The sequence below is a fragment of the Numenius arquata genome, chromosome 2 (genome assembly GCF_964106895.1).
Source record: "Numenius arquata chromosome 2, bNumArq3.hap1.1, whole genome shotgun sequence".
Lineage (NCBI taxonomy): Eukaryota > Metazoa > Chordata > Aves > Charadriiformes > Scolopacidae > Numenius > Numenius arquata.
This window is the reverse complement of record NC_133577.1, coordinates 75177914-75315396: the sequence shown is the minus strand read 5'-3', so window position 1 is coordinate 75315396 and position 137483 is coordinate 75177914. Positions and strand designations below refer to the sequence as shown.

At 44.2% G+C, this 137483-nt stretch overlaps 1 protein-coding gene across 2 annotated transcripts; it reads left to right on the top strand.

The window, feature by feature from the left end:
• Positions 1-15940: 15940 nt before the first annotated feature.
• On the top strand, positions 15941-86693 carry MYH9 (myosin heavy chain 9). 2 transcript variants are annotated; one of them, XM_074162845.1, is made up of 43 exons: positions 15947-16067; positions 31770-32122; positions 37810-37966; positions 47894-47921; positions 48714-48807; positions 50029-50037; positions 53989-54081; positions 54766-54829; positions 55385-55483; positions 56359-56502; positions 58503-58598; positions 59687-59805; positions 60861-61013; positions 62293-62466; positions 63259-63432; positions 63984-64098; positions 64585-64647; positions 66487-66680; positions 67017-67138; positions 67503-67572; positions 68537-68697; positions 69416-69524; positions 70440-70571; positions 71228-71434; positions 71951-72088; positions 72611-72734; positions 73577-73748; positions 74327-74539; positions 74980-75124; positions 75635-75841; positions 76835-76939; positions 78171-78323; positions 78684-78932; positions 79423-79635; positions 80314-80526; positions 80878-81039; positions 81735-81863; positions 82208-82296; positions 82494-82617; positions 83723-83931; positions 84363-84471; positions 84788-84960; positions 85151-86693. In XM_074162845.1, exons 2-43 carry the CDS (start codon positions 31790-31792, stop codon positions 85266-85268), a joined length of 5955 nt encoding a protein of 1984 aa, XP_074018946.1. In that variant the 5' UTR covers positions 15947-16067; positions 31770-31789; the 3' UTR covers positions 85269-86693. The 2 variants fall into 2 exon arrangements, with proteins under 2 accessions (XP_074018954.1, XP_074018946.1); XM_074162853.1 differs by lacking the exons at positions 50029-50037; positions 64585-64647 and having other exon boundaries at positions 15941-16067.
• The last annotated feature ends 50790 nt before the right edge of the window (positions 86694-137483 follow it).

Below are 137483 nucleotides of genomic sequence, written 5' to 3'. Positions count from 1 at the left end.
TAAATTCATAACCCTGCGTTGCAGAAAGGGTGAACGGGTTGTCCCCGGGAAAGAGGCTGCGGGGGTGACTGGCAGCACTGTTGGCACTTCGGAAAACCGTGGCTGAACGCTTGGAAAAAGGGGCCATGGAGGTTGGGCGCCTGCAAACGGTGCCCACGCAGAGATGAAGAAGGGGCAGCCTCCGACCGTCACCCATAGGCACCTCTCTCAGCAGCCCCTCGAGCTCTGTCTGAGGGCTCTAGGAAATAAAATGCCACCTAATGGGGCCATTCTCCTGCCCCATTTTTTCCCCAGCCGCTGCTGGCTCTGCCCTCTCCCGCACCAGGACAGGGGGATGGGACAGGAAGGCCCTCGTTATTCAGGGCTTGCTAATTAGATGGGAATGTTATCTCCAGCCCAGATGTCAGCTCTGACCTCCCTCTAACCTTCTTCTGGAAATCAAAACAGACGCAGCTCTGTTTGTTCTAAAATAATAAAAATAAGCATTTGGGGTGAAGCAGGAAAACCTGGCCCTGGGGGTACAGCTGGGGAGGGAGGAGGGCACACGACCAGATAAGCCTGGTGAGATATACCAGGCTGCAGAGCTGGGAGGGACGGGCCACCCTGGGCAGAGAACAAAGTCCCATGGCATATGGTGGTTGCGCACGTATTTTGGGCCCTCTAACCTATATCCAGCAGTGGCGGTGGCGCAGACATGGCTTCCCATCACATCCCAGCTGGGCCCCATTGGTCCAGAGGTGGAACTAAAGGGGAAGGTGAGCTGAGTTTGTATTTTACCTCCCTGCTTTGCTTGGGGATTGACTAAAGGGTCTCAAAAGGAGATGTTGATCCCCGGAACGAGCTCTGTGTTTCAAACTTGACCTGACTGGCTTTTGCTCATGCCACCTAAGGCCATCCCCAAATTGTTTCTGACTAAAGGGAGCTGGGTGACATGAACAGCTGGTGATTCCTGTCCTTGGTTCATAGTAAAAACTTGTTTTATTGCATTTCTATAATAATTTTCTGTCGCTGGGGAGCAAACTTTGCCCTGCTCTGAACTAGGCCAGGCCTTTGAGCACCTCACCCTATGTTAACCCGGGTTTACATCTCTGTTCCCCATAGCAGGCTGCATTGCTTCGCTTCCTCTTCTTTGTAAGCCCAGAGCTCTGGCATGGAGCTGAACACTCAGGAGGTCTTTACCCGGCACCCCTTGTCCTGTGTCAGACATCCAGGCACCCCGGGCTGCAGCACCAAAGCTCTGTTATGATAGAGGCTCGATGGCAGTTCTTGCTGCAAAATGAGGAGTGGGTGTGACCAGCTGAGAACCGGCACTCTCGGGCTTTCTCATTCTGCTGCAGCCTCTGTGGCTTGGGGCAACCGCTGGTCCACCCTTGGCCCTACCATGCCCAGTCCATCTACATCGCAGGAACTGGAGTGTGGCCTGCACTGAAGTGCCCCAAGCACTCTCTCCAGGGACTCCTCCTGATGGGGTTTCAGCTGTATAAGGTGGACCAGGGGGAGCTGAGCTGCACACTCAGCCAACAGTGCAGAGACGGCCTGTCCCTGCCTTCCACCTCCCTCCCTCCCTGTCATGTCCATGACCTATTTGTCAGCCTTATACCTGACATCTCATATCCTCCTGGTGCATTTCTCCCACCCACAGCCTGGAGCTCACCTCAGCTTTCCCCATTTCCCATCTTTTATGAAGACTTCAGAGGGATCGCTCATCACGCCGCAATCCTGGTATTGCAAAAGGCACTGCTGATTTGCAGTTACACGTCATTTTGCTTACCATTATCCCCAGGACAGCAAGCAGGTAAAAGTGTTGAGGTCTTCCTTCTCGCTCGCCTCCTTTCATATCACCCGCTGGCCCACTGAGTAATGGGTGTTCTTGTTTACGGCTCTGAAGGTTGTGCCTCACAGTTATGACATCATGGCAGTGATGCACTGCCCTCGGGCAACATCACCGGAGCAGAACATGATTTCTGTTGTCTTCCAGTCCTAGCTACCGCCTGGTACACACTGACTCCTTGAGCTTCAGGGTTACTGAAGCAGAGTAATAACTGAGAGGTGAGTAACTGAGAAGCTACCTGACCAGATTTAGACCTGACTGTCAACATCTCCGATAACAGGCAGGAAGGAGGATCTGTGACTGCTAAGGTGCGGAGCCACTGAAGGAGAAGGACGGTGCACAGATGTCCCTGGGTACACACACGGACAGCATTCACACAGCGTACCTGCAACACACCTCTGCTCACAGAAGTCAGCACAGCTCCCCAGACTTGAATGAATTTGCACCCATTTTTATGACCTAAACTTCTGAGCCAATATTCACATGACAGGCGGATGCACCGACTCCCTGTGTGACGCTGTGTACATGCACTAACACAGGCTGGCACTGTGCGTGCACACCCCAACAAACGCGCTCGCAAAGACTCATCCTTTTACAAGTAGGCAGAGACACTTGCTCTTCTCCAGGAGGTGAAACGGACAACTCCTCAGACTGCTTCACGATGGTCCTTTGCACTCGCAACAGGGACATTAGCAAACTGGAGTGACTCCAGGAGAAGAGCCTGAAGCGGGCCAGGGGGCTGGAGTACCTGACACATGGACAGGGGCTGAGGGATCTGCACAGGTTTGCAAAGAGAGGAGGTGGCTTGGGAGGGCGATTATCTAACTGCTGTCTTCTACTACCCAAATGGAGGTTATGCAGAAGGTAGAATGAGATTGTCAGAGGTGCTCAGTGAAAGGACAAGAGGTAAGACCAGAGATTGTGGATTTGCCATCCTCAGAGGTTTTCAAAACCCAGCTGGATATGGCCCCGGACACCCTGATCTAACCTTAAGGCTGATTCTGCTCCAAGCGGGCAGTTGGACTGGAGATCTCCAAAGTTATCTCCTACACTACGCGATGCTGTGATTTTGGTAATCCTACATGTTTGGCAATAGGTGTTCCTTAATTCAAATACTGATTGCAAGCACTTGCACCTGGGATGCTATAACAACCCCTGTGATCAGCCATGCAGCTGGAGTAAATTCATTCATGGTATCACTGGAAAGGAGGCTTTCTGTCCCCTCCTGGGCTGCAATTGCCTCATAGCTTCTGACCAGCTTATGTGTGGCTGCCAATGACCGTGCATTTCCAGCACCTCTTGAGCACCCAGGTAGTCAAACGGACCAAGAAAATGATCAAGCTGGAAACATCTCTCTTTCTTTTGGTTCAAGTTTGCTTCCAGATGGATCAGCTGGCTGTGTCATCTGGGACTGGCAGTGGGAGTGGGAAGATCAGAGGAGGGAGGGGAACAGGACTTGTTCCTTCGGGTGCTGCTCAGACTCAGGTTGGCTTCATGCAGTCATCAAGCCTCAACCCTGACCCTTGTGAGGCTGAGGAGGAACATGATGTTCCTCCCTTGTAGGTTAACCTAACCCACGTCACTCATCCCGGGGAAAGGGTGCACAGCTTCTCTTTCTCGAGCCACAGGCAGCCTGCAAGCAGGTAAAGGGTGGCTGTTGTGGTAAGCTCAGGAGATGGGGGGATCACCTGAAATCACTCCCACAGCTCCTGCCCTCCTTGGCTCTTAAAATAATACGGCTTGAGAACTATAAAAACTCAGTATGTGTTAGGGAAGGTCATTATATCTGGATGCTCTGTGCAAACCTGGGTGTCTGAGAACTGGTAAGCCTATGTGGTAGCACCTAGCCCACTCAACCCTGCATTTCTGCAACTTGAACATAGCCATAAAGACAAGAAGTGTATTATAGAGGAAGCTCTTGGCGCCTGTTTCCTCTCTTATAAAACAGAGATAACTGCCTCCTGGAGTGCTAAATATGACTGGTTTTGGTAAAGATTGCTGAGGGCTGGCAGTCAGTGCGTGCTTTGTCCTCTGGAAGGCCAGCCTTCCGCAGCTCGCAAGGGGCATGGCTAATCCCTGGCTGCTGCTCCTTCCCGAAATACACCAGTGTTCACAGAAGGAGGTGGGTGCTGTGACATTTCTTTTAATTTTTTTTTTTCCTTCCCATTGGGAGAAATTGAGTCACACTGGGGTGATGTCCTATGGGCTGGCAGCAGGCCTGAAAACAGAGTTACAGCCTGAATCCCCGCTTGCTGTCCCCCTCCTCCCCATCCCAGCCACTGTATGCATGTGGCTTAACTTTTCATGTCCTTGGTTTAATGAACTTGTGTCAAGAATTTTATGTGCATAGCAACCTTATCTGATGACAGTGACATTTTTGGCATGTTTATGTTCAGTTTTATTTGTAAGCAGTTTCCAGCGCAGTTCAACTGGGTGGATTGGATGGTGTTGAAATGCATAAGAACCCAATGTGCACACTGGCAGCCAAGCCAGAGATACTGGGGGGGCTCCCGAGCACATCCAGAGGCAAAAAGATACGCAACGGAGTTTGTACACCAGATTTGCCAGCTGCAGCCTTTCACACACTCACTAGTGTCCAAGCAGCAACACTGGGGAGGGTGGGGGGTGGGTTGTTTATTTTTCCTTTCTTTTTTTTCTTCTGGTTCTCAGTAGTATCACAACCAGATGGGAAGAGGTTTCCCACGTTGGATGTGGGGGACTCTCCAACCCACTGCTCCCAGATACCCACAACATTACGAATGCAGACGTTTTCTGCTTCACCACAGCTCCAGCTAGTAGGAGGTATCGGGGAGAAGGGGAGGGGTGCTGGGTCATTTTCTAGTTTGAAATTTAAACAGCTGGATTCAGCAAGGGTTCCCAGGGTTTTTCCCAGGAAGGAGGTCAGTGGCTTGTGCAGGCAGATAGCCTGGGAGCAAGCATCAGGAGTGCCCCTTGAGGCTCCACCTCCGCAGCTCTCTGTCGAGTGGAGCGCTCTTGCCCATATAAGGCTGTGGTTGTCGCAATGAAAAAGAGCCATAAATAGTTGTATGATCGTTACCTGCCTCGCTCTGTGCAAGATTGGGCACCTTCCCAAGTCAGGCTCTTCCTGCTTGTAGTTTCCAGGGCTCCTCTCCCCACTCCAACTCCAGGAAGGCAGTGTTTCCTATGTCTCTGCTCACGGATTTGCAAGCCCAGGCCACAAGGTTCAATTTCTCCAGGTGCTCTGCCCTGCACGACTCCTTGCCTTGGACGGTTCAAAGCACAGAAAGCCTCCTGCCTGAGAATATCCACTTGCTTTACAAAGTGCTGTGGGAGGAGGCCTGTGGCTCACATCCCTATGCGTCTTTCTTCAGCAGCTCATGGGCCAAAAGTTTCCTTATTCTAAAGCGTAGCACTTTCGTTCTTCAACTGAGGGTGTATGTACAGGGGAAGGTGTAGGAGGAGACAGAAAAACAGTACAGCAGGGCAAAACAAGACACTAGCGGAGTCACTAAGCAGCACTACGCAAGACGTTTCTGCTTGCTTCTTTTCCAGGGCGTGAGATCCCACAGGAGAGGATGCACCCAGGCAGGGGACTGCACGACAGGGAAGGAGCCGTGCTGATCAGCATGTAGGCAGGGATCGCACCACCTTGCTGAGCTTGGCTCTAATCCTATAGCATGGATGTGGCACTTCTCTTGCAGGGTCCCCTGCACTCTACACAGCCCCTGGGGACTTGGGGCATGCAGCGGGGGAGACATAGCTGTGCTGCGCAGTACCTCCTGTTGGTGTCAAGGGAAGAGGCTGTCCTCAGGGTCTTATGCTTAGCATGTAAGCCTTCAAATGGCCACCTTCCCCCATCTTTTCTCTATATGAAAATGGTCTTCTGAGGGTGTATTGACCTTTCTGAGATGCAGCGCATTCCCATAGGGAATGCCTAACTGCAGAGGAGACCTTGCTGTCTCTTAGAGGAGAAGCTTATCATGGTGAGGAAGACACTGTGGGCTGAGCAGCAGCAAAGTCCTAGACCAGCAGTCAGAAGACCTGGTGTATCCGTCAGACAATTATTTGCCTGTTTCCTGATGTGGCTGACTTTTACTCCATGCCCCCTTCTCAATTTTTCTCTAAGTAATGAAGCAATTCATTGTCAGTGAATATTTTAAACACTGACTCTCTTGGTTCCTGTCTTAGACCCAGCACACACTTCCCAAAAGTTTCCTGTGGGCCCCAACTACAGCACTTTAAACATTTTCCATCGTACGTAGCAGCTCTGTGCTGCCATGGGGTCCTTGGTTCCCTGACTTACCTGGTCACTCAGGGCAGTATCCTGTACCCACCTCCTGCCTGGGACCTGCTGCAGGCATTGGGGCCAGTCTCAGCCTTTTTTCACTTCTGATTGCTCTCTCACACGGAGCTTGTCTGGTCTGTTTGAACTTGAAAGCTCTTTGGGGAAAACAACAGGAGCTGATCTTGGCTTGAGAATCAGTCTGTGCTACTGCAAGGCAGTGAGAAAGGAGAACTGTGGTTTGATGTGCAAGAATAAAGAGGGGAATGCCAATCTTCATTAGGTATCTTCACAAGACTATCCTCACTCTCTTCCAGAGAGGAGAGGCAAGGTTGCTCCCAATGAGAACTGCTATGCTTGGGAAGCTGCCACTGAGAATTACGAGTTTTCCCCTAGACAGTCTTTTCCAGATCTGCTGGCGGGCCAGGAGACACAGACCGTGTTGGGACTGTAGCTTGAGCTACTCTTTCCCCAGTCACACATAAACAGTGCTTCCCTGCTTTCCGGACAACTTCTTGGACACAAAGGCAACCTTCAGGGAATGCAGATGTAGCCCCTCATCTATGCTTGAATATTTGGGTGCCTTCTACATTGTAAAGGTCTTGGGCAAACAGCACTATCACAGGTGACAACAGAAGTGTGACACTGACTAGAGACTGAATCATAACACGCTTCTTCTGATACTGTGGGTTAAAGTGCCTCACTCCACCTTTCTCCAGAAATTCAACAGAGAACAAGATTAGAGAACAGCAGTGTGAAAGGTTTCATGCCAATGTAGGGTGTAAAACCTTTATCAATAAGACAGCAGTTGTCCTTACAATAGTTTTCCATCATTGGGATTGCCTCTTTTAGAAGCCGAAGGACTGCCCCAAGCTCCTGGGTTTCTTCCTTCCCTTGCCAGGAGGCAGAGGGAGGAATAGGGGTACCAGTGCCAGGGTGGCTGGCGCTCCCCTGCGTGGCAGCTCGGTGCCAAGAGGTGAGGTCATTCCCATCAGGACGAAGCACAGCCTTGGCAGGGAGGAAGGCAGAGGCCTCTCCCTTCCCAGCTGTTGTGTGTCTCTGGGTCTGAGTGCATGCTGAGCAGCCAGCTAGGACTCCAGCAGGCAAAAAGATGTCCAGTGGCCCAAGCAGGGCCCTCATATTTTTTAAAGCATCTTTGCTTTCCAAATGGAATGAATGGAGAGGGTCTGGAGGAATTACAGCTCGCAGCCCCTCTCACTTTCTTCTGTTTCCTCCTCCTGCGGGGGTGAGGGTAGCACTCATTTCAGGCCACACAAACCCAGATCAGATTCTTTCCCATCCCCAGGGATTTACAGCCAGAACCACTTCCAGGGGACCATAATATAGATTTTCAGTTTAAAGGAGACTTTACAGTGATCTGAAAAGATCAGTGTCCTGAAGAGGCACCAAAAAAAAAGGCATCTTTAAGTGCTTCTAATTATACCTTTTCTTTTTCCTCCTGCTTTACATATTTTCCTGCTTGGGTGTTTTTTTTTCCTTTGCTAATTAGAAGACTAATTTTAGAAATTAGCCTTGTCCACTCTGGAAAGCTAATAGAAAATTAGTAAAAACATAGTAGCATGAAAATGAAAGTAAGCCTGGGGAAAGGTAATTGTTTATAACTGAGGGGTTTTGTTAAGTCCTGTGCCTAATTAACACACTACAAAGGGGAGCCTTTGTTAAAACTTCCACACCCTGCTTTCTCAATTAAGGTACAAGAGAGATCATAATAAAATGAGCTTGGAGACAGCTGGTATGTCCCCTAGCAAAGCCAAACCTGATTTAGCATTCCTTAAATAAAAAAAAGCCCAACATACACATACCATCTTTTCCTGTATGTAATTCTTTTTTCTCCATGTAATGCAAAGCTCTTTCTCATGGATTCCTAGTGGGAACAAAAAAATTATGATCCTCATTACTGATGTGTTATTAGCCCACAGGAAAAAGGGTCTGGGATGATTATTTTCAGGGTTATGATGGCTGCTAGAAGAAACTTTGCAGTAAAGCTGAATCATCGGGTGAGCATCTTGTTTTCATCTTTTTGTGTTTCGCTATCCCACATCTAAGGGGCGGCTTATGAAAATTCAAAAGGCTTTTATATATGTACATTCCTCTATAAAGAGTCAAAAAATTATAGGCCTCTGTGCTGTCTTGCAATCAGCCACAAACTTATGTACAGGTGTGTGTTTCAAGTTTAGTGTCAGACGCAGCTGTGATCAGGAGAATGGTAGAGTAGCAAGAGGCTTAAGGATGCTGTTACTCCATGTGTAAACAGACAAGACAAGGAAGGAGTGGACAGGATTTACCATGGGTTGAATGCCTTGACCCATGAGGTAGAACAAAGCAGAGCTATCTTATTTTCTGCTTTAGATCTATATCACACTTGGGTCTGTAACTCAAAGGGAAATATTCTCATCCGCAAAAAAACTTTTAACTTTTTTTTTTTTTTTCCGCTGAGCCAGTGGCAGAAGGCAGCAGTGCTTGCAGGACTCCTTACACTCCAGCCTAACACAAGTTGCTACCTCATGTAGAGTAATTTCACAAGAAGCCTCTGAGCACCTCTGTCCTGTGGATTTGGTTACCCAAACACCACCTTCCTGTCTCTTGGTAGCTGAGAAATATTGCAGAGCAGGTGCTAGTCTGCAGTTGGGCAGCTCAGCAGCCTGCTATTCCTCAGTGAGGTATTGATTTTTGACAGGAATTTTGCATTATGCAAACACACAGGATGCCCAGTGAGTTGCCTTCTTTGTTCCAGAATAATCCCAGGAAACAATGCTCTGATAAATGGGAAAGAAGGTAATTGTGTTAAATGGAGCTCATCTGCACCTCGGCTAAAAGGTGGTTTCCCACAGTGATGGCACCTCCTGTTTATCTGTTGGTATTTTCTCACATCCTACAAAGCCTCAGTAAGTCCCGGCTAACTTTCTGCCTTCTGTGCCAGCACTGTCACTTCAGTCTTCTGGTCCATCCACCTGTCCAAAACAGGGGCATGAGAATGAGGGCAACGCATGGATCTTCTTTGGGCCCTGTTTCCAGCACTGGCCCATGTTTCCGACAGCAGAGCAGATTGGCAAAGCTGTACAGAACAGACAACGCTGACAGTGGGAGGCCGGAGGAGCTGGGAGAATTGAGGAGGCTCTCAAGGGAGCAGGAAAAAAAGTCCCAAATGTGGGAGGGAATCTTGGCAGAAATGAAAAGGGGGTTGTTGAGCAAAGCACGCACTGGCTCCAGACGCACAGAGCTTGCAATATGTTATGCTGAGAATCTGTGGGTGTGTTTATAAGACCTGCCACTGACTTGCAAGCACAAAGGATGTAGCCTCCTCTTATCAGAAAAATGTGGGCTTCGGTCTTGCAGAAGAGGGAAAACGAATGCTTGTGTCACTTCATATTGAGTCTTCCTGGTTGCAGCCCAAAAGATTGGTCCCAAAGTTTGGCTTTGACCGGACTGGCTTTGGTTTCTGGCAGACAAAAGTGGTGTCTTTAACTGTGGCAGGCTATAAACGAGTTAGTTCCCCTGCAGTTCCCACAACAAAGCTATAATGAGAATCTGGATGACTTTCTACAGCACTGGAAAAATCCCTTGTTTCTAGCATCTCTTGGGCATACTAGAATATTTCGAGCTAGTTTCATTTTGTCCTCAGCCAGCTCCCTGGAATGAGAACCACAGAGCCACTTCATTTGAGCAAATATTTGGCCTTGATTACTATTGCAGGCTGAGCCCAAAAACAAACAGCAAACATGAGGTAAGCTGAGAGGCACCATTAGCGGAGCAAAAGCTCACACAGTAACCTCTGGAAAGGCAGCAAGCTGAAAGTAGGAGGGCTCTCATGTTTTTGTAGGGAGGAAAAAAAAAATAAAGGGAGACTAAATTCCTGCTATAGCAAGATGCTTGGGGAGAAGAAGAGAGAAGTCAACATCCAGTTAGATGCTTTTTGTTTAGAGGTCCATTAAAGATGACTGATGCTGAAAAGCAATTAAAACAATGAAGAAAAAAAAAAGTGAATTAGCTAAACACTATCACCTTCATATATTCTCTGATCTTAGTTCTGTTTTCTAAATAGCGTAGTCACCCTGCTACTAAATTCTTGGTTCTGTGAAAACATAGCCCAGTCTCAGACCTAGGGAAGGAAAAGAGAAGCAAAGGTGGCATAAAGCTCTCCACAGCTGTACCTTATCAGGATGAATTAAACAGCATTTAGATGGATTTGTCAATCTCGTTAAACTATTTTTTCCTTATCAGGTAGTATGTTTGCTACTTGAGCATCACAAGCATGACAGCTGCAGGGTGACAGAGGGACTGGGGAGGGATGTTATTCTCCTTTCACTTATCCTCTGCTGAGTAAGAAGAATGCCCCCAAGCCCTTCTAAACTCAGGAATTTGAAGCATTTCTTACCCCCTCTGAGAAAGGGAGAAGGAAAAGGAGGTATTTGAGATGTTAATAAAGGATCCTTAGCAATTGTTGAACCAGGGAGCTGTGAGGCCAGGCCAGACAAGCCTGAAATTACATGCATCGTACTGGCTGAATTATCACTGAAGGAGCTAAGCTGTAACAGATTGTGTGAAAACGTTTTCTGTGTCAAAGAGTTGCTGTGCTTATTTAAGGCAGGTAACAGGATGTGTTCTGCTTGCATTTTGGACAAGTCTGGGTAGGCCCAAGGCAGAAAACTCGTGTTCCAAATCTTGGGTTTGGGGCAAAGATACTTTTGCTGGGTGGCTTGTATTCCTGTTGGTCCTTTTGTATAATGGTGTTGGATGCCAGTTTTTTCTGAATTTAAAATTGAATAGAAAATAGTGAGCAGCAAGAGAACAGGGCTAGAGAAAACAAGGTTAGAAAGGGGATATATTGAACTAAAAAATGCCTGTTGTTTAGCATTGTGCTTGCATTTAGATGGTAGAGGTAATTACATTAGAATTCTTTGGAGGTAAAGAGCTCTGGGCCTTTATTCTAAGTATGTCAGATCAGGAATGTGGTGTCTCTAACCATGCATAATACAGTTGTGATCCCATCTCAGGGTTTGGAGGAACTCACAAGCTCCAAGAACAGTTTTCCTTTGTCTAAGACAGAAGTTTTCATTTAGGTGTGTTTCTGAAGATAATTCCATGACTTCAGTCAAAGCAGAGCTGTTTGATAACCTGCTTCCCCAACAGAGGTCCCTTCTACAAGATGATGTCACTCCCATTTTACAAAGAAAGGAGGAACTCTGGCACAAGATAAATATACTTACTGCGCTACATAACCAATGGGTAGAGATTTATGCCTCTGACTGGTATCCCAGCCCAGCAAAGATGTTGCAAATGCTTTGTGTTCCAGCTGCAGATCTTGTCATTGATGTGTTAAGAGAGTAAAAACGTGTTCCTCTTTTACTGAAGCTGAAGGAAGAACCACAATGAGGGAGCAGGAGTTCAGCAGATTGTTCACATGGGACTGTGTGGGTGGAGGGCTGGGGAGAGGTGAAAAGTAGAGTAACTGTTTTAAATGCTAGAGTATGGCAGCTCCTCCCCAGTCTTGGGGTGCAGGTAGAGTTCCCTCTTAAATTTTCTCCATCAGCAAAGTCAATTTGAAAGACTCCTGTCACAGTGCCTCAGTTTAAACCCTTCAGTTGTGCTGATGCATCTCTCTGTGGGCCTATAAACTAGATCAGTGAACTGATCTTTTTTCTTAACCTTCTTTTTTAACTCTACTTCAGTGATCCAGTTTACAATATGGCTTTTGAAACACCTGCATCAGCACCACTGGAGAGGTGGTAAGCTGTGACACAACACTAGAAATGAACGGCTAGCGGGGGAATAGACACCTTAAACCAGCTTTACTGATGAAGAGGGCATCACACCCCAACCTATGAAAATGAGTCAATTAAACCCTACCTTTTCCACAGCCACGCCAGAAGTTAGGTAGTCATGCTAAGGGCAACATCATTCTGTTAGAAAAGGGCTACTCTCCTCCTAACATCTGCTACTGGCTGCTTCTGAGACAGGTTACCGAGCCACGTTTCCCTTACTGTGGTCCAGTGTAGCTCTTTTACATCAGCTGCTCCCAATAGGATTTGGATGAACAGAGCTAGAACTCGGGCTTAAAAGTTTAGTCACTAAATTAGTAAGCTCTGACCCCCCAGTGGAAACATCACTTGCTTTCACTCCTTCCACATCTTAGGTTTCTGGTTTTCCACCTCCTGCACTCTCACAGTTTGGATTTGGCATTTGTTACGAGAGCAGAACGATATAAAGAATTGGTATAAAAGGAAAAAGAAGTTGTGTGCTAAGAGATGTTGCCTAAATTGCAGACAAATTTCAGGTTGTTCAGAGGACATAGGCGTGAACTCCACAGACTTGTGGCTTTCTTCTACAGACCCACCTCCGAAGAGCCATTTACTTCTGTTACAGTCCGTGAAAACCCATCAAGTTCTCATCTGTATTTATAGCTCTGATTTGTATGGGTGTACATATTAAAGCTACTGCAGGACTGCTTTTTTTGAGAAATTCTAATTATGAATCTGCACTGAAACTACTGATGTTTCAGGCTTTTGCAAAAGCAGAGCTCAGGCTTCTTAGCAATACCAGATTGTGACATTCTCCAGATCTGTACACATGCGGTTCCTGTCTACAGCCACTGCGGTTAGCATTTAGCAACGTGACTTCTCCAATGAAGTAAACACCTTTTGTCTCTGTCACTCTTCTTGTTTCACTCTCTCAAGCTTGTCAGTGAGAAACTAGTTTTGGAAGAGGTTTCTTCTGCCTCACAAAGCATTGGAAGTTATTCACCAAAATTAATTTAGCCACTTTACTTGTTTGTCAGATATAGAAGTCAAATGTGCCTGCATTTATTGTTGATCACGGAAGCGCAGGCTTCTCCCAGGGTTTGCTGTTTGCCAATAAACTTAAGATGAATTGTCTTGGATTAGACCAGTGTAGGGGAAAAACACTGTAGTTCAGCAAAGTGGGCATTTGCTTGGTCTCTAGTTAAGGCTGGCAAATTGAAGAAGCATCTCTGGATGCTCACTGCTTAGTAGATTATTCTTTTTCCCCTCTAGAAATACTACAAACCATTAATTTACTCCCACCAAACTCGTAAATCTGTCTGCTGTTGAGATGTTGTTTTTCAAAATTCAATGACCATTACAGATTTGTTCTTCCAAAGGATGCTGGCTTGCAAACATTGATGGAAAACGTGAGTGAAGTTGATCAGAAGGATTCAAATAAACATCCTGTAAATTTATAGAAAGTAAGAGATGCATAAAATAAATATGATAGCTTTTTTTAGTCACACTTGTTTCTCTCTGAGGTATGTCTCCTTTCCTGGGTAACTTCCTGCCACTAGATCAACACAAAAACTTGTTGCACTTATTTTCAAAGTAATCAAGCTATGGGAAACAGACATTTCAAATCTGACTTGCCTCCACTACCACACACCTACAAATCTGACCATGAGGGAAATACGCAGAGTTTTCAAAAGAGGTTGGATACACTTTTTGTTAGGGGAAAGGATGGTGTAAACCTACAGCAATCTTTGTTCTGAACTCAGTTTTGATGCTTTACTGCTGAAGTCATCATGAAAGTTTTGATATTGATTAAACAGAAGTGGAGCCAAGTTCTCAAATTGAAAAGAAAAAAAAAGAAAAAAAAAAGAAAAAAAGAAAAAAAAAGAAAAAAAAAGGAAAAAAAAAAAGAAAAAAATGCCAAACCTTAAGAAGACAGTCTAGCCTGACCTTAGACTTAAATCTTAGCATTAGGAAGAGCAGAGTAAATATTAAAGTATGAGAGTCAGAAAAGAATAAAAAAATATAAAATGTCCAGTATCATACGGTCTTCAAAAACAACTTTGTGGCAGCCTTTCTATATCTGCATCTCACGCTTGCAGTTAGTATCTTTTATTTCCCACACTACTACTGCTGTCGCTTCATTCTGCCGTTTGTATTTCCTTTCCCAGATGTTATTTTTCTCCTACAAAAGCTTTATTTAGACTTGATACTGATTGCTTTCCTTCGCTTACCTTTCCTTTCTTAGCCACTTGGGTGATGAGGCAACTGCTCCTGTTCTTAAAAAGTTTTTGATACATGTAGTTACCTCCACTATTTTCATTCTACTTCATTTTTGTGGGAGAATTTAAAACTCTGTTGTTCAACAAGTAAATATCCTTTCCGTATGTTGGTCACATTTTTTCATGGATCAAAATGAATCACTGGATACTGCAGATTGTTTCACCATCTAAGGTATCTGGTTATGCAGGTACCTTCGGTTGTCACAATTCCAGCTTCCTTTCATTTTCTGCCTTCATATTCTAGCGAAGACCTGTCCTCTATGTTCCCTTCTCACTGCCAAATTAAATTCTTGTTTATATTTTGTACCTGTATGTACATTTTTCATCTCTGCCTTTAACAATGACACCTCTGTATCCCTGATACTCAGCTGTACAAACCTTTCAGTAATTTCTCCCACTGCCTTTTGTGTCTTGTGATACAAAGGTCTAGCATTGTTTCCAGACTGCTGTAGTGAACCTTTTTAAGCCTGAAGTGTTTCACTTCGACAAGAGACACTTACTCGAGACACTTCTTTGCTAACTTCTCTTTTTATTCAAGCCTCCGTCACTTCATTTGCCTCTTCCACTTGTAATGTTCAGATTGACATCAGTAAAACTGCACCGTGTGTTTTCTGTCACTGGCACCTACATCTGCAAATCTGTCCTCCTCGCAGAAAGTAGGAAGCCCTAAAGGAGCCTTGTATTTCTGCATGCTTGTAAAATGCACAATAAACCTCGTCTGCATAGCTAGATCTGACATACGGCCTCACGTATGCTGTACTCTTCTTCAGAAGGGCTTGTGCCTTGGCTACTACCTCCTCCTTTTACTCATCCTGCAGTTCAGCCTTAAGGAACGCTGTAGTAAATGCAAAGAGACAGAATTACATCATCTCTATCTTTTCACACCTCTACTGTTTTGGCATGCCTATTTTAATTCATTTCAAGCCTCCTTTAACATACAGATTGCCTGAACACCTCAGCAGCACCAGGGGCTGCTTACGCTGACGCTTTTGCCCTCCTCAGTTCTGTCCCTTGATCGGATGAAACCAAATTCTGACTTACATCCTCCTATCGCCGTTATTTTGCACTATAAGACAACAGGGTTGTGAAGGGACTTCTTGACCGAGTGGGGACCCCCCTATTTCCGAGGACTTCCCCTCCGGGAGACGCGGCCGCAAACCCATCTCCCTGCTCCCGGAGGCTGACTCCGTGTTCCCTTCTCCCAGCCCTGGGAGGAGGAAGGGGAGGGGGGGGCACGCTGGTGTTTGAGGCCGGCAAACCCCGGGCCCCGCCGAGCGCCAGCCAGGCTGCCGGTGCCCGCCCGGCGCGGGGCATTGTGGGGCGGGGCTGGCCTGGCACGGCCCGGCGCGGGGGGTTGTGGGAGCGGCTTTGGCACTGCTCCAACTGGGGGGGGAAGAGGGAAGGGGGGGGAAGAGGAAAGGGGGGGGAAGAGGAAAGGGGGGGGAGCTCGGCCTGGCCCCGCGGCCTCTGGGGGAAGGCCGGGACGGTCCGCCCGCCCCTCCCGAGCCCCTCGGCGTCCGGTGCCAGCCTTGCCCTACGCCCCGCCCGGGCGGCCGCGGGGCCGGGCCGGGCTGCCCCGCCGGTAGGGCTGGGCTCCGCGCGCGCCCGGGCGTTGCTAACGGCGCCGCCTCCTTTCCTCAACGGCTCACCGCTTCCTCAACGGATCGCCTCCGCCCTGCGGCCGGCTCCTCATTGGTGGCGGCGGCCGTCAGTTCTCCGCAGCCGGCGCCCGCCATTGGCTGGCGGTGCCCGGGGCGGGGGGCGGTGTTGCCGGGCCGCGGAGGCTCCTCCCGGCCGAGCGCCTGGCAGTGCCGGTGAGCGAGAGGCGGTCGCGGTGCTTGCGGGAGGAGCCGGCAGCCTGAGGACGCCACTCTCTCGCCCCGAGGAGCGCAGCCGCTGCGGCGTTTTCCTCCCTCCGCCGTAGCAGGGCTCAGGTAAAACCGATCGGGTGGGCGCGGGTGGCCCTGGTTTGTCCCTTGCCGTCCCCGTCCCCCCCCCCCCGTTCTCCCCCTCGGCGGGTTTCGCGCCTCTTTGTCCGGGCGGGCGGGAGGGTGCCACTCTCCCGCTGTTCTCCTCCGCCTTCCCCCGGGAGGCAGCCCGGCTTGGGTGCCGACCTGCCGTGCCCGGGGTGCTCCCCGTACCCCCCTCTCCTCCCCTTCCCCCCCCGCTTCCCCCCCTGCCTTTCCTCCGGGGGCGTATGTGTGCCGCCGCGCCGTAGGGTTGCATTATGCCCAGGGAGTTGCCTCTCTCCTCACTCCACGCCCTGCTAACTGGCCTTCCCGGAGGTGGGGTGGCGATATTCGCGCTCTTTTTCACCCGACCGTCCTCTCTGCCCGCTCCCTCCGGTGCGTCTCCCTCCTTCCCCCCCCGCCTCTGCTCCCTCGCCTTCCAGTGTCCGTCCTTTGGAAGTAACGGGCAGGGGAAAATGGGACCGTTTGGCAGCTGTCAGGGCTGTAGCCTGAGTCACGGGCTGACAATCCTCCTTGCAGACATTGCACTGGGCTTGGCTTCCGCCCTCAGATCTCGACTTCCTCGTTCGAGTTTGGTCTGTGCAGTGAAGCCAGGAGAGAGGGAGGAGGGAGTGACAGGGCAAGATGAAGCTTGCAGGAAAAAAAAAAACCTCTTACAGATAGCTCATACTTTCAGGCATCACCTCCAAGCGAGTAGGAAAAGTTCTCCGGCTTTTAGCGATACGCTTACCAGCCTGGCTCCAGTGGGTGTGGAAAGTAACAAGTTTCATAGCCCCCAAGGGTGGTGTGTACCCAGGGGGCTTAATAAGGATTGCTCCTAATTTGCCTAAACAGAGGGTGAAATGAATTTTAAAGCAATATCATACTTCTGGTAGTAAAGTGGATTTTTTCAGTAGTAAACTGCATTGGTTGGGAAGCTCTTCATGCAGTGGCTGTTAAATTCCCCCATTTCCCCCTCATGGTTCCTTCTTTTTTTTTTTTTTCCTCTTGAAACACTGTGCTCTTCATCTTTCTTCTTCCATAGGTTTTTCTTCTGTACCCTATGTCATGATGTCCTGAGCTGCACTCCATCGGAGTGGACTAAGAACCTAAGCCTTTTTCTAAGTGAGCAAGTCTATCCTAAGCAGGGTAATCTCTTGAGTGCTGCATAAGAAATTTGTGCTTCAAACTTGAAGAGATATTGTAGTAGATGGACTTTGGCCTGCAGACTATTATTTCTGTGTCTCTGCCCTGCACTATAAAGAAATATAAGCTAATCTGCATGGAGACTGTTGAACCGTGGCTTGAGAGATTAAATTATATGTCCTTAACTCATATACATCTCCTGTCCATAAGCCTAGATACGGTAAAGTTTTAACTCCAAAGTAACAGCGCTCTAATCAGTTACTGCTTGTGTAAAGATGCTTTTGAAATTAGTCACTAGGTGAAAATGTGATTAAGTTCACTTATCCGTGGCATTCCAGTAAAAATGGCAAATCAGGGTACAGATACGTATTGACTCATAGATGCACTGTCTGCAACTGTAGCGCTCTCTCCCAAAGTTTAAATGAGATAAGCAAATATTTTTGTTAACTAGAAAGTTGTAATGAGGGGGAAGCAATTGATAAATGTAAGTGGAGCTGCCTTTAGCACAAAAGAGTTTTGAAGTTGTTAATCACAATTGTCAAAACTGTATAAACACAAGATCGTGCTGCTAATCTCACCTTGTGAAAATAACTAGAGTGAAATCATGCAACAGTTCCGTGAAGCTCCATGTCAGGTGGAACTGTTCAAATTGACGTGTTCAACTTCTTGATAGCTTTATTTGTTGCAATTATTCATAGTGTGTGCACTGTCTTTCTGGAGGTGGACAGGCAAAATTTTCTGTAACTCTAAGTAGTTAGAAATGTGGGTCTGAACTTCTCGTATTTACTGGCCTGGAACCTCAAAGTGAGTATGACCACCACCAAGCTGGTGAGTTATGTGGTTCTTTTTGTAATACTATGTCATCTATTGGACACTTGACTTCTATAGCCAAGATCTGATTTTGAAAGTTCTGTGGAAAAGACTTCGACCTCTGCTGGGTAGCATGTGGCTGTTTCTGTGTAAACAGGAAGACTAAATAGCCAGGTCCCGTCTGTCCCAGAAGAATTGGTGTAGAAACTGAAGGCCTTTTATTGGACTTTGTTTGTATAGATTGTTAGGATATTCCTGCCATGGTTCTGGGGTTATTCTTTTTTTCTTTCAAGTTATTCTTGTAAGAAAAAAAAATTGCCAGGCTGATATTTTCATCTGAAGATAAAAAGAAAGAATAAGCTTTTTTTTTTTTTTTATTTCCTCTAGGTGGATTTTGTTATGCTTCAGAATGTTTTATGAAGACAAATAGGTTGTGAGAGCTACACCGTAATCTTTTAAGTGAATCAGTAATGAATGAGTAATAGTAATAAAATAAAAATAAAAAATAAAATTAATTGTCCAATAAAGTTGTAGGAAAGACACTTGAAGCATTTCTCACTTAGGAGGTTGAAATAATCTGTGTTGTCCGGCACATTATTTTGGTATTATGAAAAATGTTGGAGAGTGTTCAAACTGTGTAGCAGGTGGCAGCTGTAATACTCATGTTTGAGCTGAAAACTGTCTGGTGGAGTCAGATGCCACAGGTGCTTAAATCTCTTTGCAACACTTCTTGGCACTGCAAATATTTCTACTACAAATGCTGACACTTAAATTTACCGCTACAACAAACTATCTCGAAAATTTGAACCATTATTATCTTGGCAGGTCTTTAAAAATAATGTACTAAATGTTTATAATAACTAATAATTCACAGGTTAGTCCTCTGTCAGACTATTCATATGCAGGTACAAGGGAGTGTGTGTATATTGGTTTGGCTGCTAAATACATGAAAATGTACTTCAGTTGTACTGGGAAATTAAAGTAGTCTGTCTGCACCCAAAAATTCAGGTGGTGTTCTGTTAATCTCCAGGATACTGAACAAATGGGACACGACATGTATGAGTATTGTGATTTCTGAGCTTATTCAGTTGAAACTTCTGCTTCCACCTCCATCCCTAGGCCTGTGTCTTGCCCAGATTTATATCACTTATGAATTGCTGTGACTATAGTAGGGTGAGTTTATAAGTGGACCCACTGGAGGTGCAGGAACCCATCTGGTTAATGCAAGGTTTACTGAAAGGGGAAGTCAAAGTTCAGGTTGTTTTATCCCCCACCCCTGTGTACTACATCCGTTTATTTGTGTGGTAACTTCAGGTTACTGGGTAATGTGCTAAAGTTAACTGATGACTAAAGTGTATTTTAGAGGCCACGAATTAGTGTCCTTTAATCCTGACTGTGTGATTTAATATGGTTTTGTTTGTTTGACTCAATAATGCATTCAGTGCCCTCTAACATCCATTTTTATCTTTGATTTCTCATATAAATATCTTATTAGCCTTTGTTTTCTTAGTTTATAATTGAGGCACAGCTGTTTGCATGATAAGTAGAGAAATTGTGTGTCTGACGTTAAGTCTTCTGTGGGTTGGAAGAAAACTATAATAGCACAGGATTGCCTACAGCGGCATTGTTTTTGCTGGCAATTGCTCTAGCCTAATGGTGGCTTGGTGACCTTGTACCTTAAATTTCTTTTCAGTTTAAGCACACCATGGTTCTAATTGAGTTTCCTAGTGTAGAAAGAGATGAAAACTAGCAACCTGATCTAAATAGAGTATGATGAGACAAAATACAAATGCAACTTCTTCCCTGGAAGCTAATGCAAATGGGTGTTGTCCAACTAAATTAAATGCATCAATTTACAAGTTCATCTTAATTATCTTTTATCCACTTTACTTTTTGCTTTAGAGGCTGTGAGAACTTGTTCTGAGTGCTTGAAGTAATAATCTCAATGCTGATTCGTCTCACAATCCTAGGCTACAATAATGGTTTAACTTCTTCTAACCTCACTCCAACCCAGTCATATTCAGTGTAGTTGACTAGTTTTACTTAATGGCCCTTTGGCCTGTTACTTTACAGCACAATATGTTGCCTTTCTGAGCATCCAAAAAAAGTCTAAAGAAACAGTAGTGTCTACAGTTTACCAGCAATGGAACTGGGATTGATGTCATTGTACGATACTTCAGGAGCTAGTACTGCTAAGTCATGATCTTTTTAAATGTGGCAAAGTGAAAACTGTAAAACTGATCTAGCATACTAGTCTGCTGCAAATTATTTCTTATAGAAGTATTACAGATGTATTGCTGTTGAATGCAGAGAGGTATCATGAAATATAACTCTGCATACTGTGGTTTGACTCCATGACCTCGTAATGAAATTTATGCCTCTAGAGTTTTGTACATAGGGTTTGGGTTCTGCTTGTCTTCATGACTAGAAATTTAAATTTCTTCTAATGCATGTATGCTGACTCTACTGAGAGTAGTAAATAAAACCACATGGATGAGTGATTTCAGTAAACTCAAGCTAATAACTAATATATGTTGAAGGAAACTTAACTTGGAAATCTGTATCATAAAGTCTCCTTAACTGATGAATACTTCTATTCATCAAGAACTACCATTTTAATGAGTCTCGGCAGGAAATCCATTGTGATATACGCTTCAACACAGAACTGGAGTTCTGATTTGAATGAAAGCAAAGTAGGCATTCAGACTTGCAAGAAAAGAGTTTTAGAGAAATTTTACAGCTCAACTTTGACAGTCCCGTGCAATCAGATTTTTTTTTTTTTTTTCTGTTGGGCAGCTTCCTGTTTAAAATCTAAGATTTCAAGCATGCTCTTGTAATAGTTTACTTCCCTTTTTATTGTTTGTAGTGGTGAGAGTACATTAATTTGTGTTTTTCTTTTTAAGGTCAAGACTTCACCAGTTCACTTGAATTTAAGATCTTTTAGTCAACCTTGGAGGTGCAGTAGCTTTGACTTTGGTTCAAGTCGGTTGGGGCCAACACTCAGTCCAGCTAGTTTTACTGACGTGCTCAGAGTTAATTTAAATATACAAGAAAAATGCAAACACTAAATTGAACCTACAGCAAAATTTCAATTAAAAAATTCATTTTCAACTGCTTCTGTCTTGTATCCAAATGTGACTTCAAACAACTGTTGTATCAGTTTGTAGGTAAATTTTTAGTCAGTTAACTCTCTTTGTAAGGGACTGTTACGCAGTAGGTCTGCTTTCCATTTAGTGCAAGAGATTCCAGTCTTGCTGTGCTCTGAATCGGTGAAATTAATTTGTACTCACACTTTTCCCAAAATAATTTATTTTCATGAATGGTGTTTCTATTTCTTAAACTGATAGCCTGTCATAGGATTTAAGCATATTCAAACAAATACAAGTGCTTAAATGTAATAAGTTGGGAATACATACTGAATGTAAATCTGAAGTCGAACCAATGAACTGGAAGAGAATGTTCCTGGCTAAGCACTTGGAACTAGTTTATGAGGTAAATTGACTTTTCATAGGTTGGGTTTTCTTTTATGTAGATGAAGAAAAATACTCTCTGGCATCTGTTTTGGCCATGTCACCCATAGTATAGGTTTTTTGGGGGCGTGGGTGCCTGTGTTTTTCACTGTATTCAATTAGTGAAACAGATCAGAAGGGGTGGATGTCAGATGAAGATATCCAGAAACGGGCGATTTAATTCATAAATTGCTTATTGAAGATAGCTATCGAAAAAAGCAATTTTAGTTACTTTTTGCTTGTAAATGCAGCTAAAGTAGTCCAAGAAAAACATTTGGGTTTTTTTTTTTTTTTTTTTTTTGGAATTAATGCAATTTTATGGTAGTCTGCTAAACAAAATTTAATATATTCTGTTCTCCATAGATGTTGTTCAGATGTCTTTATTACTGTTGTTCAGAGATAGAGATGTTTTTCTCCCTCTGACGTCAAGTAAAATGTATTCAGACTTTACAGAATTGTTTAAATAAATGGATATGGGAGTATGGATACAGGTATACGGTAGACAACAATAATTAATTGGGTACTTGAAACTGTTATGTTTCAAATGGAGGTGTCTGCTTACTGACAAAGGGAATTTTCTTCTGTAGGGGAGCATAATTACAAAATAAGATTTCTCCACAGGCATGAAAGCTCTTTAAAATGTGACTTACGGTTTGTGACTTAAACCGGTTCACTTAGCTTTTATCATCTGGGTTATATTGCAGTGTGAATGTTTATAGCAGATACTAAAGTCTTTGACCTTTCATTATACAGTAAATTATTCTGAATTGTTTTAGTGGCCCTTCCCAAGTCAAAGTTTTGTGTAGATGAACTTGAGCTTGCAGTTCAATGCACTACATGATGGGAGATGTAAAATGAGAACACACAAATGTGATGAGGAGGATGTATTAGTCATAATTTTTCTTTGAAAAAAGGATTGTCAGTTTATTAGACAAAGTGGTGTAACTTCTAAAAATTAAGTATCTACATATTGTCTGCTTAGCACTGACATATACGTGTGCACAGTTTATCTTCTTCTACACACTGGGAGTTAAACTTTTTACATGGCAAATTCTAATTTTTTTTCCTAATGGGTAGAACTACTAGATTTTAGTAAAAAAAAAAACTCGAAAATTTGATGTAGGAAAAAGTACAACTGCAGTAATGGTTCGGCTTCTTCTTCTGTAGATAAGGAGAAGAATATCATAGAATCAGAGAATGGTTTGGGTTGGAAGGGACCTTAAAGATCATCGAGTTCCAACCCCCCTGCCATGGGCAGGGACACCTTCCAGTAGACCAGGTTGCTCAAAGCCCCACCCAGCCTGGCCTTGAACACCTCTGGGGATGAGGCATCCACTCTGAGCAACCTGTTCCAGTGTCCCACTGCCACAAGCACTGTAGCGTATATGGTTGTAGAGAATGTTGTTAATTATGGTGGAAACACATGATACAGTTCTGCTAGTCTATGGTCACTGTTTCCTCATGTTGTGTTTTTATTCTTTTATGCCAGAAAACAAAACTTTGTTGGAAACTTCCAGATTTTATTTGCCGCCTCTTATTGAGACCATGGGATGTCATAGTATGTCAGTCTCCTGTCAGAAGGGGATAATTTTCTTTTTTTCCAAAAAAGTCTTTTCCTGTAATGCCAGAATAGAGAAAAATTTATATGCCATATAGCCGTGGTTGTAAGAGTTCAGACTAGGTTCCTACTTGAAGTGCCCTTGCTTTTACACATTTCATATTGAAAGGTGAGTCACTTCTTCTCCTTTAATACAAAAATCGGTGCTTCAAGAGATCTGGACAGAAGGGCAAGGTTAGGGGAATTCTAAAATAAGAGACGCCTGATGCTGTTCCTTTTTAGAGATTGATAGATTTGGCGTTTAGGGAAGAAAGGACAGGTCAGGAAAGGAACAAGCTAACTAGAAAACAAGCACGAGGCTGAGATGTACAGACCAGACAAGCGTTACTTTTGTGCTCTGCTGCACCGGGGGCTTTCTCCAGAACATTGGTTGTAATAGATAGCGAAGTAAGGAGCCATGAAGCTGTGCAAGACCTTGAACGCAATAGCAAAATGTCGCAATTGGAATGTTTCAAAGTTTTTCAGACCATCTTGAACTTGATATTTATGTGCTGTGAGGTGGTTTTCTACCTCCTTATACATCCTGGAGCTTAAGACTATGTAGCCTTTCCTTCAGTGTAGGAATTGCTGATGTTCTAATGTCCAGAGAGAGTCATTCTCTTCTGCCTCCCACCTCCAAGATCACCCTCATAAACAGAGGTAGGTCCTCTTAAGGAATCCCGATGTATGGCTAGAATAGTTGAGAGTCAAACTTGAACCCTGTAAAGGTGGTGGACTTCTCTGCCAGGGTTTTTGCCTGCCATCTCCATAGCTGCTGTTAATGGTGGAGCAGAACTATTTAAAACAAGAATAACAATATGAGATACAGCAGAAGGCTGTTTGTACACGGTCATAGTTTGGCACAGTAGGTTGAGCTGTGAATGTCTAGAGAAGTGTTCCCTGCTGCAATATAAAAATAACCTTTTATAAAATGGTTTGCCAGACATATTTGCACTGTTTCTTGGTTCTTTCCAATATGAGCTGGAAGAAAATTAGTATTATTGATGCTGAGATCAAAGCAAGTTCTCAGTTAACCTAAGGAAGAATAATTGCTCCTGTAAGATGACTTTGTTAGCCACGGGCATGCTAAATATTTGTCTCTAAAAGACTGAACCAGAACTGTATTATTTTTTTCTCTGTATTTGGGTATAATTGTTTTACTCCTTATTCCCTCTTGCAATTAAATGAGACCTGGAGTTGACAAAGATGATAGGGAGTGCTAATTGATATAGAACTGCCTATTGGAAGAGCTGTCTTACACTTCAGTGCCCCAGAGAGTTCTTGGCAGATACCTTTTTAGCCTTAAATCAGAATATTGGGGAAGGACTGAAAAGTGACCCTGAGATAACAAGGACAGGCTGAAACTTTTCAAGCTCTTCCTCCCTCTCTCATGCAATGTCCGTAGGGAATTCTGCATGCCTGATCAGAACTTTTGCAGTCCATTATGCCTCGTGAAAACAAGTCTTCCAGCAAAACAGCTTGAACAGCAGGGATGGGCTGCAGTTTTCTGAACTACAGCTGTCTCCTTAAGTGGGATTACTTTGCTGAGTGGTCACGAAGAATGTATTCTCCCCCTGGAATGTTTTCCTTGTGGGCACACTGTCTCTGGAAGAGGAATTCTCTCCTCTGCTGAGAAGGCATGTACTGTACGCGCACTAATGAGAAACAACAGTTGCAGAAAGTGTATTATGCAGGATTGTAAACTTTGAATATTTATTCAAAGTGAATGGGGTTGGGTGGCAGCCAGCCTAGCTTTGTCATGCTAAAGACTGGACTTGAAATCGACAGAAGGCTACCCACCCCCTCCCTAAACCAGTGTTTGGTGTGTTTGAACAATGTGCACAGGCTTCATAGAACTGATTAACTTTATTGGTGCCATGTACATCGTAATGGGTCTTTGTGTCTCACTGAACTGAAAAGGTGCAATTAAAATAGGGGCAAGCATACTCTCCCTAGCATTAACTTAGGGAAGCTGTGCCTGGCCATATTTGCTCATAACCGACAGTGGTTAATTTCTTTATGGTATGCAGTGTGGTTGCCCAAGATCGTTTTTGTGCTTGTATAGCCTGTGGTGAAGCCTGAGCTATCCCGTTTTTACTACTTGTACCCAAAACTAGCCTTTTCAGATGGACGTTCATTTATGTTACAACTACACGTTCTGTGCTTGTAGTTTCTGTTCTCCTGATCTTGCCATTCATTTCAATCCAGTGGAGAGAAAAGGTGACTACTAAGTAGCATGTAAGGACAACGTCTTGCTTGTATATGGCTTTGTGGCCTTTGCAATTTGCCATGGAAAGTCCCAGCTTCGCAGAGCAAAACTCCTGGGTCAGCTGTTACAGTAGAATATGCAAGTGCTGCTTCACACATACCAGAAAGTGGTGCTTGAGAGCTGATGAAAAGAGCTGGACACAGAGAGGCTTAGAAACATTCATTCCATGTTCGTTGGTCTGAGGATACATGTCAGGTACCTTTAGGTCACCTGAAAGATACGGAATTTCTGTCAACTTCTTCTGTCCTACATGTAGCCTGGTCAGTAGATCACTTCTGTGTAATAAGGATGTCATTTATATATTAGATAAGTAGATTCTTCTTTGCTTCTTGGAGCCCTATGCATACAGAGAAGGCACTTTAGTGCTCTCCCTTGAGTTTAACTTACAGTAATAAACACGGTAGCTGGCAAGTCTGGGCAGCACTACAGTCAAACTGAATATGCAACAATAATTGCCAGCAATCTGCATTCCAGTTGTGAAATAAATCTTTCAACAATGTATTGTGTGCGTCAGACTGTGACTAGAGAGGAAAGCAGTGAGCTACAGTGAGCCTAATAGCAATCATTATGAATCCCAAATAAAGCTGAACTAGAAGAAATGAGTTTGCGTGGCAGCGTGACATTCTGAACAAAAAGGCTAAGTGTAGCTGAATGCCTCCAGCTCAGGGGGCTATCATTGAGGGACTATTAATTGCAAACTCGTGTACTTGCCTCATGTATTCTCTAGTGGGATAACTGAAATTCGTCCTCCTTGTGTTCGGTTTGAAGCATCAGGCACTGGTATGTCACAATATACTGAACTTGAGAAACAAGCAGATATAAGCAGTCTATCAGTTCAGCTTCCTGCCAGCTTTTTCCCCTTCCCTTCCTCTCCCCCTGCCCCTCTACAATTCATTTCTCACCCTTAGTGATTCAGACTTCAGTTTTTATATAGGTGTTACTTACAAATTGGAGCAGTTTGTTCTAACAGACTTCACAGTTTTCTTTCCCATAAACATCCTGGCATGTGGAGCTGTGAAGTGTCAGCCTAGTATGTCCTAAACAGATGAGATCTGAGCAGTTTCTTACTGAATATAGGGGAATTATAGGAGGTTTTTTTGGTGGGTTAGGTTTTGGTTTTTAATGTTGCCGGTTCATGGTCACTAGGCAGTCTGGGCACTCAAGTTTACTTACTGTGCTTTCTAGCTGCACTTAATACAACTGTTTCTGTTGATTTGATGAACTGTGTTCAGCTGGCTGGGGAAAGTGAAATAGTTGAGTTTGCAAAAATCATCCAAGTATTAGCTGTTCAGATTGTATCCTTAACAAGGATTCCCCTCATATGAATGCTACTGACCAAACTTAGTTTGAATCATTAGCTGCTTCTCAAAGTCAAATTATTTCTTAAATGCTACGTATTAATGAAGAATCAAGTTTCTTCACTGAGGACAATTTAGTTGTAACTGAAATGGGACTGTAAGTGGCCAGTAGTGCTGTAATTTTCTAGTGTAAAAGTCTTGTCTTGCCTGTAGAAATGGTGTACATTCCTTTTGCTCTGTGAAAGGGCCTTTTGTTTTACATGCCATTTTCTCACAACTTGCTAAAGGTAAGCCCATTTGGAAAATGGCATGAGAATTGTGTTCCTGAAATACTTTTAAAATGTGAGCTGTATAAACAAAGGGAAATGAACTTGTTTTAGCCTAAATGCATTTCATATTTATTGTTCGTTCTTTTTGTCACCCTGATCTTAAAGGTAGTTCCTGTTACACTGCTAGTATAAAGGCCACCAAGCAAACCATGCGGGGGGATTATTTCATGTGAAATCACAGAAAGTTTTTATCACAGTGCCTTACTGGGGGATATGAAGCAGAAGAAAACTTCTAGTAATTATCCACATACGTTCCTTTTCATGCAGGCTCGATCTTATAGCAAAGTTCTGAAATGGTGATCTGAATCAGCAAGTATATAGTACATGTATCTGGCTATTTTATGTTCTCTGTAGCCCAATATTTCACAAACTTATCATAATTCATTAAAGTAGGGGGATGGTTTGTGGAGAAAGCAGTCTATTCCAATGTAGTAACACATCTTTGCAAATAATGAGGCTGAAGCCTAGAAAGAACAGTGTAAGGATCCCTACTTTAATGGTGGTTTGGATAACTCAAACTAGAAGTGCTTTCCTTGCCTAGCCAGTGCTCTAATACTTGTTAGTGAGAGTTAAGCTTTAACTGTTGCCATTAATGCTCTTCTTAATATATTAGTTTTATTTCTATTTCAGCCATTACCTCGATAGTTTAGCATTACCCAAGCTCATCTTATTGAGCAGTGGCTCAGTCCCAGAAACAATTCTGTGGCTGCTGACAGAGTAAACATTGGGGGGGAATAATACAAATAGTTCTGGAAAATTAAATTGCAAGCGAATAATGTTCTTTGCTTTTAGCAGTTGCAAAACACTTCAATTAAAAGGAATGGACCTTATAGCAGAGGCAGCTTTTAGACCTTTCTAAGCCAGACAAGGTGCTTGTTTCCAAGTTTTTGGGAAGCACTTGATGCTTTAAGTAGGGAGAGGAGTGTGTAAAGTGTCTCATAATTCAGGCCTTAAGGCTATGAAATTGTAGGAGTCTTAAGGCAAACTTCTGTCCATATGACTGTATTCAAATGAGGGTTTTGGGTAATTCTGCCTAGTTCAAAGGGAATGCATGGCATCTTAACTTAAAGCCAGTGTTTAATTTGTTCACCTCAAAAGAATCTGCAGGGAAATATGTATGTAAGGGGGTTTTGAATTTATTTTTGTTTAAAGTTTGACTACATATATATCAATGTCTTAGTACTGTCCTATTTGTGACTGTAGAGATTGCTTTGCCTTCGTTTGTAACTGTATGGCATCTTTGTGGCAGCTATGTAGTTAGTTAAGTGGCAAAAGAATGTCTTTTGACATTGAAATAATGGAAAACAAGCAATGTTTGACCAGCCTGTTCCTCAGACTGCTACGAACCACAATAAGGGAGCATACTGGGTTAACAGGGAAGTGACTGTAGTATTTCATTTTTGGAAACAATACTAGGAAGGAGGCATTTAAACTCAAAACAAGGATGGTCTGTCTTCCTTCTGTATTTTTTGGTCATCTTAGACTGGTGTTGCATCAAAAAGAATATTGCTAACGGTATTCTCATCTGATAGTTGCACAATAACCATGTAAAGATAAATGTCTTTGCCCCACATAATTATCTGCACCCAAAATGCAAACTACTAGGCAAACAAATTGCTTCCTAATTTGTTCCTAAAATGGTAATGACTTGCATTTGTTGTGAGTTGCTGTAAGGCTGCAAGAACTTACTGCGCTTACTTCCTTGGCCACTTAAGGGGGTTTTAAAAATGCCCAGTAAAATGCAGCATAAGCTGGGAAGAGAAGTTCCATCTCATGGGCTTCAAAACTTGCTGAATCTGATTCCTCTGGTACTGTTCTTGTGGAGAAGGCAAATTAATGGTTGGTTTGTGGTATTGCTAGTTTAGAGGCCCTGTGGGTTAGAAGTCAGCCTCGAGAATAGCACTAATGTCATGTTATCTTAGCATGTTCCTCCAGTTTTTTAGTTCTAGTACCTGATGATTCTGTTCTGGAGCATATGGAAACTAGTTTTAAATGGTGATAAGAAGACTGTTTGCTGCTGCCATGCAAAAGGGTAATTTTCAAGTCTGTTTAAAGTTTGAGGTGTGGACCATCTTTGAATCTCCTCACTATTTGGTAGTACTGGCATAAAAGTTAGTGTTTGGTGAGATTTTAGAATAGCTGTGTTAGACTATTTCTCTTCTTACTGTGAAAGTTGTTTGTAGTCCTGGGAATAAAAAAGGATAGATGCTATTGAATGATTCTTTACTGCCTGGAGAATGCGGTCTTGCTGTATGCAAGATAATTCGGGGCTCTCCTCCTGTGAGGAATTTGATTAACCTCTCTGTGGCTATCTTCTTTCCTTAGTTCTCTTCAGATCTAGAACTGGCTGGGGATACCCCTTAAAAGATTTCTTGTGGTCTTATGTATTTCTTATCCAAAAAGATATTCTTTATCCCGGAATAAATCTCCAAGGCGTATTGAATGCATGTACTCTTAACAGGGAGGAAGTGAGGAATATGTTTCAGTGTAACGTAGGACACTTCAGATGGCTGGTTACTTAGGATTCCTCAGGAAATGATGAAACTGAATTTAGCTGAAGCAAACTGCTTCTGTGTCCTGCCTGATTATAGCCAAAAAAGGCAACTGGTTAGATTCTGGGAGTTGCATAGGCAGGAAACTGTGTAATGGAGGGTAGAGCACAGCTGTTGCCTTGCCAAACCTGATACAACTCTGAACACAATTGAATATTTATTTCTTTTCCCCCTTCTTCCCTACACTCCCTTTTTTTAAACTCTTTGACCACAACCTGACCACTGACCAACCTTTGACCACTGCAGGTGATACTCTGCAGTGTCCTGGAATCTCAATATCTTTCGTTGAATTGTTAGTCTTCTCTATTGCCTACATACTCTGTCAGGCTAGATGTTGTAAGGTGGTCTTGAAGCTCTCTTGACAGCTCATGTTTTTCATGGCAGCCTCTTGATTGCTACATCTTATCTCTGCAAAAAATCTCTGCATTGTGTACCCATTAAAATCTGGATTTTCAATAAAAATGTGAAAAACCGGGAAGGAGGAGTTGCTCTGAGAATCACCATTGTGGTGACTAAGGTGGAAGTGTCAGTGACCCTGTGGGGAAAGAAACATGAGGTAAAGGGTGGGATAACTGCTTGTCTTATCCTGTAAGGCTTAAGACAAAGATTTTAAACTCAAGCTAAAGGAAACCATTATTTATAGAGTAATTTTCTCTTTGTTTGCTAAAGAATTTTTGACTGTGAATATACAGCTATCCATACAGTCTCTGGCACAAAGTTGCATACCACCTACAGTGATACATTTGTTGAAAGGAATTTCCCTACATGCTTACAAATGACTGGTGTGGGCATTTGTGCCCGTCATTATTATAGCTGATGTTTTTCTGGCTTCATTCACTGCTTGCTAATGCTGGGACTCAACATCTATTGTTGCTCTCATGCATATTTTGGGAGTTGAACTGCTTCTGTCCTGCTCTCAGTACCTTTTTGTCTGCAGTATCTCTAGTCAGACTTCACCTATTTGATTTGCAGGCTGACTTGGAAATATGGGTATGTTCTGTAGAAAAGTTATCCCTGTAGATCCTGACAGTCTTCCATAACATGAATATTGATGTTTTAATTTCCTGTTCTTTTGGTGGTAAAGAGCTCTAGCTTCTATCCAAGTTATGAAAAACATATATTGAGGACACTGCTATCTTTGTGCAGAAGGATCCAAGAAGTAATGTTTATGGGACCTTGTAAAGAGGCTGCTGTTACATGGCTAATGAGCCTTGACTCATGCAGTTCATTCTTCTGATTGAAAAGATTTCTGACTGGCACCAATAAAATTGCTGCCTTATAAACTAGAAAGTCCGTGGTGGTAGTGTTCTGGTTTTGATGACATGCTAAATCTAGGGTGCCATTTTCTGAGCATGCTGCTTAAATCTCCCTTTTGTAGGGGTGGTACTCTCTCCTCTACCCGATCACAGCTTTATAAAAGAATCTCAGTAGAGAATTTTTGGCTGTAAGATTTCCTGACCACAGGTTTATTCTGTTAGTTTCTTGGAGGTATTTTGCTACTGAACATTATCTAGAAAAAAGGTACAAACTGGTGGGCTGGGTGTTGCTGCTAAGCTAGTGATGGAAAGTATCTAATGTTGATCTTGACTGGTGTCCTCAAGTTATCGATGATGTCTTTTAGAAGCAAAGTGCGTCTCATATATTGTCTAGTCTGGTATATGGAATTTCTAAGAAGTTGTGATATTTGATTCCTAGCTTATCAGAACAAGAAGTTAGGAAGTAAGTGTTGATTAAACATTTATGATTATATTTCTGAGCTACTATCTCTACCAAGTAGAGCAGTGATTTTCACCTGAATGTTACTGACATACTATCTGATACTAAGAGTATTGGCACATCTTATAAATTGTTTGCCACTTTAGTGTGCTTTCTCTTTTCTTCCAAATAATGGCTTCCAAATGCTTAACGGTCAATGTTTTGTTGTAGTTTTTTTTTTAACTAGTTGCTTGTTTGTTATTTTTTATCCTCTTGGCAAGCAAAACCTTGACCTTATTGGAAGTTTGACAACTTACCAGTGCTTGCTAACATGAAACTAATGGAGGGGGCGGCATGCTCTAATGACCAGGGACTCAGAGTACTTAGCATGTGCCTGTCTGCCTCTAGGAATTTGGAAGGCAACTTGAGGTTTTAAAAATATCTTCTCTTTTTTTTTTTTTCTTTTCCCTCTGTTTTTGCAGGTCCCAACTACTAAAACACAATGTCGCAACGAGATGCAGATAAGTACCTTTATGTGGACAAAAACATCATTAATAACCCCCTGACTCAGGCTGACTGGGCAGCTAAGAAGCTGGTATGGGTTCCATCAGAGAAGAATGGGTTTGAGGCAGCTAGCCTGAAGGAAGAAGTAGGAGATGAAGCCATTGTGGAACTGGCAGAGAATGGGAAGAAAGTGAAAGTAAATAAGGATGACATCCAGAAGATGAATCCCCCCAAATTCTCTAAAGTGGAAGATATGGCGGAGCTGACATGCCTAAATGAGGCTTCTGTGCTTCACAACTTGAAGGAGAGATACTACTCGGGACTGATCTATGTAAGTAAACTTTTCTATTGCGGTAAGAGTTCTTGATTACATAGTATCTGAACTTACTGTAATCATTTTGCTTCTGAAATGCACATGTTAACCTTTCATTGCCCCTATATGCAACTCTCATGTGACTTAGCTTCTTCCCTCTACTTAAAATTTTTTCATTAAACTATGCCAATCCCTCTCAAGTTAATGTTGAAGCTTTCAAGGAATGCTGTGGTAAATCTGTCTTTACATTTTAATGTCTTTGTTTGCAGGATGTTTTGAATGCCATTTAACTTTCTTTTAGCAAGAAGTGAGAGCAGTTGGAAAGTGGTAAACAGGGAGCCTGGTCTGAACTGAACCAAATAATAATAAAAACACAGTCCTAATATACCTAACGTCTGAATTGCATTTTCCCACGTCTGGAGCTTCAGTGGGAAAGAATGCTAATGCCAAGCTTTTTGTGTTACAAAAATTCTGGATCTCTGACTGTCTTACTGAAAAGGCACATGTGGGCCTGCATGTGCTTACAGATAGGAAATGCTTCTTTTTCTTTCCACCCCAAAATGGACAAGAGCAGAGATTCCTGTTTCTTATTGCCGTGGAAATGACAAAGATACCATTTATGGGACCATTTATGGTCATACCCAATGAAGCACGCAGCAACTGCTTCAATGAATAACAAAAGCAATAAATAGGGAAGGAGGGGAAGGAGAATTTGGAACCTTGACCTGGTTCTTCAGTTCCCTTCTGATTTTTCCTCTTCATGTGGCCTACATTTAGCCAGCAGATGTTGGTCGTGATAGTCTCTACTTTATTAATACTCTGCAGGCATAGAATGAATGATTAAACTTGGTGGTAATGTAAAATTTGAGTGCAGTGACTGGTTAAAATAGGAATTAGTGTTTCTCAATTTATTTATTCTTAGACTAGCCTCTTCTTACAGAATTAAAATGGGACTGTCTGAGACGGAATCCCGAGGGATGCAGAAATGCTGGATGTTCAGTGTTTTCAGGCACTATCAAATCTTTTTCACAGTAGATTAGAATATCTATTAAAATAAAATGTATTAAAGAATAAATTTCGTATCTAAACATGTATATTAGTACAGTCCTTGAAGAAAGCCTGTCTAGATTTCTCTTCTTCCCCCTTTTTGTGCTGCCAAAACCCAAAAGCTGCCTCTCCTGTCATATGGAGAAGACAACACAAATAAAAACTGTCTGCAATATCTATCTGTATGTTTTGGGTTTTATTTTTTTTGAACACTTACTACTTCTTCATGCTCGAAGGGATATAGACTTTTATGTAGCAATCTTATGTGGCAAGCTATAGATGACCTCTTCTGCCCTAACAGGGACTGGTGGTATCTAAGACACCACATAGCAGGAATTCACCCTAGCTATCCATCTTGGGTAGAAACCTTTGTGAACAGTTGCATTCTAAGTTAAGGAGCATGAACACAAGCTAGAAACTCTGGCTCTGGCTAGTGCTGTGACTACTGCTCTTCTGGAGTGGCACAAAGGCATATAGACAACTGTTGCAGAAATTATCAGAGAACATCTGAAGGATGCAAAGCTGATACAAATTAAGTGTGACACCCACCATCTGATGTCAAAATTTTGAGACCTGATGTGGCTGGAGGGTGATGCAGTTAATTATTCTGTGTAGTCAATAACTCCTTTGACTGTTGGTCAAAACCTACTCTCAGAGGGAAGAATCTTGGTTTTGAGATGAAATAGGATGTGCAAGATCATGTGTAACATTTTTAGAACAGGAAACTGCTAGATTACGTAATAAGTTGTTGAAAATAATTCAACAGCATCTCAAAGACTATTGCACACTATGCAGTGGGCTGTTTCACGTATCTTGCAAGATATCCTCTTAAACTTCAGACATAATGTGTGACTGTAATAAATTGAGTTCTTCCAACTGGATTGTAAGAAGTATAAAAAAAAAAAAAAATAAAATCCCCACACCCTTCACCCAAGTAAATGCAGCATAGTAATGCTCTGTTACAGAGTCTTAGTCTTGCCAAAGCCATGTTTCTGTGCACTTGTGAAATGGACTGATCTCACCTGTCAGCAGTTCTCAGCAAGTCAGAAGATTAATGAGAAAGCTTAAAATACTTTCATTGGAATGGCTGTTAGTTGATCATTAATCCTCTTGAAGAAAGAGAATACGTGTAATGTATCTCTAGCACAAATGTCTCTGGAAAGATCATAAGCATAATTTAGTTCTGATCTTGTCCTTTTTGTCTTTTTTGCCAGCAGAGCTGTGTGGTTTTGTGGCTTTTTTCTCTTCTTTTTGTTTTTAACTTTATTTTTTGGTCTACCCATCCTATAAAAGGAAGGGGAAAATCTTATGGCTGGTACAGACAAATTTTGAGCAGCAAGCGTCAAACATTTCAAGCACTAAGAGCTTGAGTCTGACACCAATTTACTGTTTCCATGTGCTGATTGGTTCTGCACTGAGGTGACTTGCTAATAGACTGGCTTTTGTGTTAACCCTTTCTATTCTGAATGGTTTATCAGAAGGTCATTTTCAGCTTCTGTGCTGCTTAGTTAACTGCCTTGTTTGTGTTCAGTGCGAAACTTGAAACTCAAAACTCAACCTTACAAGTTCCAGTTATTTCATTGAAGTTAACAGTTCCTGGAAAATAAATTTTCTGATGCTGTCAGCTTTGTGCCATGCTGCAGATGGTCCTTTCAGCTCTTCGGAGGTAGTCTAGTAGTTAGAAAAATAAAACTAGTTCCAATTTGCCCTGTGTGTCAGTTGAAATAGCTAGTGAAAGTTAATGCCAGAATTCTATTTTGAGATAGTAATGTCTGAAACAAAGTACGGATTTCCAAGCCAGCTATGCTTATAATAGATTAGCTTTTTAATTGGAGCCTTGGGTTCAGTTCAAAGATTTATGCACATAAGTCTTTATTGGTACTTTAATAAGATGAAGATGAGTCTTGTCTTTTCTGTGGTAGGGCTGGCACCTTCTGCTCAATATAATTCAACTTGCATCCTATGTAAAATTCTGTCAGTCTGCTTGACCAGCAGTTGTGACATGGTGGTCTCGCTCAGTTACCTCTCTTTATTAGACAAAAATAGCACCTCACACATCTGTCTGAGATCATTATACTGCAAGGAAACTTCCCTTAGGTATTTCTCCTGGCACCCAGAATGTTGGAAGAAGGTGATGGCTTCTTCCTGCATACCTGCTTCATGGCTTCATCACTCTAACTGAAATTAATGTCTTCCGTTTTCTGAACTGACTCTCTCATCTGTAAGAGTAGTTCAGTCCAGCTTTCAAACCTTTACGCCATTCTTACTTGAAAAGCGACAATTCTAATTTGTCAGCAAACATGGCCATAAAAAGTCACACAAATATAGACAAGAAAAATATGTTCTTTATGGAATATTACCACAGTATTTGCTACCACTTTTCTTTTGCTCTCACTTCTAATCTCCTGAAAGCAGCAAACAGGCATTTAGCTTTATTAACATTTTCAAAGGAGAAGGAGGTTCAGTCTGTGGAATGAGTTACAGTTTTGTTGTGGGGGGAAGCAGGGACTGTATAGGACACCTTCTTTTGTTGACTCGTGCATGTTGCTGCTGCCATGGGATTTGAGACAAGGTAGTAGCTAATGCAGACAGCTGGAACTGGCAGCCTAGAGGGTTTTTCTTTACTTGTTTTCCAAAACTGTGATAAAATTACAGCTTTTCTTCTAACAGTTCAGTTGACTCCAATATCAATTATTTCCATGCCAGTATAAGGAAAAGGTGTGTTGCATGTACCACGAACATGCTCCTCTTGAGTCAACTCCTTTCTACCTCTTGGTCCTGCTCTGTCTTCCAATAGTGTAGTCAAAGTCAGGAGAGCATAACCCAGTCTTTCAGCTACTATTCTGTGCTGTATGAGTACTGTCTAACATGATGGAGAGCTAATACTGAGGGAAAAGGAACTAGCATTGCCAAGTTTGTTTCTGAAACTCCTTAAACTGTTCCTTTCAAGCACTACCTCAAACCTAACCTGACTACAATGTCACACTGAAGCTTTGCTTCCTGGAACTTTAGAAGTTCTGCACTTAAAAGGATTTTAGTCAACTTTCGGAGTTTCCCACTTTAGAAAGAGATTTAGTGTTTTCTGTAAGCTATTCAAATATTCCTCAAATATTTTAAAAAAGAAAATAAAAAGTCTGGAAACATTTCCTCATGGTTTATACTGGGTTATGGAAAAGGTGCCCTAAATACCTATAAAAATTTTGCTTTCGGGGGGAGACATAGGGTGAAAGTTGTATCTGAATCTGCTGCATGTAAGAGTGGGCAATTACTTAATGTTAAGCCAGCATGTAGAAAATTTGGATATAAGGCCATAAACTGTGTAGTAGATGCTATTTTCACCCTTCTGATCACTGTAGTCTAATCCTTACCTTAATCAGATTTAGCCTCGTTAGCTAGATAAAGTACTCTCTGCGCTCATTGTGGAGAACTCTTTACTGCTCTGAAGCGCTCTTCACTGAGCAAACAATAGAAGAGATAGTAGCAATAGAAATAAAAAGTGCCAAATGTACTCTCTTCTGGTAGCACTGCAAGTTGCTGTAGAAAGCTACTCCTCCAGATGTTTCAAACAGCTGCCGCTAAAATTGACAGAGAACTAGGGTAGCTCTAAACCCCAGGAGCAAGGCTTGGAATGCTATTCTTAGAATATCAAGTAAATATCTAAGAAGCTCCTCCAGTTCCCTTTGCAAGTAAAATGTTTGTTATGGGGTTATTTTTAGGTATTCAGATCTTAATGTTTTTTTTTTTCCTTTTAGAAGCTTGATATTTTCATTAGAACTATTTTGATAGTTGTCTTGCATTAGAACTGTAAAATTCAAGCCAGTGGAAACTAACTGAGAAATCAAGGTTTGCTATCACAGATCAATGAATTAACCATTTGACATGAATTAGAAGTAAACTTTGGCAAATGTTCCTGGCTTTTTGAGCATGGAATACTTCAGAATTGTTTTCTTTATTGACTAGTTCAGAACTATACTACACTAAGGACCTTACAGTTTGGAATCTAGTTCTAGTTATACTCGCTATGTTATAAATCATGAAAGTATTCAGGCTGGAAGGGTCTTTAGGAGGCCATCTAATCTGACTTCCTGTTCAGAGCAGGGTCAACACAGAATTTGGCCTAGTCCTGTGGCCTTGAAAACCTCTAAGAAATACACTGGTCTTACTTTTCTTTTAGTATCTATTTTGGCTTGAAATTTATTATGTTGTAGTTGATCAATTAGTGGATAGCATACATAGCAAACATAATAAACAGACAGAACATAATAAAACGCATGTTTCTAGAAGCTGAGAACCCACCTTATATAATGAAATGTGTGCTTGACTTGAATATAGGAACTTTGAAAGGAAGAAAAGCCAGTCTTAGTGGACTATTAAATAGCTAGGGAGCAGGCCAGTTTGCTGTCAGTGTGACTAATGTGTCAGTTGATGCTCTGTGCGTACTTGGAAAGGTTGAGTACTAGTCAAGTTGATATGACTTCAGATGTTGCTCAGATTCTAATATTGCTTAGAGGGAAGCATCCTACACAGCATCACCAGAAGAAGCACTTGAAAAAGGACTGGTGTTTTTATTTGTTTTTCCAGTAAATACATTGTTAAAAGGTGCAAGTACACAAAATCATTAATTCCTGTCTTTATTTGCTGGGGTGTTTTCTTTTCAGACCTACTCAGGCCTCTTCTGTGTGGTAATCAATCCTTACAAGAACCTGCCCATATACTCAGAGGAAATAGTGGAGATGTACAAAGGCAAAAAGAGACATGAGATGCCCCCTCATATCTATGCCATCACAGACACAGCCTACAGGAGTATGATGCAAGGTGAGTGCTGACTGAGATAATGACTCTTGTTGAAATCACAAATCAAGGTTGCAGTCAAAACACTGTAGGAGAACAACAACTCCCTGCTATCAAAAGGCATTTTTGCCCCCTTTATCCTTGCTTATAGACACCTGACACCTACTTGGTACCAGTTTTTGTGTTCAGGTGAATAGCTTTCTCCTGCTCTAGTGGATTGAAGAACCTTCCAAAGAGTCTGGCAAGAGCTAAACTTGACATAAAGAACAGACTGGTGTGAATGCACAGAATTCAGAGAAGCAGGCAAGGAGAACTGAGGTAGTGAACTTTCCCTCTCAGTGATGAGCCTATGGAATGATAGCTGTAGGTGGGCAAGTATGTGTGTTGGTTGATGGAGGCTTTAACAAAAGTATTTAAAATCCAGTCATACAGTCCGGTTGGGTGAAACAAGCTCAGTATAACCTGCATTTTGAAGTATGACAGTCAGTGGTAGTTTTATTGATCATGAGTTGTTTGGTTACATTTATTCAGTTAAGAATAAAACTTACAGGCAATATTAAATACATTTGTTAGCTTTTCATAGAATAAATGAAAGCAATCAGATCCACCTATTTCCCCCACCCCATATATACAAATGAGAAGTAAAGAACCACATATATTATCTGCTGCTTGTTTGTCACTTGAGGATTTTTAAATATGGAGCTCTGAATATCCTGTGCATATCCCCCCTTCTGAGAGGAGGTCTTTCACAGAGTCAGTGCTTGTGTTTGGGATGCTTGGAGAATGTTCAGGTATGGAGGTATTTTGTGCTTTTCTTCCTGTTTGTAGCCGGATTATATGAAGAGGCATGCTTTGCAAGGTTAAAAGATATAATGGACAGTTTGATTTGGCATGGCTTGTATGAATTTGCTTACTCCTTTGTTTTCTGATGACTAGCAATGATTAAGGGGTTTGTCTCTCCTAGGTGTTGTCATTAACCTCATTTTTTTTGAACAAAGGCCAGATATAATAAAATCATGCTTTAAAATTCTAATTAGAATCAGTTTTAAAGAGTTCTACTTTCCCCCTGCCCTCACTACCACTTGTACCTCCAAGCATAGGAGGGCTATAACAATATAGCTGCCCAGAGTGGAAAGGGAGCAAGAAAAACTCCTTCTGCTTACCTGTGTTAGAGGCTTTAAACAAATTTTATGTGTGGAGAATGCCGAGAAAGGTTTCTGAAGTGTGGTGCCATGCAGAGCACATGTGAGAGCTCACATGATGGATTGATTAAGCTGTATTTGTAAAAAGCCTTGGGTGGGGAGGAGTGAGCCATGCAGACATGCTGCAGTGGACTGGTGGCAGAGTACTGATGGCAATTTGTTGAAGATGTGGCAACTCTTCAAGAAGTAGCTATACTCTCATGTGTTACTCTGAAAGGAATGCTGAATCCAAAGGAAAAAAACCTGTGAACCTGGACCTTTATAGGATGTCACTTCCCTCAGATAAAGACTGGATCTGCCATGAAGGACAAGGACAGATACACTGCCTATACTATACGTGGCAGTGTGGCTGTCCATAAGCCTCTTATCACTGTTTTACTTTCTTTATTACTTCCTTCTCTGCTTTGCCAACTCATTGTCAGCTCAAGTACCAACATATATTTTTCTTAAACAAGCTCTTGACTTAAGCCTACCGGAGTTACTGTTCCTTAAAAAGAAATCTTTTCTACATAGAATCAGAAACAGTTTCTTTGATATTGTTTTAAAGGGACTGAAGAAGTCCTTTTCCCTCTACAAACAACAGTTAAACCATCTGGAACTGCACGTGCATGCATCTTGTCCTTCATCCCTACCAGGTATATCAGTATGTGGCAGTGGATATCCAGACAACTGCAATTCTGCAACCAGGGCAGGTCCTTCCCTGGTCTGACAGTGGTTCAGAACTAGTGATTAACTAAAAGGGTATTTTCTTTCCTTTTGAAAAGAGATGGTGTCTCCATTAGACCACTGCTTGAGTGATGTCTAAAACTCAGAAATCCCAAACTAGAATTGCTTTGGTGTACAAAGCTAAAGAATGGCAGCCCTGCCTCTGTTTTCCTAGTATTGGAAAGTTGCTATGAGCTCTGCTGGAGTGTTTATCTTTCCCAGAACAATTCTAGCTATGCAATATTCTCAGCAGAATTGACAGTCTAGAGGTTTACCCCAGCTCTTCTTTGCCTGGTTTGAGATTTCTTGCTGGTGACTTTTTGGAACACGTGTTGGATGTGAATATAGTTTCCAGTTAACTTTTGAACTAGCCTGCTGTGACCTCTTCAGCTAGGTTCGGAAAGATTTTTATGTGTGTCTTGCTTCACATACGCATATGTGTGCTAGTAAGAACCCTAGAGATCATTTTAGGGTTATTTGCTGCCTTATTTCTTTATTACAAAGGGTAACAGTAGCATTCTGGTGTCTGCTACTGGGAGTGAAGGTGAATGGGCTGTTGCAGTGTCTCTCTAGGGTAATGGAAAGCAACATTCCTATTCCACTCTCAGTTTTGCTTAGCGGTGGGGGAGGCTTGGTGCTGCAGCCAGTGGTATGGCAGGAATCTGTACAGAGAACAGAAGATGAAAGGGTCCGGTGCTCCACATGAGCCGGAGGCATTTAGGATTAAGCTGCCTTCCCTAGGTTACTTTCAGAGCCCTGAAGACTGGGAATCATTCTATGTCTGGTGAAGAATAGCAAGCTGTTGACTCTGACTTCTGTCAGCACAGGTTATAGTTATCTCTTAAGCTGACAGAGCGGAAAATCCTTGCATGTTAATTGATTTGGACTCAATTTTTTCTGGTTTTCAGCCAATTTATGGTATTCTAATAAGCAGACCATTCAAGGGAACGTTCATCAGGAGAGGAATTGGGAAGGGAGAGGAAGATGAGAGCTTTATTCCAACCTCTGCTAATTCATAAACTATTTAACCCTTTTCAAGCATCTATGCTCATGTGCTAAAGTGTCATGTGGCATTTATATATTCCAAGACGTTAAATTGCTTTTTGTTAAATTTCACCAGAAGTACTTCCTTGAAGCAATAACACGATGGAGAATGTGTTCAGAGTGGGGTTGGTTTTTTCCCTGCTTTCTCTGACCCAAGATATTAAGACTCAGAAATAAGATGAAAACATCATTTTGCTGCACGGTGCTTGGAGAGACTTCCTGTGCTTCAAGAGCAGAACTCTGAAAAAAGTTTAACATTTTTGTTTTCCAAGAAAACAACCATTTGTTCTAATGTTTCTGTTCCCTGAGTAACCTGGATGCCAAGAAGCCTCAGGTCTGACTGCTTTCAGAAGAATTACTCTTCTGGTGCTGATGATTGAAGCACAGTGCCTGCAAGTGGAGCAGTGTCTTGAGCAAACAAATCATTATTCTAATGCAGCAGAGGTACACTGAAGGGGTGCATTCTTTACCTCAATTCATAGTCTCCAGGGGATCTATTTAGAAAAACATATTTTAAAGCTGTTAAACAGCACCTGTTTGTCTATTTGGAACACATATAGGGAATTTTCTATGTCAAATACTGATAAAAGCTAGAAATTTCATTGGTGCCTGGAACATGATGGCTGTTTTAATGCCTGTGTCTGAAACTTGTGTAATAGTTTAGATCAGTATGGTTATTCTGGTTTGCGAAGCTGAACCTGCTTAACTAAGAGATAGGTAGGAAAGGGGAATAGACAGCACGTCGCTAATGAACGTACTCAATCTCCTTTCTCATCCATTTTTTCCACATACTAGTGTAGGGCTCTTAACAGTTCACTGAACAAAACTCTTAAAATCATTGTGCAGTGATTTTCCTTGACCTTGATGGATTAGTCTGCAAAGGAGCCTGTGCAGCCAGCACATTGCTGGTGGTATTCACTTGGGAGTTAGGTGGTCTCTGGATTTGGTGCTTAAAAGAAAAAATTCTGAAGCATATTAACTTCATGATTTTTATTGGCCTGTTACATTAAGGGAGGAAACAGTGCTAGCTATTGTAAGACAAATCTCTTGCTGTTGTAGATATTCACATACACCTCAGGCCCAGTTGTCATTTTCACAAGCAGCAGTCCTCTAGATCATCTTCTATAGAATGTGACCTTGAAGTATTGTATTTGTGATTCTTAGATGTTTACATATTTCTTAAGTTTCTGAGCTAGTAGAACACTTTTGTTTCAACTTCCTTGGTCTCAAGTCTTCTTTCTCAGCTTGCTTCTTAGTATTGGTTTGCTATGCTGCACTATATATTGTGCTGTTCCAAAGTGCATCTTTACTTTCTATAACATATTCTGTGTGCTTACCAGTTCAGGGATACTTGATTGGCAGGACTGTTCAGATTATGTGGAGGCACAGATGTCTCTTTCAAGTTGCATGTAAAGGTCAAGTTCTGTTCCCACTATACCCAAAAGAATATAGCCTGTGGTTTCACTAGTTTGTTTCCCAGATTTGTCCAAATTTCTGATGCAAAGGGCAACATTAAGTTTAGATACTAATTATGGAGGATGCTTGTTTTGATGGTGTTTGTATACAAATGGCAAGAAAAGATGTACGTAGTTTCTGATTTTCTTAAGAAATGTTTTACATGCTTTGAATTGCTTGAGATTTCTAAATGCAGCTCAAAATCTGTGTCTTGAAATGTGGTTTTCAATAGAACAAGGAGCTAAAAAAGAGTCCGTTGCCCGCTTGTTTTTCAGTAGTTACCCCACCCTTTTTGCTTCATTCCTGTAAACCAGAGCAGGAGCTCTCCGGCAGTAACTTATGTAGTGGTTCAGCCCTTGCTGTCAGTCTCCCTGCAGTTCATTGTTTTAGTATCATGAGCTGCCTGAGCTTTTGCAGGCAGTATACCAGTTTTTCTTTCCTGTCAGAACTTCATAAACATTTGTGTAACCTAAAATTACAGCCTAACTTTTTTTCCTGTTTTGCTATCTCCAGATTCAGTTAAGGAATGCTAGAGAAAGGGGTATGGGCTCTAGTCCAAAAATGGCTTGGGGAAATAAATATTTGCATTTGACCCAGTAGGATATATTTCATTTTTTGAAATGAAACTTGCTTTTCTCCTCGTAACTGTCCTCAAACTTCAGATAATGCAAAGCTGAATCTTGGCACTGCAGTGTTCCTGCCAACTCAAGTGATTTTTCTCCTTTTTTACATCTTGAAGTTCTGCTGTTGAGAGCTGTCTTAAATATGCTATGTTTGTCCTTCATTTGATTTCTTTTTTTCTTTTTTTTTTTTGTACTTGATGATAGGTTATTAGCATTTTGAGACTTCTCTATAATGCCTTCCTTAAACGATAATGCAAAAAGAGGCTCTCGGGTTCTGTTCTGGTGTTCCCCTGGAGTGTTTTTGATCCTACTCAAACCAGCATGTAGGTTAGAGCGCCACAGCGAACATATTTGATTAGATTTTTATGCCAGTGGGGTTGTTCTGAATAGCAGAGTGTGTCAGCTGCCTGGGGCTCCTGCTGTGTTAGAGCCATGAGGAAAGGACATTGGTTGTAAGATGATGTTGAGGTCAGAAGAGAAGTTTGAGGAGGGACTGGGGAACTGAAACTACTGCATGGTTGAAGCATTTAAATGCATTTAAGACTAATTCTTACTTTAAGTCAACACTCTAACTTGGTCAGCCAGCCAGTTGCCTAAGCTGGGCTACAGGCAGTCACCATGATGCTAGGGGAGCAGTATGGTAACGGAAACCTAGAGGGCCAGACTGCTCAGTTCTGCCAGATGCTCGGTGGTTAGGAGGTGGGTGGTACCATCTAGCTATGGTTAAGCTTTTAGCCTTAATGAGTCAGCTATAGGCAGGGGACTGCAAGCCAAGCCTTTGCCTTTCAGCTACGCTTCCTCTTAGCTGGAGAGATGATGTCACCATTGTGTGAATGCTATATTACTTCTCCTTTTATGGAGATGAACAGGCTTGAAACTGGAGTCACTCATGCAGAGGAAGTGGGTGATAAAGGCCTGCTAGGGTGTTCTGTAACTGAGATGTGGAGCTTAAATTGCACATTCTCTTCTAGCCTCCCAACCTTTTTCTTCTCCTGTCCCCAAAACACATAAAACAAAATTCAGGAGTTTGGAGCTCTATTAATTTTTCAATTATGTCAATATATTTAATAACAGCAGTTTAGCATTCATTCAGATTTGTTGTTTTGCAGTAGAATATTTGACTGAGGACTTTTTATGTACAAGATGTCTCTCTCGTGAAAACAAATTTTGGTTTAATTTAAGTTTTTAATGTGTGCTGAAGGTCTTGGAAGCAGTTTAAAATGTGGTCTTTTATTTTTGTACTGAAGAAAGTAAAGAATTAGTTAGATATTATGTCTTTTTAATATAGTAAACCTAATCTACGATCTTATTATACCATACTGCTGTATAGCTTAAATTTGAAGGATGTTTTACTTCCTGAATTTCTGGATGCTTGAGGCTTCTGCTTATGATCAGTTGATTACTATGGTGATGAGAGCTAAAGAAGAGCCTAGATAAAAAGCTTTCCTTGCCAGCTGGTCTGAAATATAGAACTGTTGCTATAATTAACTAATGAGTTGTTATTCTGGATTGTTTTTAATAAGTGACTCTGTTTAGGGTTGAAAAGCAGATGCAGATTTCTTTTAATCAGGCATTTCTTGATTGTGTTATTATAAGCAACTGAGTTTATGGTACCCAGCACATTCTCTTTTGCTGAGTAGGTTGCTTGCACAACTGACAATGGAGTAAAGGCAAGTGCTGACTGAAGTTGTGCAGTACGCCCATAGTGAATGTTCCTTTAAAAAAAAATAATAAAGAGGGGTGGAGATGGCCTCTTGTCTGGGCAGCTGAATTCTGATTCGTGATGGCACAAGTCGGTATTGTATGGAGGGCATTTAAAGCAATTCTTAATTGGAAGTGTATCTAAGAGTTACATTTTTGTATGCGTTAGCTCTTTGGCCCTTTGGTCGGCTCCAGTTTCCTGTTGCTCAACACATTATGTGAGTTGTCTGTCTGTACACAATTAGAAGAATTCCAGCTATCCCAATGACTGCTGCTTTGCAGTCCTGGGAAAGAATTTCCCCCGGATTGCAAACAGGAATGTTGCCTTTTATGGCAGTGTCTGCACGCTGCCGGTGACTTGCCCGCACTCGCAGGTACGTTCCTGCTGGCTTAAAGCAGAGGTGACTAACGCAGCTGCAGCGGGCCACCAGGAAAGTATGTTGGGGGAGGAAAACATAGTGCCGAGAGGATTTTGAACACCGTCTGTGACTTTTCCTGCCTGAGCACCTTTCAACACCTTGCTCTGTGTTAAGGCGTGGAAAAATCCTGTGCTTGCCCCTTTGGAACTTCCTCAGGTCACTCCAGGGTGCTTTTGCTACTTTGCCTCTTTGGAATGAGGCTCGAAAAGAGCTTCTCAGCTAAGTGCAACAAAACTTGTCATGGTCAAAAAGTGTTCAGTGCCAAAGAGCTTCTCGGTATTATCTGATGTTGGTCATCTGTTTCTCTTGGGCAGTTGGTTTATCTGTCTGCTTACCAATGTGGTGGGGTTTTTTTTCTGGATTAAGGATCCTCTCCTGGAGGAAAGTGAAGGAGAAGGGAAAGGGAAGCGCTTTTTAAGTGCTTAGGGCTCCATTGCCTATACGAGGAGCCCCAGCTCATAATTCCAACACTAGGGTTGGCTACTAGGGGTAAGGACCACCTTCCTTAGATTTATCTTTTTCTTTGTTTTTTTTTTTTCTTCTTTTTTTCCTTTTCTTTCAAATTGTCTTCTTAGAAGAACCTCTGTAGTACCTGAATGTGAGTACAACCTTTTCCTGGACAAGGGGGCTGTTTGTTTATAGTCAAGCTTTTGAAAGTCAGATGTTATTCAGAGGCACAATCTTTTCCTTTCATATAGCTCCTTTGTGATAGAGAATTGCACCCAGGTGTCCCGCTACCAAAGAATACATTTCCTTAGGCAATCCATAAATGAGTCATTAGTTATTCCCCTGATCCACCCTCAAAGTGCCCAGTCATGCAGAGGGCTAGTGTGTGCCCGCTGAGACCTTGACCCACTGGGAACCTTGGACAGGTGGGGCCTTTGGAGGTGGCTAACATCTACTCTTTGCCTGTCTCTCAGCAAAAGAGGTGCGTAGCTAAAAGGCAATGAGTAAAATTCAGCACTTGAAAAAATGGATATACAGTGCTAACCAACCTGCAGTATCTAGTTTTGAATGCTTAAGAATTGCTGGGGTAAAAAAATTTGAGTGATGGTTTTCTTCTGTTTGCTTTCTTCCAGTCTTAGGGACGATTAGCTCTTTCTGAGAAAAGTATTAACAGGGATAAAACAGATTATTTTCCTCTCAATTTTTGTGCTCATCTGCATACAATCACTTTCCAGTAAAGAAGCTTAAGAGCAGGAATTGCCTATCCATAGCGTGTGAATCTGATGTTTCCATTATTGGTGTCAGAATAATTTAAGAAAAGATAGAATCTCAAATTTGGTGGGTTTACCTGCTTTCCTTATTCCATGAAAACGTGTCCAAAGGCTAGATATACTTCTCTCTTTATAAAAAGAATTTATAGGAGACTTTGAAGGTTACCAATTGCTGAGATAATTTTAGAGCAATCCAGTGAATTTTATACTCTTATGGATGTTTGAGCCTTGCCTTCTCTCTCTTTAGAGGTTAAACTTCAGTGCAGTGCAAAATTGGGGCTAAGTGTGGAAAAAGAGTGGTAGTAACTGGATGAAATCTAACTGCTGTGTTACTGAGGTTCTCAGACTGAATGATCTGATACTCCTCTGGTCTTGACCTTAAGAAAAACAAAAACAAAAACCCCAAAATCAAATAAAACCAAAAAGAACCTGCACTAATGGGGATTTTTAGTTTGGTGGCACAGTCTGTTCTGTGAGTGCCCCAATAGCTCTTGTGGACTGTCTGTGAAGGACTTGCTGTGCCCAAGTCTGTTCCATATCTGGGCAGGTCTTGCTGCCCCTGTGATGACTACAAGCTACTGAGGCTGTTGGGGTGTAGGCACAGGCACTCTCCAGTCTGCCCAGTGTCCCTAGGTGGTTCCTGGTGGCATGGGGGAGGAATGGGATGCAGACTGGAGGTGGGGGGGTTCACAGGGTGGAGGGGTGGATGAGAGGTGAAACCAACGCAGAAGCAGGGGAGCGTGTTCACACAACGTGGTGGGGGAGCAGTAGGACGAAGGCATGGTGGAAGGACTAGTCAGGACTGCATATGAAGAAGTCGAATTATAGGTGAATGCTGAAAGGAGGTTGAAGATGTGGGAGAAGATAGTGTGGATAGTCTGGGTGAAGTAAGTTCTGTAACTGGAAAGATGTTATCATCCACAGCTGGGAATTTAACACAGGAATTAGTATGTCTACTGGTATGTCAACATGAAAAAGAAAAGGTTTCTACTGTTACCAGCTGCTCCGTTAATACAATGGGGAACGGTGACACAAATAAATCAGCTGTGTAGGACTTAGGCTGCTGCTCAGTGTTGTAGTTTTCAAGTCAATTCTGTACAAAATAAGTAACAAAAATTTTTCACTGAGCTTCCAGTGTTTCTTTTAGGGGTGAAAGCCTCTGTTTGATACAAGGTTTTGGCACTTTGGGATTTGTAATGGTTCTTGTCACGCTTCGCCCTTCCATTTCCACTGCTCTGCTGATAACTTTTATAAGTCAGTATGATCCCAGTGTAATGGCAGGGGAGAGGGCTGAAGAACAATAGATGTACATCAAACTATCGCTCTGTGATAAAGAAGCATTCAGCGAGGGTTCTGTATTGTTTGCAAACAATATTCTTTCTGGATGAATAAAACTAAATTGCAGTGGTGCCATTATACTTTTGCAGATGGTGGAAGGTTGGCATCTATTGCCAGAAAAGGGGTTACCTGGCCATATTTCTGAAGTACTGGTTCCTGGTTTTCTCTTTGATGTTGATTTCATATTGTCACAGAAATTGAATTTTAGAGTCTCAGTCTAACTACTGTTTTTAAAATTTTATTCTAGATCGAGAGGATCAGTCCATCCTTTGCACGTGAGTATTACAGTTGTCAGCGTGGCTGGATGTCAAAGTCTGTGTTAAAAATCTTGGTTGAGGACTGTCTTAATTGTAGATGCTGGGGGTGGGCTCAGTAAATTAGGTAATAGTACAGACTCAAGGAAGATCCCACCACAGTTCCTCCAATATATATGTAATCCTTTCTGCAGAATAATTTTCCTAAGAATTGGAGGAAGAAGGGAGGTTTTGAAACAGCTCCTGTGCTCAAACTCCTAAAGAAATACAGCTTTGTCAATGGAAAAAGCTTGGAGGAGTCCTTCAGATTTGATGCAGCTGTTGTGTTTAAGTGCATTCATACTGATGAGGCTGATACAGTAACAGATACTCTTGATACAGCAGTTTCTCTGCTAGACACAGCAAAATTTGTTGGCCCTCAGTTCTGCTTAAGGAATTGGTATGTTCTTGCAGTCAGGAGGCTTCCTTTTGAAAGACTCACTTCGTTACCTTTCACCCCTAGCTCTACAGCAGCCTCCGGGTTGTTCCTCAGCTACTTGGCAATCTTTGTATCCAAGTATCTAGAAAGCATAATTCTTTATTGCCTTCCCTCCGTGCACATGTACAGAAGCTGCACCCGGTGGCAAACTGACTGAGGGCTAGCCTGCAGTCCAGCTACACTGCTACCGTTTGCCAGTACAACTTGATTTTTCTTGGTTTTGATGGAGGTGCCATAATGGCCAGAATGCAGTTAAGGAGCTCAGTAGCCCTTCCAGGGATAGAATATGGCTCCCTATGTCTTGTTTGTGAATGAATTGCAGATTTTCTTTACAGAGGTGAATCAGGAGCTGGTAAGACAGAGAACACCAAGAAGGTCATTCAGTATCTGGCTCACGTTGCTTCCTCACACAAGTCTAAAAAAGACCAGGTAAGACCTAGGTTTAATTATGCTTTATTTCCGTGCTTTGGACAGAAAATATATTGACTTTGAATGATAAATATATGTTGGCTGATGTTGGTAAAAGCCATGTTGCTTAATAAAAGTGTAGGTACTAACATTTATCAGAAGACTGAGGAGGACAGTGAAGTAGGAAACAATAAACACTTGTCAAAAATTGCAAGCCGGGGAACGTTGTTCTAAGTCATAACTCCTTTGAATTCAGTGGGACTACAGTGGGATAAACTCATCCGCAACCTCTTGGATTTGTGGGCAAGTGCATGGGCAAGAGACTATAAGTGAAGCATCATCCATACTGATGTTTTTACACAGATGTGTTGCTTATAACTAGTCCAGGCAGTGTAAAACCTGTATAGGTTAGGTCTGGCTATTATATATACTGTCTCAAAACTGGACAATCACTGAAATGATAGGCTAGTGGACATCGGCTGAAAACTTTAAAATTGTAGGAAAACATTAAAAGGGTGGAAACAGCCAAGTGTTAGCAGCACATAAAAGGAGGGTGGTGGTGATGGTGGGAGGACTTTAAAGATGTCTCACTTTTATTTTTTTCCCCCTCCCTCTCCCCCGATGGACTATTGCCGAATTCGTCAGTTGTATCCTCGTAGGTGAGCTGCACGTTTACTGCACGTTCTGCACCAGGAATGCGTTTTCTGTCCCATTGTGTGATTTTTTTGAGCAGCTTTTCACTCCACACCAATATCACTTTCTGCAGCTAAAACAAATCCATAGACAATTCACAATTTTATTTTATTTTTGTGTGGTGCACAGTAATATTTTTGTGAGGATGTTCAATGAGACACTAAAGTAATATCAAGAATACTTGTGCTCTGTGCTCAATGCTAGTTTGCATTTAAGGTTTTTCTTGCAGGATTTTCCCAGGTATACCATTTGAGAAGTATTCCCCCAGGGCAATAGCACTGGACCAGGCTTTCCTAGAACCATAAGCATCTAGCGTGTGTGTGGTGTTCCTAGTGAGATAAATGTAGTTAGGTGTTTAGCTTTCTGTTCACTGCAGTGAGATGTGGCTGCAGGTTGCAAAGAAACATTGGGGGGAAGGCTGCCCTTCAGATAGAGCGTTCCAGGCCTGGGAGTTCATGAGCCAGAGCTGAACGAGTTGGAAATGTTCACTGGTGAGAGCTGTGTAATGAAAGCCAGATGCCAAGTGTGACCGCTGTATCTCTGCATAAGAGTTTTCCTGTAGTAGCTTAATGTATGTGTATAGAGTGTATGAATAAGAAGGCATCTCTGCACACAGGCATACTATGTGTGTGCACACACATAGTAATAAGTTACTTCTGGAATCCAACCAAAAAAAGACTTTCTATGTGCCAAATGTTCAGACATATGAAGGCTTTTTCCATGGTCTGTCAGTAGCTGTATTTAGAAACGTTCTTCTTTTTTCTTTTTTTTTTAAGTGTGGAAAATAGAATCATGGGGTTGCGTTAAGTATTCTTCCACTGCTTATCCTCGAGCAAAATTTCAACCTCTGAAGCAGGACAAGCAGTCTGCTTAGGAGAATAAAACAGTCCTAAGTTGGACTGGTTGGTGATTTGCCCGAGTTTGATGGCTGGGTTTGGTTTTTTTTTTTTATTTTCTCTAAGTTTTGATTCTCCTGAAAAGTCCTGGAACTCGCATTTTGCTCCACTTTAGTGACTAAACTGTAGCACTGACCTCACCAGAGAGGATTTTGAACTGGAGTCTTTGAATGTTAATTGGTAATGAGTGCTCTATGCAACAATTCTTTACAAACCTTAAACTTGGAACTAGATTGTAAGGGTTAATGAAGATCAATATGTTAAATTTTTTGAGGATCTCAGGTGTACTGGACACGGCAGATTTATTCTTTAGGGTTGAATATGATAGTGTTGAACGTCTATGCTGCAAGACTAGGCACAGAACTTAACCAATGATAATATAGAGAGTGGTGCTTTATCCACCAGAAAAGTTTCTTGACTGTCTCCTATTAGATGTTTTGGATATAAACCCCTGTTTTTCCAAGTGTCAGAGCTAAATTGAATTTATAAAGCATATTCTTCAACTCTAGCTCCCTTGTTTTGGAGGTAGAGGCAGCTTCCACTGATCCCAGTGCATTAGTATATTCAGCTAAATAGCTTCTGGCTGCATGGTGTGACTACTAAGCAGCCTATTATGGCTGCTTCGGGGGACTACTGAATCTAATTATATAAACACTTTGTTTCATTTGATGAAACTTTATTTATGGAAGTTGAACTTAGTGTTTTCCCATGTTTAGTCTCTGTTTCTCTGCTGACTTTTAAGATCACGTAATAGTTTTTTCAAGATGAGAATCGTTGCAGCTAATCAGAAATTCATGGGTAATAGCTACTAATGCTTAAATATTTGTAATGAAGATTAGGTTATTGATGATCGTTCTCCCTTCCCCATCCAGCCCACTGTTGTTGGGACTCAGTTATTTGAGAATCTCTTGTATCAGGGAAGAATACAAAAGCAAATCCCTAGAATGTAAAAACCAAAACAAAAAAGCCCACCAAAACAAAAAAAACCACAAACACCCTTCCCTATCTTTTAGTGGTTTCAATTGCGTACTGTTAAAGCTAGCTGTGATTTCTAGATGCCTTTCTCCATACTTCCTGAAGAATAAATGAGTGGCAAAACTTCTACCTTGCATAGAAATCATTCCAAAAAGTGTATTAGATGCAAAAAATTCAGAATACAAGACAGATGTCAAGTATTTTAGTTGCTTTAAATTGGTGTTGTAACTTCAGAGCAGTAGAAGGAGTGTACTGAAGAGTGTGCGCTGCCCAACCACGGGCTAACAGATCCAGTGGCTGTTATTGCTTCTGTTTTCATGAGGAATGTTGTACATACTTCAAATGCATGCCAAGCATTAAACAAATTTGTTTCAGGTCAAGGAATGGCAGTTACAGGTGTCAGAAAATTGGCAGCGTCTTAATGATAGGCACCTTAGAATTTGTAGAAAGCTTGTGATGGACACCTCTGTGTTGCAGTGTTTTTGCTGTGTGAAATTACCCATTGTATAATAATAATAATGAAATCTCTGCCTTCAGTAAAAGGTGACTCAAAATTTAAGGTAAAAAAAAAACCCAACAAACCCCACCCAAAAATTTCTTTAAAATTTTAAAGATAAAAGGATTGTCTTTATAAATAAAGACAGTGTACAGTGCATACCAGTGAGGAATGAATACATCGCAGTAATTTCAATCACTTAATCTTACATGCCATTGCCATGGCATGCTGAGAACTTGCCCTTTCCACTGTATCATGGTGCTAAGGCAGGTCATGAGAGCTAACTGACTTGACCAACTAACTCGTTAGCATTTTCCTTTCCCCTGAGCTCTATATTGCTGTGTTGCTGAGCTGGCATTCTCTATGCGTATTGCTACCTTGGTGGTTCAAGAGACCCAGTTGCTTCTAAACTACAGTTTACCAACACCCACTTGACACTAAGGACACTTTCTTCCTGAAATAATAAGAAGGTCTGTAGTATGGATTTCTATAAACTTTTGATCTTTGTGTAGCTAGGCATGACCTTAGTTTTATTTTTTTAACTAAATAATTAAAATAGACATGATGTCAAGGCCTGACTTCTATTTAGAGGGCAAAAAATAGATTAAAAATCTCTTCCCTCCTTGTCCATAGTTGAGTTGAAACACTATGTTGCTGGCATCTCTCACTTGCATAGTAGCAGAATGAAGTCACAAACAAAGGCCTAGGACTTCACTGCAGGATGGGGAAGAGAAATGAGGTGAGGGAAGAGTGTTTCGACTCCAGTACGTGTGCCAGAATTGGGGGGGAAATGTGACTGCTGCACAGTTCCAAGGACTGAACCCTAGTTTCAAGATTTTCTCCTTACAAAGCCACACACTGGCTTTGTTGCAAGAGAGTGGATGTCCCATCTCAGGTACCTGTCCCATTATTCCTAATGGGAATGCCTAATTCCCTCATTATATATACTCAACAGTGAATGAAAGTGTTTGCAGCAGCTGTCTCTTCTGTATATGTGCAGTTCTGCAGGGACTGAGGGCCTTCTTTGGCCTTGAACTTTACAAGCATGAAGTGAGGTGATTGTGGAAGTAAGAAATAAAGACTTGTAGTGCTTTGTACAGTTTCTCATGTATCTTCCTCTTCTTTTTTTTTTTTTATTGCATGTACTTTTAGAGAGACTGCGTAAGGACTAATCTGTTTTGTAATGCACTTGGAGAATGAATGGGAACAATTTTCCTTTGGAAATACCCTTAAATAATTTGCCCATAACTTCTAGTTCTCGTGTATCAAACTTCGTTTCCATCCGTTATGCACAGGAAGTCTTGAGTACTTACTGATAACTGCTAAAAAGAGAAACATTAGTCTAAAATGCCATTTTCTGTCTCTACAAGCTCTTTATGTAATCTTGAAATATATAGAACACTGTGCTTTTTGCACAGAGGACAAGTAATTTTTAAAAACAGCCAGGGATATATTTAGAGCCCGCAGGGAAAGGTGTGTATGCTCCAGTGGTCTCGTACTTGGCAGGGATAAAGGTTCTGAATTTTCCTTTTCTACAGCTCCAACAATTTGTGTTCCTTGAGGGGAGGAGCGTGCGAATACGGCAACAGAATGCAAGCGATCATGCAGTTTGTGGGATACCACTAATTCTCTTTTTTTGTGTGTCTCCTTACAAAGGAGGTTTTTGCTTGTTTGTATTTTGGAAGATGTAGACTCTTAGTGAAAGCTTTTTGCTTTTATTTTATTTTTTTAAAACATAAGACCTTTTCAGACTAGCTTCTTAACCTACTACTAGCAGAATTCCAGCCTAGATGGCGAGACACTTCTGGGATGAGGGCCTGATCGTGGATGGTACAGCGTTTTGCTTTGATCCTGGGAAGTCAGTGGGATGTTATGGCCAAGTGACTTTCTTGTTAACAGAAAGACAGCACTGGGATGCCCTTGTGCTGAGGAAGGAAATAAGGCACATTTGTGAACGTTTCTGTTTTACCCAGGTAACTAATGAGTCTCCTTTGAAGGTGTAAGGGATGATTTCCTAAGGTTTAATACGGCTTCTTTGCAACAGATGCCAAGCTAGTGTGAATTGAAACTTCAGCGCTGGTTTGACCCAAAGTTAATGCAGTAAACCACTATGTACTTTATTAATTTCTGATTTCTCTCTAGGGAGAACTGGAGAGACAGTTGCTCCAGGCTAATCCCATCCTGGAGGCCTTTGGAAATGCCAAGACAGTAAAGAATGACAACTCCTCAAGATTTGTGAGTATTACTGTCCAGTATGGGTGCCAGTATTCTACACTTCCCAGAGAGAAGACTTGGTCTACTTTTGGGTAAATTGCTGTCAGGGATAGGACAACTGTCTGTGAGTGACTTCCCTCAAATTAATCTGAGATGTGAATTTAATTCAGTGGATTATCTAGAATAGACTTTATAGGTCTCTGGAATGAAGGAACCTGACTCTGTGCCAGGACCTGTGCTGATTTTAAGTTTATCACAGTCAATTTTATCTTGGAGAGCAAATACTGATCATTATTTTACTTGCTCTGGAGAGCAATGGACAGCGTCTAAGAGGCAGATGAGGGAGCTAGAGCTGGAATTAAATGAAAATGGTTGAAGCTAACATTGAGGGAGGCAGAACTGTCCAGATCATATAGCACATGAAACTGAAAGGACCCTGGTTGTGGGAAATCTAGGCTGAAACATAATGAATTTGAATTGTAGGCTGTCTGAATATCAGAAATGTCTGAAAGTGTTCAGTGTCTTGTTTAAATCGCTGTTGTGATCAGCAGGCATTGCCTATTGGCTGACCTTCTGCTTTGCCTAAAACCGGCCTGACCTGTTTTGAATTTCCTTTCCTGGATTAAAAAGAGAAGGTTTACCTTTGCTGTGTTTACTGCTGTTACTACATAGAATGAATACTAATTTTAATGCTATTATCCTTAGGGCAAGTTCATCAGAATCAATTTTGATGTCAACGGCTACATTGTTGGAGCCAATATCGAGACCTGTATCCTTTTTGTAACCACTTAAAAGAATTTAAAGGCTACAGTAGTGGCAATAATGGTAACTAGCAATCTCGTTACAGCTCACTTTCTGTTTGTCAGGTTGAGAAAGTGGTAGGAGGCACTTCAACAGTAATCTCGCTAGCATAAATTTTAGTCTCCTGTTTCTTCAGATAGTATTTTGTGACCTTTGTGATCATGGTGGAAATCTTTTCTGAATTCTAATCTTACAAGGTTGAAATGGAAGCATAAACTGTGGTAAGATGAATAGCTTTGGAATTTCATAAGCCGTTCTCACATCTGCCCAAGGCATGCAGGGATGGATGGCCACTGTTTTTCTGTGGTTTTTTATCAGTTAAGTCTCTCTTATTATAACGATCATTCAGAGGCTGGCAGAACTGAGACCAGAAGCTCAGTGGGTTGTGGACTGATAATGATTGCTAAATCAATACCCATGTTAATTGGCATGAGGAGAGCATCAGGTAGTGTGAGGTTTTTTTCTCCTGCCGCAAAATAGGAAGTGATTTGTCTGTCCTGCCATATGCCTTGACTCTCTGAAGATCTGCTGGAGAAGTCACGTGCAATTCGTCAAGCCAAAGAGGAGAGAACCTTCCACATCTTTTACTACCTGCTATCTGGGGCAGGCGAGCATTTGAAGAGTAAGTATGATTTTGTTGTAGTTAGGGGATTCCCTCATCACAACGACAGAGGGTCCAAAACACTTGTAGGCTAGAACGTGTTCCTTCATATTTTCTAGGCTCTGCCTTTTAGATATAGTCGCCCCTCCTCCACTTCTTCTCTGTGCTCATACATCCCTCTGCCTTCCCCCTGCACTTCTCAGTTCCTGAAAACTTGCTTCTCTGGTTCCTTCCTGCACTTGTCTCCTTGCCAGAAATGACTCTACGCCCTTCCTTATCTAAATCACCGTCCCATGTTTAGTCTCATCTCTCATGATGTAAACGGTCCTACTGTGATGTGCTCGGCATTTAACTGAATGGAGCAAAGCTACTGGCACCTAAGCAGCCCTGTTAAGTCTAGGATCCTAGTGCATGTAGCTCAGCCTAGTAATCAGGGTCCACGTTGTGCAAGAGCTGCAAATCAATCTGGAGGAAAGACAGGAGGGGACTTTTCTCATAGTTGCTACTGTTTCAAGAGCTATATATTAACTTTCTTTCACCTGATTTAAACAAATGAGGTGTCTGAAATTAAAGGCAAATTTACTTTCAAGTTAATCCCTGCTTCTTATAGACTTAGGGCATAATGATGATTGACACTGCTTTGGTGGAGTAGTCCCAAGGAGGGAATAGAAATAAATAAGGCAGAAAAACTCTAGTTTTATCTAAAATACATTAAATATTCAGCTTGCAGTAAAACTGGGCTTAATCCCAAATCCCTCCAGCACCTGCTAGCACACACAAGTCAGAAATTTGATCTCAGTGGTAGTTTACTCTCTATTTAAGAAAAAAAAAAATAAAAAGGAGAAAAAAAAAGAGAGAAAAAGCCATAGTAACTTCTTTCTCAATTCTTTCCTAAGCTGATCTGCTGCTGGAGCCTTACAACAAGTATCGCTTCCTTTCCAATGGGCATGTTACGATCCCGGGTCAGCAAGACAAAGATATGTTTCAGGAGACCATGGAGGCAATGAAGATCATGGGCATCCCAGATGAGGAGCAGATAGGTATGAATCCTCTGAAGGGCTTGAAAATGCAAGGAAATGAAAGAAGGAACAGATCGTATCTCTCTGGAGCTTTTTTGTTCTGGGGTTCTTTGTTTGGAGTTTTTGTTGGGTTTGTTTTGTTTGGTGTCCACCCTCTTCTTATTCTCCCCCAAGTGAACAGTGTGCAAATAATAAACTTCACTGGCTTTGGAGTGACGCATCTCAGCATCTACCAGCACAATTTCAGTTTATATAGTTAAGGTTAGAAGTCAAGCAGCTAATGAAAACACACTTCCGCTTGCTGTTTTTGTTCCCAATCTGAGGGCTGTATATGCAGTTTATGAATAGCACATCCAAGATACAAGAATCCCCTCATTCTCTTGTGCAGCGTGTGGCTTGTGTGCTCCCCCTACCCCTAAGCAGTGGCTTTAAACTATCTAATCCAACTACTGCTGGATTAGTACTTTGAGAATAGCCTCGCCATAGTGCCTTTCTTTCCAGCTTAACACTGAACTGCTGATCAGAAATTAATATTGTCTGATTCTGGGAGTGCAGTACCATGACAGTGAGGCTAGAATTCCATGCAGCCGACGCAAAGTGCAGTGATACGCATTCACCAGAGCTCTCTGCTGTCTCATTCACGGTCTGCCTCACTAGTTGGGAACCAGTGTTCTTCAAAATCTCAATGTCTAAGGTCTTCTGATACTAGGACTGTTTTTCTCTACACTGAAGCAAGCATCTGTGGTGGTTTGAGGTCACCACCTCCTCTGCTGGAGACTGCAGCTCTTGTGGCTGTAGGGAGTATGTGCCTGAGCCTTAACTATTGCTCTTCACAGTCCAGCCTGCTATAAATCCACACTGTTGTTATCCGCAGTTTAATACACTTACTGATATCCTGAATCATCTAAGACTGAAACTGCTGTAAGTAGGTGAAGAGAAATTTGCCTAAACTGAATAAAAGAACTGGCAGCCTAATTTATTGTCAGGATGTCCTGCTATGCCCAGGTTTTTTGAGTTGGAGTTTTTAATGTATATGCCAGGGCATGTCTTTGCTGTCACGTACAGCTACTAGGGCAAAGATAGCTTTAGTGTTTTGCACTTGCTGTTCAAAGGGTGAAGTGCTTTAATGTTCCTTATAGGCTTAGAAGAATAATACATGCAGTAGCTGGCTGGATGGTAGGCTTCCTTAGTTTTGATGTAAAGTCTAAACACTAACTATCCTCACTTATGAGACATCAAGCTAAGCTGTCTGTCCAAGTGTCAGGACTCCAGATACAGCTGTCAAACTACTGGATTTCATAACACACCACTAGGAACATATATATTTCTTTTCTGTTAGTCCTGATGTAGCATATGTGGAGCCTTTGTTTACTCTGCTATTGAAAGGGTATTGTTTTAAAACAAATGTTTCTGTAAAAGGTAGAAATTGAGGGACATAAAAATCTTTGATACAAGATCTCCTTTGCAAGTGGCTGGCAGTTTACTTTGCTTAAGGCAAGTAGAAGCTATTATGCAATGAGCTTTGATTAATAGATGGTGAAATTAATCAGGGAGGTTGTGGAGTCCCCTTCTTTGGAGATTTTTGAAGACCCGCCTGGATGCAGTCCTGAGTAGCATTCTCTAAGCAATCCTGCTTCAGCAGGGGAGTTGGACTAGATGATCTATATGGTCCCTTCCAACTCTAAAAAAATTCAGTGAAATTCAGTGAAAATTGAATTGATGCTATGGCTTTGAAAAATGTCTTTCCTGTTTTAGCATCTGATGCTGCTTTTGTGATGTGCACCATTTGAAGAGAATGGGTGAATTTCCAGGCAGCATAGTCTTGCATAGGAGGGACAGGGAAAGTCCTGTGTCCTGAATGGGAGCCATGTAGAGGAATTATCTGTGGTATTTTTTTCCAAATTCCAGAAAGATCTTTGGGGTGTTGAGAAGGGCCTTTTAACCATGTCAGGAAAGGTAACTGGGTCATATAAGGGCTTTTGGTGGTGTGTGACACTAAGCTATTATTATTACTTTCAAAGGTCTGCTGAAGGTTATCTCAGGTGTTCTTCAACTTGGCAACATAGTCTTCAAGAAGGAGCGTAATACAGACCAAGCCTCTATGCCAGACAACACAGGTAACTAATCTCCTTTTCCCACCCTAAAGAAAAATGCAGGAAAAAAGCCTACGGGAATGTCTTGCAAGTAGAAGAATATATTGCAGTATGTAGAGAATGCTAGAGTCCTGTTTTTCTGTAACGTGAATTATTTGTCAAAGGAGCTGACCTGCTCCTTCATACAAATACACACTGTTTCACCAGGCATGGGTTTGCAGCCACCCATGGGCAGGAATGTGGCACTGTTCTTGTGATAGGGCTTGGCAGGAAGTACACGTGATGACCAGATGAAAAGGATTACTCTACTGGAATATGTAGCGTGTGTGTATTTTAACCAAGCTAGGAATGATTGCTCCTACAAACCTATATTATCAGACTTTAAGGAATGTTCTTTCCTAACTCTGTAGGTAGACTTGCAACTGTAGGAGTAGTGAGGTGGATAGATCTGTGGTGGATATAAAGTATGTGTACATATTTTGATTGCATTACCCGTTGTTGCATGTGTAAATAGTACCATGTCATGTTTCACATGACAGAAGGCTTAGCTCTTAGTCCTTCATTATAAATGTACTGCAGAAGTATGAGAGGCTCCTAATTTGTCTTTAAGTCTTTATATTGTTGGCTATTATTATTACAGAAAATATGCTCTAAATGGCATTTTTGGGAGGATAGTAAACCATTTGGCTTCTGGATCTTGAATCTGAAATACAGAGTTACCTCAAAGACTAATCAGTAGATGAAGACAGAACAATTAGCTTGATTATGAAGTCTGTTACTTGATGTGTATTTGAATTGATCACAGACTATGTGCTTTCTAAAGCTTCCGTGTTATAACATAGTGGTATGGGAGTATTGCTTCAAATTTACTCTCATGGCTTCTAGAGAAACTCAATAACCTGTAGTATGGGTTTCCGGAGTTTGGGGGGGGATTTTTTGGTTTTTAAGATACCTTTGCTTGTCTCATTAAGCAGTTTTTTAATGTGTTTTATGAGCTGTTTCGTTACTGTCTTGGGAAGGCAGTTGCAGGAATGCTTTTCTTTTTCTCTTGCTTGCTGTGAGAAAAACAACAGAACATTAATCTCTTTGTTGTTTCCTCTTACTGTCTTTAGCTGCTCAGAAAGTGTCTCACCTTTTGGGTATCAATGTGACTGATTTCACTAGAGGTATCCTGACTCCTCGCATCAAAGTCGGGCGAGATTATGTCCAGAAAGCTCAGACCAAAGAGCAGGTATGCATTCTCTAAAAATTAACGAGTACTTTAGTCTTTAATCTTGCAGTCACAAAGCTAGCAAACATGTTAGAGGTTTCTGTAGCGTTTATAAGCATCTTTATGGCTGCAAAGTATGGCAACCGTACTTGAATAATGTAGCATACATACTGCTTCTAGTATTTGCTAACTTGATCTGCATAAGGATAGAAATCACCCTGCCCCTGCAGTTTTTGTCATCTGGACAAAAAAAAAAAGGGAAACAAAAAAAAAAGAGAGAATGCAACTCCTGATTTTGGTGACTGGCTGTCCCAAGGGAGTAAGTTCCTTCAGTGCTATATGCAAGGATGACATTTCAAGTTGCTATAATTTAGAAAGCATCGGGTTTGAGTTGGTCAGCTTCTGGGGTTGAAGAATTTGCTGCGTGCCCTTGAAACTGTTAGTAAATTTTGTAACACTCTAAATGAAACCTGACAATAATTGGCCTCCTGAATGGAGCTAAGCTTCTGTGCTTACTCACTGCACCACTTCTTTATGAACACATCCTTACTCAGTCTAAACATGTCCCTATAACATGAAAAGGAATGGGAAGAGAGTGAAGTCTAGAAGTAGTCACAGGCTGCCTTTCCATTTTGATATTTCATTTCTAACTATACATAGTATTTTTGTGTCAATCACAGGTAGGATAGTGGATGGGAGGAGGGGATTTGGCTTCACAAGTCCTAAATTACAGAAGAATTTAAAGGCTTTTCGTTGGGCCTATGAAACATGCTATGTTACTATGGTCTTTGGAGATGACTGGGCATCACTTTTTTTCTTTCTCAAATACCAGGCATTGGTTTCTCCAACAGGCAGGATCCTGAAATTTGGCTTTGACACACTAATTTTTTATGGAGTATTGCCATGCCTTCTACTTTTCATTGGGAATAACCTCTGAAATGAGCCTTGTTCAGTGAGTTTGGTGGTGGACAGAAAAATCTCAGATTACAGTTGGCCATTAGATGACAAAACAGTGTAATCTGTACCTTGCTTTGGATTATAATATAAATCCTGATCTTTGCCTTTTTTCTATTTAGGCTGACTTTGCCATTGAAGCACTGGCTAAAGCCACTTATGAACGTATGTTCCGGTGGCTGGTTATGCGTATCAACAAGGCATTGGATAAGACCAAGCGACAGGGTGCATCCTTCATTGGAATCCTTGACATTGCTGGCTTTGAGATTTTTGAGGTAAGGAGAAGTCAGGTCCTTGCACTCTGCACAGTTTACCGTCGAGCAAAGACTGCTAAAGGAAATCACTCCAAAACTGTAAAAGGATAGTATACTTCTGGAAAGGATGTGTATTCCATGTTTGTTATTTGAGAAGACTTCTGATGTGAACTGTCAGATAGGTTGTTGTCATGTTCATTCTTTATGAACGTTCTTTAGTATTTTTATTTTATTTTATTTTTTAGGTTTATTCTTTAGTATTTTATGTGTTCTGCAAATGTTTTATCTCATTGCTATATATTCTGGTGCTTGCATCCTTTTAGGCATCCGCATCAGAATTATTTTAATTTCACAGTTCCAGGTTTTCTTGTTTCTTTATAGCTCACAGCTTAAGAGTTTGCTAACCTGTAAAAAAGTCTTAAAAATGTAATGTAGAGTTAGGGATCACCACTGGACTTAAAATTTTATGTCCCGTTAATCTGTCTCAAAATATTTAAAGAATGGTCCACTGAAACGTGTTGGCATCATAAAGAATTGTCAGAAATGGTTTCTTATTCCTCCTGATGAGTTTTGGAAAAGACAGAGATGGGTTAGACCAAATCAATGCCAACATACGTTCTGACCTGTGTACGCTCCTTTCTGCAAGAAGGATGAAAATCAGGGATCAGAAGTGTGGTTTGACATACAGCTGAACTGATTTAACAGCTTGGGAATTACTGAAACGTGGAGGAATTAAAACAGGACAATTCTTTTCAGCAGCTGCATTATATTTAGTGTGGTCTAAAATGAAAGTGCACCCTTGGTTATTAACCTTGTCCTTACAGTTCGAAGAAAGCTGGAGATGTTGAAGAAATTTCCCTTGCTTTCCTTGCTCTGATTTTTAGATATGAGGACTAAAAAGGGACTTTCCAGTCTCCATGCTTTTAGGAGTTTGTCTTCAGGCTTCTGTTGCTTCCTCTTCCTATGAAGAGGACCTGCCAGCTCTGAGTTTGTGAGAAAACTGGGGTCTTTTCTGTTCCCGGGTTAAGTAGCTGCAGTAATTCTTCTGATGTTTACAACTAAACATTCTTTCACAATGTCTGAGGAACAGTGTGTATGAACTTCCCTAGGGATTGCAGCACTGGTGCAGTGACAGGAAAGGCAGTTCATAAGCAAATGCGGTTATTGACAAAGGGCTGTCCACCCCACACAGAACACTAGCTTAAAGTCCTCAATTATAAATGTGATCTTTGGTGCTAAGACAATAGTAGGTGTGTCTTAAAAAGCAACTGTTCAAACATCTTTCTTTTTTCTTCATTAGCTGAACTCCTTTGAGCAATTGTGTATTAACTACACAAATGAAAAGTTGCAGCAGCTCTTTAACCACACCATGTTCATTTTGGAGCAAGAGGAGTACCAAAGGGAGGGCATAGAGTGGAATTTCATTGACTTTGGCCTGGATCTGCAGCCCTGTATTGACCTCATAGAGAAGCCGGTAAGCTTGTTCTTCTACTGTCAAGCAGCAAAAAGTGGCTGCACTAATTTTGTCATTGAGTGCATAACCTTTATCTTTACAGTAGTAACTAGCTTTCTAGCTTTTGTAGTCCTCTACTGACACTGTGGTATGCTTAGAAGCAGAAGTGAACAGTTTCCTCATTGCCTGAAAGTATGTCACCAATAAATTTGTTAGTATCAGTTCCGTAGGAAATACTGTGTGAAAATAGATCTAGTCAGTCACCCTTTCCTCTCACAAAATTGTCTTTGTTCGTGTAGATCTTCATGATGCTAGATGTATGCGTGGCTTAGCATAAGTAGTGTGAGCCTCCTTACTTAACTGTAAGTGTGATGAGAATCTGTGAATCTCTGTTGCTTTTATTCTGGTCTAATGAAATGTGGGGATCTTTAAATTTCATAGATGTTCCAATAGTAAGGACTAGTTTGTGAAATATTCTGCTATGGTCTTCTATATTTAGACACCTGGATATTTGGAGAACAGTGTGACAGTGTTCCTTCTTAAAAAAGATTTTTTTTTTTTTTTCCACATAAAACAACCTAGACAAATGTCATGGAAGAGACCTTCTCATAAAAATGTTCAGAATTCAATTGAGGATCTTGAAGAATTATTAACAATTTCTACTAGTATGGAAGTAGTTGAACTGATACCACATAATAGGTGAATGTGATGGGGATCAGGCTTAGGTACCCCTTTTCTTCCTAGCCATCTAAAGGTGTTAATTATTGGTGTAGTCATGTATTTAATTGTGTTTTGATGTTTCCCTTCTTTAAGGCTGGGCCTCCTGGCATACTGGCCCTGCTGGATGAAGAGTGCTGGTTCCCAAAAGCAACAGACAAAAGCTTTGTGGAAAAAGTTGTACAAGAACAAGGCACCCACCCCAAATTTCAGAAGCCAAAGCAGCTGAAAGACAAAGCTGACTTCTGTATCATACATTATGCTGGCAAGGTAAAGAATTAGTAGCTAAAATGTGAACACTGGAATGTCTGCTGTATTTTCTAATGCATAACCACTGCTTCTTAGAAAAGGCTACTTACCAAAATGGCTGCCTGTGGGAAACCAGTGGAAGATTTCATGAAGTTGTTCTATTGCTGTGGACCTTACAGGGCCTAAGAGGTTTTGTCTGCAAGTTATATATATATAGTTGAAGACATGTCAAACTGTGACTTGGTGACAGTGAAGGTACTTTTCAGAAAGTACCAGCATCGAGACTTCGTCACCAAAAATGATGATGCAGTTGGTTTTTTGTGTCACAGTCTGGGTGGTGCAAACTAACATTGCAAATCCATTCCCTTTACTGACAGAACGGAACATGCAGCTATTTGTTAGAGTTTGGCATTTATAGGTATGCTTGCTTAGATGGCAAACCCAACAACGATTAGGTAATCTCTTGTTGATTGTGCAAACATCAGTGCTACTATTGCAGACTGGAGGATCTTCTTGCATCTTGTGCTGCAGAAAATCCCGCCCAAGTTTCTTGACGTGTTTATCTTCTACAGGTGGATTATAAAGCAGATGAATGGCTGATGAAGAACATGGATCCGCTGAATGATAACATCGCTACTCTTCTCCACCAGTCATCGGATAAGTTTGTGTCTGAGCTGTGGAAAGATGGTATGTAATTAAACAATCTCATTTGTTTTCTCTTGCTTTATGTGGAAGAGTTTGTTTGATCATCAAAAGTCTGATGATCTGTGTTGCTTTTTTCCCTGAAGACTAAGCCACCAAGATGAGCATTACCTGGAACATCCTTTGCTTAGATCATGGTATTGCATTAAAAGTTCACTGTAACTCAATAGAAAGATTCACTTGCATGAAATTATGTTAGTCTTGCTGCATATATAGCAATTATTTTTCAAAACCAAGAATGTCAGGATAAAATACGAATGCACCATTTTGTCCCAGCAGCTTGCATAGCTGCAACACTCAAACACAAGATCTGAGGTTGAATCTATGTTTTCAGTCCTGCAACTAGTGTGTTCTTTCTGCAGTGTTGTTCAGTATTTTACTCTATCTTCTCTGGGTTTATCTGCTTTTTGAGTCTTACTGTTGCTGTCACTTTCTGTGGTGGGTTTTCTTTGACGTCTCTGTCTGTTGCAGAGATGCAGAACGTTCAGAGAGCCTATTTCTATCAACACTTTCCTATTCTTCATCTAGAACCAGGTGACTGAGAAACCCAGCTGTTGTGTCATGTGTGTAATGCATCCTAGAGCCATGCAAGAATTGCTTCCGTTAACTTCTCTTTGTCCCTTTGTCATACCTGCTTGTCTTTCTTGTTCATTTCCTCTGCTTTGTGCTAGTAGCTCCTCAAGGACTTTAAAACAAAAGCAAAACTCTCACCTTGCAAGCGGATACAAGAAAAATACAGACATATTCAGGTGCTAAAGGTTGCTCTTGCAAGACTTGCATAGGAACAGCTAAAAGCAAATCCTGTCAACTGTTTGAACATAGAGTTAGCAAGGCTGTATTTCTTGCAAGATTTGGGAGGAAGATTTCTGAGACTGCATTTAAACTGAAATCCAGTTTAATGTTGATTCAAGTATTGGGATTTGACTTCAGCTGCTGATCATTTAAAAGAAAGTTAGTTTGGCAAAGGAACATGTACTGCATGAAAAAATGGCTGTCAGCAACTTGAGCCTCACAAGGCCTTTGCTGTGTGACCCTCCTTTTGGACTTAATGTCGACTGAATCACAGCTGATCAGCTCTTGTTTATTGTTCTTAGCTGGATTGTCTGTTGCAAGTGACTGTCCTTTTTGCTATCTTGATGTAGATTGCAGGGCTCAAGATTTTTAAGAGGATTGTTCCAGCTGCAATCTGGGACACTCTTCTGTGGGTTTCCCTGTGATGTCATCTAGTAACATAAACTTCTTTTCTTTCTGATAAGACAACCTTGAGCCTAACAGCTACTCTAGAAGTGAGCAGTTCTAAACTAGTATTATCTGTAAATCAGAGTATCCTTTCTTGTCTCTTCTTTTGTAGGGGTTTCTCTTAACAGTTGTATTATTTTTTTTTCCAATGAGAAGCCAATTAAGCACAAGTTGGTGTATTTTCTATAAGTGAAGATTGAGAGCCTGAGTATAGGCATCAGCCAACCGTTAAAGATAGTGTAGTAGCAGCCTGAAGCCCTTAATAAAAATTTACTGGGGGTATGAAAATTTATAGTAATACAGTTGGTTTTGGTTGGGTGGGTGAATTTTTATCTCCATGTGGAAGGGCAATGGAAAAAAGTAATGCTTTAGTTTCTTCTTGCTCCTTCTACCCTCTAGCTGGCTTCTGTTGAAAAAAGGGATCTGTGGGGTCCACCCATCAAGGTGATAGCTTCATCAGTGCTTGGATGTCACAGTGGCATAGTGGAGAAACTGTTGCAGCAGGGAGTTCTGACTTTCTCCGAGTCATATTGTTCATGTCTCTGTCATAGAATACTTGTACTCCAAAAATAATTCAAACACTGGTATTTTGAGGTTTGGTTTCTGTCATGCCTCTTACCATGCCTTTTACCATGTCTGCTCAGTTTACAAGTAGATATGGCTTTTCCAATCACCAGTCATGGCAGTTCTGCCTGTAATGCAAAAGTGAAGCTGGGCTTTTTCCTCTAACTGTGGAGCCTTCTGGGTCAGAGTTAACTAATAGTTGACTCTGCTGGGCTAGCAGCTAGAACTCTTGGTTTGTTGTTTTTCATTGTAACTTAAGCAAGTAAAAGCATCTGAAACTCACTTCTAGTTTGCTCTTCCAGAGCTGCCATCCAGAGCATCAGTAGAATGTTTGGGAGTAAGTTTGACTCCACCACTCAAACTTCCTGTAGTGAGCTGTTGCTTTTCTTTCCTTCCTGCTCCTATCCCTGCACAAATTCTGTACAGGAGTCGACATCTGTGTAGAGATGAAGCAAAAAGGATCCTGCAGCTCCTCTCATTTATCCTGTTCTACCCAGATGTTCTTTGTACGTTCCGATGCTTCCTTTGTTTGTGGCAGAATTTTAACACTACTTCTTCTGCTCTCTCTAGTTGACCGCATTGTTGGGCTGGATCAAGTAGCTGGTATGTCAGATACAGCATTGCCAGGGGCCTTTAAAACCAGGAAGGGTATGTTCCGAACAGTGGGACAGCTCTATAAAGAACAGCTGGCTAAACTGATGGCTACCTTGAGGAACACCAACCCCAACTTCGTCCGTTGTATTATTCCCAACCATGAGAAAAAGGTAAAGACAGTTATAACAGTAGAGCCCATGCAGTGTCACGTGGGTGTCCGGGGTCATGTGGCTGGGTTGCTAACTTTTGTCAGGTTTTGTAAGAGATCATAAAGAGGTCCTGTTTTCTCAGGGTATCTTTTTAATGTCATTCTAAATAACTGTATACTTACCACAAATTTGGAGACTGATCTTTGCAGTTCTTAAGGTGGCATAAAAAAGCTTTCGATTGCTTCTAACTGTTAAAGAGAGAGCTGTCTGCTTTACAAAACAGAGAGGGAGGCAAGAGGGTGAGCCCCTTTTGTAAAAGCTTTGTTGTATTTATAAAAGATGCTTTTTCCTCACTAGGCTGGAAAACTAGATCCCCACTTGGTCCTTGACCAGCTTCGCTGTAATGGAGTGCTAGAGGGAATCCGTATTTGTCGTCAAGGTTTCCCCAACAGAGTTGTGTTCCAGGAATTCAGACAAAGGTAAGGTCTAGAAAAGAGTCTGAAGCAGTCTTTATCCTGGCAAAGTTAAGACATAAGTGCAAAAACTGAAGTATTTTATTGCAACTAGATTGCCACTGTTTTCGAAGGCAGCAACAGAGAACATCTGTCTGGTGGTATTCCCTATCACAAAGTCTCCCAAAAGCATCTTTAACTTACCTAGTAAGCGAGTAGTTAAGGTGAGGTGTAGAGGACCCCATCTAGGACTGCTGCTTCATAGTCTTTTGTCTAGAGATGCAATTTTTTTCTTCTAACAAGACCATAAGATGTCAAACTACTGATTTTTGTTGTTGTTGTTGTTTTCAAATATTCTTGTGTAACTAGTCTACTGCTTTCTCTTTTTCAGATATGAAATCTTAACTCCAAATGCAATTCCCAAAGGATTTATGGATGGAAAGCAGGCTTGTGTGCTGATGGTAAGACATCCTCGAAACTCCACTTGAATAGAATAAACTTCATGGGTGTGGTGTGGAAATCCAAGTTGTGCATGTTAAATATATCTTGTACTCACAGACCAAAATTCCAAAGCCAAATGTTTTGTCTGAGAAAAGGAGGGTGCAGAAAGCTGTCTCTTGGCTTTGCAGATGGAGGCTTTTGAGTAGCATGAGGTTCAATAATTCTAGGCAAAGAGAATCTTTCTGTTTCCACAGATGCATATACTTTGATATGCCAGCAGTATTCATGGAATCAAAATGTTTAGAAGCATTAATGTTATCTTTAGCACATGCTTAAAGTATGAGCTTCAACAAACTTTTTGTAATGGCCAGCTGATGATAAATGCTTTCAGTGAAGGCTCCAATTAATATTTCCAGAATTGCCTGCTTCAAAGGGAAAGTTTTGGCTCTGTAGCTTGAAGATGAGGGGAGACTGAATTGAACTTTGGTTGTAAGGGATTCCTTTTTTTTCTGTCTTAAAGGCATATACCTTATTCATCTTAACCAAGTATGAGTGGTGACAGCAAATCTTTTAGAGTATGGCAAAGTTGGTTAGGGTGCCTTTTTCTGAACAAGACTAGGACTGGGAAAAAGTAAATAGGAAGGATCGACAGATGTGTTTCCTTTAGGAAACGAAGAGGGCTCTTGGGAGTAGGCATATGTTCCTCACAATGTCCTTGTAGTTCTGGGTACTTGATGTGGTGTTGTATTAATGCTTTCTATCATATTTTCTGTCTCTGATTACCTCCATTTCATGCTGTGCTTGGCTGAGCTCCAACTCCTCTAATTGGGACAGGACCTTATTGGGAGCTAGCAACTTTGTTTGGCCTGAGTGGCTCAATTGTAGGGAAGGGGTATCTTACAGCCACGAGACACAAATATGTTTTGTGATGTTTCACATGAAGTAGTCTTTGCAGGAGATGAATTCTTCTCTCTCTCATTTCAGATCAAAGCATTGGAGCTGGATTCCAACCTTTATCGAATTGGACAGAGTAAAGTGTTTTTCAGAGCTGGAGTCCTTGCTCATCTTGAAGAAGAGAGAGACCTGAAGATCACAGATGTCATTATTGGCTTCCAAGCATGCTGCAGAGGCTACCTGGCCAGAAAGTGAGGACCCTATTTTGTAAAGTACATTATAAACCTGTGTGTTTCTCCCATTCAGGCACAAGTTTCTCTTCAAAAAAAGCTGACTAAAAATTATTTTTTGTCAGAAGGACCATGATTTATTTGTTGTATGTAACAGTTGATGGTTGTTCTAGGCTTTTCTGATCTCTGTAATGCTGGACTCCTGGCACCTGTAAGAAACTCAGTGTGCTGATGTCCCACAGAGCAGTAAAGTCTATTCCTCTCTATAGGAATACTATACAGCAAGCAAAGTTTTTGAAGAGCTGTAAACTGCAAATGTGAAAATGAAAAGCTCTTAGTATGGTACTGATCCAGGAGGTGTAAGATTTCTCTTAAGCTATTTGGTAGGACCACAAATGGTGCAGTTCTAAAAACAAAAGTAGTATCTGTCAGATTGGCAGGAAAACACACCTCTGTTTCAGATCTCCCTTTTTTGAACTGAAAATAGTGAGGCTTTTCAGATTAGAAGACGACAGGGAAAAACTTTATTAATTAGGAAAATGAATAAAGGAGAGGATAACCGTTCTTACCTGAGCGAAAATAACCCTTTAAAAGATAGAGGAAGTTAACTGGAAATTTTGCTGGGTTTTTAGGAGGGAACCTTCTGAAGTAAAAATGTAGCGGTATCTAAGAAAGGGCTTGGTGGAGAGAATTGCATGCCACGGTGGGTTCCTTTGTCTGACCTCTACTTACCTTGCAGAGCCTTTGCCAAGCGCCAGCAGCAACTGACAGCCATGAAAGTGCTTCAGAGGAACTGTGCTGCCTATTTGAAACTGCGGAACTGGCAGTGGTGGAGATTGTTCACCAAGGTAATATTTTTCCCTGCGCAATTTTGACAGTTTGGTTACAATTTCAGCTTTTCAGGTTGAACCAGAGCACAAAAGCTACTTCCTCTGCAATTGGGTCGGCTTGCAACTACGCCTTGATTCATTTAGGCAGAGAATATTTATAGCTATGCAGTGTGGCTGCATAAACCAAGTGCAAGGCTATATCCAAGCAATGTTGTGGAAAAGCAGAAGTCATCTTTTAGTGCTTTATGCTAAAGAGGATCGCTGCTTTGGTGGTATGGTACTTAAAAGGGTCACTTACTATGTGGCTAGTTAATTTAGCTAGATAAAAAAACGTTAATGAGGGGGTAGCTTGCCATCTCTTTCTTCAGGGTGGTAAGAGCAAAGGAAAAGCACTGAGGTCTGATCTTATTGTTAGACTTGTAGATATTTTACCTTTATCAAGACAATGAACACATGAAGAAATGGTCTCTTTCCTAAATGTATGGGATTTCGTGCTTTTTAGCCATTAGACTTTGCAACTAAGTGAGAGTTGAGAGCAGAGTTTAAACTTTTCTTCTCTTTCATATGAAATGAATTCTAAGGGGTTTTGATGGTGGAGCACAGAGATGGATGTTGTTTGCTTTTTGCTACCGTATGGCAGCTTTTTTATTCTTCTGCTATTACTACTTAGCCCTTGAGGGTCAGGAATTTACCCAACCATTTCCTGATGCATCCCATCCTGGAGGAAAAGTTGGGCAGGCAGAAAGTGTGTTATTGGCAGAGTAGATGATATCTGGTCCTCTATGATATCCTGGTGTTCACAACAAAACCAATGGTCGGACCTTCAAATATGGCACTTATCTAAAATGTTGTTTTATTCAATGCTTATCGGGTCCAAGACAACTTCTTCATGTTTTCCTTATAGACGTCTCATTTCCTTGGTTTCCCTTTCAGGTGAAGCCCCTTCTGCAAGTAAGCAGACAGGAAGAGGAGATGATGGCCAAGGAAGAAGAACTAATAAAGGTCAAGGAGAAGCAGCTGGCTGCAGAAAACAGACTGAGTGAGATGGAGACCTTCCAGGCCCAAGTGAGTTTGCAAATCTCATGTGTAAAAGTCATTCTCGCTCCACCTGTCCAACTGCTTGAGAACTCCTCCTTTGCTTTATTGGTCTGATGGATAAGCTGCAGGATTCCAGCTTGTTGAAATACAGGACTTGGCTGTCATCTTGTTCAATTTCCTTTGCCCTTCTTCCCGGCTCAGTTCATCTAGCAGTTCATTTTGTACAATGACCACCTATTGCCCTTCTGTAGCCATTATGTGAGGAAGTCTCCTTTGGCTGAATATTATAGAAAGCTGATTGAATTCAGCCTTGTCATTAATGGAATCCTTTTTGTTTGGAACACAGAAGGTTGCAGCAGGATTGTTTTTCTGAAGGGCAAATAATAATTATTTGTGTTACTTTTGCAAGGGAAAGCTAGACAATCTCCTTATTTAAAAGGGATATGGTCTTGAGAAATTTGTTAAGGCTAACATGACATGTGGTTGCAGTGCATGGTTTCTGAAGGAGAACAAACACTTAAAAACTATGTTTTGGTATTTAGGGTTAGATTAGCAGCAGGAGACTGCTGCAATGATGAAAACTATAGCTGTGGAACACAGGAGCACATAATTTCACTTAACAGATTGCTAAGTGCTTTGGTAGATTGGAGCTTGTCTTATTTCTGGCTTTGTGTCCAATGTAGCTAATGGCAGAGAAGATGCAGCTGCAGGAACAGTTGCAAGCAGAAACTGAACTCTGTGCTGAAGCTGAGGAGATAAGAGCTCGCCTGACAGCCAAGAAACAAGAATTGGAGGAGATATGTCATGACCTGGAAGCAAGGGTAGAAGAAGAGGAAGAACGGTGTCAACATCTGCAGGCTGAAAAGAAGAAAATGCAGCAGAACATCCAGGTAATGCCTTAGGAATGCTGTTCTCCTGTCAGTAAAGAGGGTAGTAAGGGTTAGAGTGGTTCTTTTGACTCAGCTTGCAGGGCAACAGGAGAGAGAAACAAAATTAAAAAAAGAAATGCATAGAAAAATCTATCTGTGGAAATAGCAATAGAACACAGCGATTCTGGTGCTGAGCCTGAGGCATTCAGTCAGTCATCTGGAATGAGCTGTTCTATTCTTGAAGATTAAGATGATGGCCGCTTGTCAAATAGTAAGACAAGTCTTTGCTTAAGCCAGGTGTTTTAGGTATGGTAGCATTCTTCTCTGCAAAATAGCATTAATTAGTCTGTTAGAAAAACATTTGTTAAAATGCAGTAAGGTATATTAAGTCATGGCAGAGACGTCACTTCTGGAAAGTACTAGTAATACGCTGAAGGAAGAGTAAAGAAACCTTCCATGTTCTAGTATTGCTACTGAGCTACCTTGGTTAGTGAACAGCACTGACATATGCCTTGCTTTTCCGTGGGTGTTGTGAAGGAACTAGAGGAGCAGCTTGAAGAAGAGGAAAGTGCAAGGCAGAAGTTGCAGCTAGAAAAAGTGACCACAGAGGCCAAACTGAAGAAACTGGAAGAAGATGTGATGGTTCTGGAAGATCAGAATGTCAAATTGGCTAAGGTAAGACTCCTACAACTTCTTAAGCAGTCCAAAGATGCACAGGTGCTTCTCCTGGAGCCACCTACCAAAGGTTGACCTTTCCCATATTATGGGGAAACTTACAAATTAATTCAGTCTTGTCTTTGACAGCTCTGACCTGAATTTTTGAAATTCACTGCCTGGTTGTGTTCTTTGCAAGTCAGTATTGCATGATATTTAAATAGCCTTGACCAAATAATGATCCATGAGCAAACGTTTTCTGATACATTGTTATGTCAAACAGTATCAAGTTATTTCATAAACAGATTTCCCTTTCAGCTTTGAAACCGCTATCAAATAAAAATCTTTAAGTACCCATTTATTTGAATACTATTTGTAAAGTTTCATAGAGGCAGGAGTAGGCCGCTCATGACATTGACATCTTTAAGCACAGTCAACTCTTAAAAAACCAAAAAAAAACCAAACAAAAAAAACCCCACAAAAAACAACAAAAAACCCTGTAATTCCAATAACTGCTTTGACGCTGCCTTATCAATTCTGCAGGAGAAGAAACTGTTAGAAGACAGAATGTCTGAATTTACAACGAACCTGACAGAGGAAGAAGAGAAATCTAAGAGTTTAGCCAAACTTAAAAATAAGCATGAGGCCATGATCACAGACCTTGAAGGTAGTTTTGGTTTTGTTTGTTTTTTTTTGTTTTTTTTTAAAGGTAGATCCTGCAAAGGACTTGCCTGTTTAGTTTTAGGCGGGTTTTTGTTAAAATTTGTTGAACTTCAGTTTCATTTCTAGAGTTTTAGTCCTCTCTAGTTTCTGAGGGGTTAAAAATTAGTCTATAGTGTGTATACTATTGATCGGCTTGATAGAGCTGTTCAGTTGCTGGCTGAAGGTTATGTGCCTTGTCAGCTGAGCCCTTGATCTAAATAAAAATCCTCTCCAAAGCAGGAGGCTAATGGAGAAGAGAGGCTGGCTCTCTTTCTTCTCCTACTGTGGAAGTGTCTCCACTTTTCTACTTCCAGCAGCATCAATCTGTCAGGGTTAGTGCTGTTTCTGATACCCTGTTTGCACAAGTTCTTCAGCATTCAGGCTAGAGGCACTTCATCTGGAGACCGCCCAGGTTAACACAGCAGGAGCCTGCTGTTATTTAGCTTCAGTAAAGGAAGAGCAGACCTTGTGTTCAGCATCACTTAATGAATGCTTATGCGTGTGTGGTGTGGGTGTTGGGAGAGACTGGTGTTGTGCTGGCCTTGTTTATTGCAGTGAAAGAGGGGGGGAAAGGAGGTTTGGCTGTAAGATGAAGGAAAGGGAAATCACCCAGATATGTTTTGAGGGCAAAATATGGGGGAAGTTGGATGTGTAGGTCCTGACAGAGTAATGCACTCCAGCTACAGTTTGGACAGTTGTATTATTAGGAAAGAAACTATTGCTTACATAGCTTTATTTTCTCTGCTTGTACAATGTTCTTTTAGTACGTTTTGTCTATGTAACTTAATATGTCCCCATCTCTACCAGAACGGCTGCGGCGTGAAGAAAAGCAGAGGCAAGAATTGGAAAAGACTCGTCGAAAGCTTGAAGGAGACTCCAGTGATCTGCATGACCAGATTGCTGAGCTGCAGGCTCAGATTGCAGAACTCAAAATGCAGCTGGCCAAGAAGGAAGAGGAGCTGCAGGCAGCCTTAGCTAGGTGAGAACCTGACATGCAGGGTTCAGGGACCACCAGGTTAGGAAGTATTCCTTGTCTTGTTTCACTTTGGAATAGGGACTAAATGGCATCTGTGGCTGTTGTATTTCAGCCTATGGACTGTTAAGATCCGTGTCCTTGGCATCAGAGTTCTTTGGCTGCTGCTCACTGCCACATTTTCTGTACAGAGCTAGACTATGAATATAAAGTACACTGCACGCGTTTCACTGGAGCAGTAAGATTTCAGAGGGGGTTAAAAAGTAGTGGCAACACACTGTCTCTCTTGTGGTTGCTATATTCATCTATTCAGTAAAGTGTCCAATTTCCGATGTAAAATGGTGCTTTCTCTTCTGCTTTCTTCTGTTGTCAGTCTCTCTCTGTCCCCTTCTTTAAGGTAAGTAATAGTGCTCTCTCAAGTATTGGGAAATAGAATTTGTAGATGATACAAGGATCAAAGTTTGAATGTAATATTGTAGAGCTGACCAATACCAGCTTTTTTCTTGGTTATTCGTGGTAGGACAGGTGTTTTAATTTACATACAGTTTAAATTGGCTCTGACCAGAACCCTATGTTGAACACAGGGTGGAAGAAGAGGCAGCTCAGAAGAACATGGCCCTGAAGAAGATCAGGGAACTTGAATCCCAGATCACTGAGCTGCAGGAAGACCTGGAGTCAGAGAGAGCATTCAGGAATAAAGCTGAAAAACAGAAGCGGGATCTGGGAGAAGAGCTGGAAGCATTGAAAACAGAGCTAGAAGACACACTAGATTCTACAGCTGCTCAACAAGAACTCAGGTATCTCCAACATGTTATCTTCTTTGGTTTTGACTTTTTTAATAAATGCTGCCACATCCAGTCTCTTACCGAAGCAAGTCTTTGCCTTTATCAGGGTAGGTTGGTTAGCAGCCTTACCGTCTACAGAAGGAGGTAGTGTGCAAGCTGTAGTAAAGACTGCATTACCTCACCTGATGTAAGAAAGTTAATTTGCTCCCTAAACAGTGTTAGTGATACCCCTGAAACATTCATAATTTCAGACTATTACTTCTTAGGCTGAAAGTAATGCTGCCAGCTTGCACTTCAGAAGGGTGCAATGCTGAGTTTTAACTTCTAAAAGTGTCTTTATAGCTTGTAGGGCCAGACCTTGGCACTTTTCTACATTAGAGATGCTGTTGGTGGATATATACGTCTATTTGATTCTCTCCTTGGCATCTAAATGGAATTTGTGAATTTTGCAGGTCAAAGAGAGAACAAGAAGTAACGGTTTTGAAGAAGACTCTTGAAGATGAGGCAAAAACTCATGAGGCTCAAATCCAAGAGATGAGGCAGAAACATTCACAAGCTATTGAAGAGCTGGCAGAACAGTTAGAGCAAACCAAACGGGTATGTGGAACAGAAACCAAAAGGCCAAAGCAGTCAGCCTCCCTGAAATGATAGCTGCTCTGTGACTATGTCTTAGAGCTGCAGAAGAACATGGAAGTGTTCGTGATACTAGGCTTCCGATACGTGCTCTTCTTCCCGTGGTAGATCACTTTTCACTATGAAGTATATATGAAGTTGCTTTAAATAGTTGCATTCGTTCTTTTTTCCCATCAGGCATGTTATACTGCATAGCCAAGATGTTCTTTTTACTGCTAGCACTTGTTGTCTTGTACAACCTTTAATCTGGAAGTCTAATGGTGTATTGTTGTCTCCTCTGATTGTTAGATTGTCTCCTGCTTATCTGTGGCAGACTGCTCAAATTTGGGTTTTTTGAGTAAGCAGTCTACGATTTAGCCGCTAAACGTGCAACATTAACTTGTCTGTTGGGGAGAAAAAAAATATACTCAGTGGAAGGAACCTACCTTATCTTAAAGTCTGAGGGGTTTTGCTGGTTTTATTTTTCCTCTTCAGGTGAAAGCAAATCTTGAAAAGGCAAAACAAGCTTTGGAAAGTGAGAAGGCTGAACTGTCCAATGAGGTGAAGGTTCTTCTGCAAGGCAAAGGGGATGCTGAGCACAAGCGGAAAAAAGTAGATGCTCAGCTCCAAGAGCTGCAGGTGAAATTTACAGAAGGCGAAAGAGTGAAGACTGAACTGGCTGAGAGGGTTAACAAATTGCAGGTGAGTGGCATGGGTTTTCCTTAGCTTATGATTCAGCCCAGGGCTAGAGAGAAAAGGTTGTAGGATGGTACCACCCCATATTTAGTTCAGAAATCTTGTTCGTACCAAGGATAAAGTTCCTTACAAAAAGCAAATCCATAGTTTGCTTCCCCAGGACTATACAAACTCCTTAACTTGTTGCCAGGGCAGGACATTTATATTGCTGTCACTTATCATGAGCAGACCTGAGAAAGTGAAGTAATTAACCAGTTGCCATTTGAGTTTTGTAAGCCTTAAAGTATTAGCCTGTCTGCTCCCCTTCCGCATGCATCAGTTTGTACAGAACAGATCTGTAAACACTCAGCTGCTTTTGAACCTAGAGAGGCGTAAACACACTGATGATTGTGTAACTAATTTGGAAGACAGCGTCTTGAATCTTTGTAATGTGGTTGATGGTGATGAGGGGTTGCTCAAGGGTGATGTAGAAATTTAGCGGTTTTTCCTCCTTTCTTCAAGGGAACAGCAAATCCCTTTGATTCACATGGAACATTGTCTTCTGCCGCCTTCTTTATGGAGGGTTGTCATTAAAAGTTGAGCAGTGCCGGTGTGTGCACTATCTTTTGGGGTGCAAAAATGTAATTTTGAGACTCTATATCCAGTCCTGAAGCAAATACTGTAAAATAGAAGAGAGTTAGTTTAATAGAAGCTTTTAAAAATTCTTGGCAGTCTGTCTAAAATCTCATCTAGGCCTTAAAAAAGAAACAACCACAAAACAACCAAAACCAGAAGGCTGTTGCAACAGAGGTGATCCCAAGTAAAAATCTCTTTTTGACTTCTCGTATTTCATCCCTGGGACTCTGGAAACAATGCATTCATTCCTCTGAGAGATTATACACATACCTTACTTTTGAGAGGTGCCTCGGCTTTCACTTTTGGGTCTCATAGATGCTTATCTGCTCCTGGCTTTGTTTTTGCTGATGCATTCAATAACTGATGCTCTGATCTCTCCTTCAGGTTGAGTTGGACAATGTCACAGGTCTTTTGAACCAGTCTGACAGCAAATCAATCAAATTAGCAAAGGACTTCTCTGCTCTGGAATCACAGCTTCAGGATACACAGGTGAGAGCTTTGGAAGCCAAGGCATCTGCGTGTGGTGCAGCCAGTGTCTGTTACAAATTCTCAAAGTGAGAAATCACTTTGGACACCATTAATTACTGGATATACAACACTTGAAAGAATTTGGTCTGGCTATTTTTCTGCTAAAGGGCAAAAAAAAATTGTGTCGTACTGAGAGAATTTCTGCAGAAACAAGCTGTTTATCTTCCTTCTGCTTCCTCAGTATGTGGACCATACGTAACTTTCCCTGTCTTAGATTTAGAAGTCCTCCTGTATCACCTTTCTGCTTGAGAGCTCTTTAATGCTAGAACTACACTGGAATGCTACGTTCTTCTTTGAGATCTTCATAGTCGGTATTTGACAGGGGGTGGGTGTGTGTGTGTGATTTCCGGTAAATTTGTAAAGTTAAGCAGAAAATTTTATTTCCTAGTGGATGTTGGGGAAGTGATATATTCAAATAATTTGGTATTTTTTCAGGAAAAAATCATGCTTAGTCTTATACTTTAGGATAAAACAACCATTTACAGTTAGTAGAATATAACTGTTTTGGTAAAGCATGGAGTACCAAGCAGAAGGTTGGAAGGGAAAGGAAGAGCGCACCAAACCTCAGATACTGAGTAACCTTGAACAGTCATTGATGTTCTGTCTACTTATTACTCGTTCTAAAAAATAGGCTCAAAGATAGCGCCCAATACAAAAAATTATGCACTAGTTTGAAGACTGATCTTATTAGTCTCTACAGATCCTTCAGCTCAAGCACTGGCAGCATAAGTCAATAAATGTGGTTGGTAGATGACCAGTGTCTTACAATTCTGCTAAGACCAACGTTGTTTTTAACCATGCTAAGTCACTTCAGCCTGTTGCCCGTTTCTTTGATACTTGAATATGAGAAAGTCATGTTAGCAAAGTACAGCCGCGCTGTTGTTGGGAAAGTTTTTAATGCTTTGTGTGCTACTCGGAGGACTCCAGAAAGGACTATGGATGGCTTGAATAGTGAAGTAATATACTTTAATTGTTAGAGTGTACGAGAGAATAGAAACCTTCTCAATATTTTGTTTCTATACTGACTCACTGGAAGACAATTATAAATTCTGTCTTCAGTTGTCTTATCTGTGAAATAAGTTGCATATTTAAACTCAACCTCAAGTACTCGTTCTGGAGAGAGTGGGTGAGGATTGTGAGCCTTTAAAGCCAAGGAGCGGTGCTGAATTCCACTGGGGTGTTTGCTTTATAGGAGCTGCTGCAGGAGGAGACTCGTGTAAAACTCAGCCTCAGCACTAAGCTGAAGCAAATGGAGGATGAGAAGAACAGTCTCAAAGAGCAACTGGAAGAAGAAGAGGAGGCAAAGAGAAATCTGGAGAAACAGATCTCTGTTCTTCAGCAACAGGTACAGAGTCTTCATCCCATAAACCAAGGACTTTTGAGAGGAAGCATAAGTGCAGGTCTGTCTTGAAGGAAGTAAAATCTAAATGCAGAATTGATTTTTAGTAACGGAACCTTTCCTGGGAAAGAGTGATCCTGATGACTTTGGTCAGAGAGGAAATGAAGAGGTCTTTGGTAATTATACAAACAACTTGTAGATTTCTATCCAGGAATTCCTTTGGGAATTCAGTCATATAGTATTCTTTGAGAGGGGAGTAATACCTTCAGAAATGAGCAGATTTGTTTCTTCAACTACTGGTGCCAGTAAACTGCATATAATGTTATCTGTGGCGTGGCTTCATATGTGATCTTTTCTGTCCTTCAGGCAATAGATGCAAAGAAGAAGATGGATGATGGTCTGGGCTGCCTTGAGTCAGCTGAGGAAGCCAGGAAGAAGCTGCAGAAGGACTTGGAGGGCTTGAGCCAGCGTTATGAAGAGAAGACAGCTGCATATGACAAGCTGGAAAAAACGAAGACCCGCCTGCAGCAAGAGCTGGATGACCTCACTGTGGACCTGGATCATCAGCGGCAGATTGTTTCCAACCTAGAGAAGAAGCAGAAGAAGTTTGATCAGGTATGACTGCGGTCACTGGGCATTCAGTAAGTGCATCTTACTGACAGGTCTGCCTTAGGAATATCTAAGCAATGTTGCTTGGAGAATGCGTATTTATTTCTGAACTAAGGCATAATGTATAGAGTAGAGAAATAAGCTTTCATAGAAGAAAATTAATTTTGTTCCACGTATAAGAAATCTAGTGGTGCTCCTTTTCCCAAAGGCATAACACTTATATCAAGAATCAAGTTCAAAGTGTTGTCTGCAGGTCATTGTTGAGAGAAAGTTGGAAATAATAGGTTGGAGCCTAGGAAATCAGAAGTTTGTTCATTTGAGGTCATAGCAATTATTAAAGGTGGGATGACAAGCTTCATTCTTTGAAGCTGCCTTTTCTTGGTTCCTTCTATCCGTGGCAGAACAGTACTAAGAAGGCAGTAACAAAAAGATGCATGTTTACCTTGTTAGAAAATTGTCAGTAATCTCTCAGAATACTGATGCTGTGCTCTTGTAGCTGTTGGCAGAGGAGAAGAACATCTCTGCAAAGTATGCAGAAGAACGGGACCGTGCTGAGGCAGAAGCCCGTGAGAAGGAGACTAAGGCCCTCTCCCTGGCCAGAGCCCTGGAAGAAGCCATAGAGCAGAAAGCTGAGCTGGAACGAATCAATAAGCAGTTCCGCACAGAGATGGAAGACCTGATGAGTTCAAAGGATGATGTTGGAAAAAGTGTAAGTACGAAGTTAAAATATCTGGGCAGGAAATGTCACACAGGTGATACTGTTAGTTTAACACTGCAAAAATCTTATGCTAGTGTGAACACAGAAATGTAAAAGAGAATACTGGATACGTTGTGAGTTTGTGAATGTTATGCTTGTATTACGTTAGTAAGTGAGAAAGATGGGTTGGAAGAGCCTGGAAATGACCCAAATGAGGTAGTGGCAAACTGAAAATTAACTGGTGTCCTTGTGGCAGAGATGAAGGTATGATGTGAGCCTGATACGTAAAATACAGGGATTAGCCAGGCCATGGAAGACAGTAACTTCAATATTTCAAGACAAAAAATGTTATGATAGGCAGGAAGGAAAAGAAAACGTTCAGAGGCTAAAAAGTAGTTTCTTGAATTATGTCAGAACTAGAGGTGTCCAGCTCTGACAAGTCTGCAGTAGGTCAGGTCTGGAATAACAAGAGCTTTCTTTTTCTCCCCACCACCACACATTCATGACCAGAACTAATAGGTAATCATGATTTGCATTGTCAGCTTGCGGGTTTGTGATCAGCTGGCTTTGAGGGGTGTCTCTGCCCTAATACAAGGGACAGATGCAGTATTCTTAGACTTCTTTGCTCTTAGGATAGATGGAATTGTTTGCACTCTTTGAGGAAACCTCATGTGTGGTACTGTGCTGTAGGTCCATGAGCTGGAGAAGGCTAAGCGAGCCCTGGAGCAGCAGGTGGAGGAGATGAAGACACAGCTGGAAGAGCTGGAGGATGAACTGCAGGCCACAGAGGATGCCAAACTGCGGCTAGAAGTGAACCAACAGGCCATGAAGGCACAGTTTGACCGGGACCTCCAGGGACGTGATGAACAGAATGAAGAGAAGAAGAAACAGCTGATTAGACAAGTAAGAATTGCTCTGTAAATCCTGAAAGTGTTCTGTACACAAAGGCACTTGTGTCCAAAGATGGTTAGACAGACAGTGCCAATCCACAGATTCTTGTTAATGGTAACTCTCCAGGCAGTGCTGCAAAGCTGTGAGAGACTTTCCCCCTTGTGTGCATGTTTATTCAAACAGCCTTTGTCTATCAAAGGAACCCATGTAGCTTTATTAGTGAGGAATGTTAGCCCCATCCCCCTGCCAGGAAGAATGAAAGCAAGTCACATGCTTGCACTTAGGTACAGTTTGAAAAGGGGGATGCGAAAAGTAGCTGTTGGGAAATCCAAGGAGCTGAAACGCCTGTATTTCTCCCTACAGGTGCGGGAGATGGAGGTGGAATTGGAAGATGAACGAAAACAGCGCTCCATTGCAGTGGCTGCCAGGAAGAAGCTAGAGATGGACCTGAAGGATTTGGAAAGCCATATAGACACTGCTAACAAGAATCGTGAAGAAGCCATCAAACAGCTTCGCAAACTGCAGGTGAGAAGCTGCAACTGGTTTAGTTGTCAGTGTAGAGCATTTACCCAGGGAAATGGGATACAAGCTTTCACCTCATGAGAACCATGCATCAGTGTCACAAGAGCAGCAGAGCCTTGTAGCAATTTACCGCAAAAGATTTATTGGCATTTCAGACGTCCTTCGAACCCCGATCTGCCTGTTTAACTCCCTCGGAGACAAGCTGTAGGGAAAGTCCACTCTAGCGCTTGCCTCGTGTCAGTGTTTTTGGAAAGGATTATGGAACTGCAAAGCTTAGAGGGTCTTAAATATCATTTAGGCCTTCTCCTGCCCCAAGACAGTTCTGTTACACTTTTATAATTCCTACAGGCATTTGTCTGATCTGTTCTTAGGAAAAACTCCAAATCCTCCCTAGACTGTCCATTCCATTGCTTCACTAGAAAGCTTCCTGTGCCCTCCCTTTCCCACCTCCCTGTATCTGACAAAATTATTTTTTTTCCTGCAATTTAAGCAGTCCTGTTTGCTTCCATTACTGCTTCTCCTTACTACTTGTTAAATGGGAAAAGGATGATTCCTTTTGTTTCTACAGCAACGTTTTTGGTAGCTGAAGATAAATCCCTGTTTCTGTTTTCTCTCCGTATTTCCCATAAGACAGGAAAACTCAGTTTATTACTGTGGATGCTCTGAAATTCATACTTTTCTTTGTTCTCCCTTTTCAGGCACAGATGAAGGATTACATGCGGGAACTGGAGGACACACGTACTTCCAGAGAAGAGATCTTGGCACAGGCCAAAGAAAATGAGAAGAAGCTGAAGAGCATGGAGGCAGAGATGATCCAATTGCAGGAGGTAATGGAATATGCATACAAGTCAAGGGCTTGTTCATTTTCTTTGGCCAAAAACTAAGTGTAGCAGTCTAAACTCGAGTGATTATTTCCTTTCTTTTGTACTTTTTGCTCTGCTCAAATATGAAGTCTACTTCAAAATGCCCAATTTGGCCCTTTTTTGACAGCTGTGACAGGAGTGTGCAAAACAAAGGAAATGGTGGGGTGGCCGGAGAACAGACCATGTCTTGCAATTAAGTCTGGATCTAGCTAGAGACCATACCACCCGTTACCAGTAACTGCTTTTTCCTATGCTGCATTAATTGGTAGCTTCCCATTGGATCACTGACCGTCTCGTTTTCATTCCAGGAACTTGCAGCTGCTGAGCGTGCCAAGCGCCAGGCCCAGCAAGAAAGGGATGAGCTGGCTGATGAGATTGCCAACAACAGTGGTAAAGGGTGAGTAATGTTCCCTGTTTAAGGGTGGAGGAGCTGGTTTGAGAAAATACTTTGCAGGCTGTTATTTTTATGTAGACTGCAGCACGCACTATATCCCCTCTGCTCTTGAAAGAGTGAGCTTATTTTGTAAAATTAGAAGCAGTGAATTTTCCCCAAGACATTAATGCGACCAACACTAATGATTCTGTGTACTGTAGAGCACTGGCCATGGAGGAGAAGAGACGCCTGGAGGCCCGGATAGCTCAGCTGGAGGAGGAGTTAGAAGAAGAACAGGGCAACACAGAGATAATCAATGACCGGCTCAAGAAGGCAAATCTTCAGGTACCTGCTCAGGCTGCACGTGCCAGTAGGGGTTCTCTAGTCTGTATAGATTGTCAAACTGCACTCAGAGTTAATGCCAGCTGCTGCTTTGTGTACAGGACAGGCCACAGAAGTCTGTAGATGCAAGCAAGGTGAAACATGTGAATACCACAATACAGAAAAATAGGGTAGGCAGTCAGAGTGATGTTAATTCACTGGTTTTGATCATTTAGATCATTGGATAGCTGGAAAAATCTCCCAAGTTCATTAAAAAACAAAACAAAACAAAAAACCCCAAAAAAGCTCCCAGTCCTTTTTTTCTGTATAAAGGAATTATGAGAAAGATGATCTGTAGCCTGCTGCTCCAACTTGGCATGCAGAACAGTGCCACAATGTGTTTGGAAAACGACTTTTCTGCCAGTTCTATGCTTCTTCAAATGGACTAACCATATGGAATTTGTTAGGCTGCTATAGAAACCATGATCTTAATCTGCCTGTTCTCTGCCATATTTTATCTGCCCAACTTTGAGAGTCAAGCATGTTGTTTTCTTAGCTCTGCAAAGCCAAGGAGCTAGGCGGATAGTTTTCCAAATGGCTTGTTCACTCTGGTGGATGAGAGCATAATTCCCTCCTTGGTTGACTGTCAGCCAGAGCCCTGGTTTTGAAGTGGCCCAAGTTCTTGCCCTTTCACCTTTCAATGTCAGTATTTTTAAGGTGCTTCTTTGTAGTGGAAGTAGACAGACAGCGAATAAATGATAAATTAGTAAAGCACATGTATTGGATCCACTTGGCTCAGGATTTTTGTAATTCACTGAGTGTGATAATTACTGTGTTAAGTGCCAAACCATGGCTTTCACCCCAAAGAGCATTGTATGTGATTGGCAAATTTAGCCCTAAGAGGAGGTTGATAAACCTGTTATTCAAGGAATTACTTTGAAAATCTGGGTAAACTAAGATATTTTGAGAAATGCCCTGCCTACAAACAGCTCCCTCTGTATCAGAGTTATTCCAGGTGTTCAGCTCACCTGGAGGGTCCTTTTTCTTTGCATGTCAGCACGTGTCTGAGAAATAAATCAGCCTTTCAGGCTGCAGTGCTCGATATGCTGAGTCCTCCTTCTCTCTGCAGATTGATCAGATGAATGCTGACCTGAATGCTGAGCGTAGCAACGCACAGAAGAATGAGAACGCTCGCCAGCAGATGGAGCGCCAGAACAAGGAGCTGAAGCTTAAACTGCAGGAGATGGAGAGTGCAGTGAAGTCGAAGTACAAGGCTAACATCACGGCCTTGGAAGCAAAGATAGCGCAGCTGGAAGAGCAGTTGGATATGGAGACAAAGTATGTCCTAGTAGAAACAATGTCTGTTTTACAAGCCTCCACCCACTCTGGCGTTTTAAGTTGTTCTGAACAAATTCTGATTTGTGTGAGTGAGGGCTTCACCCTAGGTATACTGGCTAGTATAGATACAGGATTTCCAAACCTCCCTTTTTTTTTCACTATAGAGACTTCTAGCTTTTTCCAGACTTAACCACTCCTAGAAGTATGGATGTGGTACACTTGCTGTCACTCTGTAGCTTCAGTAAGAGTCATATCTGTGTGACATCAGTGCCTTTTGGTCATTTCTGGGAAGCATAGCCTCCCATCCCCTTTTTTTCTAAGTTAGGAGGACTTTTGCTATCTTCCTCGTTTCTAACTTGCCCAAGTCAGGTTGTCTTGTTGGGAACAATGGGAGATAAGTTCTCGTCTGACATGACTGTATTTCTGTGTAGGGAGCGCCAGGCTGCCAGCAAGCAGGTGCGCCGTGCCGAGAAGAAGCTGAAAGACATCTTGCTGCAGGTGGATGATGAGAGGCGTAATGCTGAGCAATTCAAAGATCAGGTGTGTATAGTTACCTGCAGCACTGGTGAGTCTGCTGGTGGGATGACTCCCCTTCTGTGACCAAGGCATCATCTGCATGTAAAGGAGCTCTAGCATTAACCTTCCTGTGGATTTATCTTCTTTTCCCTTGCTGTGATAATTACAATATGACACAGATGAAAATGTGGTGCTTCTAAGGACAAGCTTGGATCTTCAGAAAAGGAAGAGGGGGTTTTGGAAACTGCTTTTTGCTGCTCTGACCACTGTGCTGTAACTCTGGGGAATCATTGATATTTTTTTTTTCTTTTTTTTTCCCCCTCCCCCCATACACACTCAGGCGGACAAGGCAAACTTGCGCCTGAAGCAGCTGAAACGCCAGCTTGAAGAAGCAGAAGAGGAGGCCCAGCGAGCCAATGCATCCCGTAGGAAGCTCCAGCGCGAGCTGGAGGATGCCACTGAAACAGCCGATGCAATGAATAGAGAAGTCAGTTCCCTGAAGAGCAAACTCAGGTAAGGCAGAGCATTTTGCGCAATACCCTGGCAGCACAGTCCAGTGTAGTCTTGCTGGAACTGCTCCCTGTGGCAGCTGCCCACAGCAGACAGTGTAGCTGGGTGCTTTCTTACCTTTTTCCAAAGCCTGCGCTGTCTGGTGAGTTCAGTGGAACCTTACCTTCCTGATGTACTGTCTGTCCCTCCCTAGGCGCGGGGACCTGCCGTTTGTTGTGACACGTCGAATTGTCAGGAAGGGTACAGGAGAGTGCTCCGATGAGGAAGTGGATGGCAAGGCAGATGCTGGTGATGCCAAAGCTACTGAATAAGTCCTCCCATTTGACCCAGGTTACATGTGATGGAGTGACCCATCCACCCTCCCCTCTTCCATTGGACTCTCAGCAAACCCTCTCCTCCTAAATTGGCTGGGGATCTGCAGAGCAAGCCCAGCTCTGTGTATCTGGAGCCATTGGGCATCTGTGTTCCTAGTTTCCTCCTCTTTCCAGTTTCCTAATCCTCTTTGTATTTAATGCCAAAGAGTCGGGGCTCTGAAATCTAACCAGCAGTTTGGCCACTACAGAGGCCCGTAGAACTGTCCGTGCCATGTCTGCTGGTGAATCCTTACACAGTTTGGAGGGAGTGGGGTTAGGGAAAGGTTATTTTTGCTGTAAATCTCCTTTGTCTTTGATTCTAGCTGCAGGGAAGCTCCTTTCTGTATTCTTTCCCCTCCCTCTTTATTTGCTTTTGGCAATCATGTTCAGTGACCTCAGACTTCTGCCTCTTTTAATCTGCCCACCCACGTGGTTTGGGAGCAGTTTCAGGAAAAACGGTGTGCTTTGGCCATGGCAATTTGCCCTTTCTTCTTTCATATGTTTCCAGGGAGGGGTGAAGAGGGAAGCTCCTCTTGGGACCAGTTACCTGGAGGACTTGCCAAAGTTGTCTTTTTTTTTTTTCTTTTTTTTTTTTTTCCCTTCCTCTTCTTATTTTTACTGTCTGGACAGATCTCTGAAGTGCAATGATGTCCTGTTAGTGTCTCTGCCTCTGAGCGGTTTCATCTAAGGTAGCGTGGACCAGTAGTTAAAGACAGGCTGGGGAAGCAGAACAATGTCCTTGTGCTTGTCTGAGAATCTCTGGGGGACCAAATATATTTAATGGTAATAGACAGAATCTAGGGGAACTTAATAGGGTAGTGGGCAGAGGGTGGGGATAAGGGGAGGGAAATCCTTCTTTTATTGACATGTCCAAGCCTCTTGCACCTGCTCTGTAACCAGGGGTTGGGCTTAGTTATTGTGCACCATTGACTAAGAGTATATTAAAAAAACCTTTAATCTGCACAGATATATGTAAGGCCTTTGTATCTCTCATAATAAGTAATTAAGAAAAAAAATAAAGGTCTTTATCACTGCCTTTCTATTGGGACCATGGTTATATATAGATAGTCTTTACTTTTCTACACCGTACACTGGTTGCTGGATTTACCTGTATTCTTAACCATATTGTATATGCTGCATTTAGACCTACTTATGAGCGAAGTAAAAATAATTAAATATGAAGCGCCATACTGTATGCCTGAAGCGCTCTAAATGCAGGAGCCTCATGTCCCAATTGCTGTCACAAAAAAAAAAAATTAATTTTTTTTTATATAATAAAAGTGCCTTAGCATGTGCCTCAGCTGTGTGTCACCACTACAGTCAGTAATGGTTTACTGGTGCTCCACTGATGTTACCAATAAAGATTATCCATGTGCTGCAGTCTGTGTGCGTGTGTTGCCGTTCCCTCCTTCCCTAGGTGCAGCGACGGTCATATGCGTCGCCTCCAGAGGTGGTGGCTGTGGTGTCAGAGCATCCGCCTGTCCCACCAGCAGCACTGCAGACCTCCCCTGACACCGTGAGTGACTCTCCGTAGCTGAAATCGGGTGTTATGGTACCCTCGCTGTGTCACGGGGGCTGCTGGCAGTGGCCAACACGGGGGATTTCAGAGGAAGAGAACGCACCTTGTTTGTCTGCTCTCAGAGAGTTACCTACTCTAAACACGAGGCCGTGAATCTGAGCAGAGCTACTTCTGTTCTTGGCCTGTGGATGGCATTTCTGAGTCAGTTTGCTTGCACAGTTGTTAATTACACTCTTCTTCACTTTTATTTCCAGTCCCTGGAGTCACTGGAAAGTGAGGTTAGCGGAGGAGGTGATAGATGTCTAGAAGTCTCTTTTATCAATGGATTGTCAAAATTGCCTTTCGCTCATCTTCCAGCTTGTTCCCAGAAAATCTACTTTTTGTTACGTTTTTGCTGAAAATTGAAAAACTTGTAGCTGTATCTGTCTTCTGGTTCGGGGCCCCTTAAAGTGCTGCAGGTGTTCAGGTGTTCTGGTGTTACAGCCACGGCATAAGAAGCTACAGTGTGACACCAGTACCCGATAATTGTAACCTCCTCCCTTTCATCCGGCCCCGGCAGAGTTCTAAACCTTGATGAGGTGTCTGAGTTAGAAGTCGGGGCTGGGTCAGACCCTGGGTGGGAGCGCTGGGGAAGGAAGCGCTGGTGTTCACCACGGTGGCTGTGGTGCTGCCGGCAAGTGCTGCTGGCGAGCACAGAGCAGGGAGGGTGCAGCTTACGGTAAATTCCTTCTCAGGGGAGCACGTGTGTCTACTCAAAGGGTGGGATTTCTGTCTAAACAAATGGTGAGAGGGAAAAAGTCTTCTTGTTAAGAAACTTAAGCGTAGGTAGAAGTTTAAAAAAAGAAAAAGCGGAGGGGGATGTGGAGAAGGAGGAGGCGTGAGGATTGACCACGTGCTGCTGCGCCTGTGGGTGTACTCACATTAAGGCGTCAGTGGGAGCATGAACAACTTCTGACGTTACGTTACACAGGCTGCAGCTTTTGAAAACCTGAATTAGGGATTAACGTGTGAAGGGATGGAGGCGCATCCGTGGTGCGTGGAATACAGGCGCTGATGTCTTGTGTATATGCTTAAAAAGAGGACTGGAGTTACTCCCGTCTGGGAGTTCATTCGTTCGGATGCTTTGATCTTTCTCCAAAGTATTTTGCAGAAACACGTACGGTATCTTCGTGAAGAGCGTGCCCTTTAAATTAGATTAACTTTGATTTCTCATCATAGGCTCATCTTGAAATGACACCAGCTGGCCAGGTACAGCTGTGACACAGAGCGGAACTGCCCTGACACCTGTGCTGACGCCAAGCTGACCCTTTTAAGCCCAGGCTGCCTTTTGTGCCCTTTGCGTTGCGATGTGTGAGCCACTGCTCGAATGCTGCTCTGTCCTATGCGAGATGGAAAGAGACTTGTGTGGGTTTTTTCCACAGGCACAGTACTTTCCTTCAACTTTCCACCTCTGTGAGCATCCTGGTGGAAAGGCCAAAATTAGTTTTCCGCAACATTTTCCGCTTTGCAGAGTGCAACCTTGAGCTAGTAAGTTCTCGTGGCTCCAGGTCAGTTGCTCTTCTGTGGATCTCCAGAGCTGCTAAATGCCTCACATGGGTTTTCCTGGCATTTTGGGGATGGTCTGAGTAGATGAGTGGTTACAAACGCTGTAATAAGCGAGACGGGAAAAGAGGTTGACCTGGGACCTGATCTGCAGTCCCTGTGTGCCAGTTGTTCCCAGAAGTTGGTGCTGGAGCTTTGTTGCCTGCGTGATCCAACCTCAGGGCTGATCCCAGTAGGCATTGGAAGGGTCTGAATGAGAGGGGGCGCGTGGACACAGTTTCAGAAGATGCAAGGGATGGTGCTAAAGTTGATTTCAAACATTCCTGTCCCCACACCGGCCTGTTGTGCTGCCACAAAGACTCTGTAAAACCAGATCATTAAATATGATTTAAAAAAAAAAAAAAATTAATGCAAGTTACAGTGTGACCCAGGCAGGCTGTTGTAACAGCAGAACCGAGGGGCAGAGCAATCGGCCCTGTCAGGGCCTCGGGGAGATGGAGGTAAATCACTATGAGAGAGAGCAGCTGAGCGCTCGGCTTGTTCCTGCTCCAGCTTCCCCCAGGGCAGAGTGAAGACAGTGGCCATTAGAGCCGGTTCCAGCTGGGTTCCCGGCCTGCAGCAGCAGTGACCTGCCAAGTTTAGGATTTAGCCCTCTTCCATTTCCTCCCCAAACCCTCTCGAGTACCACTTTAACGTAAACGGAGAATCACTTTGTCAAAGCCGGGGGTGCAGATGAAGTGGCTGCGGGGCTGGGATGCCTCAGTGACAGGCACGGGAGGGAGGGAGGGAGCTACAGTGGAAAACTGCAGCCTTCCCTGCCTGGAGGGGACGCCTCGGAGCAGTGGTTTGAGTGATCCGGAACTAAAATGCAGGCCGCTGCCGCCCAGCTAGAGATCAGTGAGCAACAGGCCCCAGGGGCGTATAAAGCATTAACTGTTGGCCTGTGCCACCCAGGAGCATCCATCCCTGCGGATGCACAGCCTGGCTCATGGCACTCGGAGCGGGGAGAGAGCTCTGGAGCTGGTGAGGGCTCAGCCCAGTCCTGAGAGCTTCCCAGCCTGTTCTGGAGATGCCTTGTCTCACCCTGCTGGCAAGATCCCAGCTGTGTTGCCTTCCCTGAAGAGCCCGGATCTCCACTTTGCCAGGGGCAGGTCGTTTTAAACTTTGTCTCCAAGCACAGCCGGAGACAATGTTCCCGGTTCCAGGACAGATAGCTAATACTAGTAGATAACTGTTTGCTGTCTGTCTGGACCTATTTATTTCCTTCCTCTGATGCCAGCAGTGGGAGTGAAAGCAGAAGGAAGAACAAAATAAATAAATAAATAAAAAACAACAACAAAACAAAAACCCTCTAGTCCTAAATTTGTGACTCTCCTGTCCTTGCTGCCTTTTTGAGCCAGCGTGACCAAGCGAAAGAGCTGAGCAGCAACGCAGCAAGAGGAAAAGAAAAACATGAAACATCTCAAGCGATGGTGGTCTGGCACAGGAGAGGAGACATGCTGGAGCCCTTCCTCAAGTGAGCTCCCTGTGGTGGGGCAGCCTCCCTCACCCACCGAGACTGGGGAGGGCTGGCCTCTGGTGCTTTCAATTCGGGTAAAATGTGCAGAGAAGGACACTTAAAAGTCAATTGGGTAAAAGTACACTCACTCTTTGGACTGGGCCATCACTGGGTTGCTCACGAGGAGCATTCAAGGCAGGCTGAAGACATGCGCAAGCAGCAGAAATCTGTGGGACGTGGTGCTGCCTGGGTGCGCGTGTGCCCCACGGGGAGGTCTGCCCTGGAGGTTTCGCTATTGCTCAGCTCCCCAGCCCTAAGGAAGAACGAGGGAGGAAATGGAGAACTGATGAAAACGGAGTGGCTGGCCTCGCAATGCTGTGTTATTCATAATGTGGTTGTGTGCTGCTAACTAATCTGGAATTATACTGTGAATGGCTTCATTCACTATAGCCTTAATTGACTTTTGATGGAAATTGTGTGGAAACTTACGGAAAAAGATGTTATGGTAGGCCGTATCACTCAGGATCGCTTTCTTAGGCTCTCTTTTAGGAGAGGAGCCATCACTCAAATCCCTGACCTCACGTAAGGCCAGGCTGAAGTGGGGCTTTGTGGCCAGAAAAAATCCCAGCGGGGGCAAAGTACTGGTGGAGGGGATTGGTGGTGGTCAGCTGAGAGAGTCGCCTAGAAGCAGCAAGATGCTGAACCCTATCACCAAGAGCTGGGCTGACCCATAAGGCAGCCTGCACCAACTTTGTGGGTGAAGTAATGACTTGATGGGGAAAGAAAAAGGAAAAAAACCCGCAAACCACCCAACCCTTGGAGCTGTAATCAAAGAAATTTGCTTCCTGCTTTTTATTCCTGCTGTATCCAGGGAAACATCTCCATGTGTTGCCTTATAAAGAAATGGCATCACACCAGAGCCGAGCCCACCTTTCACTTTTCCTCCTCCAAACTCCTGGCACCGAGCGCTCCTGGTGCAGCAGCAAGGGAAGCATCCTTCCTCCTGGCCCAGGCTCTTCTGTCCCAGACCCATTTCCCCAATTCTGAGCTGTCCCTGAGGCTAGAGAGGACCCTGGCAGAACCTCCCAGCCCTGCAGGCTGCTGGATGGACGCAGCCTCCCCAGTGGCCACCAGGCACGTGTCAAAATCTTGTTTCGTTTCCTTCTCGGCACTTCCCCACTGAGGGCTGAGAGGGGCACAGGGGCTGCGTGCACCGTGCCTGGGCTGCCAAATTCATCCTGAGTTGGAGCTGGCTGTTTCAGACCCTGTTTCTGCCTCCCAAAGCCTCTCCTGCAGCCGGTGCAGGTGCGAGGAGCTTCACCTCTGGAGAAGAGACCAGCCGCAGTCTCAGGCAAGGCTCTCGGCTTGCTTAAGAAATGCTAATGACGTCGCTAGAAACCGCAGCGGGCTTTGAAGCAGAGGTATCAGCGCAGCCAAAAAAAAAGTTTTTAACGAGGTAACAGGCAGCCCAATTTGCTGTGGAGGCTTTTGATCCCTTCTGCTGTCGATGTAATTGCATGCCACGCAGCTCATAGCTCGCCGGTGCGTTGTTTTCGGAAGCATGAGGCATCCAGCTGTCTCACCCTGATGTGTCCTTGTGGGTAAGGCACAGATAAAGCTCTTGATCAGCTTTTGCTTGAAGCCCGGCTCACCGTTTCCCTCTCACCCGGGAAGTTTCTGGGAGACAACTTCAAAGACACGGCTTCTGCTCCAGTGAGGATCCGCAGTTAAGAAAGGGCAGTGGGACCTCACGCAAGGAAAGGTGCCGCGTTTGTGCTGTCCACGTTTACTCGGGTCCTTGCTGTGAAGCTGAAGGGAGTTTATCTGCATGAAACGCCCCCCGCCCCCCATTTGCCAAGGGAAGTGCTCACCTCTCTACTGCAGCCGGGGAGTTTGGGTCAGAGGAGAGACGGCCAGCGCAGCCAGCAGCCCTATGGTTCCACTGGAGGGTAACGCGCAGCATCACTGCAGCGTAGGAGGAAATCTACGCCAAGAGTAAAACCTCCCCTATCCCAGAGGTCATTTGCCTGCAGCTTCCCCAGGCAGAAAGTGAGAAAAACAGAGGTGTTTGAGTAGAAAAGCCAGCAGAGCGGCTGGGGACAAATGCCTGAATTTGCAGGGCATGCTTCCCCGCTGCCACCGACAGAAGTGTCAGGACGGGGATGGGACAAGCGAAGCTGTTCCAGCAGCCAAGGACGCGGTGCCACATGCAGCAAGGCATGCAGGGCTGGCCCTCCCCTCCCGGGGCCGACCACAGCGCTGTGCTCTGGGCTGGGTTGGCCAATGACAAGATGACGGGTGCTCTCCCCCACCTCTCACTCCAAGGAGAGGAAGAAGAGAGAGAAAGAGATTTATGAGTTTAGGAAAAAAACTAACTAATTTAATGAAATATTAATAATAATATAAAAAGGAAATAATGAAATAGATACAATATATATAAATATATATACAAAACCATGTCAAGCTGCCAGGGAGATGCCACCAGCAGGCACTAGGAAAGTTCCAGACTGGTCTCAGTGACAATGGGAACTGGATTCCAGAACACTCTGATGGGGATCAAAGGTCGACAACCTCACAGGGTCCTCCTCATTGAAGAGGAGCCACCTTGATCCCTCAGTGTTTCTACTGAGCACGACAGATGGGATGGAACACACCCTATTGGTCAGTTTGGGTTACCTGACCTGTCCACCCCTCCCCACAAGTGCAACCCCTCCATGGGGTAAACAACCAAGTCAGCCGACCCCAGTTGCCACAGCAACAAGTGGAAGCCACAGCCTCTCCCACTGAGCAGAAAGTTGGCTCTGCTTCACCCCAAACTAGGACACACAGCCCCGGCGTAGCTTTATGGGGAGACTGACGACAAGCAAAGCCTGGCACCACATCCCCAAAAAGGGACGCGACTTGTTTACTTTGGGCAGCGGATGCATGAGGGTTAGGGAAAAACTCATGGAGGGAGACGGACCAGATTTCAGCTTCTCTGTGGCTCCTCTCTCATAACCTGGGAGCAAAGAGGTATGTGATGGAGAGAGGAGGTGGGCGCCCACTGCGTGGACACGGGGGGGCTGCATCCAGGCTTATTGTGCAGGATTGCCTGGAAATAGCCTCTCTCCAAAGCCAGATTTCTAGGGCTTAGTACCCTGGGAGGACAGAGAAACCGTTCCCTGCTTTGCTGTCCAGGCTCTGAGAGAGCAGTTCCCCAAAATCTTCCCTCAACATCCCCCCGGCAGCTCTGCAAGCTGTGCTACAGGGTGCCTGCTCTCCATAGGGCTGCAGTACCTCTGGCTTGCCCAGCAGGAGAGGCTGCCTCATGACATCGCCATGAACTATTAAAAGCAGCAAGATGATTAAAATAAACTGTCATGGGACATTCATACCAAACAAAAAGCGCAAGCTGGACTCCTTCATTTCCTAACAAAATTAATCTGTATTTGCAGGCAAGGGAGATGCCCTGGAGTCGGGAGGAGGTCAGGCAATGCTGGCAGGACACTCCCCAGCCCCACTTCTCCATCGGCAAGCAGTGTGTGGGCAGGGTGATTCTAGTTCCCCCCATTGAACAAAGCTTTCCCTGGCCCCTGGGGCAAAAGAAGGAAAGCACAGGAGGGTGAGAGGTGCCTGGGTGGGTGCCCATGGGACACCTTTTGGCTGCAGTCTGGGGTGCGGGGTTGAGCCCTGCGCTGGTGTCTCTGGGGTTGGTGTATTTCAGAGGTAGGAAACCCTCCTGCCTGGCTCTTGCAGAGTCAGGTGTATACGCTGCAAAGGGTGTGACGCGACTTTGGCCGCGCTTCCTGGTTTTCCCTGGAGCAGGCATAGCATGGGTGCCTGACCAGGTTCCCCCCAGCACCAACAGCCCCACGGGCCATGCTTGCACCCCACTTGTGCGCTTTCTCTGGGCTCAAGTTGAGCTTCCAACAGCCCCCTTCCCACCGACCAAGGCAGAGAGCGCTTCCTATGAATTGGAGTGGGCTGTAGTATGAATGGTAGGACTTTCATCCACCCCGGGGCCAACCAGAAGAACCCACAGCTCCCTTCTGCACTCAGTTTCCTCCAGAAAAGGTTATAGACTCCCTGACATCCCTCCAGCTGGTCCCAGCAACCCTCCTGGCTGCCCAACAGAGCCCCCCAGTAGTGAGCAGGTAACCCCCACTACTGTTACTAAAAATGAGGCACTTAAGCTCTTGTTTAGGCTGGGGGAAAAGGCTTGATTGCAACCACCTGAGGTCCTTCACCAGGATGATCACAGCCACCCCGTGTCCAGGTCTACCAGCCCTGCGTCGCTCATCGCATGGCTGAAACCAAGGACCCATCTGCACACAAAGCAGGCCGAACCCGCCGTGTTTAAGTCGCCAGGTGAGAGCAAACCAAGCAGCAGCGACGGGTTGCACAGACAGGAAAATTTGGCTTTAAGATAGTTTGTTCCCTTTACCCGCTTAGCTTTTGGGTGCTGCCTTTTCTTGGCCCTGGTTGCAAGCAGCACAGCCCTTTTCACCAACCCAGGCAGCTACTGCACCAGGATTGAGACTGCTCTCATGTGGTTTTGATGCTACCGCTTTCTGGTTTTGCTGAGCAGTGAATAAATAAAGTATTTACTGTCTTTTCTCTTTTTTTTTTTCCCTCTCCTCTCTGAACTACCCAGCAAATGCTTTGATGCCAGAGCCAGTCATAGCACAACATTTCACAGAAAATAAGAAGTGCTTGTGGCAATTTCTGCTCTGCAATTTGAACTTCTGTCCTCTTAAAAAAAAAAAAAAAAAAAAAAAAAAAAGATTAAAAAAAAAAAAAGACAAACATTTTTGGGAGAAAGGCTAGTGGTGAAAATATAAAACCTGCCTTTAGCAAATGCTCACACCAGTGTTTGCAGCTTGGGCATAGGCTTATGTAGAAGCTGTCGGGTAAAATTTGGGGACATGTGGATCTGGCAGGGTCCTACTGCTAAATTGCAGCCTTAGAGAATGACGTGGAAATTGTGGATGGAGAACACCGGCTGTGACTGGGGGACTGGGATGTATTTAAAAATTAAGTAGCTCAGAAAACTAATGAAGAATGGTTTCAGCTGAAGAAATTTCTCCTGGGTTGAAAACTGGAGGAAGGGGATGAATTATCAATGATACGGCAGGTGAAAAGGGGTCACCTTATTTATTTCCGAAGCACAGCGAGACGCCATGTGTACTTACCTGTGTTGATTATGAGCCCCGCTGAGCTTGATTATAATCCGCTCTCCCGGGCCGGCGTGCTGTGCTCGCTGGCACGGAGGAAGTACAGAAGGAATTTGTCTGTGCCGGGATGAAATGTGATTACCGGCTGCCACGCTGCAGCCTGAGCTTGTTTCGGAGGATCGGGGATCCCACGCCTCTCATCTAGCCTATGGGTGCTCAAGCACGTTGGGGGAGTTTATTGCAGCTGGTAATTTACTTTTTTTTGGCTTGTTTCTGACTGGTTTGGTGCCGTGACACCTGAGCTGGCTTTTCGTCACAGCGCAGAGCTGATTGATAGCATGAGGTGATCTTCAAAACCAAGCAATGGCTTGATAATAGCTTTATGTTAAATGGAGAGAGTTGCTGTGAACTAATTCTAAAGCAGGCACCCTGCAGAAGTAGAGGAGCTGAAACTTGCTTTAACAGTGGTTTTAGCTGGAGCTCGAGCAATTTATGGAAGGGATTACCTGGCCTGCTGTTGGTGCTAGCAGGTGTCTGGGCTCAGTGACGCAGCATGGCCTTTCCCATCTCAGAACAGACATCTCCTACCTAAAGATTAAGTCTGAGCATTTACGAAGGGAAGATGGAGCAGTTGCTCCTGCTCTTTTTGACAACACGCTGCCTTTGGCCATGCAAGAAGGCCCTGGAAAGGCTTACTTCTGCCTGCAGAACCCAGAGGTTCCTCCAAGACTTCAGCACCCATCTTGGCTTATGTTTCAGGAGCCATCGTGTCGTGACTTGGTGTTTTTCCAATGGCAACAGTTAGAAAACCAGGGGATGGAGCATGTATTTAACAAGCAGCCTGATCTCTGCCACTGGGGACGGGACAAGCCACGGGCAGCATGAGCAGGGATTTTTGGGTGCGCTGCAGAGGCTTTGGTGAGTGCTGGGGAAGAAGAGGGCTGGAGCAGAGGCAGGGCAGCGAGCCCTTTGTTTGTAGTCTCACCCTCCCAGTAACTCTGGAGCCTTCGACGAGTTTTTGGCAGCAGAGGGGTGAGTTCGTGCCTGTTCAGGATATGAACCTCTGGCTCTCGTTTCTCCTCTTCTCCCATCTCCTACTGGCTCCCAAGGGAAAGTTCCTGCTGCAGGAAAGGGGAAGAAAAGAAAAACCACAAAAGCAGAGAGCTGAGGGAAGCAAGGGGTGAAGCCATCTCCAAGGGGCTGGGCTGCTGAAGCAGATGCAGGGATGTTGTTGGCAAGGGGGTTGCAGCAAGGGTGGACATCACCCACCCACCCATCCACCCATGCATCCAGGCTTGGGTTTCCATCGCTCCAGGCCAGCGGGGAGCTACAGAGGTGGGTGCAAGTCGAGGATGTGTCCCCAAATCCTTAGTGACCTTCTAACAGCAGGAGCCCAGGGGCTCCCTTGGGATCCAGTGTCCAGCACAGTGCATGGTGGGGCGGGCAGCAGAGCACCCTCCTCCAGGCGGGATGAGCAGCTGGAGGAGACAGAGGCCCTGGGAGAGGCACCGGAGAGGGGCGAACAGCCTGCGTGCATGAAGCAGCCCCCTGCAAGGAGCAGAAAAAAGCAGTGTTGAGGCTTTCTTAAAGCCTTACGTCTTTCTGTATACGTGTGGGCATTTGTGAGTGCATACATGTACATATAAGCTTATATACAGGTGCACACAGATGCAGGTGTGTAACTTTGCATGAAGCAGACGGTGGGTGTTACCCAGGGTAAAGTCCATTACACAGATATTGCAATTAACCTCTAAATACGCACTGCAAACTGAAGAAACTCGGTGTTGAGGTCAAACACAAAGTGTATTTGGTAAGTGTATTAAGATAAGCGAGGTACAGCTGAGGCACCCAAAGGGGCTGATGGCCGGAGAACAAGAATCAAGGGGAGGAAAAAAAATACTATGTCTTTAAAAATGAGTGTAAGTGAGTCCAGGAGATAAAACTAAATTGACTCCTCCAGAATGACATGGTTATAGCCTGGTACGGCAATTACATTTATTTAGGTGCCCTACCTGTGCATTCCCACTGCTGAAGAACACACTCAGATTGCTTCCAGCTTTCCCCTCTGCCCTAAATTGCCTGAATTTATAGCACATACTTGGGAGACTCCGGCAGTTTCCCCGTTCCATATTTAACCCGTGTTACCCAAAGCACCTCAACTCCATCTGAGTGTGACTCCTGTGAAGGTAAGTGGTATTAATAAAGTCTGAGGAAGCCTCTGGAGGGAGTGGGGCCACCACGGTGATAGTAATCCTGAGTCACACAGCCCATTTTTGGGTCGGCTGGCCCCTACAGCACGGGGCTGGTGTCTCTGGCCACCGCCAGTGTCACTTGGACTGGGATTCCACCAAGGTTTTATCACTGACTTCACAGGGCTGTGGATATCCCCTTCTGAATTTTGCCTGGGCTGGTAACGTTTTATTTTGGTTTGAATTTGTAGCCCTGCCCACCTTCCAAATGGTTGTTCAAGCAGGCAGGGATGGGAGAAGGGGCTGGAAAACATGACTAAATATGGCTGTGTTTCTGATTGCTACAGACTGCGGGATTAGCGGCCCCTTCTTGCCAGCAGCCACAGCTGAAGTTCCCAAGGTTTGAGGAACACCGAGAAGAGCCCTCCCCCCTCTTTTTTTTTTTTTTTGTTTTCCACAGAGAAATCTGCAACCTATTGTCTGGGCTAGCAAACTTGGCACCCTCCAGCTGCCTATAAAATTGCATTAGGCGTTTATATTTCCTGTAGTGAATTATGTGTTGTCTGGATTTTGGATGATTCCGGGAGAGAGGGTTAGCATTTTTTTTTTTTTTTTTTCCAGTGGGGGCTACAAATTGCATTTGAAATAATTTCATTTTCTCGGAGATAAGAGAGCACTGGCGATTGGCAGAGCGGACGGACATGGTCCGAGCCAGATGTAGGCAGCTTCCCCTGCCTCCGACTCGCACCATGGCTCGGGCCGTGCACCTTGACTCAGCCCAGCACCCGAGTATTCGCCTTGTCCAGAAACGGGTCAATAACCACATCAATCGCAATGATATTTCTCGTGCTTAAAGTTAAGCAAGTGCTTAAATGTCACGCTGAATCACAAGGAAAGGATTTCTCCGCACTCTCGCAGAGTCAGTGCTCTTGGCCCAGCTGGCTCTGTGCTCGTGCAGGCATCGGGTTTTGATGTGAACTCTCAGTTTTTACGCAGATGCAGCGTGTACGGGGGATTTTCTTTACAAACTGGGGCTTGCCTTACTTCGAAAATATCTTCTTGACTCGTATGTAGAGCCTTTATTGTGCTTTATCGGCATTTTCTAATTTGGATCTGAAGCCAAAGAGGCAGTAACTATTTCCAGAGTGGAGAAATCACATTAAAAAAAAAAAAAAAAGTGTTTTCAAATCTTATTTGAAATGTGTGCTGTATCAGCAACAACCAGCACCATGAAAGGGTAAAATCAGATTGCAAGTGCTTATTGATACGATGCTGTCATAAATTCACATAGCGCGTTTCTGTGCGAAGGAAAACTGATAATCTTTTGCAGAAAACAAACAATCTAAGGGCAGGATTTTGCAATTGCGTTTATATGAGTAAGTAGTACGTGTCTCAGTCCTGCTGATACGACTGCTGGACTACTGAATAGCCAGCAGGTGGAGTCATCTATAATGTATGTGTTGCGATCTGGAAAGTTGACTAAGTATGACTGGACACGTGGAAATTTCAGTTGAAAGTTGAGACCAAGGAAAATATGAGGAATGGAACTGGAAAACTCTGCGAGCGCGGAGGAGACAAAGAGCTAAAACTTTAGCAGCAGAAGAGGAAGGGCCTGCAAAATTTTTGGAATAGCGAAAAGCTGGAGCAATCCTGGAAACACTCCTGTGGCTTGGATCCCGAGGCGTAATTCATGCTGTTGTAATTTGCGCAGACGGCTGCCGTCTCAAGGGAAGGCTGAAACAGCTGGGAAACATCAGGGTGTGGGCCTGCTTCAACCACACACCCTTTCTTTATCCCTCCATCAGTCACAGAAGTGAAAGGTGATACAGGGCTCGCTGTAGAAAATATCTGCAAGCTATTCTCTGCCCTGGGAGATGGCTCCTCTTGCTACTTGAGTTGTGTTAAGGACCAGCTTAGTTTGGCATTTTCTGTTTAACAATGCACTTTCAGATGCTTTTCAATAAACCGATTAGGGAGAAAGAATCAGCCTTGACTCCAGAGATCAGCCATGTAGTAAATTGAGTTGTAGCTGAGGGGCCTCGGATAAACAAGGTACTTCACTGAAAATGGAGTTATATGATAACGCCCGTTCCGTTCACATGATGTGCCCAACCACCACAGCGGGTGTTTTGCTTTGTCCTTCGCTCCATCTGCCTGTTACACTGGGAATGAACGCTGCCTCCCCTCCAGCAGGGCATTTGCCCTTCTCGAGCTGCACAGCCTCCAGCCTATTTGGAAATGAGCAGTTGCAAGTAATGATTCGTACCGTCCGTTTGTCTGTGTGCCCGTGTAGGCTGAGTAATAACATCATGGCCACTCGGCTGCTACAGACTTGTATCTGAGAGAGGAGGGGGTGGCACAGCCCTGAGGTACTTTGGAGACACAGTCAGGGACGTATTTACACAGGGACTGTGGCTCCAGCGAGGATCCTGGAGGACTGCATCAACAGCCATCGCTGCTGGCCCACTGACATAGGCTTCAGCCTCCAAGAACCTCTGGTTCACTCATGACAGGCAGCCGACGGGAATAAATGCCAGGTATTTCCCCGCTTCTTGATCTCTGGCACCCAGAGGGTAGGGGAGAGCCAATGTGTTGTTTTTTTTCTGGTCTGTGTCCCCATGCACTCGCTGTGGTACCTCGTTGGCTCACGCTATTTATCTTGAGCCGGTCAGTCCCACTGTCTCAGCAGGAAAGCAAAAGACCTTTCATTTCCCAGACATGCTCTTCACAGAGTCTCCTACTATTACACATTTTGGGGATATGATGGGAGACCCCTTCATATTAGAAGTGCTGAAGGACCTACTTTTTTCTCCATCCTTTCAGGCATAAGCAGTGCAGGCAGTCGGCATTTTTATGCTAAGTGCATATATGCAGATAACTGCATCTGCACTGCAGGTGTCGTACTGCTTTAGCAGCATCGGTATACCTGAAACGGAACAACTTTTGTACAGGATGATACCCCATGGAAACACAGACCAACCAGCAATTAGCAATGATAAATGTGCTGCAGCGATGTTTGAAGCTGGCAGGAAAAGAAGTCAGAAAAGTTTTGCTCCGAGTTCTCTGGTTGATTCCCAGACATTGACACTGCTACCTTGCTGGAGCACTGTGGTGCTCGCTGAAGCCAGGTGTCCTCCTTGTAAGAGGTCACATTGAGAAAAGAGGTGGTACCGGGTGCACTGTGGCTGTTGACCCGCTGACAACGGCCAGCACCCTTGCGTCAGAGTGACATATCAATATTGGCCTCCTGCCACTGCCTGGGGACTGGCATTCTTCCGGCAGACGGTTTAAGTCAGGTGGATTTTGTTGACTTAGGTTATGCATTTTTGGCTGTGTGATAATCGGTGACAAGAAAACGCAGCTTCTGTTAATAAAATTTCATAGCAAAAAGAGCCGGCCCAAGATAAGCAAGGAGAAACATTTACCCACGCCTGTTGCTATGGGAAGCTCCATCACCGCTTCCTGCGAAACCAGGACCAAAGTGCAGGCTGTAACTTTACCTTGGCGGCACTTCATTACCTGTGGGAGCACTGCTGTCAGGAGGAAGTGTGTCTGGCTCCCAGGAGCTTGGCTGGCAGGGTAGAAACAGCAGAAAGGAGCAGGGTTGGGCAAGCCATTAAACCTTCCCTGTCCTGCTTAGCAGAGAAGGAGAATCCAGGGGGAAGGAGAGCGGCAAAGCTGTGGGAGGCTGCGGAGGGCAAGAGGGAGCCGGTCAGCAGGATGAGACATCACGTGTAGACGATGGAAGCAGCAAGAAACTGTCCTCAGCTGTAGTGGAGAGGAGAGATTTGTTTGAACTGTCTCCTAGTGATTTCTGTGCCTTCGGGTCAAAGACCGAGTTCGTGCCTCACTTCATGCCTGTGCCTTAGAGCCTGCATGAGTCACTGCCTCTGCTCCATCCAAGCACGTCGTGGCACTCAGCTCTTTGTACTTCCATAGATCTTTCACACCCAGCATGCTGATGCCACCTGATCTCCAGCTCACTGGGAACACCAGCAGATGTTTCTTCAAGGAATCCCTTCACAGGGTGTCTTTCTGGAGGAGAACCCCCCCCCAACTTTACTTTAAAATTATATTAATCTGTTCAGAAAGATATATTCTTCATACCAGCTTCTGAGAGCTCTCTGGAAGGATTAACATTTCTTACAGTTGCCTCTCGTTGATCTGTCAAAGACAAAGCACTGGTGAGTGCTCTGCAAACTTGTCTGCAAAACCATGGCATGAAGGAGCCTTTGGCAAGAGAGCTGTGCAGCAGTGGCAGGGTTAACAGCGGAGTCAGCTGTCTCTTTAGTATGTCTCAGATGTCACATACAAATACCTAAAAGGCAGCTGGGTTGTGTGAAAGGAAATCAACAGATTAAGACTGCAGCCCCATCTCAAAAGCTTTTTTTGTGATTTCAGGAATGCCTCATACCCCATCTGTTAAATGGAGATAATACCTATCCCACAAACATACTGTGAAGATTAATTCATTAATCTTTTTTAAGAGGAAATGGAAAAAGCTAGAGAAATAATAATAATATGAAATACCACAGCATTAATGACAGAAAGCAAATGATAGCGTAGAGCCGGCAGCGGCAGCTGCAGCTCTGTTTGGTAGGGAGGGCGCAGTACCTGCCTCAGCTCCTTTCACCTGCACTAGAACCGAGGGTGCTCTATGCTCTGCGGTGGCCCCAGCCACTCTGCTGGCAGGCTGCAGACCATGGCCAGCCGAAAATACCTCACCAAGGGACCTGCCCATGGCACCACCAGCTCTCCTGGGCAGCGTTCTGCGGTGCAGGCCTTGTCAATGCAGGATGCCAGGGGGAACTGGCATCAGCTTTGGCACCTGCATGGCAGGAGATGGTGGAAATGGGGTTAGGGGAAGATGAAGAGAAAAATGGAGGCGGGGCACTGTAGAGCAACTCCTTCTTTTGATATCCCTCAAGGGAAGTATCAGACAGACGCCTAGATCACAGCAAGAGGAGCGCTCCCAAGTGCACACCAGATTTGTCTCCAAACTGTTTACTCCTAACTAGTCTTCAGGTTGAAGCTTTCTGCAGCTCCTCACGGGCAATGTCTTAACCTGTACCCTTCATCCAGAACCCCTCATTAAAATTAGGGGGAAGACAAATATAGAGATGCTGCTCTTCTCTGAATGAGTAGCATCCCAGTCACGAGAATCTCAACTTCTTTTGGAGTGGACTGAACACATTCCTTCAACGTTGTTTGACAATCTGGCTCATTTTATCAAACACAGTCAAGACGGATGAGACATGTGTTTACCCTTGGTGGGCGAGCAGACAAAAGCTGCATGTAATTGTCCTCTGGGTGCCTGCCACTCCATGGGGATTTGCAATCATTTTGAAAAAAGAGATTTTCCTTGTCACTGGAGGAGACAAGCTGGCACCTCAGCACAAAACATACCACTTAAAATAGCTTTTAATGTGGCTTTGGAAACTATTTTTGGATCAGGAAAAATGTGGTGTAAGGCAAGGCTGGAGTCATGTATTGTAACTGACACTCATGAACATGAACTTCAGCAGATGTGTAAAGACACACCAAGATAACCTAATGGGTCCACAGGCTTTGTTACACATGGTGATACTCGAGAAGTCAAGAAGGGCTTCCTCCTATGTGTGTTGACTCACAATGACCACCTCCAGTCCTAGTTTTCTCCTTTTCCTCCAAAGTGTGGGCAGATGGAAGAAGAGTGCCATTCCCATCCTGTAATACAGCCAACCACAGATTTGTATTATGATCTGCAGATTAGTTCTCTATCAAGTTGCTGTGGATTCCAGAGTACTTTCAGGACAGTACAGGCTGCCTGTGTCTTCCCCATTCTAGAGCAGATATCGTCCTTGGTGCTACCAAACAGCAACTGAATAATAAAATCAACTTCATGTTTATGTCGAGGATCCCAAATTAGTTTCTCAAGATCAAAAATGTGAAGACATATGAAAGGGCTGATGAACAGGCTTCAGGTTTTGGAAGACTGGTGTCTCCATCTGATTGGAAGTCATTTGCTGCAGAACAAACAAGGAGTTATATGAAAATGCCAGAGAAACCCATGGAGACTATAAGGACGGGAAAGCAGATCAGCCCCATTCTCAAGAAATCAGATGCATACTGGGGTTGTGAGATGGACCATGGGGTGAGCTGTCCAGAGCAGCATGGAGGAAGCCTGGAAAAGGCCAGAAAAGACAAAATATGAGGGATGGGAGGCTGTGCTGAGCGAGGACAGCGTTAGGTACCAAGTCGGGCAGCGTATCCCCAGACGCTGGATGCTCCTGAAGCAAGGGATCAAGTCAGTACCCCTCACCCCAGATTCTCCTCAGCTCAGCACCGCTCCTGACAGGAACAGCCATGGAAACCTCACCCCAAAAGGCAGCCTTGCGTGGGCAGGGGATGGGAACATGGCTGTGCCTGGGGCAGGGGCTGGGGGCACACGGCTCTGCCCCAGCCCTGCCAGGCACAGAGGGGCCCTGCACCCACTGCCACCCATTAATCATAGAATGGTTTGGGTTGGAAGGGACCTTAAAAACCATTGAGCCCCAACCCCCCTGCCACGGGAAGGGACACCGCCCACTAGACCAGGTTGCTCAAAGCCCCATCCAGCCTGGCCTTAAACACTTCTAGGGATAGGGCATCCACAGTTTCTCTGGGCAACCTGTTCCAGTGTCTCACCAGCCTCACAAAAAAGCTCCACCGGCCCGAACCACAAAGCCTCCGGCCCAGCCCCGTGGCAAAGAGACGCCCTCAGGGGCCTTCGCGCCTTAATCCTACGCCCATATTCCCCCCGCAGAGCTGCGCTCCCGACTCGGCCCAGGCCGCGGGGGACGAGGCGAGGCGAGGCGAGGCGAGGCGAGGCCAGGCCAGACTGGGCCGGGCCGGGCCGGGCAGCCATTTCCCACCGCCCCGTGCGGCTCCGTGGCGGCCGCAGCGGGGACGGCGGCGGCGGGCGTCCTGTGCCCCGCGGCGGCCCCGCCCCGCCCGGCCCCTCTCCCCGCCCCGATCCCCGCCCTCCGCCGCCGCCGAAGGTTTCCGAGCGGGGGTCGCGCGGCTGCGACGGCCCGGCCGGCTTTTCCGGAGATTGCCGAGGGGCTTCGGCCCCTCCCCAGCCGCCACCGAGCCCGTGACTGAGGCGCTCCGGCGGGTCGGAGCCCGGCGCGCCCGCTGCTCTGGTCGCAGCGCGGGGCTCGCCCTCCTCCTTCTTCTCCTCCGGTGTCGCGGTGACAGAGCGGGGCGATCGCGGCGGCGGGGGGCGGCCGGGGCTCCGGCGGCGCGGATGGCGGAGGGCGGCCAGCCCCCGCAGCAGCAGCAGCAGCAGCCACAGCCACAGCCGCAGCTCCTGGCCGGCGGCGGCGGCGGCGGCGGGGGGGCTGCCCGCGGCGTGAAGCGGGAGCCGGAGCTGGAGCAGCCCATGCCCGCTGGGGACGGCGCCGAGGGCGGCCACAGCAAGCGGCTGCGGACGGAGGCGGAGGCCGAGGGCGGCGGCATGCAGGTAGCGGCCGGGGCCGGGCAGGGCCCTCGCCGGTTCTGCCGCACCCGGGGCTCGGCGGGAGGGGGGAGGCGGCCGGGCCGCGATAATGTCGGTTTACGGGATTTGCTTTACCGGCGTGCGGCCCTTTTCCCCTACCGGGAGCAGCTGGGGGAGAGTGGGTTCTCCTTCCCGGGGCTCAGCCCAGCACGTGGGGCGGCAGCGGCGGGGCCGCGGCCCTCGGGGAGCCGCCGCTGGGTCCGGCGCTCCGGCCACCGCCGTTCTCCGCCCGCCTGGGAGGCGGTGGATGGCGGGGCTGGGCCGGGGACACCGGCTGGACTCTGGTGGCTCTCCTAAACCATCGCGAAGATGCCCACCCGAGGCCCCACGACCCCTTTCCCCCTTCCCAGGCAAGCTCCGCTGCCTGGGAAGGGGGAAAGGGGTCGTGGGGCCTCGGGTGGGCATCTTCCAGCTTGGCACAGGGGCTGTCGACGTTCCTGTGGTCCCTGAAACATCGCTCTTTCCAGGTGCCATCGCCTTTGTATTTTCAGGGTGATGCTGCCAAGGTGTTTCTGCTTTCCTTTGTCTGAGTGTTGTACAGGGTTGTTTTATTATGGCCATTGCACTGGCCCTTTTTTCCTCCTGTTTCTTGCGATGAGTGTATCGGAACTCTTTGGAAGCTTGTGGTTTATTTAGCTGAACTTGTTTCTCTTCTCATTTCTTGGGATAGTAAGTGCTGCTGAGAGTTTCCAAGAGGAGCATCCTGTCCTCTCCAACCTGCTTCTCGTCTAGATGCCAAACACTGGCCAAGTGTCTTCCTTTTTTTTTATTTCCCAGGCTGTACCTGGTTTGGATGTTCACTATTTTAGGTTTTTTTTTTAATAGCTTGCAGCAGGAGGGTTTTGTTTGTGGTTCGATTTGATGTTCAGCCTTTTGTGGTGGTCTCTCCACCTTACAGCAACACCTTTTTCCCAGTGTGGTGGTGTGGGCTGAATGTAGGATGGAGCTTCACACCCGAGTGCTGCTGCTCGCGCTCCCCCAAGGGCCAGTGAAAACCGTGCCATGCTCTTTTATTCCTTGAAGTAGTATCTTCTCCCACACGTAGGTGTCAAGTATGACTCAGACAATGTGTATAATTGCAAGGAGAAAGATGGTGAGCATTGAAAGAGTGCTTATATGTTGTGTCTTCCTAGGAATTATGAATGAGTGCCTGAACGTGGTGACATGAAATTGTTCCAGCTCTTTGGGGTCGAACTGAGGCACAGGTTCTATATAGCTACAGAAGATGCACCAGTTTACCTGCAGTTAGTGGTTAAACTGGTTGGTGTTGATGTAAACCAGTGGTAAATCAACTGAAAATTGCCCAGGAAAGGACTTCAACTGGTTTAACAAAACAGTCTTAATTTTTTTTTTTTTTTTAATTGCAAATGAATATAGTTTCTGTATACGTGAAAGGCTCTCCTCTATATTTACATTGAGGAAAGTGTTTTGTTATCTGTTCAATGAATATTACAAGATAATAAGATTGCAGCATTCAACCATGGGGCTACGACAGTTCTCATGCACGGCAATATTGCTGGTAATGATAGTAAGGATTAATTGTGGATCTTGGTGCCAAGTTGGGTTTTGCTTCTGTATCCAATGCTGGCAAACAGTGGAGAAATTAGGTTAAGTGCAACTAGTGGAGTCCAATTTTAAAGTTAAATGTGTTTATAGTCAGTATAACTATTCTTCAGACTGGAACCCTTGTATTGTAGTTACTTGGTATTAGCATAATATTAATCTTTCCATATGTATATATATGGAAAAGATTTTTTTCAATCTTTTCAGTATAAAAGATGAAAATAAACATATATATATATATGTATGTATATATGCACACACACATACTGTTATGTCCAGAAGTTTCCCTTGACTTTTCTTTTTACTGTTAAAGAGAGTGGTTTATTTATTTGGAGAATCTTCTCATGGTTGTAAGCAAGAAATACTAAATTTGAAGCCAAACATACAAATAATACCAGAGCTAGGAAAAATGTGTTCTGTAATGTTTGGGAAATTCAATACCTTTCTACCTAAAAGTCAAAACACAAAATTGCCTTTCATGAGGATTTCTGCCCAGATAGCGTATTCTTTTGAAGTACCTTATTTTGGAATAGTGGGTTCTTTTCAGTAAATTCTCTATGTTTAACTGTACATAATGCTTACAAGAGGAATAAAGAGCCTATTCTTTGATATTTTCTCTTCCCCCCCCCCCCCCCCCCCCCCCCCCCCATATGTACTGGAGGCTCTCTGGAAGCTGGAAATAACACCAGCAACCTTGTTTTTCCTGCAGATCCTGTCAATTTTCTACTTCCTGTTCCAGAGCCACAGGCTGTTGCTGTGTAAACTTGGTGACCTCGTTCGCGTCTCTGCACTGATAGCGAGGAATCTCGGGGTGCCACAGTTTCTTCTGTGCATAACCCCTACCTACTGATGGTTGAGGATACGAACATGGCTTGTAATGCTGAAATAAATATTTTAGCTATAGAAATTACTAATGCAACTATAAAACTAATAGGTTATATTTTGTCTATTAACATGAAATATAAAAACTAGCCTATAGGGAGATAATAGCTAGTTATTAAGAACTCGGGGCAAAGTGGGCCTTAAAGCTTAAAGTAGCCCTTAAATTTGCTGGGCTTCTTGTTTTCTGCTGTCTCAGGCCAGCATGCTCAGACAGCTTATGCAGTTAGGGTTTCATTATCTAATCCATCTCTGATCAGGCCGGATAAATGGTGTTTGGCCAGCGCTGATCTTGTTAGGAGGGTGGTGTAAAGCTGCTTGAGTTGGGATTGGGACAAATCGGATCATGGCTGCTATCTGCTTCTGCGACATATTTCGGTTAATCGTGGCGTGGGAGGAAAAGGTCCAGCATAAACTGCTGATTTTTAGCTCCCTTTGGTCCATATGTGGCAAAAATCAACCACCACCAGCCAGGAATGTCTCCTGGAAGTATTTGGATATGTTTGTAAGCTTTGGAAGTGAAGGGCCCCAAAGGTACTGCTGCTTTTTAACTGTATAACTACTAGCTAAGAACGGTCTTGCTCTCTGTTTGTTGGCTTGGATGAGTTGAATCATCTGGATCAGCTTGCTGATTTGGGTAAAAATAGTCCCTAACAGAGGGGAGGAAAAAAAAAAAAGTTATATTGGCTTAAGTCACTTGTGAAACTGCACTGAAATGCAGTTGTTGATGCAGCTGTATTTGCTGCTTGTCAAAAGAGGTTGACTGCTGCACAGATGGAAGAGAAAGTACCCTTGCAATAATCTCTCTCCTCCTCCGTTCCTCGCATGATGAAAGATGAGAAATGTTGTGGCTAGCTGGGAAGTGTCCCTTTTTTCTCTTTGGAGCTAGGGTGTAATTCCAGGGTGCTGTGTTTGTCTTCCCCATCGAAATGCTAGAGCTGTACCAGCCAGCTTACGCTTCTGAAGAAAGTTACTAAAATATCTTCCTGTTGCTTTTCATGGGATTGAACAAGCTAATCAACTCCTCTTTTGGTCCCCAAGCTGAATTTTGATTTAACTTTTTTTATTGGGTCTAGGCTGGTCAGTGAATTAAAATTATAGCTAGAGGTAATCTGTGGTTGGAATTAGATGCAAGATGTGAGCAGAGCTGATCCCTGTTCCTCTTTCAGGAATGACTTGTGTGCTCAGTATCCCTGAGTTTTTGGGGGAATTACTCTTCTGCAACCATGAGCATGGCCAACTGGTCAGGGAAGGCAGTTAATGCAGCCATGCTGTATGCCTTATCCAGTCCACGTAAATTTTTAGTAGCAGCGATGAGTGGTGACTTCATGTTGTCATTCAGGCATGTCTGCGTAGGCTTCATAAAGATGACTAGTGGTGTTGAGATCAGTCCCCTGTGACTAAATAATGACATAATAGACGATAAGTCTTCACTCTGCAAGGAAGTCTGTGGTTTCTTTTCCTACTGCGAGCCAGAAGGTGATCTATAACACCCTCTACCAGCTTGACTCCTTCCACCGTGAAGACTGGAAGCCTTGAACAGCGGTGTGCCACAGAAAGGGGAGAGCAAGGACATTGCTGGTGCTTCATGACAACCAATGTCCTCATTCAAAGTATGGCCCGTTTGTGGTGCTCCAGAGGAGGGCAAGAAATCAGTCTGCTGATAATTGCCAAAGAGGGGTTTGGGTTTTACAAGTAAGATGGCTGACTGGGACTGTGATCGAGAAGGGGCCAGTCAATAACAGCTTTTAAGCTGTGGGGGACCCTATGGAAATCTGTATTTTTAAATCTTACAGAAGAGAACATCTAGTTCCAGTAACTTGTGGAAAGGCTGTGTAATCAGGTTGGCTTTTTCCTCCCTCTTATTATTCGTGGCATGGCTGACTTCTTAAAGACATGCAGAGCAATAAAAAGGATATAAGATACTATAGAAAAGAAATGGAAGCTCCAATTTTTAGAAGCTGATCCCTGCCTTGGATCCAGGATGAGTTTTCCTGGGATGCTGTTTGGACAGACTGTTGCTGATGTGATGAGACATAATGAATCACCTTTAAGTTTGTTGTTATTTCTCTGTTTGCCTTTGTCCTTTGCATTTTTTTTTAAATATTTGAGTGTTATGAGTTAGACCTGACAGAGTCTGGGAAGACTGAGAAAATCTCCAGTTCAAAGAAAACGTTTGGCAAACAGACCGAAAGTTGGGATTTTAGCGATGTTGAGAGCACTTTAATGTTGGCTCTTTTCTTGCTATATTCAGGAAAATGGAAAGCCCAAGTATTCTGTATGCTTTAGTACACCTCCAGGCTCTGTCGGTATTTCTCTTTGGATTTCAGAGGTTTGTCTTTAAAGGTGATGGCTGCGGTTGTGAGGTTGGAAGACGAACAGAGGTCTGGCTCTACTGGAGATGGTTTCCTTCTGCGTATGCGTACCAGCTGTAGACATATGCTTTTTATTTTTCTTTTTCAAAATTCCCATTTGGAAACATGAACGTGCTGGCATTTCGCAGAAAGCCTGGGCTGTCCTTCGCATTTTGAAAAGGTTGCCCACCTCACTGAGTGTGGAGCAGCCTGCCTCTCTCCTCGGCACGTCCTGTGAAATACCCTCAGTTGGCTTTTCCTCCCAGTGACCTAGCGAGTGGGGCTCTCACTGTGCCCTTTTGCATCGGGGCTTCACACCTCTGTTTTCAAGACTGTCTCAAAGAAGTGCTGGTCACTGAAGGTTTAGCAGCTGTGTTGCTGCGCCAGCTTTGTGTTTTATAGTGGCTGGGCTGAGGGCTCTCAGCGGCTCTGCTGCAGCTTGGCTGGTGGCAGCAGGAATACCAGAATGCAGGAGATGTAAAGGAGGGAGCAGTAAAATAAAAGAAAATAAATTAACTGCTTCGTTTGCACCAGTGGTAGGGAAGCCAAGCTGAAGTTGAGACTGACCTGAACTGGATTCTGTGTGTGGTCCGTGGCCCCCTGGAGACTGCTGCTGAAGGACATACCCTATTAGCTTGAAAAAATAAAGCCTATTGCTAGCAGCCTTTGGTTTGCTGCACAGGAGCCTCTGCCCCTTTGGAAAATGTTAGGGGTCGCAACGGTTGAAGATGTTTTAAAACCCACCGCTCTGCCCTGCTGACTTGTCTCGTGGCATGGGGCAAACCTTAGTTTTCATATGAAGCCGAAGAGGAGGGCAGGTGTTTTGGTCGGCTGGAAACTTCTCATTTAATTTGCCCATCTCGGATATTACTTGACCTTCTGTGTGTATGTGCGCTTTTGAAATGCGGTGGCTGAGGGATCAGAGGAACATCCAGAAGCGAAGTGAGAGAAGCAATTAGAGGTAACGAGTTCCAGTTCATTGAAGCATTCTGTTGATCTACATTTTACAGTGGTATTGAGTGGATGCTGGAGTGTAGCTGTCATGAGATAATCCCGATGTTTAGGGATTAGAGCTGTTTGACTGCATTTTGGGCCTTAACTCCCTTTCCTCTCCAATAAATTTAATTTTGCCAGCAATCTTTTCTAAATTCAGGAAAACGCCAGTTTGAAAGATGTGTGTGTATTTTCCCCAGACTGTTTCCCCCTCCTTCTGCTTTACTTTAGGAGTGCACCTCCTTTTTTACCAGGCTGAATTTGAGATGTTTGTAGGAGTCAAGCCCAGCGATGGCAGGGGCTGTATGGAATGGTCTTCACCAGGCTTGGACCATGCCGCTGTCCTGATCCACAGCGCTCCTTGTCGGGGCTCTGCTGGGCTGTCACACCAAGCTGTGCCAGGGCACCTCTCCTGCAGGAGAGCTTTGCTGTCTGCTGGACTTCACTGAAAAGGAGATTGTTGTAGGTTGACATTTCTAACCTGTGTTCTTGGTTCTGGAGGATTTCCAAGGTGTTTGGGAAGAGGCTGGGGAACTGTTCCGGTATCTTTCTCATTTAGCTTGTCACGTGTACGTAGGGCATCTATTGAAACCACCCCTAGCAGCTCTCTTGCTGGACAAGAAATGGGGCACTAACTCCTTAGCAATAATATGATGTATTTAAGCAGCCGCAAAGTAAGAAAGGTTGTATACAAAAGCTTCCTTGTTTCATGAGGGGCAACAGCTGATCTTGAGCTGGATCCAGCATCTGTTTGGGCAGAGCAGGAAGCTTTGGCAGTTCCTGCCGGCTCAGTTGGTGTGACATTGGTGTTCAATCAGCTATACCGTTGCCACCTCCTAACCTTTGGAGTGTGGGTAGAGCGTACTTGTGATTCATACCGATTAGAAAAGAAGTCATGGGATCTTTCACTTGCATCTCTTGGGTAGGACAGTGGGATTGGGTCTGGCATGTTTTTGAAGTGGCTGTGCGTTCCCAGGGCTGTTGCTTGTGTTTGCCTTTGTCTAGGAGAGTTCGTTGTGCGGGAGGATTGGATGCTTGCTTCAAAGAGTGTGGGCTGGAAGCAATTGTTGCTTTTTCTGTACAACTTTATTGGGTTTTATCTTCTCATAATTGCCTCAGTAATAATGCAAGTATTAGCAAAGACATGGGGAAGATCCTGCACCATTTGAGGGGAACACACCCCCCCCCACACACTATGTGTCAGCACTTTTTACCCTCTGGCTGTACTTAGCTAAATTTCCTTTAATAGAGAGGCTAAAGAAGCAACCTTATGTGGCAGTTCTGTGTGTTGCAAACATCAAAATATTCTCCCCAGAGGCCTTTGAGGCCCTGGGATCTGGATCCAGCTCAGGTTTCTTCAAGGGACCGTAGTGTGCTCTTAAAGCTGAGGCTTTCTGCACAGCTTTTCCCCTGCTATTTCTGTAGGAGATTCTTGCAGACACTTGGGGTGGTTGTCACCCTTGGGGGCGATGCCTGGGAAGAAAATCCCACCAAGACTTCACTTAAAAGCCTTGATTTAGTGCTGCGTGGGTGGAGGAGAGGCTGTAGCTGGCATCTTAGGCCTATAATTTGCTGCTTGCAGTTGCCGTTCCCTTACCTGGAAGGGAGTGTGAAGGTTGCCTTTCCTCTAGCCCGCTGCTTCCTCTTGGGTGGGGAGAAGGCTGGGTGCCTTCTCCCTGAGGTCCTGGTTCTGTTGGCAGCGTAGCCAGGTGTGACTCTCAGAGCATCTGCTGTGGGATGGTGCTTCTGAGCCATCTCTGCCCGGCTTTTTGTTTTTATTCTGTTGTGTGGCTTTGCTTCCTTTTTGTGGGAAGATGAAATGAAGGGAAGTGTGTGCATTAAAGAGCTTCTCCATTACCCTTTGTACTCTCCTGTCCTGGAGAGAAGGTCCATCAAAGAGGCCTCTTTTCCTATGCTTGTTTCATGTTAGAAGTCCTGTGTAGCCTTGGAATGGAGCTGGATCAGATGGAGTATGTTTTGTAGGTGCTTCTCCTTGCCTTTGGACACCAGTTATGCTCGAAGCTCAGCTTTGGAGTGACCTGGGGTGGTTCCAAGGATTAAGAACTACTAATGCTTCTTCTAGTCCCATGAGTGGGATCAGCCACACAACCTGGGGAGATCCCAAAGGTTCATTCAGGGAAGAAGACCTAGGCTGTGGTGCTGCTGCAACGGGTCGAACTGTGGGGCATACTGAAGGAGGTGAAAGCTGGCAGCATGGTATGGGCAGATGTCCTGAGACTGGTGGGATGGATGAGAGTGGGAAGCTGGAGTTTGTGTGACGCCGGCCTAAGAAATGATCTGAATCGTGGAGGAAACTGAGGCCAGTAAAGTGTATGCATAACTTCTGCTGGTTTGGCGAGATCTGAATGTCTCTTGGGTATCCTGTAGAAAAAATCAGTTGACTTCTGAAGCTGCTGCCCATCCTGTTACTTGTTTTGTCCAGGAGTGGAAGCTGAAGTGTGTGAAAACACAGAATGCCCTCAACGCTCCAGGTTTAGGAAGAGGTACGTGGCACTACGGTGGTGCTGTGGGAGTTGGTGTTTGTCATGGGTGGTCTTAAGCTGCTGGGCACTGTCTCCTCAGTGCAAAGGGGTGAAGAGACAGAGAAAGTGCCAGAGTGAGAACCAGTGCTGCAGCGGTCTGCGGCCGGGCAAGATATAATACATGGTGCATCCATGTATTAAATGGATGGGGCTGGAACTTGTACCCAGCAAGTGCCCAGCAGGGAGGATGTGACAAGAAGGCACTGTGTGAGGTCTTAATTATGTGGTCGTATGTTTTATGTTTTTAGAGATGACTTCATCTCCGTAAGTGCATCAAATGGATAATGCTTGCTGAGGCGCTATTAAATCTAGCAGGAGTTTTGTTATCAGTTAAAATGGGTCTGAGGTCAGGTTTTGGACTGAGAGCTATTCAATATTTCATTTCTTCCTTTTCATTTCATGTGTGACCCCAAACTGAATTTACTGCAGATAATCTAAACCTTGCACTGAATACAACTATTAATTTTTAATGGTCTCTTCTATGGTACTCACCACTGTAGTGTGGGTGCTTCACAGATGTTAACGATCTTGTTTTTGCAGTTTTCCTGAGAGACGTAAAAGGTATATTATCTCTTTTTGTAGAAATGGGGAATTGAGGTACTGGTAATAAGACCAGTTTTGCAAAAATTGCATTGATACTTGCAACCGGATTTATTTTTTACTTGTATTTGTTATTGTAGCTGGTGGGGTTTTGGTAATGTTTAAATCCTTGATCTACAGCTCTCTACAACTTCTACTGTATATATGGATATCTACCACTTCCACAGGCTGATCCTTACTATGTGTATCATGTTGAACAAATGTAAAGTCATGTTGTCTTCATCTTAAAAAAACAGTGGAAAAGCTTGAATTAAGTAACATGGTCATCATCGTAGCAAAGCTTTACTTGGAAGATGAAGTGTGGCATCTAACTTTTTAAGTAGAAGGGATATTGCTTGTCTTTAGCTACAAAACCACATACCTTCCAGTTTCTGCAGCTGTTTTTCCTTCGCAGACAACAGCGCTTCCTAGGCTTGAATGAACCAGGAGTCAGGAAAAAATAGCGCATAAGCCTTATTTGTTGTAACATCCCTGTACATGAGGAAACGGAGTGGAAGTTGCATGGGTAGCTGTAACTGGTGTTTTTTAATCCACAGCCCTTGACTTCTGCAATGGAAATGCTGTTTTAGAAGAGAATGTAGCTATGTTGCTTTAGAGTTAAAAGTGTGTTTTGGTCTGTTAGCAAGCAGAAAGCTGCTGTGTGGACAGGAAAGGCGGGAACAGGCTCCTGACCCGCTCCCTCCACTGGCTGCCTGGGGAACCAACAACTCTTCCCCTTCTGGGGGACACGGGTCTCAGCGTGGGCACTTGCGGGGTTGTGAGGAGTGCGGGGTCTCCTCGCACTTGCGAGGAGAAGGAGACAAGCTAAGGCACGTTTTGCTGGGGAGGCTTTGTGACACATTTGGGCTGTAAAACAATCCTGCTACTTGGGCTACATGTGTCTTGGATGAAAAGTACTTTGGTGATCATGGACTTGGTATCTCCTTGCTTTTTCTTGTTGAATAATGTGTCCCATCACTGCCTGCTTTTTATTGCTTCTGCATGGGTGTTCAGTTCTGTTCTCTTCTTAGCTGAGTACAGCGCTGAGAAAAGGGGGAGCCAGAAATGTGCTGTATGGCTGGGGCTCTGTCATCTGCAGAGAGCCCTGGAGAGCAAGACCAGGATTTTTGACTGGATGCCCTATCTTGTTGCCAAGATTGTCAGACTGTGATGCTGGAAGTAGTATAAAGCTGTAGGGGAGGAAAAACCACCCCACCCCACTGCTTTTTCCCAAGAGGAGATAAAAGACCAACCTGGCAATGCCACCTTTGTGCCTTGGCGTGTGTTCTAGAAACTCTTGTTGCCGTGAAGTGAGGGAAGGCAATGAGGCTGGAAGCCTCTCCCAGTGCTCACACAAATCCAGTGAAGACCTGGCGTCTGCTAATGTCACCAGCTGGATCTAACAACTTTTTCTCGATATGACCTTTATACCTAAACACTTCTTGGAAACTTCTGACTTCCCGGGCTAGTTAGATTTCCCAAAGAGTGTCTCATGTTGGCAGAGCTGTGCTGAGAGGTCACAGTCACAGACAACAGGGCAGTAGTTTGACAGGGTGAGATGGGTTCAGCAGGAGGTGATAGTGGCCTTTTGTGAACAGTGCTGTCTGTGTGATGGCCAAACATCAACCATGGCCCAGAGAAGGCTTCGGAGAAGAGGAAGAAAAAAGGAAATGGACCAACTGTGGATTTTGATTTTTCAAATGAAGAGGGTTACAGTGGAATTTAATTCTTTGTAGTGTTTTCATCTGTGCATTCCTTCTGACCTGTGAGTTAGTCTTGTCCAAGAACTGGACTGTTACAATGGACTTGGATGCAGTGAATGAGACTGGCATTTGACTATATGTTGACTGACCAATTATCTGATGTGTTTACATATATGTCTGTGTGTGGCTATGCCAGGAAATTGAAACCATGCTTGTAATTAGGTCTGCGGTTTTGTGTGTGCTTCTGTCCACTGGTTGCATCCTTCCAGAAAAGACTTGTTGCATTTCGCCATGCTCCCCAATCTCTTCTGTTGTCTTTTAACAAGAGCATCATGTGGTCAGTGCCAAATACGGCAGATCCGGGAAAATAACTTTGCTCTGTCGATAAATGACAAATTAGCACCACTAAGAATACTTGATGCTTCATATTCTGTCCAGAAACCTCTCTGTTACAGGGTTGAGAATCATAGAATAGTAGAATAGAGTCATAGGATGGTTAGAGTTGGAAGGGACCTTAAAGATCATCGAGTTCCAACCCCCCTGCCATGGGCAGGGACACCTGCCACCAGATCAGGTTGCTCAAAGCCCCATCCAGTCTGGCCTTGAACACCTCCAGGGATGGGGCATCCACAACTTCCCTGGGCAACCTGTTCCAGTGTCTCACCATCCTCACAGTAAAGAATTTCTTCCTAATATCTAATCTAAATATCCCCTCTTCCAGTTTAAAACCATTACCCCTCGTCCTATCACTACACTCCCTGACAAAGGGTTCCTCTCCAGCTCTCCTGTAGGCCCCCTTCAGGTACTGGAAGGCTGCTGTAAGGTCTCCCCAGAGCCTTCTCTTCTCCAGGCTGAACAACCCCAGCTCTCTCAGCGTCTCTTCATAGGAGAGGTGCTCCAGCCCTCTGATCATCTTAGTGGCCCTCCACTGGACCCGTTCGAACAGGTCCATGTCCTTCCTGTGTTGAGGACTCCAAAGCTGGACACAGTACTCCAGGTGGGGTCTCACGAGAGCAGAGGGGCAGAATCACCTCACTCGACCTGAACCTGTATCTCTTTCAGCCAGACTGTGACTGATGCACAGGTTCTCCTGGGGATGGATGTTTCCCGTGGAGAGGGTGTTGACTAGCAGAGATGGAGGTGCTGTGAGACTTCTTGTGTGTGTGTTCTCCTTCTCTTATTCAAAACTTAAAGGGACAAGTAAGGATTCCTCTTCTGCTGGTCAATGAGTTGATGTTTTCATCTTGAGCGGTATCAGGTATTTTTGACTGCTTTGAATGCAAGGAGGAGCATGGATTGGATTCATAGTTTGGACCAAGACTCCTTTAAGGACTGGGAATTTTTTGATGAGTGATTACACTGTACTCTGGGCTGTTAGTTGATGGATGTAGATGGAGCATGTCCATGTTACTTGGGAAGGTTTCCTTAAATAGGCATGACCTTTCCAGTGAAAACAGGAAGATAGTTTTTTGCGTTGGTTTTTTTTTTTTTTTTTCCAAGCTTGGCGTTTGTTTCATTTTTGGAACTTATGATTACTGCAGACGTTTACCATAGAAGTAGCTTACAGTCGTGGTAGCTTCATGGAGCAGGGTTTGGCAGCTCTGTTGGAGTTTGATAGGGCCTCTGATTGGCTTGCTTTGCGGTGCAGCATTCGATATAGCATTTGTTCATCCTTTCTGTATTTAATCCATCCTTTCTGTACCAGCCAGTATTTTTCACCTTTGGTGATCTGGTTCTCCTTCCTTATCATGCTGCCATCTGAAAATCTGAGGCTTCTTGGCGTATAAGGAAAAGACTAACCAGTCTGCATATTTTAACATGTAGGTGGGGAATAGACAGTGCTTCACTAGGTCTGGTTCATCCTGCGATAAAAATGCTTCCGTTTCTGTCGGGGGGGTTAGTATTTGTTGGTGTGGGAGTTGCAGACAAACTGGGGACAGTGGTCCTGTCCCCGGAGAACAAGGAACCCTCTGGCTATAACGTGAACCTGGTGACAGTCTGCGTGAAGTAGTGCCTGTCCCTGACCGTCCTTGGGAGGTGTAGCAGGAGATGGGTGTTTTTGACTCCTTTTGTGCACTGAGATTTTCCGACATGCCTGGTCTCGGCTATTTTGTCACTGTTGCTGACAAGGTGTTGGCAAGCTCCTCTCTGAACTCATAGTCTGTTTGTCTCTACATAAGCATAAAATCTCTGTGCTTGGGCTCCCATGTCTATTGTAAGGTATTATGTAGGGTTGCTTCTCTTGGATTTGGTGCTTGATAGAGATGATGCAAATACTATGGAAAAGGTGTAATATAGTGGACAAACCCTTGATGGTACAGTAGTATCAAGCATTTTGTTTGGCTTGTGTGGTTTACTTAATCCTCAGGAAATACAATTTCTATTGTATTTTATGTCCATTCTCCTGAGCAGTTTCTTGTTCTAGGTCACCAATTTCATCTGAATTCTTGGGAGTTTGCAGTTAAGGTTCAGAGGTTTGTAGATATGTCTGGTTGGTTCTGGGATTTGCAATCTTTACTTTCGTTTCCAGTACAGGATTTTAAAGACAATTCCTAAATCTGTGGGCCCTTTGGGCAGGAGTAAACATGTGGTATTGTTCCCCATGGATGGGTGAATTCCTACCATTGTAAGCCTTTCTCTGCCTCTGACTTTCTGGGCAGGACTTTGATGATGAATACAGTCACACTAAGTAATAAAGAACTTCTTAATAGGCCACTTCTCGACTTTAGTTCCTAGGTGAGTATTTTTCCATCTTGTATGGATTTTTCTGGGGTGTGGAGGCTGTTGGATGGTTGGCTTCGATCTTGGGATGATCTGCTTATCTACAGATGGTCACTGCATAGTGCTTGTCATGGAGGCAACTATCTCCATGAAGTTGCTAGAAAAAAATTACAATGAATTTTGTACGGGCTGCATTTGAACAGATGCACTGTGGAAATAAGAGTGCAGTGGGAAGGGAGGACGGGACATGGTACCACTCATCTCCCGAAGGCTGCTCTGTTCCAGCGAAGCCAGGGCAGGTGGTGCTGCCTTCCCCAATGACTCAAGGAAGACTTTCACCTCCGGCTACTGTTAAATTGGCATTGGGTTGGTATCAAATGCTAATTCAGCACATTATGCGTGAAGCTAATTGGCAGGGTAGAAAAGAAGATGTGCTTGTAGGAAACTTTCTTCTTACCTGGAAGAGTTTAAACAGTAAAAATGCCCTGTAGGAAAACTTCCTCTTCCTTGGACAGTTAGCAGCGGTAACCAAAAGCAAATTATACAGTACTGGGTTTAGAGCCCTCTGATAATGTTGTCATGCCTTCTGCTTCTGTTTACAGATTTCCCATGTAGCTGATTGAAATTAGCAAGGCTGGTCAATTCATTGCTGCTGTATTTAACCCCCTGGGCAGCAATGAATCTGGCGAGGATGGAGCACCATTTCCCCATGCTGCTTGGAAAGGGAGGGTGTACAGCGAAAATTAAGTAGTGTTACTGCTTGGGTGAGAGGTTCACAGCTGCAGCTCACATGTGTGATGAAGGGAATAGAGAAGGTTTCCAGAAGTCTTTTTCCTCCACCACTTCCAGCATGGCTCAGTCACTTGATCGAGTTGGGTATTGTGATGTTGTTTTGTCATGTATGGGCTAGCCAAAGACTAATGTATCCACAGAGTTTGTTCAAAGCAGATAGCATTACAGGAATCAAAACAGATCTTTTGGTTCCTGTTCATAGATTTAATCCTTTGTTTTTAGCAGTTAAATATCCCTGTATTCTTTAGCCTAGCCTCCATTATCAGGGATTTGAGCCCTTCTTAAGTCGTAATGCATGTAATTGCATAGCATTTGTGTTAGGAAGAAAAGTGTCGTGCGCGATAGTGAACAGAGGATTAAAACAACTCCACCAGGTCACCTGTGGAGGAACAGAAATCTCAGAGCACTGAGTTTAGTGGGTCATGCTTCCTTCTCTAGTTTGAACTATGTGGCCTCCTTGCTTAATTGCTGCCCACTTGCTCTGTCTAAGCATGGTCCTTGGAGGGTGCTGGGAGCACATGGTGAGCTGCGCAGATACTGTCTTGTACTGCATCAGCTTGCTTTGTTAACAGAAGGTGTGCTCTGCAGCATTTTAATTACAGCATGTTCCCCTAGCACCAAAATGAACTTAAAGTTAAATACATACATGGATCGGCATCCTGTTGTTAGAGACGTTTCATATTTTCTTTAGGCTTGTGCAAATAAGTAGTATGGTTGAAAAAGGTTGTACAGACTTCTCTTCCCTTTTTTTAATGCCCTCTCCCATGATTCTGCATAGCTTGTGAGACTGGGATGGTACTGTGTGCTTAGTCCTGTGACCAGTTTGGAGATCTGAGCTCCGCCATGCCACACTTGCTTTTCTTGTCTGTTTGCTTAGAGTTTGTAGGTGGAGCTCACAGACAGTGGTGTCCTTACAGAAAGTGTCCTTTTGTAGCAGCTGATGGGTGAATGACAAACAGCTGATTAAGCCAAACCTTCAAAAGGCTTTTGAAAAAAAAAAAAAGTATTAAATTTTTGCTTTGCAAATGTTATATCAGCATGACTGGGTTAAGCAGTGTTAGGCCACCTGGTGTAGGTTGTTCTGATGGATAACACCCCTTTGCTCTGGGCCACCATGGGCTTGTGTCTGTGGGGTATCTACAGTAGGCACAGCCCTTGTGTAGTGGCTCCCTGTGTTGGGGTGGGTGGTGTGAAACCTTACCTTGAGGCTCAGCTGATCTGATGTTAAACAGCTGCTGAAAGAAGTGATCCTTTCCCTCTGCTCTCCACTTCACTCCGACTTTCTTTTTCGTGATCTCATAGAAAATGAGTAATGCCAAAGAGAAGTTTATCATTAAATGCAGCTGATTCTGCTGTGGTGGATGTTGTGGCTGTCTGCCTGCTAGGTCATGTTTAAAAAGAGGGGATGGCTCGTGAACCCACTGCTTGCTTGGGGAAGAGTGTGGGATTGTGCGTTTTGAATCCTGCCAGGTGTTGGACTGATTTATCTGTAATGTTCAACTTTGCCCTCAGTGTGCAGCAGCTGCATCTTCCACGGTGGTTTAAACTGATCTGCAGATTAGCCTGTGGTACCACAGGCCTGACCTCTGTACAGTGGTCCTAGCAAGGGATATGGAGCACCAGCACCTGCCTCGGGAATTGGAGTGTCCTGGGGGGCTTGAGGTGTGCTAGAAGGGTGCAGGTGCTGGGGAGGTCCTGCCTGTGGGTGCAGTTGGGAGGAGAGGAGATGTTTGTAGCTGAGACCATGACAGGTAACCCCAGATGTTGAGGGCCTAAAGTAAAGCAGTAGGTCAGCAGCATTTTTCTGTGTGTGCATGCAGCAATGAGGGCAAAACTTTTCTGCTTAATACTGATCTCTTTTCTTTTCTTTTTTTTTTTTTTTTAAATCTGTAACTGCATGTTGAGTTTCTCTCCAGAACCTGGGAGACTCAGGGAATGACTTGAGGGGAGACTGCAGTAGTGTTGTAGAAAGAAAAGCTGTTGAAGAAGCCGAGTTGCCTCTGCTGTCCCCTCAAAAGGGAAGGTGGTGTTGGGTGCTTGTTGTGCCCATCTCTCTCATGCCGAGAGCAGTGGTGCATACATTGACATGGCATGTGGTACCCTCAGTGCAGCTGCACGTCACGTCTGTCACCTGGGCAGCATCTGAAGCTCTTGCAAGGAGAGCCCTTTGCATGTTTAGTACCGCCACACCGCTGTCGACCTCTCTCGCACCTGCAGTGCTTTAACAGAGAGCAGTTTTCCTCTCCCCCTGCAGAGGAAGGGGATAAAAGTTTGTTCACCTGTGGTTTCTGTGATTAAACGTATTTTCAACTCTGCCTCCGTAGCTGACGGCAGGCCCTCCTTCCCCTCGGCGCGCGTCCTCAACGCGCTCATGTGCCGGCACGCGTGTGCTGCCCTTGAAAACAGACCAAACTTATTAAAATCATTGCTAGTTGCCATGGCAGCTGTTGTCGCTGTGGGCTAATGGGAAAGGCAATTACTGCTGCATGCTGGAGAGCGTATGGGGAGGGTGTGGGCAGGGGGGAACAGGCGACTGCATGCTGATGGGCTCTGTGACTGGTAGATTGGCTGTCATGGTGAGCAAGCAGCAGAGAAGAGAAAGGCCGGAGATGCCCTGTAATGTGGTTTGGCCCAATATGCTGTATTTCCACCTCCTGGGCAGGCTCATTGAGAGATTCCCACCCTTCCTTTGATTGTCAAGGGGAGTCTCGGGGTTGGGATTTGCGTTTGCAGCTGGGTGCAGCATAGTTGCTGCTCGGTGACTCTCAGCTGCCCCAGAAGCTGAATTGGGGAGCTGGAAAACTTACACATTAAAGATACTCATCTGGCTTGTTTCCAGATGTTTCCTCACTGTAAATATTCCTCTTCGGTTCTTACTTTGCAGTTTCCTGTAGGCTGAAGGTCACAATATAAAATAACTCCAGTTTTCTTGGAGCGAGGAGGATCGGTTATGAAAACTGAGGTCAGTTGTGTTTCAGGATGCTTTGTTGGTTCTTGTATGCTGCTGTGCTGGTAGAAGGCCAAAATGTTTTGATTATGGACCTGTGTGTAGATCCCTGTGTATCTGCAGGTGTCACGTAGTCATATGGCAGATGCTATATTTTCATGCTTTTTGTAGTGAATTTAAAGCTAAAGTGAAACTACATCCTTCATCTTTTTTTGCTGAATTTGGGCAGTGTGTGCCCAAGCAGCGCCAGCGCTGTTTGTGCCCAATGCAAACATGAGAAAAACAAGGAACATTTTATAGTGAGGAGCTTGTAGGAAATCAATAAATTCCTTTAAAGATTTGTGTTCGGGATGTAGGTAAGAGCTGTAAGTCTGCAGCTTCTGTGAAAACTCAGGGATACCAAAAACTACTTTGGCAGCATTTGACAGAGCCCTGCACCCCCAAATCGCAACCCTGTGTCCCCTCCAATTTGTGCTGCTTTCCTTTTCCCTTGTGCTGAGAAATGGCCTGAGACCTCGCTGCACCGGTGCTCTTCCAGGAAGCCCTCCCTGGCCAGCGAGAGGCAAGTCACATAAGTTTCTTCTGACTGCTGGAGTCCATCATGGTGTCAGTGAAGCTAAAACGACGGTTGTGGTCCCCTTTGATGGGGAGACAGTCCCAGGAGGTGTGGGGAAGGCTTGCGGTCCAGACAAAGTGAGAAGAATAAAACAATCCTCTTGGAGCAGGCAAAATCGTGACCTTATCTGCATTTTTCCCCCCTGTTTCGGTTGATCTCCCAGCAGCTGTTTCCATCTGCCCTCCGGATCGTGCCCCGTTGGGATAGCAGCGGTGACTCACTCAGCTGGGATGGTTTCCGCAGTGTGCGAGAGCTCGGCTTCCCAGGGAGCCATGGCACCAGGAAGGGGAAGGTTTCTGGTGCGTTTGATCCTCAGTAAAGATTATGCTGCGTCTGTTTAATTAGAGGCTGTTGCTTTCTTTACTGGTATACTAAATACAAATGGAGGAGCTGGTCTAATATACTTGAAGTTGCTAATGTCAGGAGTCAATAGCTTTGTTTTCCTCTCGCCAAGTGTGATTTGTTTTTAAGTACTGCCACTAAATCTAATTATGCAGTAATTCTTGTTTGTTAAAGGGAATGAGAGATTTAAACTGAGAGGGACTTCGTACTCTTCTCCCCCCTCTCTTTTGTCGCACCCCTGTTTACAAAGGAAGACCTACTGGTTTGCAGGTATTTGTATATGATTTGAAGTGTCAAAAGGCTTGATCTAAATATGCCTTGTCTAAGTTTATATTCAGCTAAAATATAGTTGTTAAGGTTTTCTCTCTGCACAGTTTTTGGTGCACATTTGTACATTCCAAACATTACCTTTGTGACAGTTAGCAGAGTGCCAAAAAAAATTTAGAAAACATTAAAAAAAAAAAATGCAGTGAAGATAAAAAAGCTGCTGCTGGAGCCCAGGCTTGCGGCGATTTACTTGGGGCTTCATTTTTGGTTTGGGATTCTTTGTCTGCTGAACCTACAGTCTAAGTCCTGGCAGACCCCCAGGGAGATCTGTAATGGGACAGACATCTGTGCTTAAGCTGCCTTGCCCTGTCCGTCTGCCTGTGCAAGAAAAGGAGTAAGTAGCAAATGAGATATTTTTTTTTTTTTTTTTTTTTTTTTTTTTTTTTACCCTCTGGGGTCCTCCTGATCACAGTGGACCCGACCTACCCCTGTCTGCTTAGCCTTGTGCAGTGCCATGGCGCAGGCTGTTTGCCTGAGTGTCCGTGAGCTGTAGTGCGATGCCTGGGAAGTACAGTTCACTGGGACAGCGCTGCTGCTGCCGCCCTGTGAAGCGCCCGGCCCCGAATCAGTCGGTTGGAAAGTCCTTGAGAGCAGAAACGATGGGGAGAATCCCTCATGGTGAGGACTGACTCAGTGCTGTTATCAGCTGCCCGGTATGCGGTGAGGCTCCGTGTCTTGCTGTCGGCTGCTGTAACCGCTGTTTGTTCATGCCCTGGCCGATTCAGCATGCTTTTTTGTTCCGGCCGGTGGGATAACGTGGGGTACCTGGTCTCAGGGCAAAGCTGGCTGCTGGGCTGGAGAAGGAGGGAGGAGGCTCGTGTGCTGGAGGCATTTTTGCTGTGTTGCAGCATGTGCTGGGGGGAGGCATGCCTTAAAAATGGGAGCACCTAGAACATCGGGCTGATCTGCCACGTCTCTTCTGGCCTCGAGACTTGAGGTCTGGCAGAACAGTTTCAACATTAGGTGTGTTTTCGTGGAAAGGGGAGGGAGGAAGGAAATCCAGAGATACTTTTCTGCCCTTCTTGAGGTTTTCTTGTTCCTAGTGGTAGCATGAAGAAATTGTGTTTCTGGAGAGTGTTGATTTGTAATTGGTGTCTGTTCTCAGTCTGGGTGGAGGAGATGGAGACTCTTCCCGGTGTTTCTGTGTGTCCTGGTCATCAGTAGACATTACTGACTGGCACAGAGGATTTTTTTCCAAAAGCTGTTTCCTCTGCTGCATGATGCAATGTTGAGTCAGTTACCCTGTGCCTTTGAAGGTTAACATTTTTCATATCCCCGACACTTATTTATTGTCTTCCCTTATCCCTTTTTTCCCCGCAGCTTTTCCTATTTTTGATAGACTAATCTAATGCTACCCTTTCCTAGGGCAGAGTGGTGGCTACGAGAGGAGATTAGCCTCCGTCCTCTCTTCTGCTGTAAGCTTTAGGAGCTGGGCTGGTGGAGAGCACATGACGCTCTTGGTGGCTTTTCCTTCCCGGCGGGACACAGGGAGCTGTGTGCGAGGGGAACAAGCGGTGCTGTGTAGCTCGTTGCTGCTCTGCTCCCGCTGGTGGCAAGGGCAGGCAGGGATCGTCGGTTCCTGCCAGCGTGGCACGGTTTGGCGAGCCGGTGGCTTTCCCGGGCAGCGCAGGGCTTGCCCACCCGTGTGGTGCTGGCATCCCGGCCTCCCATTTCGACCCCAAACATAAGCGGATGGGCTGGCTGAAGGCGATGCAAGCTGGCTTCGCCTTTCCTCGATGCGGTGTAAGCGAGTGGGGTGCCTGAATTATTCACTCCTCCTCGGCCTGCTGTTCCTATTGAATTCCCCCTGTGTCGGGGCACCCTGCCAGCACCCGGTGATGAATTCATTTCTGCGCCTGCCCCGGGGGCACCCTGCGCCGTGTGTGTTCTGGGGAGCGGGACCTGGGGGGGGGGGGTGGGGGCAGCCACACACACCAGGCTCACCCTGGAGTTTTGTAGCTGCGGGTCGGTGGGACTGGGTTGCCCCACGGTCTTTCCATCCATGGCGTAGGTGGGTGCCAACCCTTTTGCTGCCCGAAGGGCTGTTGGCGGCTTCGTGTGTGTTTATATCTGTTTCTGCCTTGCAGCTGTGCTGAAGTCTGCCTGGGCTCCCTGGTCCTAATCTTTTTCTACCATCTCTCCATAGGCAGTATCTGGTATCCTATCTGTATTTCGTCTTCACGGCATGGATTTCTCTGCAAACCACGTCGTTATTTTTGACACACAGTCTGAGGTTCTCTTCTTTTCTGCATCCTAAGTTTTCAGGGGTGGTTGTACTAAAAAGCAATCATGTTTCACATTTTCTGAGAGGAAACGTTTCCTTTATTGTCCTAATGGAAACCCATTTCCCATTTGCCTATGATGTTAGTCTAAGTAATCTGAATAATTTTATTGTTAAATGGCTTAAAAGATCTCTGCTGTTCACATTATCACAACTCATAAAAGCTACCTAAGGCACGTTTTGTACTTTCAGAGGAGATTATCACTTCTCTTTACAAGAACTTCTGGATCCATGTTTGGTACCATCTTCATTGTGCTGAGCCCAGCTCTGCTTTGTTCCTCTACATTTTCTTTTTTAAGCAATTAGAGCAGGTGGCTGGTCCCTGGGGAAGCTTCCTTTGACCAGGGTGCTCTCTGGTCCCGGTTGATGGGGTCGGATGGAGTTTCAGGTCCTCCTCCTGGCTGCACAGAGGAGTGGCTTTTCACCTCTAATTGGATCATGTAAATCAGCCCTTTCTTTGTCTCGTCCTTTTTGTCCAGAATCTCCTTCTGGTGATTTTGATGAATAAATCAGCCTTGACTTTGGATTGAATTTTTGTTTAGTAGTTATGTTGATATTTAAATCTAGTGTGTATGACAATCAAAATTGGTGTAATAATCAGAATTGTGACCAATAATTTCCCTCAAAAACTGATTTCTATAGTAGAGGTGGTATGTAAATGATTGAGTATGAAGTGGCAGGATCTGGCTTTTGTTGCGGGGGTTTTGTTGGTGTGGTGTGTGCTTTTTTTTAAAATTTCCTAAAAGTCTTGTGCTGTTACAGCCCTCTGGGATTTTGGTGTTTCATAAAGTGCTTTGGGGTCCCTAGAGTCTGACAGATGTTGGAGAAAACTGAGCTCCCTTCCAGAGAGAAACCCAGTCTTTTCACATCAGAGCAAATGCTGGGTACTGGAGGGCTGCACCTTTCTGCTGGCCAGTGGGAAGCTCGTGCTGATGAACATTGGTCCTTCAGCCAAAGGCAAAGTCTTTCAGAGTCACTGCTCATCTCCCCAGCCTGAGTTTGCAGTGTGTGACTGTGCTCGGGAACCCTGGGGAAAGAACGTGCTGTCCTTCTTTTCCCTCGTTTGAGTCTTATGCCTGGAACAGTGCAGTATATTGCCTATGAAGTGATGGCTGCGGTATTGCTTGCTGAGCCTTCTCCAAAGCAAGCAGCAGAGGAGATTTGAGGTGATTCAATGGAGAGAGAAGCAAAACAAACCCCAGGAAGGCCTAGATTGTCACTTGTGTCCATAAGCATTGACTGGTGATCAACTCAAAAAGGATAGAAGGAGGGGAGCAGAGGATAATGTTGCCTGTTTTGTCCTTCGTACGGAATGGAGAGAGGTGTAGAATTCCCTGTCAGCAGAGGAGAGAGAAACGTCTGAAACAAGCTTCCTCCTATTGCTTTTAAAGTTGGATGAGTGGAAGGGAGGCTACAAGTTGCGAAGCCTGCAGTGGTGTTCATGCAGAAACCGGGAGGAGGTCTGGGGCTGTGCGTCCCCATTAGCACTCAGGGCTTGCAAATGTGTTTTTGCTGTGGGCAAAAGCATTCAGCCCCTCCAGAAGTAAATACAAAAAGCAGATGGACTGGGACTCATGAATGGCGAGGCCAATGTAGTCAGTTGAGAAGCTAAGCCTTTTTGTTGTAATGTTTATTACAACAAAGTTTATTAGTGTAATGCATGGCTTCTGGGATGCAGGAGAGAGCTAGAATTGCCATTGCCAGAGTTTAAGACTGTACACTTTTCTGTTATTTTTGTGTAGTAGAGATTTTAAGTTTTGGGCCTTCTCATTTATACCCATTTTGGCTTTAGCAATGGCCCCAGGAGAAAGAGAAAACTTACTCTTCTTCCTTCCCTCTTTCCACGCCACCCTCCCCCCCGCCTCTCCCCCCTTCCCCCAGGAGATTTTTGGCTGTTTCCAGAAGGGAGCAGATTTCCTGCTCTTGCCCTCATCCTCCTGATCCGATTGAAGAGCGGTGGGGGAGAGAAGCAATCTCATTCAATCTGTGATTTGCATGTGTTCAACCCTTCTGTCCTGAATCTGCACAGTGCCTTTCTGTGCAGCTGATAACAGCTTTCCCATGCAGCAGCAGCATCTGTGTGAAATTCCAGCATTTTTAAGTGGTTTTTTTTTTTTTTTTTTTTTGCTGCTGCTTTGAAGCTGCAAGTAATCCTCTAGGCACCAGCCCTATCTTTCAGTAGACCCTGACTGATGCAATGCTGTCTTCATATGGGATGGGATTTGGGAGGTTCAGTTTTTCACCCAGGAGGATTACAAGCTTCATTTTGACACAAACATTTATACACTGCAGGTGGTAGTGTTGGTGCCTCAAGACTTGATTTTTGGCACTGGGAAGATGCACTGCAAATCCAGCAGCTTTCCTAGGCCTGCCTTCCTTTCTGTGACAATTTCAGTGCTACAAAATCGTTACTGGTGTTGGTAATCGCCTAAAGAGTTCAGGGGTCTGTTATGTTTCAGTTTTGGTCAGGTTCATGTATTACACACACACACATATATATATGTGTGTGCAAATGTATATTTTATATATGCACACACAACGTTATCTTCTGTGGTCATAGTTTGGGTGCTTTCTTGTAATGCATTAAGCAATGTGACTAATAAAATGAGATGATGTATGTTCTTTCCGATCCTCTTGAGGAAAAGCAATATATGCTCCTTCAAGAGTAGTTTTTGAAGATTTCTGTTAACTTTTTTAATGTAAAAGAAGTGTTTTGCTTGCTGCTGTTTGTTTGTTTTGCGAGAGGACCTGAAGCAAGCCTGTGCCTACCACTCCTGGAAAGTGATGAAGTTTGTGATGCTCCTTGGCTTCAAGAGTAGTGGTTTTTCCAGTATGACCTGTGTAAATGTTCACCCTGAGATCTGCTTAGCCATTTGTGTGGAGAACTGCAGTGGTTCGAGGCATGAAATTGTCAGCTCCAGTTTCTGTGTGATTTGGAGTTTCCTAAAAGCTGAAGTCTTGTGCTGTCGCTGTCACCATGCTGTATTCCAGCTGAGAGGTAATGAAAACATTAATCATTGAAGCCAGGTCATGTTCCAAGATGAGGTGGAGTCTCACGGCTCTTGGATTTGTACAGATCTTGTTATTGAGGGCTGTAGCATCAGGCTGAGAAGCAGGAGCACTTCTAAAATATGGGAAGTTCTGATGACAGGGGATGAGTACTTTTAGCATGCTTAATAGTTAAGTCTTCTGCGTGCCTCATCCTACCATCAACATCCTCCCCAGAATCAGCATCAGCCAATATTTCTGCAGTTGGTCAAATCTTTGGCATCTCTTTGTGACAGTGGTGTATGGGCCTGTAGCAAAAAGTAGTGCTTTTCTTCTGAAAGTCATGGAGGTCACAAATCCAAAGCACTGAAAACAGAAGGAGTCTATATGTGTTTTTGCAAATTCAGTGGGGGGAAAAAAAATTAACGTCTGGTTTTATAGGTCCTCCCCAATTACTGATCTGATAACTAGCTAACAAGTATGGGTAGATTTAATTGATAAAAATGCCTTTTCCCTCCTGGATTCTTGCAACTCTGCAAGCAAGTAACAGACCAAGCATGACAGCTTGGCTTTCGATACTCATGGCTACTACCTATAGAGCATCCCTTCGCTCATGAAATCTCACTTAAGCAGCTCTGGTCTTTGGTAAAGCAGCAGCAGAGTTGAGTTGCTCCCTGCTTCTGAGGGATGAAGAAAGGAGAAGAGTATGAGTAAACATCACCCATATCTGGTTAGGCCATACAGTATTGGCGACATTTTGGCACGAGGAAGGGAAGCTGTGAAATGTGATCAGAAGACAGACTTTCTTCTGCTGCCTCAGACGACTGCTTGATGTTTCTTATGATCAATTCTTTAAGGGACTAAGAACTCTGAATCTTAAAGCAGTGTTAAAGATGCTTGTGAAAAGGCTCTGAAACGCACGGAGGTCAAGGATTGGTAGTTTCTAAGAAGGAAGCTTGCTAAGAAACGGCTCATGCTGCTGCAGTTTCATCATTGGCTTAAGCTGATCTGAGACTATGCTTTCATTAAAAGAGGAGCCCTGCCTTCTCCCTGACTCCAATCACGTGGTCCTGCACTCTCCCACATACAGGTGTTGGGGATTACGTGGCCTGTAGTGACCACTTTTGTTCATGAAGCTAATCCTTCTCCTTTTTGAGGGATTAGTTTCCAGGAGGATCGGCAAGCTGATCTGACTTGCCGTGTTCTTCTGTGATCCCTACTGCGTATGCAAGAGGTGAGGTAGGGATGCACACTTGGGAGCAGGAGGGGAAAAATCAGGGTGATTCCCTTTGTTGGCAGTATGATTTCTGAGGTTGGCCTTACCTGACGGTAAAACCCGTGCCTTTAGAAGGTGTTTTGTATCACTGTGTAGCTCAAGAGAGTTGGGTTTTAATCTCTTTATACTTGGGCTGAGCAGTTGTTACCAAGTGTGCAGAAGGAAGGAGCAAGTAGAACTGAATTCATAGGGCTGCAGCTGTCTAGGGCTTTGAATGAAAATGTTGGCTGTATTTGCAGAGAAACCTTGAGAAATAAAACAGAAAAGGCAAGTGGTGCTTTGGTATGGTTTGAAGCTCTGCCTGGCTGCCTTGTCTGCTGTTTGTTGCTGTGCCTTCGGTCTGCTCCAGTTCAGGACTTTGCTATACTGCCAGTTTCTCTGTACCTAATTTAAGATGTTTGTGTGTTCAGTGGGAGGGTGGCTCCCTTTTTTGTTTCCTTCATCTGAGTGTGCTGCATAGGAAGATTCATCTTCTGAAATTACAGCATCGTGTGTGTTTTTAGATCTCTTCTGCATTTCATCTGTAGGCTCAGGGGGAGAAAATGTAACTTCTTAATGCAAAGAAGTCTCCAGGGAGTGCAGACAGAAGAGGTTTTTAGGCTAAATTGTGAAGGAAACAAGCTTTAGGTGAATGTGCTGTGACAATCTCTTCCCACGCGTGCACGCTTACAAACCCAGCGGTAATTTCGATCGCATTTAAAAACTGGTACAATTGTAATGCTATCGCCTTCCTAAAAGCTTTGTGGAAAATGGTGATGGCCTGGTGGGGGTGGAAAGAGATGCAGACGATTGCTCACAGAGGGTAAGGCGGTCAGGACTCGTGGAGTACACACTCCATATGGAGCAGGCAGACGGATCAGTCTGGCTGCGGTGTGGGGTGTGCTTCCTCCTGCCCAAAGGGTGTGGGGTGTGCTTCCTCCTGCCCAAAGGGACCGTGGCAGCAGGGGACGTGGCGAGGGGGGCTGTGGTTATAGCTGTGGGAGGCTGGGACGGGAAGCAGCCGGGGGGCAGAGGGTAAAAAATCTGCAAGGAACTAGTTTCGGTTAGTTCCACTGCTGGTAGAGCAGCTTGTTTTATTACATTGTCTTGCAGGCAGGGAGGGGAGGGGGCTTTGATGCTTTTGTGTGGTGCTGGCAGGAATGTGCAATCCGGGGGTTTTGAGACCTCCTGGGGGGTGGTGGTGTGTGTGGGTCTTTTTCCAGTGGCTTCAGACTATCCGTGAAGACAATAGGGTGGAACTGAGGCTCGGTAAGGAGGTTGTCTGCTGTTTCTGAGGACTTCCTGGGCTTTAACTCAGCCTAAAGCTGGTAAAAAGAGAAATGCATTGCAGGCTGGAGGGATGCTGCAGGCAAGAACTGTGTCTAGCTCCTGCCTGTTCAGCAGACCCAGGTCTTGCAGCCTCCAAGGTGCCCAGGGTACAGAAGCCTGCTGCTTTAGTGCCGCAGTCACTGCAAAGACCTCCAGCACCTGCCTTGATCTTTTGCAGGCCCGACTTGTTCCTATGACCTCGTGCTGTTTAATTGCGATCTTAGTTTTGTGGTTGACGGCCATATTTAAACATGGATGTATGATACTATAAGAATATCCAATGCCTGAGATTGCTGGCAGTCTTTCACTTCATTTTTCCATTAATACATAAAGTTCTTGGCCCTTGTGGGTACTATACAGGCAGCAGCAGCTTTTCCCTTATAAGCAGGGCTAGCACTCCCATGTGGACCAAACTGAAGAATTCAGACCACTTACAGATACCTTGCTGGGTAATTTTGCTGTCCACAGTAACAGGATTTTTCTTGGAAATGCCTTTGGAGTGGCTTGCCTTGCTTCTATGTACAATGAAATGGAAACAGTAACTTACTGTAAATGCTTGGTTTTGTCCCCGTAGCTGTGTTGGGTGGTGGTTTGTTTTGAATCTTCCTCTCTTTGCAGAGAAATCTCCCAGCTTTTTGGATGCAGCCTTCTAAATGAAGGGCAGGTCTTTCTGCCTTTCTCTTAAAATTTTGAAACAAAGCACGTACTGAAACTCCTCTCAACTATTCCAGAGAGGAGGTGTTCCTCCTTCAGGAGAGAAGGAGATGCTTTGATTAGTGCTCCCTTCCTCCCTGTTTTAACCCCTTTACCTTTGCCTGCACAGGGATGCTTCATTCCTCCAGCATAATTATTTGGCTAGGTTGGGACATCAGCTGTAGCCTGCCATACTGGACAGTTTGTATAGGGTAGATATTTCTGGTAGCTTAGGCAGGATTTATCTCTTTTTATATACCCAGTAGAGATGTGCGACCACAGCTACCCTGCTGGCATCTCGGGGCAATCGTGTTTAGCAATAGTTAGCTTTGCAGATGCAGCGACGAGGTTTGTATAACAGAAGTGGATTCCGAGGAGTCCTTGGTTAATGGCTGAGAAAACCTGTTATTTTAAGACTTTTTTTATTTTTATGCGTTGCACTCCGGTTATAGAGGGACTATCCCATCCAGACTGTTTGTGCCCCATAAAGAGATGGCACTCAATTACAGGGTGGATGTAAGAAGAAAAGCAGAGGTGTGTTTTCTGTAGTGGGATGGCATTGTGTTACATCAGAAGTCAGTCATGTTGCTTTTCATGTATAATTGCTTAATTGGGATGTTGAAAGGTTAGCTTTGATTTTGTTTTGATATGTTTCTACATTTTCGTAGGCAAGTGTGTAGCACTTGGGTGTCTAATTAGAAGAAAAACCCTGAAAAATACTGATGTGTGTGGGAGAGGTGAATAAAGGTAAAGACAAGGAGGGAACGTAAAAGCCCTGCAGGCTTTACTTCCTTGAGGAGATAGCAGCGCTTGCAAGGGGAGTACCCCTCTAATAAACTGTTACATGGTGATTTGTTCTGGTAAAATTCAACAGTCATGACCTCTCCTTTTCCCTTTTAAAATACTACTGAACGGCATTTTGGAGACAGACACCCTCTTTGTCTCCAGAACATGTGCTGAGGCACTAATGGGCTGTTCCAGTCCTTATTAGAAGGAGCCCTTCAGGGGTTGGAAATGGCTGTATCAGTTTCTGTCACCCTTCTGATTCTTGGTACCTCTGAGGCAGCAGGGGAGCATTGCCATAATGATGTGCTTCGTATCATGGTCTTTCTTTCCTCTTCAGAACTGAGTTAAACCTCTGGCACACGTCTGGAATATTTGTTTTCACTGGAGTGGATTCTCTCATATCCATGTGCTGATTTTTGGCACAGAAACGAGAGCTTCCAAGGGGCCAAAATTCAGAGATAGCCCTCAACGTGTGCATCTCCCATTTGGTGATACTCTAGCTGCGGTTGGACTCGCTATCCATGCTTTCCCCATGTTGATCTTACTAAGTGCAAATAGTTCCTTGGATGCTCTTTCACCAGCATCGCTTGTGAAGCAGCGTGCTTCGGGAGGTGGAGGGTTCGGTCTTTGTCCCTTGCAATGCCACTTTGGGATGCCCCTCATGAGCAGAGGGGGCTGCTGTGTCATGCAGACTGCCCTCACAGCACTGGAGGGGGTTCTTTCCCTTGTATAGATGCCTTTTTGTTCCTCGTGGTTGCAGGGAGAGGAGCTTTCCAGGAGGGGGATGAAGAGGCCAGGCTTAATGGTCTTAAGAGTGGATTTGGGTTTTTTATTGGGTGTTTTTTTTTTTTTATTTTGGGAGGGAAGGCCTGGAAGTTGTTTCTCTCTAAGTGTTTCCAGATGGTGCTGCTGGAACACAAAGATTTCTAGTGTGTTTGGGATGGCGGCGGCTGAGACCCCCAGACCCGCCCCCCCGGTGCTTCCTGTGCAGCTCCACGATCCTTCGGGCTTAATCAGAACCAGCCCTGGCTGCCGAGTCGCTCCTGAAGCCTGCTTTTTCTTCACCCTGTGCCCCAAGCCCTGTGCTTCCTCCCTCCTCCAGGCTTTTTAACCCCTTGCCGTGACAGCTCTGGCCCTTCAGCCTGCCCGCCTTTCTTTTCTCTTTTCTCAGGCTGGCTGTGGGCACTTGCAGTGTGCCCTGGAGATGAAACTGCATTTGGCTAGACTGCTTGAAGAAATTATGTCTTTGAAAGGGAAGCTGGTCTGTAGCGCGAACCTGGGGAAAAAATTTCTGTAACTATCTAGGACAGCTTATGCAATAAAGCCAGCGTGTCCAGGGCACAGACAATTTCTCTTGCACCTACTTGCCTGCAGCACTTGGTATACAGCATGATTTCGTTGGACTCATGTCTTGTTGTGCCTCTATCTCTTTTTTTGTGCCAATTTCCCTAAAAGCAAGGCAGGTTTAATTTTATATCACAGCCTCTTTGCACCCAACCAACAAATTAGTTTCAGCCTTCTCTTCTGCAGGTAATATAACAACTATAATTTTGTTCTGGAAAGTAGGAGTACTCATCTTTTCTTTTAGCCTTTGAGCAACAGCCTCTAAATATCTGCAAAATTAGCCAAAAAGCTTGTGATCAACTGACTTCCCTCCTGGATCTGAGGTCTGTCATCTCCCTTGTCCTGTTCTCTCCCATATTCTCCATCCTGTTTGTGGAGAAAGCAGAAGTGATGAAGCCATCTACTAAAGCAAAACTCTGTAGACCTTTTCGCCTTGTGAAAGCTTGTAGCTGTCGTGTTTGAGCAAGCTGGATTTTAATGCTGTGAGCGTGTTGCCCTGTAATGAGTGGTTTAGCATGAATTATGTGTGAAATGCTTCCTCAGCCCAGTGTAACAATTACAGCATCCAAAGGTGCCCCCAGTGCTGGATTTTAAAGCCTTGTTATGAGCCCTGTCCTGTTCCTGTTGAGTAAGAGTGGAAGTGAAGATGAGCTGCCATTTTAAAATGCTTCTGCCTACTAAAAGAGGAGAGCAATCAATATTCTGTGCTATTGACTTCTGTGCATGCACAGTGTCCTTGTATTTGCTGGATCATAGATGTCACACTGTGCACAGTTTTCCCAGGGGCTTTAAATCGCACTGGATCTATTGTTGCCAGCGTAGGTCATGGGCCAGCAGGGGCAGCTGTATTTCCTTTATGCCCAGAGCAGTATGAAGATGCTGCCATACGTAGTCAAAAAAAAAAAAAAGTGTATGTTTTGCACATTTAAATTACCCTAAATTAATGAAATCTCATCTCTTTGAGAAGCTGAAAACACCCCTTGGCTGATCTGGAAAATGAAAGACCCAGTTGGTAGAAAGCTCCTTCTGACCTCCAGAAAGCTACTTACATTATTAAAAAAGAAAAAATCAAGGAAGAATCTGCGTTGTTATAAAGAAACTCTGTAAAATACTTCCATTTTAGCTCTTCTGTTTTAGCTGTGGAAGTGCATTCTGTATATGAAGGTCTCTCTCTGCAAAATGAGACATCTGTATTGTAACTTCCTATAGATGCTATCAACTTAAAACCTGAGCGTGTGTTTGTAAACTTGTTGCATGCTGAATTTTTAAACAGACCTGAAAGTTTAAATACCATCTCTCTGTGTGGTTTGGTCAGATACATGCAAATATGTATACAGTTCTGCAGCTTCTGCTATGCTAACTCGTTATCGTAGTAGAGAGAGGGTTTTTCAGACCAGAAGTGCCAGGAGGTTGGAGTTAAGAAAAAAAAAAAGTATTTTAAATACAGAAAATGGCAGCAATGCATTTGGGCAGTTTCACCGAGGCTCTGTTCGACAGGGATACAGCCTCCCCCAAAGTCGACCTGTTCTGTCTTGCTGGCCACCTCGTGGGCTTGCCTAGGTAGTTGCTCCAAACTACTCAAACTCTGGTCGGGGCAGAAAGCTATTTTTATTAATCTGACATCACCTTCCTTTCTCGTCTTCACTGTGTCACTGGCCTTCCCGCCCAGGGAGCCTCTGGTGGGCCTGGCCTCCCTCCGGCCCGTGAGGGATGGCTGAGCAGGAAGGGCCTGCAGGCCTCATGGTGGGTCACGGGCTGCCTGGGGCTGTGGAGTACTGTGGGCATCCTGCTTTGGAGAGCCGTGGGCTGGCAGAGCCTTGGGACCGATGTGGGCACTCATGATGGGGAACCCCTTGTGCTGGGGTCCAGGGCAGGTGGGAGGCTGGAGTGGGGGAATCTGGAGCCCTGTGGGGCAGTGGGGCACCTGGCACAGGAGCTTTCTCCAACATCGTTGCGACTCCTGCTGAAAACACAGTATTTTTAGGAGAAGGGAAAACCTGGGGGGAGAGGGAGGGCTGGGCCGGAGGCCACCATCGCTGTGACAACGGGACCAGAATTCCAGGAAGGAAGAGGGGCCGGATGGGGCCTCCATCCCAGCCTCCGCCAGGCCCTGGAGTGGGGAGCCTGTGGGTGCTTCCCTGCTCCCGTGGGGGCAGTTGATGGTATCAGACTCCCAGCATCGTTCTGGCAGCGGTACTTCTGGTTTTCTGTCCCTCAAGAAGTGGCCTCAGTATTTCAGGCAGGCGTGGGAAGCCAGAGCCCTGCCAGCCGGCGTGCGTCTTTCCCACCATCAAGGACAGAGCCGTGCAGTGTACTTGATGTGGCACCTTTATCAAAATCTCAGGCTTTTAGTCCCCAAATACACCATTATTTTTTTTTTTTAAAAGAAAAAGGAAAAAAAAAGGGTTAGGTAAGGAGTAAAATATAAGTCCTTTTACTTGCGCCCCTGTAAGCACAGGTTGTTGATGTCAGGACGCTTAACAAGGAAGCAAATAAATGGAACTCCTTTACTAAATGACGTCTGCGCATCTGGAAACTGGCCAAAGCCAAGAAGCAAGTTTAATTGAAAGTGAAGACAGCTGAAGAGAAGTGTCCCACGCTATAGATTCAGTTATTGGAACTGCAGAGTGATTAGTGAGAGCTATATATCAAATTAGGGTAAGTATCAAGGGAGAAGGGTGACATTAAGATCCATTTAAAAACTACTTTAGTTCAGTTTTTCATTAATAATTGGTAACTCGGCCTTAGATGCTGCTTTTCCCATTAATTTTATCCACAGACAATTTGGGGTAGAGAGGTGGCACACACAACTGAGAAGGCACGCTGAACGCATCAGATGCACTTGGACAAAGAAAAGAATATTTCCTTTTTGTTTATATGCAATAATTTGTGCAAGTAAGGGTGTAATGAAGAACTACCTGTTTTCTTGGTAGCTGATAATAAGGCCAAGGCATTTACAGTTTTGCTAGTGCTCTGCCACAGTTAAATTACTAAAAAGCCTTTTTCAAGACCACCTCCCCCAGCACGGGGTTTGTGTCTGTCTTGCTATTCAAGAAGTAAAGCAAAGAAGATGGTGAAACCACTGGGCTGTGGTGAACAGTACTGATTTCTGTCTGGCTTGCAAGCTTTACTTTTTCGCAACTGTCACTTTCAGATTAATAGTTGCTAGTGTTTTCAGCCTTTTTTTTTTTTGTAAACATCTTATTCTCTGTGTTCTAGAAAAGTGGCTTTTGTTTGTCTAGCACAAGTCTCTGATAAATGTGTAGCTTGTGCTATCGCACCACTTCAAAATCCCATTTTGCTTTTAGGAGGAACAGGTAATTTCTTGTTGCCTTTATTTCATTGCTCTGTGTAGTCTGGAGGTTTCTGGCTTTCCAGAGCTGGGGCTCTCCCTCACCGCTTATGTCTAAGCCATCAGGCTGCTGTGCTGCTGGGAGCTCTCAGGGGCAGCTGGAGCAGCAGCAGCAGGGCTCTTCTTGTGTGGGTTTTGCTGCTGTTGCTCAGTACCCGGGATGCAGTTGTGAAACTCAAAAGAATTGAATTAACTTCACTCCACTTCTTCCAACATTGTCAGGAAAGCAGGCACGCTTCAGATCCAGGGAAGAGATTGCTTGGTTATGTTTCTGAGGTTATCTTTTCAACCAAAAGGACTCAACACTTCAAATTGCAGCTTGGATTCAGCAGGAATTGATTCTCTGGCTGGGGAAATATGGATGAA

Coding starts and splice junctions, on each gene's coding strand:
- MYH9 (XM_074162845.1), top strand. CDS start 31,790: ATGTCGCAACGAGATGCAGATAAGTACCTTTATGTGGACAAAAACATC. Junction 37,967..47,893: donor CTACAGGAGTATGATGCAAG/GTGAGTGCTGAC, acceptor ATTTTATTCTAG/ATCGAGAGGATCAGTCCATC. Junction 70,572..71,227: donor TGGAGACCTTCCAGGCCCAA/GTGAGTTTGCAA, acceptor TGTCCAATGTAG/CTAATGGCAGAGAAGATGCA.